General features: G+C 44.0%; 1 protein-coding gene across 8 annotated transcripts; it reads right to left on the bottom strand.

The window, feature by feature from the left end:
- Positions 1 to 30,905: 30,905 nt before the first annotated feature.
- Positions 30,906 to 91,079, bottom strand: LOC139404975 (histone deacetylase 9-B-like). 8 transcript variants are annotated; one of them, XM_071147535.1, is made up of 12 exons: positions 90,442 to 91,079; positions 90,075 to 90,166; positions 67,849 to 68,084; positions 62,346 to 62,514; positions 59,619 to 59,742; positions 58,899 to 59,020; positions 45,907 to 46,038; positions 44,457 to 44,572; positions 42,367 to 42,492; positions 39,595 to 39,781; positions 39,061 to 39,278; positions 30,906 to 33,435 (listed from the first exon to the last, which is right to left on the bottom strand). In XM_071147535.1, exons 2-12 carry the CDS (start codon positions 90,100 to 90,102, stop codon positions 33,058 to 33,060), a joined length of 1,836 nt encoding a protein of 611 aa, XP_071003636.1. In that variant the 5' UTR covers positions 90,103 to 90,166; positions 90,442 to 91,079; the 3' UTR covers positions 30,906 to 33,057. The 8 variants fall into 8 exon arrangements, with proteins under 8 accessions (XP_071003636.1, XP_071003637.1, XP_071003634.1 ...); XM_071147536.1 differs by having other exon boundaries at positions 90,075 to 90,162; positions 90,442 to 90,970; XM_071147533.1 differs by having other exon boundaries at positions 59,619 to 59,751; positions 90,442 to 90,933.
- Positions 91,080 to 102,500: the final 11,421 nt, after the last annotated feature.

Here is a 102,500-nt window from a genome sequence, read left to right as displayed (position 1 = left end):
TACTTTATCACTGACCTCCATAGTCAATGGTAGGCTTCGAAGGGACTCCTACGGTACACCTACAGCTCATCCCTTGGCAGTAGTACTGTACTACTTTATCACTGACCTCCATAGTCAATGGTAGGCTTCGAAGGGACTCCTACGGTACACCTACAGCTCATCCCTTGGCAGTAGTACTGTACTACTTTATCACTGACCTCCATAGTCAATGGTAGGCTTCGAAGGGACTCCTACGGTACACCTACAGCTCATCCCTTGGCAGTAGTACTGTACTACTTTATCACTGACCTCCATAGTCAATGGTAGGCTTCGAAGGGACTCCTACGGTACACCTACAGCTCATCCCTTGGCAGTAGTACTGTACTACTTTATCACTGACCTCCATAGTCAATGGTAGGCTTCGAAGGGACTCCTACGGTACACCTACAGCTCATCCCTTGGCAGTAGTACTGTACTACTTTATCACTGACCTCCATAGTCAATGGTAGGCTTCGAAGGGACTCCTACGGTACACCTACAGCTCATCCCTTGGCAGTAGTACTGTACTACTTTATCACTGACCTCCATAGTCAATGGTAGGCTTCGAAGGGACTCCTACGGTACACCTACAGCTCATCCCTTGGCAGTAGTACTGTACTACTTTATCACTGACCTCCATAGTCAATGGTAGGCTTCGAAGGGACTCCTACGGTACACCTACAGCTCATCCCTTGGCAGTAGTACTGTACTACTTTATCACTGACCTCCATAGTCAATGGTAGGCTTCGAAGGGACTCCTACGGTACACCTACAGCTCATCCCTTGGCAGTAGTACTGTACTACTTTATCACTGACCTCCATAGTCAATGGTAGGCTTCGAAGGGACTCCTACGGTACACCTACAGCTCATCCCTTGGCAGTAGTACTGTACTACTTTATCACTGACCTCCATAGTCAATGGTAGGCTTCGAAGGGACTCCTACGGTACACCTACAGCTCATCCCTTGGCAGTAGTACTGTACTACTTTATCACTGACCTCCATAGTCAATGGTAGGCTTCGAAGGGACTCCTACGGTACACCTACAGCTCATCCCTTGGCAGTAGTACTGTACTACTTTATCACTGACCTCCATAGTCAATGGTAGGCTTCGAAGGGACTCCTACGGTACACCTACAGCTCATCCCTTGGCAGTAGTACTGTACTACTTTATCACTGACCTCCATAGTCAATGGTAGGCTTCGAAGGGACTCCTACGGTACACCTACAGCTCATCCCTTGGCAGTAGTACTGTACTACTTTATCACTGACCTCCATAGTCAATGGTAGGCTTCGAAGGGACTCCTACGGTACACCTACAGCTCATCCCTTGGCAGTAGTACTGTACTACTTTATCACTGACCTCCATAGTCAATGGTAGGCTTCGAAGGGACTCCTACGGTACACCTACAGCTCATCCCTTGGCAGTAGTACTGTACTACTTTATCACTGACCTCCATAGTCAATGGTAGGCTTCGAAGGGACTCCTACGGTACACCTACAGCTCATCCCTTGGCAGTAGTACTGTACTACTTTATCACTGACCTCCATAGTCAATGGTAGGCTTCGAAGGGACTCCTACGGTACACCTACAGCTCATCCCTTGGCAGTAGTACTGTACTACTTTATCACTGACCTCCATAGTCAATGGTAGGCTTCGAAGGGACTCCTACGGTACACCTACAGCTCATCCCTTGGCAGTAGTACTGTACTACTTTATCACTGACCTCCATAGTCAATGGTAGGCTTCGAAGGGACTCCTACGGTACACCTACAGCTCATCCCTTGGCAGTAGTACTGTACTACTTTATCACTGACCTCCATAGTCAATGGTAGGCTTCGAAGGGACTCCTACGGTACACCTACAGCTCATCCCTTGGCAGTAGTACTGTACTACTTTATCACTGACCTCCATAGTCAATGGTAGGCTTCGAAGGGACTCCTACGGTACACCTACAGCTCATCCCTTGGCAGTAGTACTGTACTACTTTATCACTGACCTCCATAGTCAATGGTAGGCTTCGAAGGGACTCCTACGGTACACCTACAGCTCATCCCTTGGCAGTAGTACTGTACTACTTTATCACTGACCTCCATAGTCAATGGTAGGCTTCGAAGGGACTCCTACGGTACACCTACAGCTCATCCCTTGGCAGTAGTACTGTACTACTTTATCACTGACCTCCATAGTCAATGGTAGGCTTCGAAGGGACTCCTACGGTACACCTACAGCTCATCCCTTGGCAGTAGTACTGTACTACTTTATCACTGACCTCCATAGTCAATGGTAGGCTTCGAAGGGACTCCTACGGTACACCTACAGCTCATCCCTTGGCAGTAGTACTGTACTACTTTATCACTGACCTCCATAGTCAATGGTAGGCTTCGAAGGGACTCCTACGGTACACCTACAGCTCATCCCTTGGCAGTAGTACTGTACTACTTTATCACTGACCTCCATAGTCAATGGTAGGCTTCGAAGGGACTCCTACGGTACACCTACAGCTCATCCCTTGGCAGTAGTACTGTACTACTTTATCACTGACCTCCATAGTCAATGGTAGGCTTCGAAGGGACTCCTACGGTACACCTACAGCTCATCCCTTGGCAGTAGTACTGTACTACTTTATCACTGACCTCCATAGTCAATGGTAGGCTTCGAAGGGACTCCTACGGTACACCTACAGCTCATCCCTTGGCAGTAGTACTGTACTACTTTATCACTGACCTCCATAGTCAATGGTAGGCTTCGAAGGGACTCCTACGGTACACCTACAGCTCATCCCTTGGCAGTAGTACTGTACTACTTTATCACTGACCTCCATAGTCAATGGTAGGCTTCGAAGGGACTCCTACGGTACACCTACAGCTCATCCCTTGGCAGTAGTACTGTACTACTTTATCACTGACCTCCATAGTCAATGGTAGGCTTCGAAGGGACTCCTACGGTACACCTACAGCTCATCCCTTGGCAGTAGTACTGTACTACTTTATCACTGACCTCCATAGTCAATGGTAGGCTTCGAAGGGACTCCTACGGTACACCTACAGCTCATCCCTTGGCAGTAGTACTGTACTACTTTATCACTGACCTCCATAGTCAATGGTAGGCTTCGAAGGGACTCCTACGGTACACCTACAGCTCATCCCTTGGCAGTAGTACTGTACTACTTTATCACTGACCTCCATAGTCAATGGTAGGCTTCGAAGGGACTCCTACGGTACACCTACAGCTCATCCCTTGGCAGTAGTACTGTACTACTTTATCACTGACCTCCATAGTCAATGGTAGGCTTCGAAGGGACTCCTACGGTACACCTACAGCTCATCCCTTGGCAGTAGTACTGTACTACTTTATCACTGACCTCCATAGTCAATGGTAGGCTTCGAAGGGACTCCTACGGTACACCTACAGCTCATCCCTTGGCAGTAGTACTGTACTACTTTATCACTGACCTCCATAGTCAATGGTAGGCTTCGAAGGGACTCCTACGGTACACCTACAGCTCATCCCTTGGCAGTAGTACTGTACTACTTTATCACTGACCTCCATAGTCAATGGTAGGCTTCGAAGGGACTCCTACGGTACACCTACAGCTCATCCCTTGGCAGTAGTACTGTACTACTTTATCACTGACCTCCATAGTCAATGGTAGGCTTCGAAGGGACTCCTACGGTACACCTACAGCTCATCCCTTGGCAGTAGTACTGTACTACTTTATCACTGACCTCCATAGTCAATGGTAGGCTTCGAAGGGACTGCTACGGTACACCTACAGCTCATCCCTTGGCAGTAGTACTGTACTACTTTATCACTGACCTCCATAGTCAATGGTAGGCTTCGAAGGGACTCCTACGGTACACCTACAGCTCATCCCTTGGCAGTAGTACTGTACTACTTTATCACTGACCTCCATAGTCAATGGTAGGCTTCGAAGGGACTCCTACGGTACACCTACAGCTCATCCCTTGGCAGTAGTACTGTACTACTTTATCACTGACCTCCATAGTCAATGGTAGGCTTCGAAGGGACTCCTACGGTACACCTACAGCTCATCCCTTGGCAGTAGTACTGTACTACTTTATCACTGACCTCCATAGTCAATGGTAGGCTTTCTAAGGGACTCCTACGGTACACCTACAGCTCATCCCTTGGCAGTAGTACTGTACTACTTTATCACTGACCTCCATAGTCAATGGTAGGCTTCGAAGGGACTCCTACGGTACACCTACAGCTCATCCCTTGGCAGTAGTACTGTACTACTTTATCACTGACCTCCATAGTCAATGGTAGGCTTCGAAGGGACTCCTACGGTACACCTACAGCTCATCCCTTGGCAGTAGTACTGTACTACTTTATCACTGACCTCCATAGTCAATGGTAGGCTTCGAAGGGACTCCTACGGTACACCTACAGCTCATCCCTTGGCAGTAGTACTGTACTACTTTATCACTGACCTCCATAGTCAATGGTAGGCTTCGAAGGGACTCCTACGGTACACCTACAGCTCATCCCTTGGCAGTAGTACTGTACTACTTTATCACTGACCTCCATAGTCAATGGTAGGCTTCGAAGGGACTCCTACGGTACACCTACAGCTCATCCCTTGGCAGTAGTACTGTACTACTTTATCACTGACCTCCATAGTCAATGGTAGGCTTCGAAGGGACTCCTACGGTACACCTACAGCTCATCCCTTGGCAGTAGTACTGTACTACTTTATCACTGACCTCCATAGTCAATGGTAGGCTTCGAAGGGACTCCTACGGTACACCTACAGCTCATCCCTTGGCAGTAGTACTGTACTACTTTATCACTGACCTCCATAGTCAATGGTAGGCTTCGAAGGGACTCCTACGGTACACCTACAGCTCATCCCTTGGCAGTAGTACTGTACTACTTTATCACTGACCTCCATAGTCAATGGTAGGCTTCGAAGGGACTCCTACGGTACACCTACAGCTCATCCCTTGGCAGTAGTACTGTACTACTTTATCACTGACCTCAACCCAGAGTCTCTCAGAGCATTCACAGTCAGCCCACTGACACCCCTACCCACAAACTGTTGGCCAACAAAAAATCCAATCCTTACTGTTCAACTTCCTGGAAAACATTTTTTCCTGCAATAGTGAAGGTGTGGACTTAGCAGTAGGAAGCCTGAACACTATATTTGACCTATCAGCTATCATATAACATTTTAAACCAACAGCAATGAGAAATGGTTTGGTGAAGAATGCAAAAACCTACAGACCCAGAAAACCCAAATGTACACCTTCACAATGGTGAAACACTAAAACAATACAGAAATACACTACGAAAAAAGAAGGAACAGCATATCAGAAATCAGCTCCATGTGATTGAAGAATCCATAGACTTAAATCACTTCTGGAAAAATTGGAACACACTAAACAAACAACAACACGAAGAGCTATCTATCCAAAACGGAGATGTATGGAGAAACTACTTCTCCAACCATTTTGTCCCTTTAACAAAGAACCAAGAACAAACATAGACATAATCATTAGAAAAACTTAGAATCAGCTTTTAAAGACTACCAGAACCCACTGGATTCTCCATTTACATTGGATGAGCTACAGGGCAAAATACAAACTCTCCAACCCAAAAAGGCCTGTAATGTTGATTATACAGTGTGTGCACCCTGCCCACAAAATGAGGTGGAAACTGAGCTGCGCTTCCTAACCTCCTGCACAATGTATATTATAGACACGTATTTCCCTCAGATTACACAGACCCCTCCAAAATTTGAAAACTTATCAAATTTTGAGAAACTCCCATATCTATTAGGTGAAATACCACAGTGTGCCCTCACAGCAGCAAGATTTGTGACCTGTTGCCACAAGAAAAGGGCAACCAGTGAAAAACGAACACCATTTTAAATTCAACCCATATTTATGTTTATTTATTTTGCATGTTGTACGTTAACTATTTGCACATCGTTACAACACTGTACACAGCTATAATATGACATTTGAAATGTCTCTATTCCTTTTAAACTTTTGTGAGTGTAATGTTTACTGTTAATTTTATATAGTTTATTTCACTTTTGTTTATAATCTATTTCACTTGCTTTGGCAATATAAAAGCCCTTTGAATTTAATTGAATTGAGAGAGAGAGAGAGAGAGAGACCTGGGCCCTGACAGTAAATCTCAGTAAGACCAAAATAATGGTGTTCCAAAAAAGGTCCAGTCGCCAGGACCACAAATACAAATTCCATCTAGACACCGTTGCCCTAGAGCACACAAAAAACTATACATACTGTACCTTGGCCTAAACATCAGAGCCACAGGTAACTTCCACAAAGCTGTGAACGATCTGAGACAAGGCAAGAAGGGCATTCTATGCCATCAAAAGGAACATAACATTCAACATACCAATTAGGATCTGGCTAAAAATACTTGAATCAGTTGTAGAACCCATTGCCCTTTATGGTTGTGAGGTCTGGGGTCCGCTCACCAACCAAGATTTCACAAAATGGGACAAACACCAAATTGAGACTCTGTATGCAGAATTCTGCAAATAAATCCTTTGTGTACAACGTAGAACACCAAATAATGCACGCAGAGCAGAATTAGGCCGATACCCACTAATTATCAAAATCCAGAAAAGAGACGTTAAATTCTACAACCACCTAAAAGGAAGCTATTCCCAAACCTTCCATAACAAAGCCATCACCTACAGAGAGATGAACCTGGAGAAGAGTCCCCTAAGCAATCTGGTCCTGGGGCTCTGCTCACAAACACAAACACGCCCCACAGAGCCCCAAGACAAGAGCACAATTAGACCCAACCAAATCACGAGGAAACAAAAAGATAATTACTTGACACATTGGAAAGAATTAACAAAAAAACAGAGCAAACTAGAATGCTATTTGGCCCTAAACAGAGAGTACACAGTGGCAGAATACCTGACCACTGTGACTGACCCAAACTTTGACAATGTACAGACTCAGTGAGCATAGCCTTGCTATTGAGAAAGGCCGGCGTAGGCAGACATGGCTCTTAAGAGAAGACAGGCTATGTGCACACTGCCCACAAAATGAGGTGGAAACTGAGCTGCACTTCCTAACCTCCTGCCCAATGTATGACCATATTAGAGACACACATTTCCCTCAGATTACACAGATCCACAAAGAATTCCAAAACAAACCCAATTTTGATCAACTCCCATATCTACTGGGTGAAATCCCACAGTGTGCCATCACAGCAGCAAGATTTGTGACCTGTTGCCACAAGAAAAGGGCAACCAGTGAAGAACAAACACCATTGTAAATACAACCCTTATTTATGCTTATTAATTTTACCCTTGTGTACTTTAACCATTTGCACATCGTTACAACACTGTATATATACATAATATGACATTTGTAATGTCTTTATTGTTTTGAAACTTCTGTATGTGTAATGTTTGCTGTACATTTTTATTGTTTATTTCACTTTGTATATTATCTACCTCACTTGCTTTGGCAATGTTAACACGTTTCCCATGCCAATAAAGCCCCTTGAATTGAATTGAATAGAGAGAGAGAGAGAGAGAGAGAGAGAGAGAGAGAGAGAGAGAGAGAGAGAGAGAGTCGGATAGACAGAGACAGAGACAGAGACAGTGAGAGAGGACGACTTGGGCTCATTTAAAAACCATGTCACTGTCCACCTGAGCAAACAGAGTCCCGGGGAACCAGGGAGGGGGGCAGAGTAGAGGGGGGAGAGGGGTAAGGAGGCGTGAGGATCCAATTGGTGAGGGAGGGCTGGCAAAGTGACAGCCAATGTACAATAACATTAGTCTTCCGCCTTGGCCCAGTGAGTACTCCTTCTGGACATCTCTCTCTCTCTCTCTCTCTCTGCTAGCTGCCTTCCTTTACTGTACTCTGAGCCGTTTCTTTCCTTCTCCTCCTTCTGGACATCTCTTTCTCTCTCTCTCTCTCTGCTAGCTGCCTTCCTTTACTGTGCTCTGAGCCGTTTCTTTCCTTCTCCTACTTCTGGACATCTCTCTCTCTCTCTCTGCTAGCTGCCTTCCTTTACTGTACTCTGAGCCGTTTCTTTCCTTCTCCTGCTACTTCTTCTTCTTTCTTTTTCTAGCGCTGACGGAGTGACTCTCTCCAATGGAAACACATTCCTGTAATGCCTCACTGCTGTTCCCTGTTTAGATTTCTCATTACAAACAGCATTACACACATGGGCTGGAGCTGGCTAGGGCACATCCAGCCAGAGTCAGAGAGAAAGGGGCTGCATACGGACCTCAGCTCTCTGCACTCAGCGAGCCAGGGCCAAGGGGAGAGAGGTAAAAAACTAGGCCCTAGCTATCGCAGACAGACAGCACATGGAGGGGGAACAGACAGTCATCACAACTCACATTTTCCTCTATTTACTCAGTAGGCCCACTGTACTGAGCCAAATATCAATAACGTGCCAAAATAACAGGGATGCCTATTCCAACAAGTTCCTCTAAGCACGTGGAATTCTTTGACATTATATCGAGGCCTGAACTGGTGTTTAACTTTGCACTGACTAGTATTGGTTTTCTGTTTTTCAATTATCTTATTATATAGGGAAACGGAAACCTTTCAAGACATCGGGATGCACTGTATTTCTTCCCTTTAGACATTCTAGGGTGAATGTGATTGATTTCATACTTTTCATACTTTTGAGAACAACTCCTTTGCCAAATATGACCATTTTTTTTATTTCTGGGAATTTTCCTGTTGTTATATTGAAAAATGCCCCAAGCGCTGACTCTCGCTGACACGATTTATGCATGTGAAGTGGTTCTATCTCATATAGGAGGCCAGGACTTTATGGAAAGCAGACCTTACCTCTCCTCCCTCTCCTCCAGACCCTCTCATCTTGCTCCAAGCCCAGCATCAGTGAGTTTCAGCTCTCATCTCTCCCCAGGAGGCTCTTGGGTGTTGCTGACTGACACCTGACAGTCTATTCCGTATATGGTGCACTACCCCATAGGCCCTGGTCAAAAGTAGTGCACTATATGTCAAAAGGAGTGCACTATATGTCAAAAGGAGTGCACTATATGTCAAAAGGAGTGCACTATATGTCAAAAGGAGTGCACTATATGTCAAAAGGAGTGCACTATATAATGAATATGGTGCTATTTGGGACCCAAACAAAGATGGAGGGAGAGGTCTGACTAGTCACGATATCACAGCAGCAGTGCAGGAGACCTGGAAACGCCAGCGCTCTGGTTTACTCTCAGAGGTGTCATATCCTCTTAGAATAAATCCAAATGAGATTTGTTGAGAGTATGGAGTTTACATTCAGCTGTCCCATATTATGGACAATGAAGGGCCGTTAATTTCTTTGTGACTTGAAGAACTCTTTAGGTTGAGAGTCTGCGACTCTGCGGCAGGTGAAACCCAAGCCAACGTCTCACAGTGGGTTCCACCCCAAAAAGAAGCAAACATTGTTTACTGTTGTGCTCAGCGTGCCACCTGAAGCCAATCCAAGATACCTTGCACAGTAAGAGGGCTTAGCCCTCATCCAAACACACAGAACACGAGCTCTTCCTGCTGCATTTCCCAGCCAGTAGTGAGGTGTTACAATCCTTTGTCAGAGTCCTCGATGCCAGAGAAAGGTTTGGAGACAATCTGTTATTGATTTTCCCTCAGTCCAAGGAATTGCATCATCTGCTCCAGCCAATTCTATAAATGATAACAACTGTGGACAGCAGGGTCTTTTAAAGATGTGATGACGCCATCTTTACAAAGGAGATGCTTCTGTTGTCTAACAGACAGGAATATACAGACTTAAATAATATCCGAGAGAACAGTCAGAGATCTGTGTTCTCCTTCTGCTCTTCAACACAGGTAACGTTACTGTAAGAGAAGAAAGAACGTGTGCTCTTCTGAGTTGATCAAGCTCCACAGGTCTGTGCAATCTCAAGATCCAGATCGGAAAAATTGCAAAAATGCTCTCAAAGGATGTTATGACAGATGCATATTATATATGTTATAGGTTAGTATATTTCACTATCATGCGTTTGACAGGTGCAAGAATCATGCCATTTTAATAGAACAGCGGAAACCATATGTATGGTAATGTAAAGAGTATCTAAAAACACAATGAACAACTCTAAAAACAGTCATAGTCAGTCACTAATATAAAAATATTTGTATGAAAGGATTTCATCTTTAGCTCACAATCTGGGGATACTATACGATTAGAAAGGTTAGAAATGTATCTAAAACATCACAGAACAATTGAAAAATATATGGAAACCAATCGAGGGTGGACTATGGTGATAGGTGGGATGGGCTGAGAGTGGCAGAGGGGTGGGATTAAAGAGCTGAGGTCTATGGTGATAGGTGGGATGGGCTGAGAGTGGCAGAGGGGTGGGATTAAAGAGCTGAGGTCTATTGGTGATAGGTGGGATGGGCTGAGAGTGGCAGAGGGGTGGGATTAAAGAGCTGAGGTCTATGGTGATAGGTGGGATGGGCTGAGAGTGGCAGAGGGGTGGGATTAAAGAGCTGAGGTCTATGGTGATAGGTGGGATGGGCTGAGAGTGGCAGAGGGGTGGGATTAAAGAGCTGAGGTCTATTGTGATAGGTGGGATGGGCTGAGAGTGGCACAGGGGTGGGATTAAAGAGCTGAGGTCTATTGTGATAGGTGGGATGGGCTGAGAGTGGCAGAGGGGTGGGATTAAAGAGCTGAGGTCTATGGTGATAGGTGGGATGGGCTGAGAGAGGCAGAGGGGTGGGATTAAAGAGCTGAGGTCTATGGTGATAGGTGGGATGGGCTGAGAGTGACTGAGGGGTGGGATTAAAGAGCTGAGGTCTATTGTGATAGGAGGGATGGGCTGAGAGTGGCTGAGGGGTGAGATTAAAGAGCTGAGGTCTATTGTGATAGGTGGGATGGGCTGAGAGTGGCAGAGGGGTGGGATTAAAGATCTGAGGTCTATTGTGATAGGTGGGATGGGCTGAGAGTGGCAGAGGGGTGGGATTAAAGATCTGAGGTCTATTGTGATATGTGGGATGGGCTGAGAATGGCTGAGGGGTGGAATTAAAGAGCTGAGGTCTATGGTGATAGGTGGGATGGGCTGAGAGTGGCAGAGGGGTGGGATTAAAGATCTGAGGTCTATTGTGATAGGTGGGATGGGCTGAGAGTGGCAGAGGGGTAGGATTAAAGATCTGAGGTCTATTGTGATAGGTGGGATGGGCTGAGAGTGGCAGAGGGGTGGGATTAAAGATCTGAGGTCTATGGTGATAGGTGGGATGGGCTGAGAGTGGCTGAGGGGTGGGATTAAAGATCTGAGGTCTATGGTGATAGGTGGGATTGGCTGAGAGTGACAGAGGGGTGGGATTAAAGATCTGAGGTCTATGGTGATAGGTGGGATGGGCTGAGAGTGGCAGAGGGGTGGGATTAAAGAGCTGAGGTCTATGGTGATAGGTGGGATGGGCTGAGAGTGGCAGAGGGGTGGGATTAAAGAGCTGAGGTCTATTGTGATAGGTGGGATGGGCTGAGAGTGGCTGAGGGGTGGGATTAAAGAGCTGAGGTCTATGGTGATAGGTGGGATGGGCTGAGAGTGGCTGAGGGGTGGGATTAAAGAGCTGAGGTCTATTGTGATAGGTGGGATGGGCTGAGAGTGGCTGAGGGGTGGGATTAAAGAGCTGAGGTCTATTGTGATAGGTGGGATGGGCTGAGAGTGACAGAGGGGTGGGATTAAAGAGCTGATGTTTGGTAATGTATTATTGTTATGTGACTGCTTTATATAAAAGTACCATGTAGGTAAAATGTGTATGTAAAATATATGTATATGTAGCAGAAAAGCTGTAAAAAACCAAGAAGATATGTGTCCTCTGAAGAATGAAGATGAACCTGTTCACGACATAATGAATGTTCTGGAAACTTTCACAGAACCAATTTTGGTTTTCTGGGTAGCCACTGCTGCACATTGTTCTGGGGGAATTTCCTCCCTGACTACTAACTTGTCATAGGATGAATGTGGAGGCTTAGAAAGGTTCATTATGTTTTCAGAAACTATTTTCATGACCATAAATAGAGTTTGTATTGTTGGGGGGTAGGAGAGAGAATGAGAGAGAGAAAATGTAAAAACGACCCATATGTTTATTTATTTTCCCATTTGTACTTGAACTATTTGCACATGGTTACAACACTGTATATATATATATAGCCACAATATGACATTTGAAATTTCTTTATTCCTTTGGAACTTGTGTGAGTGTAATGTTTACTGTTCATTTGACATTGTTTATTTCAGTTTAGTTTATTATCTGTTTCCCATGCCATGGAAGCCCTTTGAATTGTATTGAACTGAGAAAGAGAAGGCCAAAGAAGTAGAGAGAGAGAGAGAGAATGTGAGAGAGAGAATAATATATATACAGTCAATGGTTTTTCTTTATTTTTAATATTTTCTACATTGTAGAATAATAGAGAAGACATCAAAACTATTAAATAACACATATTGAATCATGTAGTTACCAAATAAGTTAAACAAATCAAATATATTTTATATTTGAGATTCTTCAAAGTAGCCACCCTTTGCCTTGATGACAGCTTTGCACACTCTTGGCATTCTCTCAACCAGCTTCATGAGGATAGTGTTTCAAACATATGCTGAGCACTTTTTGGCTGCTTTTCTTTCACCCTGCGATTCAACTCATCTTAATTGGGTTGAGGGCAGGTGATTGTGGAAGCCAGGTCATCTGATGCAGCACTGGAGGTGTGTTTTGGGTCGTTGCCCTGTTGAAAAACAAATGATAGTCCCACTAAGCGCAAACCAGATGGGATGGTGTATTGCTGCAGAATGCTGAGGTAGCCATTAAGTGTCCCTTGAATTTGAAATAATTACTGATAGTGTCACCAGCAAAGCACCCCCACACCATCACACCTCCTTCTCCATGCTTCACGGTGGGAACCACATATGTGGAGATTATTCTTTCACCTACTCTCCATACCTTAAGACATGAAGGTCAGTCAATCCAGAAAATGTCAAGAACTTTGAAAGTTTCTTCAAGTGCAATCGCAAAAACCATCCAGCTCTATGATGAAACTGACTCTCATGAGGACAGCCACAGGAAGACACGGCGGTTGGAACCAAAAATCTACAATTTGAACTCATCAGACCAAAGGACATATTTCCACCGGTCTAATGTCCATTGCTTGTGTTTCTTGGCCCAAGCAAGTCTTTTCTTACTATTGGTGTCCTTTAGTAGTGGTTTCTTTGCAGCAATTTGACCATTAACGCATGATTCACGCAGTCTCCTCTGAACAGTTGATGTTGAGATGTGTCTGTTAGTTGAACTCTGTGAAGCATTTATTTGGGTTGCATTTTCTGAGGTGCAGTTAACTCTAATGAACTTATCTCTGGGTCTTCCTTCCCTGTGGCGGTCCTCATGAGAGACAGTTAACTCTAATGAACTTATCCTCTGCAGCAGAGGTAACTCTGGGTCTTCCTTCCCTGTGGTGTTAATCATGAGAGACAGTTAACTCTAATGAACTTATCCTCTGCAGCAGAGGTAACTCTGGGTCTTCCTTCCCTGTGGTGTTCCTCATGAGTGTCAGTTTCATCATAGAACTTGATGGTTTTTGCGACTGCACTTGAAGAAACTTTCAAAGTTCTTGAAATTGTCTGGATTGACTGACCTTCATGTCTTAAAGTAATGATGGACTGTCATTTCTCTTTGCTTATTTGAGCTGTTCTTGACATAATATGGACTTTTACCAAATAGGGCTATCTTCTGTATACCACCCCTACCTTGTCACAACACAACTGATTGGCTCAAATGCATTCAAAAGGAAATCAATTCCACATATGAACTTTTAACAAGGAACACCTGTTAATTTAAATGCATTCCAGGTGACCACCTCATGAAGCTGGTTGAGGTAATGTCAAGAGTGTGCAAAGCTGTCGTTAATGTAGAAAATAGTAAAATAAAGAAAAACCCTTGAATGAGTAGGTGTGTCCAAACTTTTGACTGGTACTCTCTCTCTCTCTCTCTCTCTCTCTCTCTCTCTCTCTCTCTATATATATATATATATATATATATATATATATATATATATATATATATAGTCGGAGAGAGAGAGAGAGAGAGAGAGAGAGAGAGAGAGAGAGAGAGAGACCACCTGTTCTGCAGTTACTTCCACACTGCTCTCAGCATAATGTGAAGCTTGTTCATGGAGGATTACCACCAGCCCAGATAAGGTGGGCAGTGCCAGCTGAACATCAAAACTGCAGCAGCAGCACAGTGTGGCATCCTGTGCATTTAAATCCGATAATCCCCATACTTGTATATTAGTGGAGACTGCTGAGGGGAGGACGGCTCATAGTAATGGCTGGAACGGATCAAATGGAATGGCATCAAAGACCTGGAAACCATGTGTTGAATGTATTTGAACCGTTCCACCTATTCCGCTCCAGCCATTACCACGAGCCAGTCCTCTCCAGTTAAGATGCCACCAACCTCCTGTGTTGTATCTGGCGATTTCCAGGGTCGTCAAAAGCAAATCCCTGTCTGAAAAGACTTGTAGTGTCGTGCTCGAGAGGGGCATACATTCTAGTCCAGGCGAGTCATGCATCCTTACATTAGTGTAGAACACTTGATTGAAACACTGGCAGGGCCATGGCACCAGGGTGAGGGTTGTGTCCAGTAGTAGTCATGCCCACTGTAGTAACATCCACGTGGGTATCTTGGAACAGTGTGAGCCCCTTGGTCATGGAGCTCCTGTTATACAAGCAAATGAAGGTGAAACACTGTTTTTACTCATTTACGTAATTTCCTATAAACTTGCTGCTTGGCTGGCTAACCAGATCCAAACTGATCCGGACAGATTCTCTTGGATCAACAGTGATGCTGGAGCTCCTATAGTCTTCCTAGGCAGACTGTTGCCTAGGGTCGGGTTTAGGAGACTGTGCAGCTCCTATAGTCTTCCTAGGCAGACTGTTGCCTAGGGTCGGGTTTAGGAGACTGTGAGCTCCCTCCTCAGAACCTCTTCAACTGATTCTAGAATGTTTGTCATCACTGCTCCTGACTCCGACTAATGACTGTGGATTGGATGGATTCAGGAAGTGAGTCAGGTTCTGGTTCTGTGTTCTGTCAGGAGACCACTGTTCCTGACTCCGACTAATGACTGTGGATAGGATGGATTCATGAAGCGAGTCAGGTTCTGATTCTGTGTTCTGTCAGGAGACCACTGTTCCTGCAAAGCTTCTTTCTGCTTTCTCACACTGAACAGGACTAGACCCAAATAGCAACTATGATGGTGATAATGACGAGAGATATTTTCTCTGCAGATACTGTGTGCAGCTGTACTATGCTTGAGCCTCACATTTGGCAAGACTCAATGTTTGATTAAACCTCAGAAAATAATGATAGTCAACACCTGTACGATGGGAGTAATTCATTTATAACTCAATTCAAACTCAAAGTTGAACTATGTGCGTTGAATGCCTTGCCAGGATATCACCAGCTCATATGTACATGAACTCATAATCTGAACACACACATATTGGGAACTTGATTAAACAAATCTTTAATTCTTATAATGAGCTCTATGATATTCAGCCTTGTCTCATACTCTGGCCTTTCCTAAAGACTAAATAATGTGAAATACTGTTGAGTACATAATCATCACTGCTTTCAGAGGATGGATGCACAACATGCAGGAGAGTAAGGATACTTAGCTCATGGTGAATTGCCTGCCCATTCTATGTATCTTAGGGACAGGGATGCTCCAGGGCTCTTGGTGAATTACCTGCCCATTCTATGTCTCTTAGGGACAGGGATGCTCCAGGGCTCATGGGGAATTGCCTGCCCATTCCATGTCTCTTAGGGACAGGGATGCTCCAGGGCTCATGGGGAATTGCCTGCCCATTCCATGTCTCTTAGGGACAGGGATGCTCCAGGGCTCATGGGGAGTGCTGAATTCAGACCTCTTTTAAGCACTTTTCTCTCTACGTGTATTACAACTTTGAACTAAAGCATGAGAATAGCGTGGTATTCACCGCTAATCGGAGATCACTGGAGGTCAAATAAATGAAGGTGTGGGGGAGGTGTGTCTACAGATACACCCTATTCTGACCTTGACTTAACTCCCTCATAATTACTCCACCTGAAACGGTGAACCTCATCTACTTGATCTTTTCTGATAGAAATAACAGCATTCTCCATGCACTGTAATTTACAGATTGATAAGAACTATTGATAAGAGCGAGGTAAATGAGTAAGCTGTTTGGGTAAGGGGGTGGTAAATATATATTACAATTGTTTTAGATCTATTTTATCTTATGATCGCTGGAGACAAATGTGAAACCAGTCATATGGCAGCAAACGGATTAACTGAAGCATAGCAACATATCTATCACCTTTTCCACAGTGCAGCTTCTGAAATGCTGGCCTTGTTAACTTGCAGGGATAACATTTGGAGACCCAAGCTATAGGCTTCTGTAGCCAAGCGCAAATGACAGTATATAGCGCCAAACCTACCGACTTGATTTGTGATTTTTAGAAGGTTTTCATTATATGCTCAGAATTTTTATTGTATTTTTTACCATTTGTATGGTGTTAAATAATAGCCACTATCTGTAACAACAATCAAGTATACCCACATTGATTTAGAACTGTCACTTTAGTGTTAGTTTCCTTACATTAAGAACTGTCACTTTAGTGTTAGTTTCCTTACATTTATAACTGTCACTTTAGTGTTAGTTTCCTGACATTTATAACTGTCACTTTAGTGTTAGTTTCCTTACATTTATAACTGTCACTTTAGTGTTAGTTTCCTGACATTTAGAACTGTCACTTTAGTGTTAGTTTCCTGACATTTATAACTGTCACTTTAGTGTTAGTTTCCTGACATTTATAACTGTCACTTTAGTGTTAGTTTCCTTACATTTATAACTGTCACTTTAGTGTTAGTTTCCTTACATTTATAACTGTCACTTTAGTGTTAGTTTCCTTACATTTATAACTGTCACTTTAGTGTTAGTTTCCTTACATTTATAACTGTCACTTTAGTGTTAGTTTCCTTACATTTATAACTGTCACTTTAGTGTTAGTTTCCTGACATTTATAACTGTCACTTTAGTGTTAGTTTCCTGACATTTATAACTGTCACTTTAGTGTTAGTTTCCTGACATTTATAACTGTCACTTTAGTGTTAGTTTCCTTACATTTATAACTGTCACTTTAGTGTTAGTTTCCTTCATGCCATTATTAGTTTACATTTCTTTCCTCTGTCATGTCCGTGTGGTGGTTCCTCAGGACAACTAACAATAGTGGAAGGAACATAATAGGTTGATGCATTACAAGCCTATTTCAATCATTATGGGACGCAGACCAGAGACACCAGTTTAAACCTGGACCCTGGAGCACGGTTCATTCCCACTGGACCCATTTCATCACAGGTCCATGATTAGTGAGGATTATTAGGGTAGATGTATAGGATTATTTTTCAAATCCCTATTGTGTACTTTTCACACCATTCAATATTTTATGGATGGAACAATTGAATATGGCAACTTTCAAGATGAATCAAACCACTGTATTTTTTATTCACCAATAAATTCATAAAGACTCTTCAACCCTGTTTTTAGTCATTTTCAGTCTTCTGTGATGTATATAACGTGTAATATGGGGATGCAAACTCAAAATTGAGTACATTTCAACTCAATATCTGACATGGTACAGGTGTCTTCATTTTTTAAAGCCCATAACCATGTGTGTGAGGTGTATACTTTTGTTTCCAGGTAGATTTGTTTGACTAAGAAACACTCGGACCCTGATTTAGCCCACTGCAGTAAAAGTGGTACACCAAATTTAAAGAGATGGCTTTATTTAAATGTACTGAAAACCCTATTAAATGAAAACTCCATTATACAATCTGTTGGCCAGCAAGTGGGAAGGTTTTCAGTGGTTGAATGACATTTATTCAGCGCGCTCAAGAGGACCACGCCTGCAAAGCCCATTATGCATCTGCATAAGACTGAATACCAACTACTGAGAAGTCCATAGTAAAGGCATCTGCATAAGACTGAATACCAACTACTGAGAAGTCCATAGTAAAGGCATCTGCATAAGACTGAATACCAACTACTGAGAAGTCCATAGTAAAGGCATCTGCATAAGACTGAATACCAACTACTGAGAAGTCCATAGTAAAGGAGAGCATATGAAAGGCGTACATTTATGGAGTCCTGGTCAAAAGTAATGCACTTTATATGGAATATAGGATGCCATTTGGGACAGACTTAGCCCAGGGACTTGGCCAGGAGCCTCATACCGCTCAGAGACAGATGATGACCCTCATAATGGTGTTGGACAGACAGCCTTGCTCCGAGATGTTTGTATTAGATATTGAGTTAAGCACCCTAACATTCCACAGCTCTAGTTTTGATGTGACCTCTCTCTTACTTAGCTAAAGTAAACAATATTAAGGAAAAATAGAACGAGATTCAAACAAATATTTGGTGTAATTAGATTTTATTTCAGAGATAAAATATATATATATTTAAGTGAAAAAGCTGTCCTCCAAGTCTACTCGTCATTCAAATTGGAAACAGGAAACCTCACAGAGTTTGTTGTACATTTTAAACATACTACAAAGAACCACTCAGTTTGGCACAGGCTGCATTGCTTATTTGAGAGTTTGACATTCCCAGTAGCTTGACGGAAACCCCACTCTGTCTATACAGTCTGTCTAGTATTTACACCACCGTACTAAAGATACAAGATTTGAAGTTTCAGTACCTCTTGTGGGAACATACTTTTTATGGATATTTTATACACTTCACATAATGTGGAATCCAACATGAGCTATGGACATGGCTCCACAAGCAAGGGCTGCATCCCAAATGACACCCTATTCCATAATAGGGCTCTGATCAAGAGCAGTGCACTAAATAGGGAATATGGTGCCCTTTGGACCCGAAGACAGGGCCTCCTCTGTAATGTATTGGAGTGATGACGCAATTTGAACATTACACAGATGAACAAACATGGCTGCCAGTGACATTAATGGCCGTTGGAGCCCTGTATTTCCCACTGACCCTGTTAGAGGTTAGTCTACATGCACAACCACGCGCCTTACGTATCACCATACAGATGTTCACCCCAGAGATTAGCCCTATAGTGATATAGTGTGTAGCATGAAGGACAGTCAACTCCCCTGCATGCCATGCGGGACGGGGTGGATGCCTGTGGGACCTCTCCTGGGTCCTTTGTTTCATTTTCTCAATATATAGTGATAATGAGGGAATCCTTCACCCCAACCTTGAAAAATGTGCCTCGAGCTGAATTCCCCAGAGCCACTTAATAACATTACTCAAAACCTGTCTTAGATCTCCTCTAGAAGATCTGGAAATAACTGTATCCTATAGACTGAAATGCATTCTTTAGAGAAGTCAATGTGTAAGTGGCTATACATACACATTACCATTACATACACATTACACAGCTACTCATTCCTGGGTTTTTCTTTCTTTTTACTGTAAAATAATAGTGAAGACGTCAAAACTATGAAAAAAACACATATGGAATCATGTAGTACGCAAAAAAGTGTTAAACAAATCTAAATCTAAATATATTTTATATTTGAGATTCTTTAAAGTAACCACCCTTTGCCTTGATGACAGCTTTGCACTTTCTTGGCATTCTCTCAACCAGCTTCACAAGGTGGTCACCTGGAATCCATTTCAATTAACAGGTGTGCCTTGTTAATTTGTGGAATTTGTGTTTGACCCAGTCAGTTTTGTTGTGACAAGGTTGGGTGGTATACAGATGATGGTGCCAAAGAACATGGCTGACATTTTACATTCTCCCAACCAATTGTGCTATTTTGTTCGTTTTTTTTGTGTATAGTGTAACTTATTTGTTAACTTATTGTGTACATCATGTTGCTGCTTCCATCTCTTATGACCTAAAATAACTTCTGGACATGAGAACAGCGATTACTCACCGCGGACTGGAAGAAACTTTATAATTTAACGAGTCTGACTAGAAGGATATCCTGCTTTCAATGGAACAGGCCCAGATCCTGACCTTTTTCATGAAGAAAAGATGCAGGAAAAGGGGCCGCAGATCGAGATCCTTCTGAGAATCTGTCGGCGAGCGAGTTAACTCCCACTGCCGTCCATTCTTCTTGCTAACGTGCAATCATTGGAAAATAAAATTGATGACCTACGATTAAGATTATCCTACCAACGGGACATTAAAAACTGGAACATCTTATGTTTCACCGAGACGTGGCTGAGCGATGATACGGACAATATAGAGTTAGTGGGGTTTTCCATGCACCGGCAGAACAGACACTACCTCTGGTAAGAGGATGGGTGGGGGTGTGTGTCTATTTGTCAATAACAGCTGGTGCGTGATGTCTAATATTAAACAAGTCTCAAGGTATTGCTCGCCTGAGGTAGAGTACCTTATGATAAGCTGTAGACCACGCTATCTACCAAGAGAGTTCTCATCTATATTATTCATAGCCGTCTATTTACCACAACAGAACAAAGCTGGCACTAAGACCGCTCTCAACCAACTCTTTAAGGCCATAAGCAAATAAGAAAATGCTCACCCAGAAGCGACGCTCCTAGTGGCCAAGGAATTTAATGCAGGCAAACTTAAATCAGTTTAACCAAATTTTACCAGCATATCACATGTGCAACCAGAGAAAAAAAATCCTAGACCACCTTTACTCCTTACAGATCCATACAAAGCTCTCCCCCACCCACCATTTGGCAAATTTGACAATAATTCTATCCTCCTGAATCCTGCTTACAAGCAAAAACTAAAGCAGGAAGTACCAGTGACTCGCTCAATACGGAAGTGGTCAGATGACGTGAATGCTACACTACAGGACTGTTTTGCTAGCACAGACTGTAATATGTTCCAGGATTCATCCAATGGCACTGAGGAGTACACTACCTCAGTCATCAGCTTCATCAATAAGTGCATTGATGACATCGTGCCCACAGTGACTGTACGTACATATCCCAACCTGAAGCCATGGATTATAGGCAACATCTGCATCGAGTTAAAGGCTAGAGCTGCCGCTTTCAATGAACGGGAGACTAATCCGGACGCTTATAAGAAATCCTTCTATGCCCTCAGATGAACCATCTAACAAGCCAATCGTCAATACAGGATTAAGATTGAATCCTACTACACCAGATCTGATGCTCGTCGGATGTGGCTGGGCTTGAAAAGTATTACGGACTACAAAGGGAAACCCAGACGCAAGCTGCCCAGTGACGCGAGCCTACCAGATGAGCTGAATGCCTTTTATGCTTACTTCGAGGCAAGCAACACTGAAGCATGCACGAGAGCACTAGCTGTTCTGGATGACTGTGATAACGCTCTCGGTAGCCGATGTGAACAAAACCTTTTAAACAGGTCAACATTCCAAATCCCCTGGGCCAGATGGATTACCAGGACGTGAACTCAAAGCATGCGCGGGCCAACTGTCAAGTGTCTTCACTGACATTTTCAACCTCTCCCTGACCGAGTCTGTAATCCCTACATGTTTCAAGCAGACCACCATAGTCCCTCTGCCCAAGGAAGTGAAGGTAACCTGCCTAAATTATTACCGCTCCGTGGCACTCACGTCGGTAGCCATGAAGTGCTTTGAAAGGCTGGTCATGGCTCACATCAACAGCATCCTCCCGGACACCTTAGACCCACTAGACAAAAGGAACACCTATGTGAGAATGCTGTTCATTGACTACAGCTCAGGGTTCAACACCATAGTGCCCACAAAGCTTGCCATGCTACCGCATGGTAAGCGGTACCCTCCCTCCCTTTTGTACGCTGCTGCTACTCGCTGTTTATTATCTATGCATAGTCACATCCCCCCTACCTACATGTACAAATTACTGACTCAGTACCGGTGCCCCCTGTATACAGTGCCTTGCGAAAGTATTCGGCCCCCTTGAACTTTGCGACCTTTTGCCACATTTCAGGCTTCAAACATAAAGATATAAAACTGTATTTTTTTGTGAAGAATCAACAACAAGTGGGACACAATCATGAAGTGGAACGACATTTATTGGATATTTCTAACTTTTTTAACAAATCAAAAACTGAAAAATTGGGCGTGCAAAATTATTCAGCCCCTTTACTTTCAGTGCAGCAAACTCTCTCCAGAAGTTCAGTGAGGATCTCTGAATGATCCAATGTTGACCTAAATGACTAATGATGATAAATACAATCCACCTGTGTGTAATCAAGTCTCCGTATAAATGCACCTGCACTGTGATAGTCTCAGAGGTCCGTTAAAAGCGCAGAGAGCATCATGAAGAACAAGGAACACACCAGGCAGGTCCGAGATACTGTTGTGAAGAAGTTTAAAGCCGGATTTGGATACAAAAATATTTCCCAAGCTTTAAACATCCCAAGGAGCACTGTGCAAGCGATAATATTGAAATGGAAGGAGTATCAGACCACTGCAAATCTACCAAGACCTGGCCGTCCCTCTATACTTTCAGCTCATACAAGGAGAAGACTGATCAGAGATGCCCAATTTTTCAGTTTTTGATTTGTTAAAAAAGTTAGAAATATCCAATAAATGTCGTTCCACTTCATGATTGTGTCCCACTTGTTGTTGATTCTTCACAAAAAAATACAGTTTTATATCTTTATGTTTGAAGCCTGAAATGTGGAAAAAAGGTCGCAAAGTTCAAGGGGGCTGAATACTTTCGCAAGGCACTGTATAGCCTCGTTGTTGTTATTCTTATTGTGTTACTTTTGACTATTTTCTTGCACTGTTGGTTAAGGGCTTGTAAGTCAGCATTTCGCGGTAAAGTCTACACTTGTAGTATTCGGCGCATGTGACAAATACATTTTGATTTGATTTGATTTGGTAAAATACCAAATTTGGTAAAATACCAAATCAAATCAAATGTAACTTTATTTGTCACATGCGCCGAAAACAACAGGTGAAATGCTGACTTAAAAGCCCTTAACCAACAATGCAGTTTAAGCAAAATAAGTGTTAAGTAAAAAATAGATAAGTAAAAAAATGACCAAGTCCATATTAGGGCAAGAACAGCTCAGATAAGCAAAGAGAAATGACAGTCCATATTATGTCAAGAACAGCTCAGATAAGCAAAGAGAAATGACAGTCCATATTATGTCAAGAACAGCTCAGATAAGCAAAGAGAAATGACAGTCCATATTATGTCAAGAACAGCTCAGATAAGCAAAGAGAAATGACCAAGTCCATATTATGTCAAGAACAGCTCAGATAAGTAAAGAGAAATGACCAAGTCCATATTATGTCAAGAACAGCTCAGATAAGCAAAGAGAAATGACAGTCCATATTATGTCAAGAACAGCTCAAATAAGCAAAGAGAAATGACCAAGTCCATATTATGTCAAGAACAGCTCAAATAAGCAAAGAGAAATGACAGTCCATATTATGTCAAGAACAGCTCAGATAAGCAAAGAGAAATGACAGTCCATATTATGTCAAGAACAGCTCAAATAAGCAAAGAGAAATGACAGTCCATATTATGTCAAGAACAGCTCAGATAAGCAAAGAGAAATGACAGTCCATATTATGTCAAGAACAGCTCAAATAAGCAAAGAGAAATGACAGTCCATGATTAATTTAAGACATGAAGGTCAGTCAATACGGAACATTTCAAGAACTTTGAAAGTTTCAACAAGTGCAGTTGCAAAAAGCATCAAACTTTGTGATGAAACTGTCTCTCATGAGGACCGCTACAGGAAATGAAGCCCCAGAATTACCTCTGCTGCAGAGGATAAGTTCATTAGAGTTACCTGCACCTCAGATTGCAAAACAAATAAATGCTTCACAGAGTTTAAGTAACATACACATCTCAACATCAACTGTTCAGAGGAGACTGTGTGAATCAGGCCTTCATGGTCAATTGCTGCAAAGAAACCACTACTAATGGACACCAGAGTAGGTGAACGGATGATCTCCGCATGTGTGGTTCCCACCGGGAAGCATGGAAGAGGAGGTGTGATGGTGAGGTGGTGCTTTGCTGGTGACACTATCAGTGATTTATTTAGAATTCATGGCACACTTAACCAGCATGGCTACCACAGCATTCTTCAGCTATACGCCATCCCATCTGTTTCGCGCTTAGTGGTACTATCATTTGTTTTTCAACACTACATTGACCCAAAACACACCTCCAGGCCGTGTAAGGGCTATTTCACCAAGGAGAGTGATGGAGTGCTACATCAGATGACCTGGCCTCCACAATCACCCGACCTCAACCCAATTGAGATGATTTGGGATGAGTTGGACCGCAGAGTAAAGGAAAAGTGCTCAGCATATGTTGGAACTCCTTCGAGACTGTTGGAAAAGCTTTCCTCATGAAGCTGGTTGAGAGAATTCCAAGCGTGTGCAAAGCTGTCATCAAGGCAAATTGTGGCTACTTTGAAGAATCTCAAATATAAAGTATATTTCAATTTGTTTAACACTTTTTTGGTCACTACATGATTCCATATATGTTATTTCATAGTTTTGATGTTTTGACTATTATTCTCCAATATAGAAAATAGTAAAAAATAAAGAAATATCCTTGAATGAGTGGGTGTGTCCAAACTTTTGAGTGGTACTGTATGTGTGCAACTTAGTAGACTTGATATATGACATCAGTGCTTCATGCTCTAATGGTTTAAGGTCAAATTCTAACTGCGGAACTGAAACCGGACCTGACGGATATTCTAGAATATTACACATTTTTTGGAACATGGAAACAATGCTAATTCTATAGTCATTAAAGGACATGCAGTTTGATGATGGAGATTTAATCAGGGCAGTATATTAGTTTACTCTGTCCCCTATCAGTTACAGCCTTTTTCCCTAACAGATATCATTTAGCATGCCATGTAGACCATGAGGTAGGTCCCGATGCTTCATGATCACACAGGCCACAAACGACTAGAGGAATTGAGCTGGAACTGGAAATGGCTTCTTGGCTTGGAGTTGGAAGAAAAACTCACAAGCCTTACGAGCCCTGGGGGTGTTGTTTCTCCTGGCGGTGCATTCAGGCAACGCTTACAAACACGTCCTGTCCAACTAGCCTCTGAGCCTCCGGGAGCGGGCCCACTTGCTTTATGGGCTCTGGAGCACCGGTGGTGTGAGGGAGGCAGGCACTAAAAAAGTGTCCTGGTCGCTGGAATCAAATAGAGAGGGGGAACAGGAGGCATCTCGGGGATGCCTGAGCCACAACGGTGGAGCTTTCTTTCTTTTAAGAGAAGAGGCCAAGTTTGCCAGTCTGTCCCACTCCCACCCCATCACCCCCAGATCCCACTTCTCTGGGCCACTGCAGTTCCTCAGAATCACCTATCAGCCAGGCCAATCATTGGGCTGAGATAAAGCAGTTCCTGGTGGGGCTGCAGTGTCTTTGAACACGGCAGGGGGATGCCTCCCCCAGGTCTCTTATCTCATTAAACTTGAAAAGGAGCATTAATCCTGGTGGAGCTAAGATAACAGTATGGATGACACCGCTCAAGGAGACAGAGGTATAAACCCCTGGACACTATCTATCTGACTGGCTTTGGGTGTTTCATCTCTGTCTGGAGAAGGAGAATAAGAAGGAAGAGAAGGGAAGAGACGAGAAGGTGAAGAAGAAAAGATAAGAAGAAAATAGAACAGAAGAGAAGTTGAAGAAGAAGAGAAGGTGAAGAAGAAGAGAAGGTGAAGAAGAAGAGAAGAGAAGGTGAAGAAGAAAAGATAAGAAGAAAATAGAACAGAAGAGAAGTTGAAGAAGAAGAGAAGTTGAAGAAGAAGAGAAGGTGAAGAAGAAGAGAAGAGAAGGTGAAGAAGAAAAGATAAGAAGAAAATAGAACAGAAGAGAAGGTGAAGAAGAAGAGAAGGTGAAGAAGAAGAGAAGAGAAGGTGAAGAATAAGAGAAGAGGAAGAGAAGGAAAAGAGAAGAGAAGAGAAAAGAGAAGAGAAGAGAAAACAGAAGAGAAAACCCCTGGTTCATGTGAGAGGAAGACCAGTAGTTACTTCTTGTAGTAATGGTGGTCTTTCAGAATGATTTGGGTTGAAAAGATGTATTTGTTTGATTTGAAAATCATGTTCCAAAATCGCATTAGTTGCAAAGTACATAAACATAACTAAATGTACTTTGAATAGGTATTAAAAAATAGAGAAGCTTTTGATTTATTCTCTTCACCCCATATTACATATCTCATCATATATTAAATTACAGTTTGTCTCCAATGATGTCATGCCCACCAGCCCCACTGGACCAAACAAAGCTCAGTAGACAGACCATCAGGCTCAGCCAACTTGGAACAAACTTGAACAATTGGACGGTACTGCGAGTACATTTGGTTTGACAGTCTTGTGAAAATAACCTCAGCCCAAACCCTGGAGAACTGGGCACACAGAGGCCTCCAACATAAATGAGTCCACCACAGTCAGTCCCCAGTCTACCAGAGCACTATTTCTTTAAAGTTCCAGGTGGTCTTTTTGACACTAGCTAGCAGACAAACACAGTGTCTACTTTATTTGCTGCCAGTGGTGTCTCTGCTGTAATGTCAGTGTCCCACACCTCCAGCATTGGTACGAGCAAATGGAAAGAAAAACAGCCCGTTGTATTATAGCTTCCAAGTGGATGCCAACATCGCAAAAATCCCCTCACATCCACACGAGAAAGCTGGAAAACTTCAATGCTGTGCCGTACCATTAATCTGCTTCCATTTCAGCTGTGCAAGTGGCTTTCAAATAGCACAGGGTTTGATCAGACAACGGAGAATAATAAACAGGGTTTTAGTCAGGAAATAGAAACACAGGGTATAAGGTCTACACCGAACAGCCAACTTTATGCTATCGTTAGCATGACAAGTAAAAACATAGACAGTTATACGAACTGGTACGATTGTGTGGCAATCATGCCTCATCTAGTTGATTTTTCAAATTAATTAATTAATTTTAGTTAACCTTTATTTAACTGGGCAAGTCAGTTTTAAGAACAAATTCTTACTTACAATGACAGCCTACCCTGGGCAAACCCTTCCCTAACCCGGACGATGTTGGGCCAATTGTGCACCGCCCTATGGGACTCCCGATCAAGGCCAGTTATGAATCAGGCCGGGATTGAACCCGGGTCTGTAATGACGTCTCTAGTGATGCCGCTTTTAATGAAACCAAAGCTAATCAAATGAACTGAAGTCTCAGCCGCGGTTTGATAATCTTTTCTAACAAACTGACCCAAGGAACTTGGTTCCAAAACGTTTTAATACAGGGGCCAATGTTTAACATATGTTTTCACACAGTTAGCTAAAACAGTTCTTAGTACCTTGCCTAAAATAAGCAAGAAAATGTACTTTTGCTATGAGTAAATGAAAGGAAATTACAGTAAGGGAATATTAAAACTTATTGATAAGAGAAGAAAGACGGACGGACGGACTGACAGATGGACAGAGAGACAGAGAGTGACAGAAGCCCTGTTAACATGTGTCCTTCGCCCTGATCTTGTCCTGATCTTATCCGTTTACACTTTCAAGATCTGATCACAATCATATCCCAATATGTCTTTTAATCGTCTACACCTGTCTAAAAATGTGGCCTTATGGCCTTATGCTAGAACAAGGTATGAACAGGGCTAGAGAGACAGAGAGACTGACAATAGTGTTGTAGTCCACTACTCTGCCTTCCTCCTGACAGCTGGACCTCAGGCTATCCTGGTTTTCTCTGCTTCCAGCCAGGCGATGTCCCATGCCCTGCTGCCAGAGCCCCAGGAGGCAGGACTCCTCATGGGAACCCTCCAGATCATCATTTAGGCCTACCTCAGCACAGACAGAGGTTCTGTCCCATATCTTGCTGCCGGAGCCCCAGGAGGCGGAACTCCTCATGGGAACGCTCCAGCTCATTATTTAGGCCTCAACACAGACAGGAGTTCTGTCCCAAATGGACCCTGTTCCCTATATCAGGGCTTCTCCAAGTGGGGTACTGCAGCTGGATCTCAAAATATATTACAAATGAATAGATTTTGATTTACATACAGTATATATTTTTATATGAACAGTACTAAGAACAAAAGATGAAACCAATTTTGGCCAAAGGATCAGTGGAATAAGTATATGGTGTGTATTATAATACAATGTAACATTATTAATCTAAAAGGTATGTTTTAACTCTGGGCAGCATGGGCTTGGGAGGCTCACAGGGATATTGGTATCTACAGTACTCCACCAATTCTACATTTTTCCACTCACTATGTCTTTTTTATATATACATACATGCAATGTAATTGAAGCTTTTAAACTGCAACATTTTGTCTCTGCCCCATAACAAAATGCAGGATATTATTGTTAAAGCTGCAAAAACCAAAAATCTTTACCCATGACAAAATGTGTAGAATTACAGAACATTTGCTGGAAAACTACAATATTTTCTCTCTGATGTCAAAAGGCAGGACTTCAAAATGTTCCTTCCCAGGGCCCATGATTTGGTTCGACCGGCCATGGACTGCTGAAGTCATAGTAAAACGCCTTGTAGAAAGTAGTACACTATATAGGATAGGAATGCCATTTGGGAAGCACTAGGGACCAAATTCGGAGAATTTGAGGTGATTTGGGAGAGATTGATTGACAGGAAGTGTATCATCATCTATCACACACACACACACACACGCACCCACACGCACCCACACACAACATCCCAATCTTTAGAGCACACTATGCTCTCCTAATGAAGACCCCCGCTGGACACTATGCTCTCCTTATGAAGACCCCCCTGCACACTATGCTCTCCTTATGAAGACCTCCCCTGCACACTATGCTCTCCTAATGAAGACCCCCCTTGCACACTATGCTCTCCTTATGAAGACCCCCTACACACTATGCTCTCCTTTTTAAGACCCCCCCTACACACTATGCTCTCCTTTTTAAGACCCCCCCTGCACACTATGCTCTCCTAATGAAGACCCCCCTACACACTATGCTCTCCTTATGAAGACCCCCCTACACACTATGCTCTCCTTATGAAGACCACCCTGCACACTATGCTCTCCTAATGAAGACCCCCCCCCTGCACACTATGCTCTCCTAATGAAAACCCCCCCTACACACTATGCTCTCCTAATGAAGACCCCCCCACACACTATGCACTCCTAATGAAGACCCCCCCTGCACACTATGCTCTCCTAATGAAGACCCCCCTACACACTATGCTCTCCTAATGAAGACCCCCCCTGCACACTATGCTCTCCTTATGAAGACCCCCCTACACACTATGCTCTCCTTTTTAAGACCCCCCCTGCACACTATGCTCTCCTTATGAAGACCCCCCCTACACACTATGCTCTCCTTTTTAAGACCCCCCCTGCACACTATGCTCTCCTAATGAAGACCCCCCTACACACTATGCTCTCCTTATGAAGACCCCCCTGTACACTATGCTCTCCTAATGAAGACCCCCCCGCACACTATGCTCTCCTAATGAAGACCCCCCCTGCACACTATGCTCTCCTTATGAAGACCCCCCCTACACACTATGCTCTCCTTTTTAAGACCCCCTTACACACTATGCTCTCCTTACGAAGACCCCCCCTACACACTATGCTCTCCTTTTTAAGACCCCCCTACACACTATGCTCTCCTAATGAAGACCCCCCCTACACACTATGCTCTCCTAATGAAGACCCCCCCTACACACTATGCTCTCCTAATGAAGACCCCCCTGCACACTATGCTCTCCTAATGAAGACCCCCCCCTACACACTATGCTCTCCTAATGAAGACCCCCTGCACACTATGCTCTCCTAATGAAGACCCCCCCTACACACTATGCTCTCCTAATGAAGACCCCCCTGCACACTATGCTCTCCTAATGAAGACCCCCCCTACACACTATGCTCTCCTAATGAAGACCCCCCCTACACACTATGCTCTCCTAATGAAGACCCCCCCTACACACTATGCTCTCCTTTTTAAGACCCCCCTACACACTATAACTCGGTGCGGAGAGGAAATAGGTATGTTTTCTTGCTTCCTCCCCTGCTTGGCCACCCTTTAAAAACGCTTGTTTGCTTTTACAACTGGGTCTGTGGGCACCTTGGGGAGGGCTGGTGCAGATAGATGGGGACTCCATTATTTGTTCTGCCTTTGTAACAGCTCATTTAAAACCACAAGGGCAAGAGGCCCCAAGACAGATGGCATCAACTTAAAAAATAATCAAGTTTTAATTTGACTCTGAATACTTCCTAATATAAGGTAACATTACACCTTTGTGAATGTTCCGGAAGAGGTATCTGGAAGCTTTGAGGGAAGAAGGCTGAAACTGAAAGAAGAAGAAATGGTTGCCCAATATTTACTACATTTGCAGCAGTTACTTTGGCTACAGAAATGTCACTGGAGACAAATAACAACCATCCCAAACAGGCTACCTTAAATTGCAGAAAACTGCTCAAGGTTCTGAGCTGTGATCTTTCCTATTGTCATTATTGCGTGTAGTGTGAAATATATCAAGTCTTACCAGTGCAAGAAAGAACTAAGCCTGGGTGTGAAATTGCTTAAGCTCAGTTTAAGTCTCAGTGCAAGTCATACCTATCACCCACTCCTAGCGTAGCCTCACCTAGTCTTAACTGCTGTAATGCTGCCGCTAGGAGCCTCTCTGCTCATCAAAGCGCTGTTTAGAAAGCCCCTTAAGCTCTCCTTTAAAGGGTTACACAGATCCCAGAGAAATGAGGAGCTGGCCTGTGTTTAGTGGGTTATGTGACTGAGTGTGGGAAAGTGGGCTAATGGTTTAGTTTAGGGGGAGACATCTGAGATGTACAATAACATGAACACAGTCTTGTGTTGGGTCTTGAATGTGAAAAATGAAAATCTATGTCCCAAAATAAGGCTATGAGAAGTTGGAAGTATAGACTCAAGCTGTATGACATGTTAGAAACATCCTCTACAAAGACCAGACAGTTGCACAGTAGGGGAATGAACTTTATTTGATAAAAGAAAGGTTTGTAGCACAAGGCAGAAAAAAAAAGAGAACAAACGCAAACAGCTATGAACAGAATCCAGGGCCCCCCCACGGGTAGAGAAGGGGCCCCGGTACAGCCCAATCAAAGAAGCAAGGGAACAAGACTGACATTGTTCGGATTGAAAGTGGTTTTTACACTACAAACATTAGAATGGGCTGAGCTAAATGTACAGTATGAGTCAGACAGGCAGACAGACATAGTTTATGTCTTTCACAGGAACCCAAACACAGAACCCCATAGTAATATTTTATACATTGACAAGACAAACGAAACAGGAAAAAAAAGTTACAGCTTTACATACATTGATTGACCACTTTAAGACCAGAGTCGACATGTTGCATGGGGCAATTTGAAGAGGGAGTCAGCGGTGGGGGATGGGGAGAAGGAGAGAGGTCCCATCTTGTTTTTTATTTTATTGAAGTAACATCAAACCTGCGTGTGGAGGTAAGCATGTCACTGGGGAGTACGAAGGAAGCGATTCCCTTTAAAAAAGGGTCTCCCTTAACCATATCCCCACTCGCTTTGTAATTCGCCTTGACAGTAAATCAATTCTCAAGCCTGGCCCCTTGGACTCCTACAACCCTGGGTCCTCCTCTCCCCTAACATTCCTGCACACATGAATCATTCCGACTCCTGGCTTCTAGAAGGCATTTCCTGCCCGCCCTCTACTCTCTCCTCTCCTTTCTCTCTCTCTCTCCCTCTCCTCTCTCGTTCTCACTCTCTTTCTCTCCCTCTCCCTCTCTCTCTCGCTCTCTCTTTCTCTCTCTCTCTCCCTCTCTCGCTATTTCTCTTCTTCTATTTCTCTCTCTCACTCTCTCTCTCCCCCCCTTCTCTCTTGCTCTTTCTCTTCCCCTCTTTCTCACTCATTCTCTCTGTTAGTGAATCCTCTGCTGAAAGTTGGGTAGGAACCTGGCTGAGCTTTGAATTGGACCCAGAGGGGAGGAGGAGGAGGAAGAGAAGGAAGAGGAGGTCGAGGAAGAGGAGAACGAGGAAGATTAGGATGACACGGCATCTCAACACAGGATGATTTTGTTGTTTTGTTCTTGCTATATTCCCTATATAGCACATAACTTTTAACCTGAGGCCTAAGGGATGCCCATTTGAGAAGCAGACCTGGTCCTATGGTCTGATGGAGCTGACTGCCTGCACCATCCATCCATCCATCCATCATCTATCCATCCATATATCCATCCCTCCCTCCATTCATCATCCCTCCCTCCCTCCCTCCATCCATATATCCCCCCTCCCTCCCTCCATCCATCATCTATCCATCCATCCATCCACCATCCCTCCATCCATCCATCCATCCATCCATCCACTGATTTAGCGTTTGCTCCTCCACTCTGCAGTACTGTACATCAATAAACAGTCTCATTCCCAGTGTAGGCTGGCTGTACTCAGTCGTAAGGGTGGGCTGTGTTGTGTTAAGGTTGAACAATACATTCTCTCTCATACAGACATGAGCATGCTTCCTTATTTTCATGTCATTTTCAGAGACCACTGAACACAGAACATCACAGCTTTTTGGAGAACGGCGGAGAATATGACATTTGAATAAAACAACAACAGTCAGCAAGTCAAAGTTGAAGTGAATTGATGGCATAAATGTTACACTATGGGAACATAAAATGGCATTCATAAATTGTACAACGGTTAAACTTTCCATCCCTTCTAGAATATTCTCTTACGCTAAATCTACTGTATACATACATACTACATTCTGTCAATTGAGCAGAACCTGAAAACAATCAAAGCAGTTCCTTAGAAGTAAAAAAAGAAGGAGCACTCTTCTAGTAAATCTTCTCTTCATGTTATATACAGCACGGTGAAACATACTTTACATTACAGATCACTTCACAAAGTTCACAAACAGAGAGTCAGTCTGGTGGGGGTTTGGGGTGCGGCTGCACTTCACTGAGACAGCGTCACATCTCAGGGCAGGGAGAGGACTGCCTGGGGAGTCCTAGTCGGCTCTGTGTGTGTGTTGGCTGCAGTGTGTGTGTGTGTGTGTGTGTGTGTGTGTGTGTGTGTGTGTACGTATGCGTCTCTGAATGTCGCAGTGTGTGATCTCCTTCATCTTCTGCCCCCTCTCAGATCATAGCTCTTATCACCAGCTGACCTTTGACCTGGTGGAGTGAGGCCCTCTGCTCCGCCTCTAGGCTCTGACTGGACAGGGACTCGTCCTCGCTGTCGATTGGCTCCTCTTTGACCTTTATGACCCCCAGGCGGTGGTGGGCCTCTACGATGGAGGACAGTTCCCCGAGAGAGCTGTTGCTGCCACTGCTGTTGCTGGAGCGAAGGGTGTGTTTCTGGATCACGCCACCAGGGGGCATCCTGTCCTCCTGCATGTCCATCCTCTCATCCGCCATCCTCCGGGTGTTGTCCTCCTCCTCCTCCTCTGACTCCTGCAGGTGTGGGTTGACCAGGGAGCTGGGCTGACGGAGTTGCTCGATGGACTTGGACAGCAGCTGCAGAGAGGTACAGCATCAGAGGTAATTTAGTTATAATGCTCAACAGACAGATTCATTATTATTTCACAATTCATCTTTACGTTTTATTATGAGTTTGACCTAGCCAGTAGAGAGTAGGGTGTTCTGTGCAAAGCAGCACAAGTCAAATTCATCCAAATGAACACTACATTTCCGCATAAATAAGGCTACACAGAGAATGCAGTCACTGGTGCTGTCTCCTTAAGAGCATGCCCCAGACAGTACTATGAGGCACTGCTATGGGTTTCATGTCTCAACATCTAGTCAAACTTTATTTGTTAGACAACAGAAAGTGGAGCAATCACTTAAACACCTTAACCATTGACAGCTGGTAAGATAGCACAAACACTTTGGCGTAAGAACGTAGGCCTGGTATAAATATCTCTCCAGCAGAGAATTAGCCTCTTTATCTTGGTATTAGTCAACGCTTTTTATACCTCCCTCTAAAATCCTCTCTAAGCTCTTGTAAATGTCCATTAGTGATTAGTGGCCCCTATTGTTGGTGTAAAAACCTTACAAAATACCAACCTTGCAAAACAATCCTGCGCCATAGTGCTACTGTTATTCCTACCATTACTGGTGCTGCTACTGGTTCCAATACTGCTACTACTGCTGCTGCTGCTGCTGCTGCTGTTACCACTACCGCTAATGCTAACGCTACTGCTGCTGTTATCACTACTGCTAATGCTAACGCTATTGCTGCTACTGTTAACACTACCACTAATGTTAACACTACTGCTACTGCTGCTGCTGCTACTGTTACCACTACCGCTACCGCTTCTGCTACTACTGCTGTTGCTACTGCTACCACTACCAATACTGCTACTACTGCTGCTGCTGCTACTGTTACCACTACCGCTACTACTGTTGCTGTTACCACTACCGCTAATGCTACTACTGCTACTGTTACCATTACCGCTACTACTGCTACCACTACTACTGCTACTGTTACCACTACCGCTACTACTGCTACTGTTACCACTACCACTACCACTACTACTGCTACTGTTACCACTACCGCTACTACTGCTACTGTTACCACTACCGCTACTGCTACTACTGCTGTTGCTACTGTTACCACTACCACTACTACTGCTACTGTTACAACTACTGCTACTGTTACCACTACCGCTACCACTACCACTACTACTGCTACTGTTACCACTACCGCTACTACTGCTGCTGTTACCACTACCGCTAATGCTACTACTGCTACTGTTACCACTACCGCTACTACTGCTACCACTACTACTGCTACTGTTACCACTACCGCTACTGCTACTACTGCAGTTGCTACTGTTACCACTACCACTACTACTGCTACTGTTACAACTACTGCTACTGTTACCACTACCGCTACCACTACCGCTACTACTGCTACTGTTACCGCTACTGCTGCTACTACTGCTACCACTACTACTGCTACTGTTACCACTAGCGCTACCACTACCGCTACTACTGCTACTGTTACCACTACCGCTAACGCTACTGCTACTACTGCTGCTGCTACTGCTACCACTACCGCTATTACTGCTACTGTTACCACTACCATTACCGCTACTACTGCTACCACTACTACCGCTACTATTGCTGCTGCTACTGTTACCAGTACCACTACCGCTACTATTGCAGCTGCTACTGTTACCATTACCGCTAATGCTACTGCTACTACTGCTGTTGCTACTGCTACCACTACCGCTACTACTGTTACTGTTACCACTACTGCTACTACTGCTACCACTACCGCTAACGCTACTTCTACTACTGCTGTTGCTACTGCTACCACTACCGCTACTACTGCTACTGTTACCACTACAACTACTACTGCTACAACTACCACTACTACTGCTACTGTTACCACTACCACTACCAATACTACCACTACCGCTACTACTGCTACTGTTACCACTACTACTGCTACTGTTACCACTACCACTACCACTACTACTGCTACTGTTACCACTACCACTGCTACCACTACCACTACTGCTACTACTGTTACCACTACCACTGCTACCACTACCTCTACTGCTACTACTGCTGTTGCTACTGCTACCACTACCACTACCGCTACTACTGCCTCTGTTACAACTACCACTACCGCTACTACTGCTAATGTTACCACTATCACTACCACTGTTGCCACTACCACTACTATGTTTGAGATCAATTGACACTCTTTACCATGGCACTTTGAGATTTATTTTAAACTGTTCAGAAATGTGGTGGGTACTCTCTTCGTTTGCTGGACTTTATCCTGCTAACTGTTCCAGTAATGACTTGGTGCTGCCTATCTTGGCCAGGGCGCTCTTGAAAAATAGATTTTATTCTCAATGAGCCCTTCCTGGTTAAATAAAGGTTAAATAAATAAAATAAACTCTTACCACTACCTCTACTACTATCGCTACTACTGCTACTGTTACCACTACCACTACTACTGTTACCACTACCGCTAACGCTACTGCTAATAAATTAAATCAAATCAAAGTTTATTTGTCACGTGCGCCGAATACAACAGGTGTAGACATTACAGTGAAATGCTCACTTACAGGCTCTGACCAATAGTGCAGAGATATTTTTTTTTTTAACTATGTGTGTGTGTGTAGGTAAGTAAAGAAATAAAACGATAAGATAAGAGTAGCAAGGCTATATACAGACACCTGTTAGTCAGGCTTGTTGAGGTAGCATGTATATGTGGGTATGGTTAAAGTGACTATGCATATATGATGATCAGAGAGTAGCAGTAGCGTAAAAGAGGGGTTGGCGGGTGGTGGGACACAATGCAGATAGCCCAGTTAGCCAATGTGCAGGAGCACTGGTTGGTTGGGCCAATTGAGGTAGTATGTACATGAATGTATAGTTAAAGTGACTATGCATATAAGATAAACAGAGAGTAGCAGCAGCGTAAAAGAGGGGTGGGGGGGGCACACAATGCAAATAGTCTGGGTAACCATTTGGTTACCTGTTCAGGAGTCTTATGGCTTGTGGGTAAAAACTGTTGAGAAGCCTTTTTGTCCTAGACTTGGCACTCCGGTACCGCTTGCCATGCGGTAGTAGAGAGAACAGTATATGACTGGGGTGGCTGGGGTCTTTGACAATTTTCAGGGCCTTCCTCTGACACCGCCTGGTGTAGAGGTCCTGGATGGCAGGCAGCTTTTCCCCAGTAATGTCCTGGGCCGTAAACACTTCCCTCTGAAGTGCCTTGCGGTCGGAGGCCGTGCAATTGCCGTACCAGGCAGTGATGCAACCGGTCAGGATACTCTCGATGTTGCAGCTGTAGAACCGTTTGAGGATCTCAGGATCAATGCCAAATCTTTTTAGTTTCCTGAGGGGGAATAGGCTTTGTCGTGCCCTCTTTACGACTGTCTTGGTGTGTTTGGACCATTCTAGTTTGTTGTTGATGTGGACACCAAGGAAATTGAAGCTTTTAACCTGCTCCACTACAGCCCCGTCGATGAGAATGGGGACGTGCTCGGTGCCTGGCCATGCAGTCGTGGGTGAACAGGGAGTACAGCAGGGGACTGAGCACGCACCCCTGGGGAGCTCCAGTGTTGAGGATCAGTGTGGCAGATGTGTTGCTACCTACCCTCACCACCTGGGGGCAGCCCGTCAGGAAGTCCAGGACCCAGTTGCAGAGGGTGGTGTTTAGTCCCAGGATCCTTAGCTTAGTGATGAGCTTTGAGGATACTATGGTGTTGAACGCTGAGCTGGAGTCAATGAATAGCATTCTCACATAGGTGTTCCTTTTGTCCAGGTGGGAAAGGGCAGTGTGAAGTGCAATAGAGATTGCATCATCTGTGGATCTTTTGGGGCAGTATGCAAATTAGGGTAGGTCTAGGGTTTCTGGGATAATGATGTTACCAGCCTTTCAAAGCACTTCATGGCTACGGATGTGAGTGCCACGGGTCTGCTGTTGCTACTGCTACCACTACCACTACCGCTACTACTGCTACTGTTACCACTACCGCTAATGCTACTACTGCTGTTGCTACTGCTACCACTACTACCGCTACTATTGTTGCTGCTACTGTTACCACTACCGCTACTATTGCTGCTGCTACTGTTACCGCTACCACTACCGCTACAACTGCTGCTGCTACTGCTACAGCTACTGTTACCACTACTGCTACTGCTACCCTTTGCTACTACAGTACAACTCCTATTGCTACTGCTACTTCTACCCCTGCTGCTGCTACCTCTACTGCTACTACTACTACTGTTACTGCTACTGCTGTAAATGAATTGGGCCAATGGCTAAGATCCTTCTAAATAAACACAGAGCTCATCTCTGATTAGTAGACATTTATAACCTCCTCTTAGTGAGAGAGGTGCTTTGGTCTAAAGTATCTACTGTTATTGACCTGAGTGCTCACATCAGGGGTGATAGGGTAGCTAGGGTTATTTGTTTAGATAAACATCCAATGCCCCTTCCTCCGGTCAATCAAATGCACCTTCAAGCTCAAGGAATGCTTGTGCATAGCACAACCTATTTTGAGTCACTGCATTATTTGTTTTGTATATTGATTAAGAGGGACTAGAATCAGAACTAAGGAAGTGTTTTAAACAGCTTATGGCATCATTGGGAAGTTTGACTGGGGAGACTTAAACTGTGTAGTTAGGGGACTTTTGAGGCCCTTCCTTGTTAGTTTTAAGTGAGATTGCGCGTCTTGTTGCTCTCAGATTCCCATGGCTGTTTGAGGGCTTGTGCATTGGGACAGATCAGTGTGAGAGCAACACAATGCTGCCTTTCACTGTGTCTCTCTGGCTGTGTCTCTGTATGTCCGCCACCTCAACCACTCACTTCCCGTGGCTGAATAATTGCACTCTGCCGATGGCACGGTCACCACAGCCTGCTCACAGAAACACAAATATTGCCACAGAGGAACAAAACCGTGTATTCTGGGGCCATTTGAATTTGGCTGAATTGAATTTCACAGGGTTTGCATGCGAATGCCACTGATGCCTTAAGCTATGATAACAGAATTAGTGCTATGGGAAGCATTTCTTCCCCTATTTGAAGTCAGGCTCAACATGTTTACTTAGCAGAAATAGCACAGGGAGGCTGAGCCGGGTGGAAGGGCTCTGTAAACACAAAGCAGCTACCACAGAAAGTTTGATAAGACTAAATATAGCCTCAGAATTTGTGTGTATAAACTGCTGAAATTAAAATCCCCACTGGGCACACACTTGGTGATTTTAATGTATAGGTTGCATGTATTATTTACAGGCGATATGGGGTCCAGTTACTCTCCGGGGATGTTAGTGTACAGCAAAAGTACAGTAAAGGTCAGTTAGCTGATTGATGTGGATCAGTTTAGTTTTCTACATCAAAATGAATGGACAGGGGGACCTGATCCTAGATACACACTCCTACTCTGCTGCTGGTACTGTTTCTTACCTTATTGATGTGGATCAGTTTAGTTTTCTACATCAAAATGAATGGACAGGGGGACCTGATCCTAGATACACACTCCTACTCTGCTGCTGGTACTGTTTCTTACCTTATTGATGTGGATCAGTTTAGTTTTCTACATCAAAATGAATGGACAGGGGGACCTGATCCTAGATACACACTCCTACTCTGCTGCTGGTACTGTTTCTTACCTTATTGATGTGGATCTGCTGCTGGTATTGTTTCTGCTTCTCCAGGAAGTGCTGGTGTTGCTGCTGGATGACCAGCTGAGCCAGGGTGCTCTGGGGCAGAGGGGCTGACTGGGTCCGGTTCAGGGGCCGGTGCTTGGGTAGCTTGGGTCTGCTGTTGGAGGAGGGCCTGTCCTTCATGGCCAGAGGGGAGTGGGGGTGGGTGGGCATGGAGCCTTGACCTGGAGGGGCAAGACGGCGGCACTAAGATTCAACGTTCTAAATCTACACTAATTCCAACTCATTTAATTCATGATCTTCATGACCACTTCTTCAACTAATTATAAGCAATATTTAATAATTCAATATCTCTCCCATTCAAAGTGGTGTAATTCTATTGCCCAGTAACCTGGTCAGATTGTAGTCTTGGACTGAAAAGTTCCACTGTGATTTTCCATTGAGTATGCTTTTTAGTCCAGGACTAAGCTTAATCAATGTCTGGGAAACGGGCCCTACATCTCGGTTTAAGTCTGTCTCAGTGTAAGGATAAGGACTCACCAGAGGAGGAGAGGATCTTCTGCCGTCTTATCTGCTCCTTCTGAAGGAGGTGTTGGAGCAGGGCCTGATGGCTGGGGGACACCTTGGTCTCCATGGAGGTCACCGTGGGCATGGGCACAGGCCCCAGGAGCTGCCCTGGTAGACCATGCCTGACCTCCCCAGTCTTCTCCTTCAGCCCGATGGCAGCCTGAGAGAACACAGAGACACACAGAGCAGGAGCTTAGAAATACAGCTGAGGACTAAAGTTCTCACAATATAATGGTGCTTCTATATATTCTATTAAGTTTTCATTCCAAAAAAACTGAGAAGGGTTGTCATTTTGTGCAGTCAGTTTTTTTCTGCATTATTTGCCAGAAACACTTGATATAATTTTGTTTTTGACAATCACCTCTTCAAATGGTTACACTCTTTCTATCCAGCTGATGTACCAGACAGGTCTCAATGTAAGGAATGTGTCAGGGAGCTAAAAGTGATGTATCATTTGGCCCTTATCTGGACTGGAGCTAGCTGTACTTGACCGGGCAAGGGGCCGCTGGGACGTTTTAAAAAGCTGTGATTAATGAGGTCATATAGAGAGAGATAAGAGGAGGCCTGACAACAGACTCTTAACAACATCTAACATTTAAGTGGAATAAAATAATCTGGGGTTAAAGGTCGTTGCCCTGCTGCCGTATGTATAATCCTGACAGCCACTGATGCTGAAGTCTTTCAACAGCCAGACAAGGCAGAGAACATCTCTCAAACTACACTTCCCTTTGTTTTTAGTGAAAACCTGACTTTGTTATCTAAGAGTATTGTTGGCTAAAACCTTTTTTGAACCACCTGGCTATGTATTACAAACGTGGTTCAATTAAAAGCGTTACAGAATGTTGTTCTACAAATGAAAGACTAGTTGATAGCTATCTACGTAACAAATTAGAAATCCTCTCTCCAATGGCCTGTGTTTGTGAGAAGGTGTAAAAGCTAGCCAGCTAGCTAACCAGGATCAGGTCAAGGGTGGCTGGTTGTACTAGCTAGCCAGGATCAGGTCATGGTGGCTGGTTGTACTAGCTAACCAGGATGAGTCATGGTGGCTGGTTGTACTAGCTAGCCAGGATCAGGTCAAGGGTGGCTGGTTGTACTAGCTAACCAGAATCCGGTCATGGTGGCTGGTTGTACTGGCTAACCAGGATGAGTCATGGTGGCTGGTTGTACTGGCTAACCAGGATCAGGTCATGGTGGCTGGTTGTACTAGCTAACCAGGATGAGTCATGGTGGCTGGTTGTACTAGCTAACCGGGATGAGGTCATGGTGGCTGGTTGTACTAGCTAGCCAGGATCAGGGCATGGTGGCTGGTTGTACTGGCTAACCAGGATGAGTCATGGTGGCTGGTTGTACTGGCTAACCAGGATCAGGTCATGGTGGCTGGTTGTACTAGCTAACCAGGATGAGTCATGGTGGCTGGTTGTACTAGCTAACCGGGATGAGGTCATGGTGGCTGGTTGTACTAGCTAGCCAGGATCAGGGCATGGTGTCTGGTTGTGCTGGCTAACCAGGATCAGGGCATGGTGGCTGGTTGTACTGGCTAACCAGGATGAGTCATGGTGGCTGGTTGTACTGGCTAACCAGGATGAGTCATGGTGGCTGGTTGTACTAGCTAACCAGGATGAGTCATGGTGGCTGGTTGTACTGGCTAACCAGGATCAGGTCATGGTGGCTGGTTGTACTGGCTAACCAGGATGAGTCATGGTGGCTGGTTGTACTGGCTAACCAGGATCAAGTCATGGTGGCTGGTTGTACTAGCTAACCAGGATGAGTCATGGTGGCTGGTTGTACTAGCTAACCGGGATGAGGTCATGGTGGCTGGTTGTACTAGCTAACCGGGATGAGGTCATGGTGGCTGGTTGTACTAGCTAGCCAGGATCAGGGCATGGTGTCTGGTTGTGCTGGCTAACCAGGATCAGGGCATGGTGGCTGGTTGTACTGGCTAACCAGGATGAGTCATGGTGGCTGGTTGTACTGGCTAACCAGGATGAGTCATGGTGGCTGGTTGTACTAGCTAACCAGGATGAGTCATGGTGGCTGGTTGTACTGGCTAACCAGGATCAGGTCATGGTGGCTGGTTGTACTGGCTAACCAGGATGAGTCATGGTGGCTGGTTGTACTGGCTAACCAGGATCATCAGGTCATGGTGGCTGGTTGTACTGGCTAACCAGGATGAGTCATGGTGGCTGGTTGTACTGGCTAACCAGGATCAGGGCATGGTGGCTGGTTGTACTAGCTAACCAGGATGAGTCATGGTGGTTGGTTGTCCTGGTTAACCAGGATCAGGGCATGGTGTCTGGTTGTCCTGGCTAACCAGGATCAGGGCATGGTGGCTGGTTGTACTGGCTAACCAGGATGAGTCATGGTGGCTGGTTGTACTGGCTAACCAGGATGAGTCATGGTGGCTGGTTGTACTAGCTAACCAGGATGAGTCATGGTGGCTGGTTGTACTGGCTAACCAGGATCAGGTCATGGTGGCTGGTTGTACTGGCTAACCAGGATGAGTCATGGTGGCTGGTTGTACTGGCTAACCAGGATCAGGGCATGGTGGCTGGTTGTACTAGCTAACCAGGATGAATCATGGTGGCTGGTTGTCCTGGCTAACCAGGATCAGGGCATGATGGCTGGTTGTACTAGCTAACCAGGATGAGTCATGGTGGCTGGTTGTACTGGCTAACCAGGATCCGGGCATGGTGGCTGGTTGTGCTGGCTGACCAGGATCAGGTAATGGTGGCTGGTGGTACTCACGCTGATCTGGGAGGAGGTGGCGGAGAGGCCCAGGGTGATGTTGGGTAAGGAGGGAGACGTGTATAAGCTCAGAAGGTTGGACATGGAGCCCTCTGGACGAAATAACCTAGGCTGTGATGGCCAGCGCTGAAATGACAGGAAAGAGAGCGAGGGAGAGATAGAGAGAGATAGATAGAGAGATTTAGAAAATCGGACTATGGAACATTTAAAAGAGCAACAAGAGCACTGTAATAAACATTAATGCACTAAGACGGACAACGTTCCGGCTCCCTGCAGTATAGCAGAAAGATATGCGCTATTACTGACGGATGATCAAAATGAGTGCCACTTAAAAGTGTGTCATCAAATTGTAGGATATTGTGAAGACAACATGATCAGGTATCGTTTAGCATCACCCCCCCGCCCCCATCCACCAGAAATCTACCCTTCTCTTCAAAAGATCTCTGTACCCCGTCCCTGGTCTTCCCATCCTCCAGCCCCAGGCCTCACCCTCCTCAGGCTACTCTCTCTACCAGAGAACATCAGTGTAGCTGGGGCATGCTTCCTGTACCCAGCAGGGCCAGCAGAGCAGCCTAGCAGCATGTGGTTCTGGAAGGGCCGTGTTTATCCTTCCAACCCCCTCTAGTATTCAGTGACCTGAACAGGGATATCCGGCCTGTATTCCACCCCAGGGACCCGTTCCCTCTGAAAAAGGATACCTAATGTAACGGTGCACAAACACGACTTGCTTTTGCAACAGGCATGAGGCCTTCGGTTAGCCCCCGCCAGTTAGCCCCCACTAACAGTCCCGCCACAGTACGTTTCATGAGAGAACGAGTCTTAGCTTTGGGCTGATACAATAGCAATCCTGTGTGTTTATGTTGTTAGCATGTGGGTGGGTGTCTTTGGCTACCAGCGCCTGGGATATCAATTAAGCTCCACGGTTCCCCCCCTCCTACCCCCCTCCACCCCAATGGCAGGCCTGTTACTCCCCTCTCAATGTCACTGAGGTCCCTGAAAGAGTAAACATCGCTGGTTAAAGAAAACACAGCTGCTCTGTTAAAGATGGTTCAGAGATGTATCATATCTGCCACCCGCTAGAACGCAGTGTTTTGTGAGGCTGGGGTCCTAGGAGAGCCCCTGCCCCCGGCTAGTTACTGAGTCATGAATCTATTGGGGAAGGCCTCAGAAGGAAGGGAACAACTCACAGGGCTGTGGTCAGACAGCTCAGTGACAGATATACTATGACACGCCAACAGAACGCTTAGCTTGGATTCTTTTAGACTGCTTTTGGAATATTTTTGTTGTTGTTGAATATGTGGATTCTATTGTAGCGTAGAGTAGCTAAATAAATAGCTTGCACGATACGTGTTGAGCAAGGGAAAAAATCAAGAGGTATGAAAATTGTGAATCGAGATACTGGATGAGGCATTTTTAACCACAAAACCATAGGGAAACACACAGGGATCCAAGATGCTTTCTGCCCTGAGAATTTATAGAGATTGAATTGCAACAAAAATGTTGCTGCCAATATTGCCTCACCATAAGAGTTCATGCCATGGATATGCAAACGCTTTGCATTTCACCCTTTATGAAAAATAAGACATAAGAAGAAAAAGGAAAATAAATAGTAAGTAGAAAGAAATAAGTAAAGCAGGTGTGTATTACGTATGTCGACATTATGGGAGAGCTGTGTCTCTTTACCCTCAGTGCGGGGAGTCATTTCTACTGGACTGTAACAGACTGCTTAGAGACAGACGGCAGGGACAACTGGCTGTTTTCATAGCTGCACACACACACACACAGACACACACACAGACACACACATACACAGGCAGGCAGGCAGGCAGACAGACACCCCGTGTGAGACATGACTTAAGAAGTTAGATTTTCATGATTCAGATTATTTATCTTGAATCCACTTGAATCAATTAAAAGTCACCGTAGTGTGTAGAGGATAAATACGAGCGGTCTGGCTACTGTTCTTTAGCTTTTGCTTTGGTTGCTCCTTGGGGTTTAAGCCGGGTCACTGTGAAGCACTTTGTGACAACTGCTGATGTAAAAAAGGCTTTATAAAATAAAATGGATTGATTGATGGTCTGGGTTCGTACCTCGGTTTTTGTGGTGGTGGGGAGAGAGGAGGGCCCGTTCTCGGCCCCCAGGGCGCTGGAGGCTCCGATGGGAGAGCTGGGTCCTGAGCCTGGGGCACTGTTAGTGACTGTAGAGTCTGTGAAAAGGACAGAGATAATGTTAGGGGCTGTAGAGTCTGTGAAGAGGACAGAGATAATGTTAGTGGCTGTAGAGTCTGTGAAGAGGACAGAGTTAATGTTAGTGACTGTAGCGTCTGTGAAGGGGACAGAGATAATGTTAGTGGCTGTAGAGTCTGTGAAGAGGACAGAGATAATGTTAGTGACTGTAGAGTCTGTGAAAAGGACAGAGATAATGTTAGTGACTGTAGAGTCTGTGAAGAGGACAGAGATAATGTTAGTGACTGTAGAGTCTGTGAAGAGGACAGAGATAATGTTAGTGGCTGTAGAGTCTGTGGAGAGGACAGAGATAATGTTAGTGACTGTAGCGTCTGTGAAGAGGACAGAGATAATGTTAGTGACTGTAGAGTCTGTGAAGGGGACAGAGATAATGTTAGTGGCTGTAGAGTCTGTGAAGAGGACAGAGATAATGTTAATGACTGTAGCGTCTGTGAAGAGTACAGAGATCATATTAGTGGCTGTAGAGTTTGTAAAGGGGACATAGATATAGATTGTTATTGGCTATAGAGAGGACAGAGATAATGTTAGTGGCTGTAGAGTCTGTGAAGGGGACAGAGATATAGATTGTTATTGGCTATAGAGAGGACAGAGATAATGTTATTGGCTGTAGAGTTTGTGAAGGGGACAGAGATATAGATTGTTATTGGCTATAGAGAGGACAGAGATAATGTTAGTGGCTGTAGAGTTTGTGAAGGGGACAGAGATAATGTTATTGGCTATAGAGAGGACAGAGATAATGTTAGTGGCTGTAGAGTTTGTTAAGGGGACAGAGATATAGATTGTTATTGGCTATAGAGAGGACAGAGATAATGTTAGTGGCTGTAGAGTTTGTGAAGGGGACAGAGATAATGTTATTGGCTATAGAGAGGACAGAGATAATGTTAGTGGCTGTAGAGTTTGTGAAGGGGACAGAGATATAGATTGTTATTGGCTATAGAGAGGACAGAGATAATGTTAGTGGCTGTAGAGTTTGTGAAGGGGACAGAGATAATGTTATTGGCTATAGAGAGGACAAAGATAATGTTAGTGGCTGTAGAGTTTGTGAAGGGGACAGAGATATAGATTGTTATTGGCTATAGAGAGGACAGAGATAATATTAGTGGCTGTAGAGTTTGTGAATGGGACAGAGATAATGTTATTGGCTATAGAGAGGACATAAATAGACATAAAGGAGTGACAGGGAAACAAGCTCCTAACACCATAATGCGTCCTTTGGCTGCACCATCACAGCTCTCTCTGTCAATACAGAGTTATTCCACAGCAGAACTGCTACAATATGTGTCAACAATCATACCCATCATTTCTAGGGCCCTCTTCTTGTAGGGGGTCATGACGTTGCTGTCTTTCCTCTTCAGCAGTGGACTACTCCTCCTCTCTGCTACCTTCTGCTTCAGTCTAGACTTCACCTTCAGGTTGGGCTCTGAGGCTGGAGGAGGACAGAGAGAGGAGGGAGAGAGGGGATGGTTTAGTAAGACTCAGGCTAGAGGAGAACAGAGAGAGAGAGAGAGAGAGAGAGAGGGAGAGGGGGAGAGAGGGAGAGAGAGAAGGGGAGGGAGAGAGAGAGAGAGAGAGAGAGAGAGAGAGAGAGTGGTTTCGTAAGACGAGGCTGGAGGGGGAGAGAGAGACTATGGTTCAGCATAGTTCATACTCCATGTACTAGATCTATTTATATGCCTGTAGTGGTTGATGTTGGTGGCCACTGTCACTAACAGAAGACATCCACCAATCAGCTTGAGTTCCCTCAAAGAAATGTTTACCAGTGGGAGGGACTGTAGCTCACGCCTGACAGGATTCCAAAGATGGTTTTGATATATTGTAGACCCGACCAGGACAGAATGACACATACCTCCATATCTTTAAACACAATCCTAAAAATGAGGAACAACTCAGCAAGGTCAGAACAGTGGTCCTGTCAAAGTTGTAATACATTTAAACCTGTAAGCAGAAATATAGACACAGTTCTGGTGGTTTCTCTTCAACCAAATGACACCATTTCAGAGAGGAGAGGAGATTCTGAGCTGTTTGAGGAGATGCAATGAGTCAAGATTGGGCCCATTTCCACCTCATCTGGTCTAAATTAGGTTGAGCAACACACAGGGTGAAGTGGTCGCTACCTGCTGCCCTGGTGACCACAGCCTGATACAGTAGCAGCAGTTAAACTAAAACAAACGCATGGCAGATGTTTCAGATGCGTTCCTCACACCATCTCCACATTCCTAATGCAAACCAGTGATACCCCCCCCCCCCCCCCCCCCACACACACACACACACACACACACACAAACACACAAACACACACACACACACACACACACATGTCACTGGACAAACACGTCCCAGGCTAAATGAATCCAAACCCACTTTTAGATGAAGTCTTAATGGACAGCCTCTCTTCGACAGGAATATGAAGAAAGTCAAGTAGTGACAGAGAGAAGTTGAGAGAGTGACTACTGGACTGCTACCAAGGAGTAGGAAACATGGACAAATAACATGGAACCAAGCCAAATGATCAGCTCCTACTATTTATTTATTGATTTATTTCACCTTTAACCCTTAACCAGGTAGGCCAGTTGAGAACACCTTTATTTAACCAGGTAGGCCAGTTGAGAACACCTTTATTTAACCAGGTAGGCCAGTTGAGAACACCTTTATTTAACCAGGTAGGCCCGTTGAGAACACCTTTATTTAACCAGATAGGCCAGTTGAGAACAAGTTCTCATTTACAACCTGGCCAAGATAAAGCAAAGCAGTGTGAACAGACAACAACACAGAGTTACACATGGAGTAAACAAACATACAGACAACAACACAGAGTTACACATAAACAAACGTACAGCCAATAACACAAAAGAAAAGAAAAATATAAAAATGTATGTACAGTGTTTGGAAATGTAGAAGAGTAGGGAGGTGGGCAATACATAGACTCTAGAGGCGAAAATAATTACAATTTAGCATTAATACTGGAGTGATAGATATGCAGATGATGATGTGCAAGTAGAGATACTGGGGTGCATAAGAGCAAGAGGTTAAGTAATAATATGGGGATGAGGTAGTCGGGGTGCTATTTACAGATTGGCTGTGTACAGGTACAGTGATTGGTAAGCTGCTCTGACAGCTGATGCTTAAAGTTAGAGAGGGAGATATAAGACTCCAGCTTCAGAGATTTTTGCAATTTGCTCCAGTCATTGGCAGCAGAGAACTGGAAGGAAAGGCGGCTAAAGGAAGTGTTGGCTTTGTGGATGACCAGTGAGATATACCTGCTGGAGCGCGTGCTGCGGGTGGGTGTTGCTATGGTGACCAGTGAGCTGAGATAAGGAGGGGCTTTACCTAGCAAACACTTATAGATGACCTGGAGCCAGTGGGTTTGGCGACGGATATGTGGTGAGGGCCATCCAACAAGATCATACAGGTCGCAGTGGTGGGTAGTATATGGGGCTTTGGTGATAAAACGGATGGCACTGTGATAGACTACATCCAATTTGCTGAGTAGAGTGTTGGAGGCTATTTTGGAAAAGACATCGCCAAAGTCAAGGATCGGTAGGATAGTCAGTTTTACAAGGGTATGTTTGGCGGCATGAGTGAAGGAGGCTTTGTTGCAAAATAGGAAGCCGATTCTAGATTTCATTTTGGATTGGAGATTCTTAATGTGAGTCTGGAAGGAGAGTTTACAGTCTAACCAGACACCTAGGTATTTGTAGTTGTCCACATATTCTAAGTCAGAACCGTACAGAGTAGTGATGCTAGTCGGGCGGGAGGGTATGGGCAGCGAACGGTTGAAAAGCATGCATTTGGTTTTACTAGTGTTTAAGAGCAGTTGAAGGGCCAGATGTATACAGAATGGTGTCGTCTGCGTAGAGGTGGATCAGAGAATCACCAACAGCAAAAGCAACATCATTGGTATATACAGAAATCTATTGGGAAAAAACCTTTAATATTTCAGTCAAATATCTATCTAGCATCACACAGTACAGACTGCCACTGAGTGTGTTGATATAACGAAAGGTTGTTGTTGTGTCTGAGTGTTTTTGAGGCGTGGCGGTGATGATGAGGATGATCCTGTCAAGCCCTGAGGAGGAGTCAGTCAGTAGGCCAGCTCAGCCTAGCTCAACTCACCCCAAATGACACCCTATTGCCTATTTAGTGCACTACTTTTGACCAGAGCCCTATGGGCGCTAATAATGTCTCCCTATGCCCCCCCCCCCCCTCTCTCTCTCTACAGCCCTGGAATCCCCTCCACTCACACTTTAACACTACTGACATCCAGATCAACACAGAGGTCAACCTACTAGTGCTGTAGGAGGAGGATCCAGGTCAACACAGAGGTCAACCTACTAGTGCTGTTGGAGGAGGATCCAGGTCAACACAGAGGTCAACCTACTAGTGCTGTACTAGGAGGATCCAGATCAACACAGAGGTCAACCTACTAGTGCTGTAGGAGGAGGATCCAGGTCAACACAGAGGTCAACCTACTAGTGCTGTAGGATCCAGATCAACACAGAGGTCAACCTACTAGTGCTGTAGGAGGAGGATCCAGATCAACACAGAGGTCAACCTACTAGTGCTGTAGGAGGAGGATCCAGGTCAACACAGAGGTCAACCTACTAGTGCTGTAGGAGGAGGATCCAGGTCAACACAGAGGTCAACCTACTAGTGCTGTAGGAGGACGATCCAGGTCAACACAGAGGTCAACACAGAGGTCAACCTACTAGTGCTGTAGGAGGAGGATCCAGGTCAACACAGAGGTCAACCTACTAGTGCTGTAGGAGGAGGATCCAGATCAACACAGAGATCAACCTACTAGTGCTGTAGGAGGAGGATACAGATCAACACAGAGATCAACCTACTAGTGCTGTAGGAGGAGGATCCAGGTCAACACAGAGGTCAACCTACTAGTGCTGTAGGAGGAGGATCCAGGTCAACACAGAGGTCAACCTACTAGTGCTGTAGGAGGAGGATCCAGGTCAACACAGAGGTCAACCTACTAGTGCTGTAGGAGGAGGATACAGATCAACACAGAGGTCAACCTACTAGTGCTGTAGGAGGAGGATCCAGATCAACACAGAGGTCAACCTACTAGTGCTGTAGGAGGAGGATCCAGATCAACACAGAGGTCAACCTACTAGTGCTGTAGGAGGACGATCCAGGTCAACACAGAGGTCAACACAGAGGTCAACCTACTAGTGCTGTAGGAGGAGGATCCAGGTCAACACAGAGGTCAACCTACTAGTGCTGTAGGAGTACGATCCAGGTCAACACAGAGGTCAACCTACTAGTGCTGTAGGAGGAGGATCCAGGTCAACACAGAGGTCAACCTACTAGTGCTGTAGGAGGACGATCCAGGTCAACACAGAGGTCAACACAGAGGTCAACCTACTAGTGCTGTAGGAGGAGGATCCAGGTCAACACAGAGGTCAACCTACTAGTGCGGTAGGAGGAGGATCCAGATCAACACAGAGATCAACCTACTAGTGCTGTAGGAGGACGATCCAGGTCAACACAGAGATCAACCTACTAGTGCTGTAGGAGGAGGATCCAGGTCAACACAGAGGTCAACCTACTAGTGCTGTAGGAGGAGGATCCAGATCAACACAGAGGTCAACCTACTAGTGCTGTAGGAGGAGGATCCAGGTCAACACAGAGGTCAACCTACTAGTGCTGTAGGAGGAGGATCCAGATCAACACAGAGGTCAACCTACTAGTGCTGTAGGAGGAGGATCCAGGTCAACACAGAGGTCAACCTACTAGTGCTGTAGGAGGAGGATCCAGATCAACACAGAGGTCAACCTACTAGTGCTGTAGGAGGAGGATGGAGCACAAAGTTACATAAACGGCCATCTCAGTATTATACAATAACTAAACACCATGTTGTTTCAATTATTTATCCTTTCCTTGAGATCAATTATTGAGAAGGGTTGTTTTTGTGATGCGACCATACGACGTGATGTTGCACAAGGGAGACGAGAACACGAGCGGGGGGGGGGGGGGGGGGGGGGGGGTTAGGGGGGGGTTGACAGGGCCAGATGCTTCTATTTTGAGAGTCCTGTCAAATACAGCAGCACCAGCCCCTCTCTTTCCCTGTCTATCAGCCATCCGTCCTGTGAGTGAGGGGTACTGAAAGAGAGAAAGAGCGAGAGAGAGAGCGAGACAGAGGGAGAGAAAGCGCTGCAGGGAGTCTTCATGAATCCTCTTCATGCCCCGCTGCCCTGATTGCTTTCTATTTTTAGCACTGCTCCGTTCGCTGCCACCAAGCGCTCCGTCGCCACGGGAACGCCAGACAGCGGCGAAGTGGGAAACGGACAGACTTTGTCACCGTGTTTGTGTTCCAAATAGCACCCTATTCCCTATATAGTGCACTACTGTTTTTAAGGCAAAGGGTACCATTTAGGACGCATGTCATTAGTCTCTGTGGAAAAACCAGCGGTAGCGTTACCTGCCTACGACGCAACAGGAAGGGAAGCTGGCAGCAGACATCTCTAACTAACACAGCTCTCATGTTGATACAAACACCTGGGCCACTTCATTGGTTAACTGGCAAAGTGCCAAGAACACATCACTCAACTAAAACAGGTGGCAATATGAATGAGCCACGATGGGTTTAACATGCCCATACAACAACCAGGTTATTACAGTAGAAAGTCCTGGGTTGGAGGTTGGTGGAGGCTGAATGTGTGATGCCTGTCTCCACTACATTTCAATGTTAACTCTGCTGTCAGTGTGATGCCTGTCTCCTCTCCATCTCAATGTTAACTCTGCTGTTAATGTGATGCCTGTCTCCACTCCATCTCAATGTTAACTCTGCTGTCAGTGTGATGCCTGTCTCCACTACATCTCAATGTTAACTCTGCTGTTAATGTGATGCCTGTCTCCACTCCATCTCAATGTTAACTCTGCTGTCAGTGTGATGCCTGTCTCCACTACATCTCAATGTTAACTCTGCTGTTAGTGTGATGCCTGTCTCCACTCCATCTCAATGTTAACTCTGCTGTCAGTGTGATGCCTGTCTCCACTCCATCTCAATGTTAACTCTGCTGTTAGTGTGATGCCTGTCTCCTCTCCATCTCAATGTTAACTCTGCTGTCAGTGTGATGCCTGTCTCCTCTCCATCTCAATGTTAACTCTGCCTGTCTCCACTCCATCTCAATGTTAACTCTGCCTGTCTCCACCTCATCTCAATGTTAACTCTGCTGTCAGTGTGATGCCTGTCTCCACTCCATCTCAATGTTAACTCTGCTGTCAGTGTGATGCCTGTCTCCACTACATCTCAATGTTAACTCTGCTGTTAGTGTGATGCCTGTCTCCACTCCATCTCAATGTTAACTCTGCTGTCAGTGTGATGCCTGTCTCCACTCCATCTCAATGTTAACTCTGCTGTTAGTGTGATGCCTGTCTCCTCTCCCTCTCAATGTTAACTCTGCTGTCAGTGTGATGCCTGTCTCCTCTCCATCTCAATGTTAACTCTGCCTGTCTCCACTCCATCTCAATGTTAACTCTGCCTGTCTCCACCTCATCTCAATGTTAACTCTGCTGTCAGTGTGATGCCTGTCTCCACTACATCTCAATGTTAACTCTGCTGTCAGTGTGATGCCTGTCTCCACTACATCTCAATGTTAACTCTGCCGTCAGTGTGATGCCTGTCTCCACTACATCTCAATGTTAACTCTGCTGTCAGTGTGATGCCTTCTCCGTTAGGCTGCCGGACCAAGACAAGGCCAGGTGGCTGGCTAGGGGGACTCTTAGGCTGTGTCCCAAATGGCACTCTATTTCCAATATAGTGCACTGCTTTTGACCAGGCCCAGATGGACCGTAGTGCACTATGTAGGGAATAGGGTGCCATTTGGGACCGAGCCTTACAGAAAGACTATATGCTGGGACACTGTGCTCTGTTGGCTACAAGGCCTTACTGTTATACCCTTTTCATACATACTTGAACTGTTCTGTACTGGCTCAGATATACAGCTGGCTCACCTTGGTAAGCTATACAGCTGGCTCACCTTGGTAAGCTATACAGCTGGCTCACCTTGGTAAGATATACAGCTGGCTCACCTTGGTAAGCTATACAGCTGGCTCACCTTGGTAAGCTATACAGCTCGGCTCAGCTGTGTAAGCTATACAGCTCGACCAGATTCTTTCCCTGTTCATAAGTCATTCTACGATACTTATCAAAAGCCACCGGCTTCAAAATCCATGAACCCTTCCATGAACTCATCCAGTCCAGACAAATGTACAACGTTTCACCCGATTCTATTACTATTGGAATGAGCACGGATCATTGTCTCACCATGGGGAGGTACAAGGAGCGGGTTACTTTGCCTCCAGGCTTCCAGGCCTTAAAATATCCCCTGGTTTCAGAAAGCAATGTGAAACCCTCCTTCCACTGCACCTGCTACACACGTTTGGTAAGTGGGTCAAGAGTGGAGATGAGGGTGTTGCACCTCTCCTTTCCTCTAAGTCAGGCTGTTCTTACCACGGCCCGGGGCATCACATGATCTGAGACCCGTCTATTCTTGGACATTGCATAAAGAGGATGTACGGCCAAGTAAACAAGTTTATCACGTGGAATTGTATTGCTTTGTGGAATAAAAAGCTTTTTTGGGGGGGCGGGGGGGGGGGGGATGTATTCAAGGGACGGTCTTGTGATCAAAGCACGATGACTCCGCTAGGCCTTTTCTGATTAGAGAAGCCTAACATGGACTGATTCCAGAGGAGAGGAAGAATTTGTAATGCTTATGGGCTTAGTTCTTAAACAGCCTTCACCTTAATAAGTCTGTAGATGGAACACCATGAAGAGGAGACGAGGACCCACTGAACACACACTGGCCTTAATAAGTCTGTAGATGGAACACCATGAAGAGGAGACGAGGACCCACTGAACACACACTGGCCTTAATAAGTCTGTAGATGGAACACCATGAAGAGGAGACGAGGACCCACTGAACACACACTGGCCTTAATAAGTCTGTAGATGGAACACCATGAAGAGGAGACGAGGACCCACTGGACACACACTGGCCTTAATAAGTCTGTAGATGGAACACCATGAAGAGGAGACGAGGACCCACTGGACACACACTGGCCTTAATAAGTCTGTAGATGGAACACCATGAAGAGGAGACGAGGACCCACTGGACACACACTGGCCTTAATAAGTCTGTAGATGTAACACCATGAAGAGGAGACGAGGACCCACTGGACACACACTGGCCTTAATAAGTCTGTAGATGGAACACCATGAAGAGGAGACGAGGACCCACTGGACACACACTGGCCTTAATAAGTCTGTAGATGGAACACCATGAAGAAGAGACGAGGACCCACTGAACACACACTGGCCTTAATAAGTCTGTAGATGGAACACCATGAAGAAGAGACGAGGACCCACTGAACACACACTGGCCTTAATAAGTCTGTAGATGGAACACCATGAAGAGGAGACGAGGACCCACTGAACACACACTGGCCTTAATAAGTCTGTAGATGGAACACCATGAAGAGGAGACGAGGACCCACTGAACACACACTGGCCTTAATAAGTCTGTAGATGGAACACCATGAAGAGGAGACGAGGACCCACTGGACACACACTGGCCTTAATAAGTCTGTAGATGGAACACCATGAAGAAGAGACGAGGACCCACTGAACACACACTGGCCTTAATAAGTCTGTAGATGGAACACCATGAAGAGGAGACGAGGACCCACTGAACACACACTGGCCTTAATAAGTCTGTAGATGGAACACCATGAAGAGGAGACGAGGACCCACTGAACACACACTGGCCTTAATAAGTCTGTAGATGGAACACCATGAAGAGGAGACGAGGACCCACTGGACACACACTGGCTGAATCAACATTCAATGAAATTACGTTGAACCAACGTGGAATAGACGTTGAACTGACGTCTGTCACCAGTGGGGAGATACAGACTGAAACATCCACTATGTCTAGCAGCCAGTCCACTTCTTCTGTCTAAAATAAAATATATTTTCTGCACGCTAGTAAAGTCACCAAACAGTTTCTGAAAGTTCAGGATCAAACTAGTAGCGGTACAGTAGATGGAACAACACAAGGGCACCTGGGCTCCCCATCTCCCACTGCAATGTAAATGCATCAACAACAACAATTCATATTTCATAGCCTGTCAAATGATGCGTGTTCGATCCTTTTCAAATCGTCCAAACCAATGCAAAGGTTCTGTGGCTTTCAAGGACATGCATAAGGCATGTGGCTGTAGAAACAAAAAAACGACAGAACTAAAAAAGTTACTATTGTTAATTTAACCAGTACAGTAGCTCTTGACTTATCCAGCAGATACATCAGGCAGCAGGGCAGGTATGGCATAGGAGAATTGGCTAAGTGGCTAGCTTCAAAGCAAATCATAAAAGTGCTAAAATGGTACAGTTTCACCACAACAACTGCACCCCCCCCCCCCCCCCCCCCACACAAAAAAAAGAAGGTGTTAGACCGTACGGCCAGCCAAGCTATAAAACCAGGAAGTCAAACCCCCAGACTGTGTCCCAAATGGCACCCTATTCCCTATATAGTGCATATATAGTGCACTACTTTTGACCAGAATCCTCTGGGGCCTGGTCAAAAGTAGTACACTATATAGGGAATAGGCTGCCATTTGCGACTCAACCCAGACCTGTAAAGTCTTCTCCACTTTGTTTTCAGAAGGCTGTTTTTGCTTAAACAAACAGTGGTGTCTTACTTCATTCTGCCCGGCAACAGTCCTCTTAACGCAGTGACACCTGCCTGTCAGAGTGTCAGCTATCGATGACGGACAACGTGTCCAGGAACAACACTACCTTTGTGTGTTTGCATGCCAATCTCTCAGAGGACTTTAATGAAGACAGACAGGAAATGGGGGGGTGGGGCTCGCACAGAAAATGACCACATATAGATTCTAGAATCCAAAGGATTTTTTTTTATTAAGGGGCTTTTATCAATGCATAAGAATTACTCAGAGAAACAGAGATTATTTCAAGATAATCCAAAAGGAAGATCATAGGGATTATATAGGATTTTGTCCTGCAAAGAATAAGGCAAGCAGAGTTTTGTTAGTGTTAAAAATGGTGCTGTTTCTTTGCAGCTTGCGTCAAAGGTAAACATAGGCTAAAGCATTGATGGTAAGACTCTGTCTGTCTCGCAAGATAAATTCTAAATCATTTCTGGGAAACCTTTTATTTGGTAGAGGCACATTATTTTACTTTGGCAACTGGTTATTTGGACTTGCAGGCCACTCCTAACCTCCTAGGTTTACAGGTATGTTACCAGACAGAGCGAGAGGGGGTATTTCCTGGTGCGGGATTGTTTTTTCAAAGAGAGACACAATAAACACAATTGTCTTTCATGTGCTTCCCCAATTGTTATTTTAACCACAAAGTATCCACAATGACTACAAATTAGCTTAAATGTATATTACAAAGTACTACAAAAACTGACACTATAATTCCCCTAGCCTGATCCCTAAAGTGTGTTTATACACAATATGCCAGCTCATGCGGTAAAGTCATTAAACAGGTATTATTGTTTACCGTCGTAATTTGACGAGACACAAAAGGGAAAGAATGTAATGTCATTTCCGTGACCTCACAGCAAAATTATGAACCGTTTTAGCTTGTGGCGCAGCGAAACCAAGAGGGAGGTATAATTCTTATTTATACAGTGTTCCCTAGAGAGATCCTCAGCTTTAAACCGACAAACCTGAGCTGCCTTTTGCTGACAAGTTGTGTGTTTTCAAAAGAGTTAGTGGAGCTCATAACTCTGAAGAAATGAAAGGTGCTTTAAGTCGTCCATTAACTGTTCAACTGAGAAGCCCTAACAGTGAGGCCTTGCCTTTTGTCTGTGTATTATCGCTAATAACACAATACATAACCAGAGATTGTTCTTAGGGAACAGTATTGTGGCCTATGTCTTTGTGAGGAAAATAACACACAATATATAGCATCATCAACTTACAATACAACAACAAAAGGATTGCATTGGTTTTGTATGATATTGTCAACAGTGTGTGTTCGTGTTCTGTCGGGGTTGCACACGTCTGGCTCTGTGTTAGGAGAGGTCAAACAGGAGGGAAGGATTCTGATAGATATTACTGCTCTGGCTTACCTCGTAACCCCTCCCCATTATTTGAGTAAGGGGTCCCCTGAAGGGGTACGAGGGGTGAGAGGGGCCTTGGGGGCGGGGTGGAGGTTCAAAGGTCATAATAGGCCTAACTGATGTCATTAGCAGGTCATCAGTATGGTCAGGAAATGCTGTGTGGATACACAGAGGTAACCCTGGGATGACAGAGGTCACAGCACATTCATTGTATTAATAACTCATTGATGGAAGGTCATTGAAGCACCCTGCAGACAGACACACACTACTGGTTGAGGACAGTATGTCTGTTGAAGGATTTATCCGCACGTATCTTAATGTTAACACTAATGAGAATAGAAGGATATAAAGGACTTTGGAATGTCCCAATGTTCATTTGGAATGAAGTGTTAGAAATAGTTTGATTGTGGTTGAGTTTTGTCAATTGATGCTGGTGTGTGTGGTTGAGTGTATGCTGGAGTGTGTGGTTGAGTGTATGCTGGTGTGTGTGGTTGAGTGTATGCTGGTGTGTGTGGTTGAGTGTATGCTGGTGTGTGTGGTTGAGTGTATGCTGGTGTGTGTGGTTGAGTGTATGCTGGTGTGTGTTGTTGAGTGTATGCTGGTGTATGTGGTTGAGTGTATGCTGTTGTGCGTGAACGTGTGGTTATACCGAACATGGTCGCCGTTTACGAGTTCAGTTCCAACTTTTTTCATGTTTACCTTTCCTTTATTGAACAGAAAGTTCATATTATTATCACCTATGACCGCCAAGCAGTTCATACTATTATCACCTATGACCGCCAAGCAGTTCATACTATTATCATCTATAACCGCCAAGCAGTTCATGCTGTTATCACCTATGACCGCCAAGCAGTTCATGCTATTATCATCTATGACCGCCAAGCAGTTCATACTATTATCACCTATGACCGCCAAGCAGTTCATACTATTATCACCTATGACCGCCAAGCAGTTCATACTATTATCATCTATGACCACCAAGCAGTTCATAATATTATCACCTGTGACTGCCAAGCAGTTCATGCTATTATCATCCATGACCGCCAAGCAGTTCATGCTATTATCATCTAGGATCAGCAAGAAGTTCATACTATTCACCTATGACCGCAAAGCAGTTCATACTATTATCACCTATGACCGCCAAGCAGTTCATACTATTATCATCTATGACCGCCAAGCAGTTCATACTATTATCATCTATGACCGCCAAGCAGTTCATACTATTATCACCTATGACCGCCAAGCAGTTCATACTATTATCATCTATGACCGCCAAGCTGTTCATACTATTATCATCTATGACCGTCAAGCAGTTCATACTATTATCACCTATGACCGCCAAGCAGTTCATACTATTATCATCTATGACCGCCAAGCAGTTCATGCTATTATCATCTAGGATCAGCAAGCAGTTCATACTATTATCATCAATGACCGCCAAGCTGTTCATACTATTATCATCTATGACCGCCAAGCTGTTCATACTATTATCATCTATGACCGCCAAGCAGTTCATACTATTATCATCTATGACCGCCAAGCAGTTCATACTATTATCATCTATGACCACCAAGCAGTTAATGCTATTATCATCTAGGATCAGCAAGCAGTTCATACTATTATCATCTATGCCCGCCAAGCTGTTCATACTATTATCATCTATGACCGCCAAGCAGTTCATACTATTATCATCTATGACCGCCAAGCAGTTCATGCTATTAGCATCTATGACCGCCAAGCAGTTCATACTATTATCATCTATGACCGTCAAGCAGTTCATACTATTATCACCTATGACCGCCAAGCAGTTCATACTATTATCATCTATGACCACCAAGCAGTTCATAATATTATCATCTATGACCGCCAAGCTGTTCATACTATTATCATCTATGACCGCCAAGCAGTTCATACTATTATCATCTATGACCACCAAGCAGCTCATACTATTATCATCTATGACCGCCAAGTAGTTCATACTATTATCATCTATGACCGCCAAGCAGTTCATACTATTATCATCTATGACCGCCAAGCAGTTCATACTATTATCATCTATGACCGCCAAGCAGTTCATACTATTATCATCTATGACTGCCAAGCAGTTCATACTATTATCATCTATGACCGTCAAGCAGTTCATACTATTATGTGTGTGCGTGGGTGCGTGTGTGTGTGGCCGTACCTGTTTTCCTCAGTGGGAAGTCGTCCTGTCCGTCCTGAGGGGAGGGGAGTGTGTAGTGGCAGACAGGAGACATGCCTCCCAGGGGAGAAGAACTCTGGTCCAGAGACGTGTGGTGGGAGGACCTGGACACAGAACACACAGCGCCAACACGTCACAAATCTTGGTTTATTTCTTCTTGCCAGGTGCAAATAGTGATATATATATAAATATATATACATCATTTTGAATGATAAATAGTAACTAGAAAAGTTCATTTTCCTGAAGAAAAATGGTGTGCTTGCTTTAGACTGTCTAGTAGTGGAAGAAGTTACTAGACAGAATCACAACAGTGGGTAGTGGAAGAAGTTACTAGACAGAATCACAACAGTGGGTAGTGGAAGAAGTTACTAGACAGAATCACAACAGTGGGTAGTGGAAGAAGTTACTAGACAGAATCACAACAGTGGGTAGTGGAAGAAGATACTAGACAGAATCACAACAGTGGGTAGTGGAAGAAGATACTAGACAGAATCACAACAGTGGGTAGTGGAAGACGTTACTAGACAGAATCACAACAGTGGGTAGTGGAAGAAGTTACTAGACAGAATCACAACAGTGGGTAGTGGAAGAAGTTACTAGACAGAATCACAACAGTGGGTAGTGGAAGACGTTACTAGACAGAATCACAACAGTGGGTAGAAGAAGAAGTTACTAGACAGAATCACAACAGTGTGTACTTACGTGTACCAGAGCTTGGGGTGGTGGATGAGCATGTGTGTGGCTCCGGCAGTAGACAGGTCCTTGTTTGATTTACTCAACAGAAACTCTTGGAGTTTCTGCTTCACCTCATTACTGGCCACAGCACCTGTGAGACCAGCAGCCAGAGAGAGACAGGGATTGGGGTCACCCTGGGGCTCAGGGGGTACAGACTCAGAGAGAGACCGGGATTGGGGTCACCCTGGGGCTCAGGGGGTACAGACTCAGAGAGGGACCGGGATTGGGGTCACCCTGGGGCTCAGGGGGTACAGACTTAGATACTGTGTCCCCTATGGCACACTATTCACTTTGTAGTGCACTACTTAGGTCAAATGAAAAATATTTAAAAAATAGCACACTATATAGGGTATAGGGTGCCATTGGGGACGCAGGGACTGTTTACCAAAGGTATATCGATACAGCACTGTATTCCTACAGTAGATTTCATCACATCCACACATATTGTTGCATTGAAATGTTAGAGACTGGGTTTAGCTATTCTATAGTATGTTTTCATCACATCCACACATTGTATTGCTCTGAAATATTTCACATTGTATCGTTTTTGACTATATCCATAACTAGCACACCAAATATCATGTATTTTATTTCTCATATAATTGATATTTCTGAGTGGATCCACATGTAATGTAGGAACATCTCCCTCTAGTGGGGGAAGAACATGCAACAATAAAGCCCAAGCTACAGCCTTGGCTAGTGTTTCATTAGTCATCACTAGTCCCTACAGCCTTGGCTAGTGTTTCATTAGTCATCACTAGTCACTACAGCCTTGGCTAGTGTTTTATCAGTCATCACTAGTCACAACAGCCTTGGTTAGTGTTTCATTAGTCATCACTAGTCACTACAGCCTTGGCTAGTGTTTCATTAGTCATCACTAGTCACTACAGCCTTGGCTAGTGTTTCATTAGTCATCACTAGTCCCTACAGCCTTGGCTAGTGTTTCATTAGTCATCACTAGTCACTACAGCCTTGGCTAGTGTTTCATTAGTCATCACTAGTCACTACAGCCTTGGCTAGTGTTTCATCAGTCATCACTAGTCACAACAGCCTTGGCTAGTGTTTCATTAGTCATCACTAGTCACTACAGCCTTGGCTAGTGTTTCATTAGTCATCACTAGTCACTACAGCCTTGGCTAGTGTTTCATCAGTCATCACTAGTCACAACAGCCTTGGTTATTGTTTCATTAGTCATCACTAGTCACAACAGCCTTGGCTAGTGTTTCATCAGTCATCACTAGTCACAACAGCCTTGGCTAGTTTTTCATTAGTCATCACTAGTCACTACAGCCTTGGCTAGTGTTTCATTAGTCATCACTAGTCACTACAGCCTTGGCTAGTGTTTCATTAGTCATCACTAGTCACTACAGCCTTGGTTAGTGTTTCATTAGTCATCACTAGTCCCTACAGCCTTGGCTAGTGTTTCATTAGTCATCACTAGTCACTACAGCCTTGGTTAGTGTTTCATTAGTCATCACTAGTCCCTACAGCCTTGGCTAGTGTTTCATTAGTCATCACTAGTCACTACAGCCTTGGCTAGTGTTTCATTAGTCATCACTAGTCACTACAGCCTTGGTTAGTGTTTCATTAGTCATCATTAGTCCCTACAGCCTTGGCTAGTGTTTCATCAGTCATCACGAGTCACTACAGCCTTGGTTAGTGTTTCATTAGTCATCACTAGTCACTACAGCCTTGGCTAGTGTTTCATTAGTCATCACTAGTCACTACAGCCTTGGCTAGTGTTTGATTAGTCATCACTAGTCACTACATCCTTGGCTAGTGTTTCATTGGTCACTACAGCCTTGGCTAGTGTTTCATTAGTCATCACTAGTCACTACAGCCTTGGCTAGTGTTTCATTAGTCATCACTAGTCACTACAGCCTTGGTTAGTGTTTCATTAGTCACTACAGCCTTGGCTAGTGTTTCATTAGTCATCACTAGTCACTACAGCCTTTGGCTAGTGTTTCATTAGTCATCACTAGTCACTACAGCCTTGGCTAGTGTTTCATTAGTCATCACTAGTCACTACAGCCTTGGTTAGTGTTTCATTAGTCATCACTAGTCACTACAGCCTTGGTTAGTGTTTCATTAGTCACTACAGCCTTGGCTAGTGTTTCATTAGTCATCACTAGTCACTACAGCCTTGGCTAGTGTTTCATTAGTCATCACTAGTCACTACAGCCTTGGCTAGTGTTTCATTAGTCATCACTAGTCACTACAGCCTTGGCTAGTGTTTCATTAGTCATCACTAGTCACTACAGCCTTGGCTAGTGTTTCTTTAGTCATCACTAGTCACTACAGCCTTGGCTAGTGTTTCATTAGTCATCCCTAGTCACAACAGCCTTGGCTAGTGTTTCATTAGTCATCACTAGTCACTACAGCCTTGGCTAGTGTTTCATTAGTCATCACTAGTCACTACAGCCTTGGCTAGTGTTTCATTAGTCATCACTAGTCACTACAGCATTGGCTAGTGTTTCATTAGTCACTACAGCCTTGGAGCCACAATGACACACGGTGAGTTAGCTGCCTCCAAGGTTTTGGTTGGTAAACTAGCAGTTAGTTATCGATTAATCTCGTTCACGAGCCCTCTATCTGTCTATATATGCAGTATCAATTGAGTTGGGGAGGAGGTTAGTTATCAGTGATTGGGCAGAGAGTTAGCTGTGGTGAGTGGACTCGGTGGTGAACCCTTACTCTCTCTGGTGCGCTCCTTGCCCCTGAGGCTGAGACAGAGGACATGCTGCTCCCTGCGATGTCTCTCCTGCTCCTTCTCCTGCTGGCTCTGCTGCTGCTGCAGCTGCTGCCTCCTCTCCTTCTCCACCAGCTCCTGCTGCTGCTTCATGGCCTGCAGCTCCTGTTGCAGCTAACACACAGAGAGAGAGAGAGAGAGAGAGAGAGAGAGAGAGAGAGAGAGAGAGATACAGAGATACAGAGAGAGAAAGAGAGAGAGAGAGACAGAGATACAGAGATACAGAGAGAGAAAGAGAGAGACAGAGATACAGAGATACAGAGAGAGAAAGAGAGAGAGAGAGAGAGAGATACAGAGATACAGAGAGAGAGAGAGAGATACAGATACAGAGAGAGAAAGAGAGAGAGAGAGAGATAAAGAGAGAGCGAGAGAGTGAGATACAGAGAGAGAAGGGGAGAGAGAGAGAGAGATACAGAGATACAGAGAGAGCAAGAGAGTGAGAGAGAGGGAGATACAGAGATACAGAGAGAGCAAGAGAGTGAGATACAGAGAGAGAGAGAGAGAGAGAGAGAGAGAGAGAGAGAGAGAGAGAGAGAGAGAGAGAGAGAGAGATCCAGTCAATCAGTCAGTCAGACAGTATGGACCCCAGCCATAGAGTAACAAACTATAGTGGTGAAGGTGCTGTGTAGTGTAGTCCTGGTAAAAAGGGGGAAACCTGTACTGAAAATAACTAGATCATATTGAAGTCACAGCTTTATTCTAAAATGGATCAATCTATACACAATATCCCATAATGACGAAGCAAAAACAGGTTTTTCAACATTTTTGGAAATGTATTAAAAATAAAAACAGGAAATATCACATTTACATAAGTATCCAGACCCTTTACTCAGTACTTTTTTGAAGCACCTTTGGCAACAATTACAGCATTGCGTCTTCTTGGTTATGACTCTACAAACACCTGTATTTTAGGAGTTTCTCTCATTCTTCTTTGCAGATCCTCTCAAGCTCAGTCAGTTTGGATGGGGAGCGTCGCTGCACAGCTATTTTCAGGTCTCTCCAGAGATGTTCGATCGGGTTCAAGTTCCGGCTCTGGTTGGACCACTCAAGGACGTTAAAAGACTTGTCCCGAAGCCACTCCTGCGTTGTCTTGGCAGTGTGCTTAGGGTCGTTGTCCTGTTGGAAGGTGGACCTTCACCCCAGTCTGAGGTCCTGAGCTCTCTGGAGCCGGTTTTAATCTCTCTGTACTTTGCCCTGTTCATCTTTCCCTCAATCCTGACTAGTCTCCCAGTCCCTGCTGCTGAAAAACATCCCCACAGCATGATGCTGCCTCCACCATGCTTCACCGTAGGAATGGTGCCAGGTTTCCTCCAGACATGACGCTTGGAATTCAAGCCAAAGAGTTCAATCTTGGTTTCATCAGACCAGACAATCTTGTTTCTCATACTCTGGGAATTCTTAAGGTGCCTTTTGGCAAAAGCCAAGCGGACTGCCATGTGCCTTTTACTGAGGAGTGGCTTCCATCTGGCCACTCTACCATAAAGACCTGATTGGTGGAGTGCTGTAGAGATGGTTGTCCTTCTGGAAGATTCTCCCGTCTCCACAGAGGAACTCTGGCGCTCTGTCAGAGTGACCATCGGGTTCTTGGTCACCTCCCTCACCAAGGCCCCGATTGCTCAGTTTGGTCAAGCAGCCAGCTCTAGGATGAGTCTTGGTAGTTCCAAATAGCGCTGGGCGATATGACGATATATATTGTGCGACGATAGAAAAACGTCTATCGTTTCATATTATGCTCTATCGTTTATTTAGTCGCAAATCACACTCTTTACGAAAATATATTTCGTAATTTGGAAGTACATTTTAAACAAACAAACAGGGAGGAGAGTGAACGTGACACAGAGCACAGAGACACAGAGCCGTACCTAAAAGAGGGGCTACTTCGGTCGCATGGACGTGGTTTGGGTATGAAAAGTCTGACATGGACCAGAAAACCGTCCTCTGCAAAATATACTACAGGCCGGTCCTGACAACAGGCTCAAACACCACTAACCTCTTTTACCACCTACGCAGGAGTCATGTAGAACAGGCCGGTCCTGACAACAGGCTCAAACACCACTAACCTCTTTACCACCTACGCAGGAGTCATGTAGAACAGGCCGGTCCTGACAACAGGCTCAAACACCACTAACCTCTTTACCACCTACGCAGGAGTCATGTAGAACAGGCCGGTCCTGACAACAGGCTCAAACACCACTAACCTCTTTTACCACCTACGCAGGAGTCATGTAGAACAGGCCGGTCCTGACAACAGGCTCAAACACCACTAACCTCTTTACCACCTACGCAGGAGTCATGTAGAACAGGCCGGTCCTGACAACAGGCTCAAACACCACTAACCTCTTTTACCACCTACGCAGGAGTCATGTAGAACAGGCCGGTCCTGACAACAGGCTCAAACACCACTAACCTCTTTTACCACCTACGCAGGAGTCATGTAGAACAGGCCGGTCCTGACAACAGGCTCAAACACCACTAACCTCTTTTACCACCTACGCAGGAGTCATGTAGAACAGGCCGGTCCTGACAACAGGCTCAAACACCACTAACCTCTTTTACCACCTACGCAGGAGTCATGTAGAACAGGCCGGTCCTGACAACAGGCTCAAACACCACTAACCTCTTACCACCTACGCAGGAGTCATGTAGAACAGGCCGGTCCTGACAACAGGCTCAAACACAACTAACCTCTTTTACCACCTACGCAGGAGTCATGTAGAACAGGCCAGTCCTGACAACAGGCTCAAACACCACTAACCTCTTACCACCTACGCAGGAGTCATGTAGAACAGGCCGGTCCTGACAACAGGCTCAAACACCACTAACCTCTTACCACCTACGCAGGAGTCATGTAGAACAGGCCGGTCCTGACAACAGGCTCAAACACAACTAACCTCTTTTACCACCTACGCAGGAGTCATGTAGAACAGGCCGGTCCTGACAACAGGCTCAAACACCACTAACCTCGTACCACCTACGCAGGAGTCATGTAGAACAGGCCGGTCCAGACAACAGGCTCAAACACCACTAACCTCTTACCACCTACGCAAGAATCTTGTGAGACAGTATGAAGAGAGTCTACGGATGAGACCCAAAAAGAAGGAATAGGCATTTACATGTGGTCATTTTATATGAACTATTTATTCATTGAATTTACAGAAAATGTGCTATATCGTGATATGTATCATTATCGGGATATGAAACGACCTATATCGGGATATGAGATTTTGGCCGGATCGCCCAGCCCTAGTTCCAAACTTCTTCCATTTAATTCCATTTAAGAATGATGGAGGCCACTGTGTTCTTGGGGACCTTCAATGCTGCAGACATTTTTTGGTATCCTGCTACAGATCTGTGCCTCAACACAATCCTGTCTCGGAGCTCTACGGACAATTCCTTCGACCCCATGGCTTGGTTTTTGTTCTGACATGCACTGTCAACTGTGGGACCTTTATATATACAGGTGTGTGCCTTTCCAAATCATGTCCAATCAATTGAAATTACCACAGGTGAACTCAAATCAAGATGTAGAAACACCTCAAGGATGATCAATGGAAACAGGATGCACCCGAGCTCAATTTCGAGTCTCATAGCAGAAGGTCTGAATACTTATGGGGCGGCAGGGTAGCCAAGTGGTTAGAGCGTTGGACTAGTAACCGGAAGGTTGCAAGTTCAAACCCCGAGCTGACAAGGTACAAATCTGTCGCTCTGCCCCTGGCAGTTAACCCACTAGACCGTCATTGAAAATAAGAATTTGTTCTTAACTTACTTGCCTGGTTAAATAAAATAAAAATAAATTATGTAAATAAGCTAACCTGTTTTAGCCTTGTCATTATGGGGTATTGTGTGTAGATTGATGATAATTAATTTAATCCATTTTAGAATAAGGCTGTAATGTAAGAAAATGTGGAAAAGGGGAAGGGAATACTTTCCGAATGCACTTGAAGCATTGTTTCCAGTGAGTATCTGTGACTGTTTTTCTCTTAGCATAGCCTATACTCTAGCAACCTTGCATCAAAGATATCGTAACACACACACAAAAATTATGAACTACTATATATTCACTATTACAATACTATACTATTACTATAGTATACTATGCTACTATTACTAAACTATACTATATTATTGCTACTACTATAATATTACTATGCTAATATTACCATACTAATATTACTATACAATTACTATACTATAATATTACTATTACTATACTGCTACTATGCTACTACTATACTATTATAGTGCTGTAGTATACTATTACCACACTATATTATTACTATGCTATACTATGCTAATATTACTATACCAGTGCTATACCATCACTATAATACTACGATGCTTTTACCATACTATTACTATACTATGTCTATACTATACTATTACTATGACATACTATATTATTACTGTACTATTACAATAGCATTACTATACTATCCTACTATTACTATACTATATTATTACTATACTATTACTTATTGTAATAGTATAGTAATGCTATATTATCCCTATACTATACTATTTATATACTATACTATACAGTATTATTGCTATTACTATAAAATGTCTATACTATACCATGCTAATATTACTATGGCTATACTATTACCATACTATACTATTACTATTACTACAATATTACTACACCATACTATCACTATTGCAATAGTATTACTATACTGCTGTATACTACTACCATACTATACATTACTATTACTATAATATTACTATACGATACTACTTCTATTCTATTTCTATACTATTACTATGCTATGCTAATATTGCTAAACTATTACTATACTATTTCTATTCTAGTACTATACTATGATAATATCACTATACTGCTACTATACAATTCTGTACTATTACGATACTATGCTAATATTACTATACTATTACTATACCATGTTAATATTACTATACGACAACTATACTACTACTACGCTATTGCTATACTATTACTATACTAATTATATACTGTTACTATACTATTTATATACTATCACGATACTATTGCCATACGATTCCTATATTATTTCTGTACTATTGCTATACTATACCATATTAGTACTATAATAGTACTATACTATTACTATACTATCCTGCTATTACTATGCTATACTCTATTATTACTATACTATTACTATATTTGGCTATATTATTACTATACTATACTATTTCTATACTGTACTCTGACTATGCTATACTACTGTTTGTAAACTATTGTTCTGTTTAACCGTGAGGGATTCTGACTTTGATTTACTCATGGAGCTGGGCCTGGTGTCAGGTTCTATACTATACTATTCTTTGCTATACAATACTATACTACTGTTGCTAACTATGCTATGCTATACTATTGTTGCTATACTATGCTATACTATACTGTACTATGCTATGCTATACTATACTACTGTTGCTATAGTATACTGTAGTTGATGTTGTAGTCCTGACCTTGAGGTGCTCCTGGAGCTGGGCCTGGTGCTGGCGGGTCAGATTCTCATGCTGCTTCTGGAACTCGCTGATCAGCAGCTGTTTCTGGACCTGCTGCTGTTTCTGGATGAGGAGCAGCTCCTGCTGCAACTGACGCTCCCACATTCCCGGGTCCGAGCCAGGCCCCAGCATCCTCAGGTCTGTACGCAGGTCCAACGGAGACACGGGATCCAAAAGTACCTCTGGCTTAATGTCCACTGGGAGAGGGAGGGAGGGAGGGAATATGAACTATGAGCACAATCTTTTCCTATTTTCTATTCATATTCATAAACATGCCTACATTAGTCTTAGTGAGTTCCCACTCTGCGTTACTTAACAGTCCTGTTGCAGAGAACAAACTGTACTTTGCATTACATGAGTCCCAATACAAAGTGCATGGTGTTTTCAGCAGAGGAAAGAGGAGAAGCTTTCGAAGGGAAAGACAGCTTATGGGCACAGAGCCAAAAGAAAAAAGAGAGAGACAGGAACCAAAGACAGGAACTTCTCCCTGCCTCCTCTCCTCCCTGCCTCTGTCTCTCCTCCTCCCTGCGTCTCCTCTTCTCGTGTCATCCTCGAAAAGCCACAATTATATTACAGTTTCTATAAACAAACAGCAGATCACTTCCTGACACAAAGCCTTCAAGTCTTCAGGGAGCCCACTTAGGGCAACAGCACAGAGACTCAATGGACCCTTGGCACGACATGTCTCAGTAGTTATTTCAAGTATTTACATGAAAATCCTGTCTGTTCACGGCTCCATAAATAAATAAATAAAGCATCCATTTAGGGGATGTGCTCCCTCTTGACTCCCTCCACTCTGCATCATCAACCAGAACACATCTCTGGTTTACAATTTAATGTTTGAAATATTAACAAAATAAAAATACAAATGTTTTGGTGTTTCTCTCTCTCTCTCTCTCTCTCTCTCTCTCTCTCTCTCTCTCTCTCTCTCTCTCTCTCTCTCTCTCTCTCTCTCTCTCTCTCTCTCTCTCTCTCTCTCTCTCTCTCTCTCTCTCTCTCTCTCTCTCCTCTCTCTCTCTCTCTCCCTCTCTCCCTCTCTCTCTCTCTCTATCTCTCTCTCTATTCAATTCAATTTAAGGGCTTTATTGGCATGGGAAAAGCATATGTTAACATTGCCGAAGCAAGTGAATTAGATAATAAACAAATTTGAAATAAACAATAAAAATGAACAGTAAACATTACACTCCAAAAGTTCCAAAAGAATAAAAACATTACAAATGTCATATTATGTGCAAATAGTTCAAGTACAAAAGGGACAATAAATAAACATAAATATGGGATGAATTTACATTGGTGTTTGTTCTTCGCTGGTTCCCTTTTCTTGTGGCAACAGGTCACAAATCTTGCTGCTGTGGTTGCACACTGTGTTATTTTACCAATAAATATGGGAGTTTATCAAAATTAGGTTTGTTTTTAAATTATTTGTGTATCTGTGTAATCTGAGGGAAATATGTCTCTAATATGGTCATACATTTGGCATTAGGTTAAGAAGTGCAGCTCAGTTTCCACCTCATATTCTGGGCAGTGAGCACATAGGTCTGCCTACGGCGGCCTTTCTCAATAGCAAGGCTATGCTCACTGAGTCTGTACAAAGTCAAAGCTTTCCTTAAGTTTGGGTCAGTCACAGTGGTCAGGTATTCTGTCACTGTGTACTCTCTGTTTAGGGCCAAATAGCATTCTAGTTTGTTCAGTTTTTTTGTGAATTCTTTCCAATATGTCAAGTAATTATCTTTTTGTTTCCTCATGGTTGTGTTGCTGTTCTGGTGCTGGGGTCCTTTGTTTTCTCATGATTGTGTTGCTGTCCTGGTGCTCTGTAGGGTGTGTTTGTGTTTGTGAACAGAGCCCCAGGACCAGCTTGCTGAGGAGACTCTTCTCCAGGTTTATCTCTCTGTAGGTGATGGCTTTGCTATGGAAGGTTTGGGAATCTCTTCCTTTTAGGTGGTTGTGGAATTTAACAGCTCTTTTCAGGATTTTGATCATTAGCGGGTATCGGCCTAATTCTGCTCTGCAAGCATTATTTGGTGTTTTACGTTGTACACAAAATATATTTTTGCAGAATTCTGCATGGAGAGTCTCAATTTGGTGTTTGGCCCATTTTGTGAATTCTTGGTTGGTGAGCGGACCCCAGACCTCACAACCATAAAGGGCAATGGGTTCTACAACTGATTCAAGTATTTTTTGCCAGATCCTAATTGGTATGTCAAAATGTTTTCTCTCTGCCCCAGACGAGAGGATGGTTAAACCCAGGTTAGTGTGTCACTGTATCTCTCCTCCTCTCATTTACACCATAGAGGACAAGGCTAGTCCATCTCTCTTCCCCAGAGGAGAGGATGGTTTAACCCAGGTTACTGTGTCACTGTATCTCTCCTCCTCTCATTTACACCATAGAGGACAAGGCTAGTCCATCTCTCTTCCCCAGAGGAGAGAATGGTTTAACCCAGGTTACTGTGTCACTGTATCTCTCCTCCTCTCATTTACACCATAGAGGACAAGGCTAGTCCATCTCTCTGCCCCAGAGGAGAGGATGGTTAAACCCAGGTTACTGTGTCACTGTATCTCTCCTCCTCTCATTTACACCATAGAGGACAAGGCTAGTCCATCTCTCTGCCCCAGAGGAGAGGATGGTTAAACCCAGGTTACTGTGTCACTGTATCTCTCCTCCTCTCATTTACACCATAGAGGACAAGGCTAGTCCATCTCTCTTCCCCAGAGGAGAGGATGGTTAAACCCAGGTTACTGTGTCACTGTATCTCTCCTCCTCTCATTTACACCATAGAGGACAAGGCTAGTCCATCTCTCTTCCCCAGAGGAGAGGATGGTTTAACCCAGGTTACTGTGTCACTGTATCTCTCCTCCTGTCATATGAGGTTATGGAGAACAGCAAGCCTTTTGTTTTAAAGCAACCCATGTCTCATAATACCAGATAGTAACTTATGTTCTCTGGTGACAGGACATTTTGTTCACTGCTACGTTTAGCTTTTTACCAACTCTTAGAGAATATTCTAGTTCTATTCTTGTCATGGCATCAGTCACATTGTGAGAAGAGTTCACACTGTACAGGCCTTATACATGTCTCTTCCATTTTTAGCCTGAAAGAAAATATTCAAACCTACTTAAAATGCCAAAGGCTGAGGGGAGATTTATCGGGTGCATTCACTGCCGTAATCTTCTCAAGGGTCACATTTAGGAGAACAAATACAGGCAGTGTTTCAGGCAGCACCTGTTGTGAGAGTCCTGACAGCGTTCACTGTACCTGTTCACACTATGGGAATCGGTGGCCACTAGAAGCGTGCATCCCAAATGACACCATATTCCCCATATAGGGTTCTGGTCAAAAGTAGTGCACTATAAATGGAATAGGGTGCCATTTGGGACGCAGACTAAGCTTTCCTCACTCGTGCTGCACATGTAAAACACATAAAATGTCAAACCCAAGTTGGTCAGAGTTGAGCCCTACCAGAAAAGGTCTCCATTAGCCCAGTTGTCCGTGAACAACATACCTTCCCTGTTATAGTGTTCACTGATAATGTGAAACATATTGTCTTTCCTCCGCTTGGTGGTGGCGGTGCAAGCAGTTTTTCATTACACCATCCAACCAACCCCTCTGTGTGGTGCAGCGGGCGGCGCTGTCGTTATAAATGATTATAAATAGAAACATTAAAGCAAGTGCCGCAATCCTGGGCTCTGACAACCCCACACCCTTTCCACCACCACTACCACCCTAACTGGCTGCCATGGTAACGTTTGCAGGCGGCGGGCAGGCGTCATAATAATGTCCCTCCTTCCTGCAGAACAGATATCGAGTCTTGTTGCGTGTTTTCTCCTTGTCTCATCCTTCCTATCCTAGCTACAGTTGCTGTGTGACACTGGGGCTTGGGTAGGTAAACTACCATCATCCTATTTAGACTGTTATCGCTATGTAAGAGTTGATACATTGGGAGAAAAAAATAAAAAATTCATACACACATCATGCCACAAACACAATAATAATGATTGCATTGTAACCTGTACCTTGTCTTGAGAAAGGCTACATGAATGGAATCAAAGATACCATCACCATATTTCCTTATCCTCCCAGTTTGTGTTTTGTTTACTTGATGCTAGGGGTTTTCTCATTTCTTTGTTACATTCAGAGAGTGAAGAGAGCAAAGGGGACTCCCCCAAGACTGTACTTCATCTCCCTCCCTCCCTCCCTCCCTCCCTCCCTCCCTCCCTCCCTCCCTCCCTCCCTCCCTCCCTCCCTCCCTCGCCCTCTCTCTCTCCTCTCTCTCTTCTCTCTCTCTCTCCTCTGTGTTCTAAAAACAGCTCATTTTAAATAACAGAGGAACTCCTGTCAAAGAGCAGCCCAGCACCTGTAGCACACAGCCTTCCTCTAGTGACAGGGAATATTCATCTTAGTGGTAAGTACTTGACAAAATACTATCTTGTAGCAGCACCGGAGGTGTTCCAGGCGCAGCGGTGAACCTGTGAACCAATGAAAGGGCTGCGTACGGCAGTGAGTCAGACAGACAGCAAGGACCCTGGCGGTACGGTGCTGCTGCTTCTCTAATGGTATTAAATACAGCCAGAGAAACACCTGCTGGCTGGCTGCAGTGAGTCAGACAGACAGCAAGGACCCTGGCGGTACGGTGCTGCTGCTTCTCTCTGCTGGCTGGCTGCAGTGAGTCAGACAGACAGCAAGGACCCTAGCGGTACGGTGCTGTTGCTTCTCTAATGGTATTAAATATAGCCAGAGAAACACCTGCTGGCTGGCTGAGGGAAAACCCAGCACTATGATGTCTTATTCATTTAATATTTAATTCCCTACCCTCACTGTGACGGGTATTAAGACGCTCCACTTTGATCTGGAGAATCCAGCTGAGGCTCCATCAGAATCATACAGCACAGCTCTGTGACTCCATCAGAATCATACAGCACAGCTCTGTGACTCCATCAGAATCATACAGCACAGCTCTGTGACTCCATCAGAATCATACAGCACAGCTCTGTGACTCCATCAGAATCATACAGCACAGCTCTGTGACTCCATCAGAATCATACAGCACAGCTCTGTGACTCCATCAGAATCATACAGCACAGCTCTGTGACTCATCAGAATCATACAGCACAGCTCTGTGACTCATCAGAATCATACAGCACAGCTCTGTGACTCCATCAGAATCATACAGCACAGCTCTGTGACTCATCAGAATCATACAGCACAGCTCTGTGACTCAATCAGAATCATACAGCACAGCTCTGTGACTCCATCAGAATTATACAGCACAGCTCTGTGACTCCATCAGAATCATACAGCACAGCTCTGTGACTCAATCAGAATCAATCAGCACAGCATTGTGGCTCCCAACCTATCGAGGTTCCAGCAGAATCATAGAGCACAACACAGCGATGTGACTCCTCCCCTTACAGAAAGGAAATGGTTATCACATGAAAGGAAATGGTTATCACATGTTGCTTTACATGTTTTCACATTATTACATTAACTTCACATAAGATCACAAGTGATCACATGACAACATGTGTTTTTGGAACACTTCACGTGTTCACAAGTGAAATTCATGTGTGTTTTTTCGTAAGGGTCCAAGCTCTAAAAGGTGAGGAAAAAGGACACCTTTGACCTTATTTCCTATTTAGTGCACTACTTTTGACCAGAGACATATCGACCCTGTTCAAAAGTAGGGCACTATAAATACAGTTGAAGTCGGAAGTTTACATACACTTAGGTTGGAATCATTAAAACTCGTTTTTCAACATCTCCACAAATTTCAGACTACGGTTTGCAACTGCACATGGGGACAAAGATCGTACTTTTTGGAGAAATGTCCTCTAGTCTGATGAAACAAATATAGAACTGTTTGGACATAATGACCATCGTTATGTTTGGAGGAAAAAAGGGGAGACTTGCAAGCCGAAGAACACCATCCCAACCGTGAAGCACGGGGGTGGCAGCATCATGTTGTGGGGTTGCTTTTCTGCAGGAGGGACAGGTGAACTTCACAAAATAGATGGCATCATGACGTAGGAAAATTAGGTGGATATATTGAAGCAACATCTCAAGACATCAGTCAGGAAGTTAACGCTTGTTTGCAAATGGGTCTTCCAAATGGACAATGACCCGAAGCATACTTGCAAAGTTGTGGCAAAATGACTTAAGGACAACAAAATCAAGGTATTGGAGTGGCCATCACAAAGCCCTGACCTCAATCCTATAGAAAATTTGTGGGCAGAACTGAAAAAGCGTGTGCGAGCACGGAGGCCTGACTCAGTTACACCAGCTCTGTCAGGAGGAATGGGCTAAAATTGATGCAACTTATTATGGGAAGCTCGTGGAAGGCTACCCAAAACGTTTGACCCAAGTTAAACAATTTAAAGGCAATGCTACCAAATACTAATTGAGTGTATGTAAACTTCTGACCCACTGGGAATGTAATGAAAGAAATAAAAGCTGAAATAAATCATTCTCTCTACTATTATTCTGATATTTCACATTCTTAAAATAAAGTGGTGATCCTAACTGACCTAAGACAGGGACGTTCTACTAGGATTAAACGTCAGGAATTAAGAAAAACTGCGTTTAAATGTATTCCGACTTCAACTGTGCATAGGGAATAGGGAATGAGGATGTAAACTTCAGACTTCAACTGTGCATAGGGAATAGGGAATGTGGATGTAAACTTCAGACTTCAACTGTGCATAGGGAATAGGGAATGTGGATGTAAACTTCAGACTTCAACTGTGCATAGGGAATAGGGAATGAGGATGTAAACTTCAGACTTCAACTGTGCATAGGGAATAGGGAATGTGGATGTAAACTTCAGACTTCAACTGTGCATAGGGAATAGGGAATGTGGATGTAAACTTCAGACTTCAACTGTGCATAGGGAATAGGGAATGAGGATGTAAACTTCAGACTTCAACTGTGCATAGGGAATAGGGAATGTGGATGTAAACTTCAGACTTCAACTGTGCATAGGGAATAGGGAATGTGGATGTAAACTTCAGACTTCAACTGTGCATAGGGAATAGGGAATGAGGATGTAAACTTCAGACTTCAACTGTGCATAGGGAATAGGGAATGAGGATGTAAACTTCAGACTTCAACTGTGCATAGGGAATAGGGAATGAGGATGTAAACTTCAGACTTCAACTGTGCATAGGGAATAGGGAATGAGGATGTAAACTTCAGACTTCAACTGTGCATAGGGAATAGGGAATGAGGATGCGAGGTTTACTCTCCACTGCAGATTCTTCCATTTAAACAATGGTAGTTGTTCCAGAAAGGTAAGTGACCCCAGCCACCTTCAGACTTTAAGTAACGTTAAGTAAAGTCCATTTCGAAAGTTAACATGACCAAAGGTAGAGTTACATTGTAAGATGCAACATTTTAAGTCGGCAGGAAAACAATTTTATAAGTTGAAATATTTTTTTCAAACTAGTCCTTACACTTCTTATCAACATAAGCCATCTGTTGTTCAGGTGAAGTGCAGACTGTATAGAGACACAGCACCCTGTTAAACAGAACCCATAGTAAAGAAGGCAGATATTTGCCCCAGATATTATCATCATGTCTGTTTTGAATTAACCAGCATCATACACCGACATTAAAATAGACCAATGTCTATCTGGTTATATCTGTGGCTGCCTACGGCTAAGTTTAGGATTCAGAAATGACTATGTCAAATGTTATACGTGAAACTGAAATCTGCTGTTGATGCACTGCAAATACCAGGAGGAGAACACGGAAGCAGCAGTAACTACGGCTAAATATAACAGACTTTCTGAGCTGCCTGGGTCTTAATATAGACAATGTGTGAAAGACTGTCACGGATGTCAGGATGTCTGCTTAATTTAACACAGAGTTTTGTTTTTAAGCTAAACGCCCTGAAGGAGCACTGAATCAACCTCTTTGGCTTTTTGAAGAAGATACAATAAACTGTTACTACTAGATATTAATTCACCTGCAGTTTTCCTTGAGCGAAAGAAGTGATGGGGCCTCCTCATTGGTGGAGAGGTATCACTAAGCGCCAACGGCAGGGACTGGCGGGTAAAGGAGATTTATGAATGACAGGTCCAATTTGTTTTTAGCACCAGGGAGAGACAAGCAGCACCCTGCCCCATGCCCAAATTCTTCCCCTCCGAGGGCCCTGCCAACAGGGGATAGGGTGACTCATAACCAGTGGCTGCACTCCCACTGCACTAGCCTCCTCTGACACCATGGGCCAACACTACCACCACACAGCTCCGTGACCGCCTGTCCCCAACGTGTTTATTTCTATAACAGATCTGTCTCTCGTTAGCCCCCATGGCGGTTAGAGTGACGATCACAGCCTTCATTTGAGATGTTGGCATGGCAATGGCAGGTGTTTGCTTCCCAATTGGCACCCCATTTCCTATATGGTGCACTACTTTTGACCAGAGCCCATAGGGAATAGGGTGCCATGTGGGACACAGTCCGTGTCTGTTTTTACCTTGAGGAGTCACACTAGCAGGTTTCACCCACCACACAGCAGAGAGAGAGAGAGAATAGAGACAAGTCGTCTGGACTGGTGAGAGTGTTACATGTTGTGACGTCTGTGATGTGAGATATGTGTTCTTGGATCTCTTTCCATTATCTATTTGTCTAATAATAATAATAATAATGACAATAGGCTAGAAGACAGTGCCCATGTTAGATCCTACAGCTACATACCATAGGTGGTGTCCTGCATCATTTGCAGTCAATGGATAGGCTATAGTGCCAGTTTCCCAGACACAGATGAAGCCTAGTCCTGGACTAAAAAGCATGCTTAATGGAGACTCATCATTGAATCACAGGGCGGCACACAATGGACCCAGCGTCGTCCGGGTCGGGGTCGGGTTTGGCCGAGGCCGTTATTGTAAAACAGGAATTTGTTCTTAACTGACTGACAGAGTTAAATAAAGGTTCAATAAAAACGTTCAATAAAAAAGTGACAGACTCTATATGACCGAAGGTTTGTGGACACCTGCTCGTCAGACATCTCATTCCAAAATCATGGTCATTAATATGGAGATGCCCCCCACCCCCCCCCCCTGCTTCTATAACAGCCTCCACTCTTCTGGGAAGGCTTTCTACTAGATGTTGGAACGTTGCTGTGGGAACTTGCTTCCATTCAGCCACAAGAGCATTAGTGAGGTCGGGCGCTGATGTTGGGCGATTAGGCCTGGCTCACAGTCAACGTTCCAATTCATCCCAAAGGTGTTGGATGTGGCTGAAGTGAGGGCTCTGTGCAGACCTGTAAAGTTCTCCCACACTGGAACAGGAAAGGGCCTTCCCCAAACTGTTGCCACGAAGTTCTCCCACACTGGAACAGGAAAGGGCCTTCCCCAAACTGTTGCCACGAAGTTCTCCCACACTGGAACAGGAAAGGACCTTCCCCAAACTGTTGCCACAAAGTTCTCCCACACTGGAACAGGAAAGGACCTTCCCCAAACTGTTGCCACAAAGTTCTCCCACACTGGAACAGGAAAGGGCCTTCCCCAAACTGTTGCCACGAAGTTCTCCCACACTGGAACAGGAAAGGGCCTTCCCCAAACTGTTGCCACAAAGTTCTCCCACACTGGAACAGGAAAGGGCCTTCCCCAAACTGTTGCCACAAAGTTTTCCCTTCACTGGAACTAAGGGGCCAAGCCCAAACCATGAAATATCAGCATCAGACCATTATTCTTCCTCCTCCAAACTTTACAGTCGGTACTATGCATTGGGGCAGGTAGTGTTCTTCTGGCATCCGCCAAACGCCAGATGGTGAAGCGTGATTCATCACTCCAGAAAACACATTTCCACTGCTCCAGAGTCCAATGGTGGCGAGCTTTACACCACTCCAGCCAGCGCTTGGCATTGCGCATGTTGATTTTAGGCTTGTGTGCCACTGCTCGGCTATGGAAGCCCATTTAGTGAAGCTGCTGACGAACAGTTCTTGTGCTGACGTTTTCTTCGAGAGGCAGTTTGGAACTGGGTGGTGAGTGTTGCAACCGAGGACAGACAATTTTTGTGCGCTTCAGCACTCGGAGGTCTCTTTCTGTGAACTTGTGTGGCCTACCACTTTGTGGCTGAGCCGTTGTTGCTCCTAGACGTTTCACTTCACAATAACAGCACTTACAGTTGAATGGGGCAGCTCTAGCAGGGCATACATTTGACGAATTGACTTGTTGGAAAGGTGGCATCATATGACTGTGCGCATGGCTGTGTGCTGTCAGCAACGGATGTGGCTGAAATAGCCGAATCCACTAATTTGAAGGGGTGTCCACATACCTTTATATATATAGTATTGTCTTAATTAATCAGTGTCCGAGAAACTGGCCCATAGTGTTTAATGTATCATTCTGAATGGCGATGAGACTGTGGCCGACACTATGACACTAAGTAGACATATCACCACTAGGTTAATTAAGAAGTATTGGGTTATTCATCTTTCTGATGGTACTTTGACTGCTTGACTGCTTACTCATAGCAACACTTTGTGAAGACCATAATATTATTATAGATCTCTGTGAAGACCATAATATTATTATAGAGCTCTTTGAAAACCATAATAATATTATAGATCTCTGTATAGACCATAATAATATTATAGAGCTCTGTGAAAACCATAATAATATTATAGATCTCTGTATAGACCATAATAATATTATAGAGCTCTGTATAGACCATAATAATATTATAGAGCTCTGTATAGACCATAATAATATTATAGAGCTCTGTATAGACCATAATAATATTATAGATCTCTGTATAGACCATAATAATATTATAGATCTCCGTGAAGACCATAATATTATTATAGATCTCTGTATAGACCATAATAATATTATAGAGCTCTGTATAGACCATAATAATATTATAGAGCTCTGTGAAAGCCATAATAGTATTATAGATCTCTGTGAAAACCATAATAATATTATAGATCTCTGTGAAGACTATAATAATATTATAAGGCTCTGTGAAAACCATAATAATATTATAGAGCTCTGTATAGACCATCATAATATTATAGATCTCTGTGAAGACTATAATAAAATTATAGAGCTCTGTGAAAACCATAATAATATTATAGAGCTCTGTATAGAGCATAATAATATTATAGATCTCTGTGAAGACTATAATAAAATTATAGAGCTCTTTGAAAACCATAATAATATTATAGAGCTCTGTGAAAACCATCATAATATTATAGAGCTCTGTGAAAACCATAATAATATTATAGATCTCTGTATTGACCATAATAACATTATAGAGCTCTGTGAAAACCATAATAATATTATAAATCTCTGTATAGACCATAATAATATTATAGAGCTCTGTGAAAACCATAATAATATTATAGATCTCTGTGAAGACTATAATAATATTATAGATCTCTGTGAAGACCATAATAATATTATAGATCTCTGTATAGACCATAATAATATTATAGAGCTCTGTGAAAACCATAATAATATTATAGATCTCTGTGAAGACTATAATAATATTATAGATCTCTGTATAGACCATAATAATATTATAGATCTCTGTATAGACCATAGTAATATTATAGATCTCTGTGAAGACTATAATAATATTATAGATCTCTGTGAAGACTATAATAATATTATAGATCTCTGTGAAAACCATAATAATATTATAGATCTCTGTGAAGACTATAAAAAGTGCAATAATCTTAATATAACAGTGTGATAATGAGAGTTTTCAGTGAATTTATGTAAATTAGGAAGCTCATCTGCATTTCCTGTGGCAAATAAGAATTCTCAGCAACAAAAGAGCGATCAAATAAGATTCTACATCTGTTTTGAAACTTACAGACACATTCGTTAAAAGACAGCAACAAACAACAAGACAATAATGATAATAATAATATAACACTTACAATCCAACAATCGAAAATGATCTGAATATAAGTGAAAAGACATCAACAAACAAAAAATTAGATCACAACAACTGACACTTAATTATAAATACAGTGCAATAGAGTCAATCCAACAATCCCAAACAATACTTTTTCCTGCTTTCCAAAAACATTGTGACATTCAACCAAGCTCTCAGAGCTCTTTCTAACTGGCCTTGTATAAATAGAAACTGGGAGATGCAGAAGATGTTTCAGGGCAGGAATAGCCTGATGCTTGGGTCTGCTATGTGGTGCTGGATCTCTCATTAAGTGCCTTGTTATTTTTGGGCAGCTGGCACGTCTAAAGCAGGAAACAGAGCTTTATTTTTAAGTCCCAGGCGGTCAGGCTCGTCTTCGCAGCTCAAACAGAGCTGTGGCTTGCAGGCTATCATCTAACGCTAACAAAAGGAGCCGAGCCGCTGCCGAGCCGCTGCCGAGCCACAAACCGAACCACTCAAACCCTGGTCATTCACCATAGAGTTTAATGTGTATGTCCTTGAAGGGATACTTGGGGATTTTGGCAATGAGGCCCTTTATCTACTTCCCAAGAATCAGATGAACTCTGTGGTGTGTCTCCGTGTCCAGTATGAAGGAAGTTAGAGGTAGTCTCATCAGCCAATGCTAACTAGCGTTAGCATAATGACTGGAAGTCTATGGTTATCTGCAAGCATGCTAGTTAACAATTGCACTAATAAAAACGATATCCACAAGTTCATCTGACTGGTGAAAATCCAGAAATAGCCTTTAATGTAATGAAACTGTCCAACCATGGGGCACTGCTTTATACAGTCTATAGGACTCTGTCACCTCCCAGAATCACTACCGTTCTGTTCTGTACACTGTCCAACCATGGGGCACTGCTTTATACAGTCTATAGGACTCTGTCACCTCCCAGAATCACTACCGTTCTGTTCTGTACACTGTCCAACCATGGGGCACTGCTTTATACAGTCTATAGGACTCTGTCACCTCCCAGAATCACTACCGTTCTGTTCTGTACACTGTCCAACCATGGGGCACTGCTTTATACAGTCTATAGGACTCTGTCACCTCCCAGAATCACTACCGTTCTGTTCTGTACACTGTCCAACCATGGGGCACTGCTTTATACAGTCTATAGGACTCTGTCACCTCCCAGAATCACTACCGTTCTGTTCTGTACACTGTCCAACCATGGGGCACTGCTTTATACAGTCTATAGGACTCTGTCACCTCCCAGAATCACTACCGTTCTGTTCTGTACACTGTCCAACCATGGGGCACTGCTTTATACAGTCTATAGGACTCTGTCACCTCCCAGAATCACTACCGTTCTGTTCTGTACACTGTCCAACCATGGGGCACTGCTTTATACAGTCTATAGGACTCTGTCACCTCCCAAAATCACTACCGTTCTGTTCTGTACACTGTCCAACCATGGGGCACTGCTTTATACAGTCTATAGGACTCTGTCACCTCCCAAAATCACTACCGTTCTGTTCTGTACACTGTCCAACCATGGGGCACTGCTTTATACAGTCTATAGGACTCTGTCACCTCCCAAAATCACTACCGTTCTGTTCTGTACACTGTCCAACCATGGGGCACTGCTTTATACAGTCTATAGGACTCTGTCACCTCCCAGAATCACTACCGTTCTGTTCTGTACACTGTCCAACCATGGGGCACTGCTTTATACAGTCTATAGGACTCTGTCACCTCCCAAAATCACTACCGTTCTGTTCTGTACACTGTCCAACCATGGGGCACTGCTTTATACAGTCTATAGGACTCTGTCACCTCCCAGAATCACTACCGTTCTGTTCTGTACACTGTCCAACCATGGGGCACTGCTTTATACAGTCTATAGGACTCTGTCACCTCCCAAAATCACTACCGTTCTGTTCTGTACACTGTCCAACCATGGGGCACTGCTTTATACAGTCTATAGGACTCTGTCACCTCCCAGAATCACTACCGTTCTGTTCTGTACACTGTCCAACCATGGGGCACTGCTTTATACAGTCTATAGGACTCTGTCACCTCCCAAAATCACTACCGTTCTGTTCTGTACACTGTCCAACCATGGGGCACTGCTTTATACAGTCTATAGGACTCTGTCACCTCCCAAAATCACTACCGTTCTGTTCTGTACACTGTCCAACCATGGGGCACTGCTTTATACAATCTATAGGACTCTGTCACCTCCCAGAATCACTACCGTTCTGTTCTGTACACTGTCCAACCATGGGGCACTGCTTTATACAGTCTATAGGACTCTGTCACCTCCCAAAATCACTACCGTTCTGTTCTGTACACTGTCCAACCATGGGGCACTGCTTTATACAGTCTATAGGACTCTGTCACCTCCCAAAATCACTACCGTTCTGTTCTGTACACTGTCCAACCATGGGGCACTGCTTTATACAGTCTATAGGACTCTGTCACCTCCCAAAATCACTACCGTTCTGTTCTGTACACTGTCCAACCATGGGGCACTGCTTTATACAGTCTATAGGACTCTGTCACCTCACAGAATCACTACCGTTCTGTTCTGTACACTGTCCAACCATGGGGCACTGCTTTATACAGTCTATAGGACTCTGTCACCTCCCAAAATCACTACCGTTCTGTTCTGTACACTGTCCAACCATGGGGCACTGCTTTATACAGTCTATAGGACTCTGTCACCTCCCAAAATCACTACCGTTCTGTTCTGTACACTGTCCAACCATGGGGCACTGCTTTATACAGTCTATAGGACTCTGTCACCTCCCAAAATCACTACCGTTCTGTTCTGTACACTGTCCAACCATGGGGCACTGCTTTATACAGTCTATAGGACTCTGTCACCTCCCAGAATCACTACCGTTCTGTTCTGTACACTGTCCAACCATGGGGCACTGCTTTATACAGTCTATAGGACTCTGTCACCTCCCAAAATCACTACCGTTCTGTTCTGTACACTGTCCAACCATGGGGCACTGCTTTATACAGTCTATAGGACTCTGTCACCTCCCAAAATCACTACCGTTCTGTTCTGTACACTGTCCAACCATGGGGCACTGCTTTATACAGTCTATAGGACTCTGTCACCTCCCAAAATCACTACCGTTCTGTTCTGTACACTGTCCAACCATGGGGCACTGCTTTATACAGTCTATAGGACTCTGTCACCTCCCAAAATCACTACCGTTCTGTTCTGTACACTGTCCAACCATGGGGCACTGCTTTATACAGTCTATAGGACTCTGTCACCTCCCAGAATCACTACCGTTCTGTTCTGTACACTGTCCAACCATGGGGCACTGCTTTATACAGTCTATAGGACTCTGTCACCTCCCAAAATCACTACCGTTCTGTTCTGTACACTGTCCAACCATGGGGCACTGCTTTATACAGTCTATAGGACTCTGTCACCTCCCAGAATCACTACCGTTCTGTTCTGTACACTGTCCAACCATGGGGCACTGCTTTATACAGTCTATAGGACTCTGTCACCTCCCAAAATCACTACCGTTCTGTTCTGTACACTGTCCAACCATGGGGCACTGCTTTATACAGTCTATAGGACTCTGTCACCTCCCAAAATCACTACCGTTCTGTTCTGTACACTGTCCAACCATGGGGCACTGCTTTATACAGTCTATAGGACTCTGTCACCTCCCAAAATCACTACCGTTCTGTTCTGTACACTGTCCAACCATGGGGCACTGCTTTATACAGTCTATAGGACTCTGTCACCTCCCAAAATCACTACCGTTCTGTTCTGTACAGTAACATAGCAACACAATCAAGGTAATGTACATAAGGGTGGCAGACAGAGAGAGAACTGTACGTTTCCCATTTGTATAGCACTTTACTACCTTCCCAGGATGCCATGCGAAGCCTGTCTTTTTCCTTGTACAGGTCCAAGCATCAGCCCAGTGATGGACGGATGTGGGCCCAGCACATTCAGAGCAACTCAACAGAGCTTCACACCATACAGACACTCTGATAGGCCGTATAGATAACTCTGATAGGCCGTACAGACACTCTGATTGGCCGTACAGACACTCTGATTGGCCGTACAGACACTCTGATTGGCCGTATAGACACTCTGATAGGCCGTACAGACACTCTGATAGGCCGTACAGACACTCTGATAGGCCGTACAGACACTCTGATAGGCCGTACAGACACTCTGATTGGCCGTACAGACACTCTGATTGGCCGTACAGACACTCTGATTGGCCGTATAGACACTCTGATAGGCCGTACAGACACTCTGATAGGCCGTACAGACACTCTGATAGGCCGTACAGACACTCTGATAGGCCGTACAGACACTCTGATTGGCCGTACAGACACTCTGATAGGCCGTACAGACACTCTGATAGGCCGTACAGACACTCTGATAGGCCGTACAGACACTCTGATAGGCCGTACAGACACTCTGATAGGCCGTACAGACACTCTGATAGGCCGTACAGACACTCTGATAGGCCGTACAGACACTCTGATAGGCCGTACAGACACTCTGATAGGCCGTACAGACACCCTGATAGGCCGTACAGACACTCTGATAGGCCGTACAGACACTCTGATTGGCCGTACAGACACTCTGATAGGCCGTACAGACACTCTGATAGGCCGTACAGACACTCTGATAGGCCGTACAGACACTCTGATAGGCCGTACAGACACTCTGATAGGCCGTACAGACACTCTGATAGGCCGTTGTGTATTAGAAATTACGCAACAACAGCTGCTCCTCTGATATTATGTTCCTCTAAATTTCATCAAATTTGTATCAAATTATTAGAGTGAAGAAATAATTGCTTGATACCAAGACTATGCTTATTGTAGTCTTGGTATTATTCATTTTCAAACCGTATATTTGGAACGTTCAACTATTGTTTAACAGCTCAAGAGGAACATCTTGTTACATATTTGTAATGCAGAAGGGGTACAGAGTAACTGTAATGCAATATACAAATCTAATTCACCAATGACAGTCTTTGTTAAGCAGCAGATGATTGAAATGAATATAACGGTAGAGAGAGCAGCAGACAAAGGAGAGGCCATGGTCATATTAGAGCGCATTATAAACACAGTGTTGTTGTGTGTTTTATTATTCTCAACAATCCCACTTCCTGACATTACATTCAGTTAACTAATTAGTCATTTTCTCTTTTTCAAAAAGCCTTTGTGTCTGAGCACTTTGTTTTGGTCACGTTAGAACATGTTGATGTCACTGCTACATGGCTCATCTCATTAAAATCACAAAGACATGTTGTCTTCCTCCCTCTGAATTCATTGAGCTTCTTCAACATGAAAGCCGGAGAGATGAGAGTGTTATTAAGTGAAGTGTGAATTCATGAAGAGCTCTGTGGACAGAAACCTTTATGAATGTTGGTTCTCCAGATAGTGGCAAGGACAGCTTCATCACCACTGAATGTGATTATAAACCCACTCATAACACACCATTTTAGATGGTTTCAGATGTTATGTCTAACATGTGTACTGTCAGGGAATGAATGTATGTGTATCTTTCTGTATGTGAGCTTCACTAGGTCAAATTCCTAACAACTTATGTTTACCCTGTCTACCCTGTCGATCCTGTCTGCCCTGTTTACCCTGTCTACCCTGTTTACCCTGTCTACCCTGTTTAACCCGTTTACCCTGTCTGCCCTGTTTACCCTGTCGATCCTGTCTACCCTGTTTACCCTGTCTACCCTGTTTACCCTGTCTACCCTGTCTACCCTGTCTACCCTGTTTACCCTGTCTACCCTGTTTACCCTGTCTACCCTGTTTACCCTGTTTACCCTGTCGATCCTGTCTACCCTGTTTACCCTGTCTACCCTGTTTACCCTGTCTACCCTGTTTAACCCGTTTACCCTGTCTGCACTGTTTACCCTGTTTAACCTGTTTACCCTGTCTACCCTGTTTAACCTGTTTACCCTGTCTACACTGTCGATCCTGTCTACCCTGTTTACCCTGTCTACCCTGTTTACCCTGTCTACCCTGTTTAACCCGTTTACCCTGTCTGCACTGTTTACCCTGTTTAACCTGTTTACCCTGTCTACCCTGTTTAACCTGTTTACCCTGTCTACACTGTTTACCCTGTCTCCATGGTCTTAGTCCAACAGAACAGACCTGTGTGCTGTGCAGCAGTCACTGTGGTGCCTCCCTGCCTCCCATGCAGCCGTCATAAAAGGCATGTGACAAGGCTATTTTTAGAACCGAAAATATAATCGTCAACAAGTGAAACCAGAATAAGAGACAGGCACACACACACACACACACACACACACACACACACACACACACACACACACACACACACACACACACACACACACACACACACACACACACACACACACACACACACACACACACACACACACACACACACACACACACACACACACACACACACACACACTTAATAGATGAATGATAAATGAAGTATATCTCTCCTTCCAAAAGCACTGTTATATCAGGGGTGTGCTGCTGGCTGCTGAGATGGAGTGATAAAGACAGCAAGGCGCCTAATCTTAGCTGGCTAATGCCATAAGCCCAAAATAACACACCTAAGAATAGCTGACCCACAGAATAAGCAAGAAGCCTGAATTTCAGGCACTTAAAATATCTTGTTGTTTGGCAGATAATGTTCTGTGAGAAGAAGAACAAGAACAAGAAGAACAAGAAGAGATGAAATGCTTGGCTTGAAGGAGAGAGAAAAGCAGCAATGGATGTTGGGATTGACCTGGTGTTCTATTGACAGAGCAGAGGAGATAGAATGTGTCATGCTAGAGCCTTATTCACACTTGTTCTGCTCTTCTTGTTCTGCTGACTACCATGGATCATGTACTGTACTACCTTTCAGCTTGTCTACAGGATACAATACAACAGAATAGAATAAAACAGAGCAGAATAGAACAGAGCAGAATAGAACAGAGCAGAATAGAACAGAGCAGAATAGAACAGACCAGAAAAGAACAACAGAATAGAACAGAGCAGAATAGAACAGAGCAGAATAAAACAGAGCAGAATAGAACAGAGCAGAATAGAACAGAGCAGAATAGAACAGAGCAGAATAGAACAGAGCAGAATAAAACAGAGCAGAATAGAACAGAGCAGAATAGAACAGAGCAGAATAGAACAGAGCAGAATAGAACAGAGAAGAATAGAATACAACATAATTGAACAGAGCAGAACAGAACAGAATAGGACAGAATATAATATAATAGAACAGAGTAGAATATCATAGAATATGACAGAATAGAACATAATCGAACAGAGCAGAATAGAATAGGACAGATTAGAACATAATAGAACAAAGCAGAACAGAATAGGACAGAATAGAATAGAACAGAATAGGACAGAATAGAATAGAGCAGAACAGAGCCGAATAGAATAGGACAGAATAGAATAGAACAGAATAGGACAGAATAGAATAGAACAGAATAGGACAGAATAGAATAGAGCAGAACAGAGCCGAATAGAATAGGACAGAATAGAATAGAACAGAGCAGAATAGAATAGGACAGAAAAGAGACATAATAGAACAGAGCAGGATAGAATAGGATAGAATATAATAGAACAGAGCAGAATAAAATAGGACAGAATAGAGACATACTATAATAGAATATAATCGAACAGAGCAGAATAGAATAACAATGCAGTATGTAGTTAATGAGTAGAGATGTGTTAGTTCTGTAGTTAATGAAGTAGAGATTTTTAGTTCTGTGGTTAATGAAGTAGAAATGTGTTTGTCCTGTAGTTAATTAAATAGAGATGTGTTTGTTCTGTGGTTAATTAAGTAGATATGTGTTTGTTCTGTAGTTAATGAAGTAGAGATGTGTTGGTACTGTAGTTAATTAAGTAGATATGTGTTTGTTCTGTAGTTAATGAAGTAGATATGTGTGTGTCCTGTAGTTAATTAAGTAGAGATGTGTTTGTTCTGTAGTTAATGAAGTAGAGATGTGTTGGTACTGTAGTTAATTAAGTAGAGATGTGTTTGTTCTGTAGTTAATGAAGTAGAGATGTGTTGGTACTGTAGTTAATTAAGTAGAAATGTGTTTGTCCTGTAGTTAATGAAGTAGAGATGTGTTTGTTCTGTAGTTAATGAAGTAGAGATGTGTTTGTCCTGTAGTTAATTTAGTAGAGATGTGTTTGTTCTGTAGTTAATGAAGTAGATATGTGTTTGTCCTGTAGTTAATTAAGTAGATATGTGTTTGTCCTGTAGTTAATTAAGTAGAGATGTGTTGTTCTGTAGTTAATGAAGTAGAGACGTGGCTGTTCTGTAGTTAATGAAGTAGATATGTGTTAGTTCTGTAGTTAATGAAGTAGAGATTTTTAGTTCTGTGGTTAATGAAGTAGAAATGTGTTTGTCCTGTAGTTAATTAAATAGAGATGTGTTTGTTCTGTGGTTAATTAAGTAGATATGTGTTTGTTCTGTAGTTAATGAAGTAGAGATGTGTTGGTACTGTAGTTAATTAAGTAGATATGTGTTTGTTCTGTAGTTAATGAAGTAGATATGTGTTTGTCCTGTAGTTAATTAAGTAGAGATGTGTTTGTTCTGTAGTTAATGAAGTAGAGATGTGTTGGTACTGTAGTTAATTAAGTAGAGATGTGTTTGTTCTGTAGTTAATGAAGTAGAGATGTGTTGGTACTGTAGTTAATTAAGTAGAAATGTGTTTGTCCTGTAGTTAATGAAGTAGAGATGTGTTTGTCCTGTAGTTAATTAAGTAGAGATGTGTTGTTCTGTAGTTAATGAAGTAGAGACGTGGCTGTTCTGTAGTTAATGAAGTAGATATGTGTTTGTTCTGTAGTTAATGAAGTAGATATGTGTTTGTCCTGTAGTTAATGAAGTAGATATGTTTTGGTACTGTAGTTAATGAAGTAGATATGTGTTTGTTCTGTAGTTAATGAAGTAGATATGTGTTTGTTCTGTAGTTAATGAAGTAGAGATGTGTTTGTCCTGTAGTTAATGAAGTAGATATGTGTTTGTCCTGTAGTTAATTTAGTAGAGATGTGTTTGTTCTGTAGTTAATGAAGTAGATATGTGTTTGTCCTGTAGTTAATTAAGTAGATATGTGTTTGTCCTGTAGTTAATTAAGTAGAGATGTGTTGTTCTGTAGTTAATGAAGTAGATATGTGTTTGTTCTGTAGTTAATGAAGTAGATATGTGTATGTTCTGTAGTTAATGAAGTAGATATGTGTTTGTCCTGTGGTTAATGAAGTAGATATGTTTTGGTACTGTAGTTAATGAAGTAGATATGTGTTTGTTCTGTAGTTAATGAAGTAGATATGTGTTTGTTCTGTAGTTAATGAAGTAGATATGTGTTTGTCCTGTAGTTAATATATTGTACTGGTGGTTAAATATAGTTCTACAACAGACAACAGTACAATGAGGAGAAATACACTGAGTTTACAGAAACACACTATAAGAGTCATGTTCACAGAGCATGTGGTATCCTTGGTGATCAATGTGAGGATGTGTGAAATGAATCATTTAAGCGTTTATCTCTGATGTTCACAAGTTATTGAGAAATCAATAGCCATAATATTCATTTCCTGTATACAACTCTGCCCACAATACGCAGTACATGACGCAATCTGTGTATTGTCATAACAATGCTGCCCACCAAAACTCCTGACATTTACTGTAGTGTGTGTGCTTTCCCATAATACAATGCTGGTCCCATTAGATGACAACAGCCAAGTGAATGTTCTGAACTACCACAAGTCCAAAAGGCAGAGAATAGCAGAGTGACTCACATTGAGTGAATACCGAAAAACCGACATTACTCAGAATGATGTCAGATTCGTTTGAACCCTGAGATTCATTTCTCAGGTCAGGAATAGAATGTCATTGTGTTTGGTAAACATCCACAGAGACGCAGAGATTATCTTTTGATGTTCATTTCCCTTTGCCTTGTACTGTCTGTATTTTTACCATGGCATTTCCTGCTACTGTTATACCTCAAAAAGTGAAGCCTGACATGGAAGCCTCCCTATCCAAACACAACATCCCTTCCATGTTTTCATGCCATTTCATTGTGGTGACAATGACTGTAAAAAGCACAGTGCTATTAATATGCACCAAAACATTCAGTCCCATATCCACACAATGATAAAACTATGTGTATTTACTAACACTCACTATACAGACCGTTTTAAACATGTTTGTTTTACTCCTTTCAGACTCAAGCAAACAGAGAAACAATGACAGTAAATGAATACAAGGAGGAACTGCCCATCCAAAAGCACTGCACACTGTAAAACCATGCAGTATAGTATCACACATGTAAATACCTGGATACAGAAAGCAGTGCCTGATCATAACGCGTTGCTGTGCTGAGAAGTTTGGAGCCCTCCTTTCACAGAGGCAGACAGATAGAGACTGACTGGGAGAGACCGGAGAGTTGAGAGAATGAAACCGAGGGAGAGGGAGGTAGGGAGTGAGAGAAAAAGAGAGAGAGAGAGCGGCAGACCGCCAGATGAAGAGAAACAGAGAGAGAGGATAAGAGTGCTGTAAAAATCCAGAGGAAAAAGAGAGAGAGAGCGGCAGACCGCCAGATGAAGAGAAACAGAGAGAGAGGATAAGAGTGCTGTAAAAATCCAGAGGAAAAAGAGAAAGATCCCTTTAGGAGCAGAGAGAGAGCATGGTGGGTCTGGTCACCTGAGTTCACGTTGTGCATCTTCTGCTGGTCCAAGAGTCGCTGGTGGACAACGAGCTTGTTTGTTGTGGTGGAGAAATTTGACTCGCTCTCGTAAATCGTCTGCAGCATACTCCACTCAGCGCTCAGGTCGCATCGCAAGTCCTGCTCTTCCTGTCCCTAAAGAGCCAACCCTCTCACAGCAGTGCACTCAGGGGAACGACCACGACGGCGTACGGATACTAGACACAGAAACAGCTCTCCTCCTTTTCCTCTGAGGAAACTCTCTCTCTCTTGCTGTGCTGAAACGCAATACAATAACCACACCACACACTCCCTCTGTGAGGCTTTCCCCAATATACTGTGACTACACAGCACAATAGAACACAGAGCTTCAGTCAAGAAGTCCCTGTTCAGACAGAGTTAGAAGATGACTGGCAGTCTGATTCTCTTCTCTTGTTGTGACACCGAGCTACTACCCTGCTCTTATTCCCTCTGATCTCTCTCTCGTCTGTCTGTCTTCTCCTCTCTGTTCCTCTCTCAGTAATGTCTGAGCGGTGAGAGTGAGCCTGCCTGTGTTTCAACCTTCCAGTGGGGGGTGTACTAGTCAGAGATGAGCTAAGCCGTGCACTGTTTATCCGTCAACCTCTCACAGGAAAGTAATGCTTGAGCCGGAGAGGGTGCAAGCTTCATTTGCATGTGAATTAACAACAGCGTGGCCCACAGGTGACAGAAATAGAACAATGGCCGGCCCCAGCTATAAATAGGAGGGCCGAGGCGAGGGGATTGGAGCAGCATTGATGCGTTTAAAAATACCTCCACCAAACACAGCTGTCTCTTCTACAGCTCTACAGCTAGATTCCTGCCAGAAGGCATGTCTCCTGACTGACTCTCTCCCTCCCTCTCTCCCAGAGCAGAGCCCAGCCAAGCTGCAGATGGAGGCTCACTCTGCTTGATTCCTCTCTCTCCCCCTCTCTCTCTCTCTTGCTCTTTTCTCTCACTCTTTCTCTCATTTCAACTCTATTTATCTCTCTCTCCCTCTCTCATCTCTCTCTCCCTCTCTCTCTACCCTCTCTCAACTGGGATTCTTCATTTCTTTCTCTCGTACAAGATTCATCCTTATATCCCTTTTTCCAAAACATACTATCCAAATCAAATATATTTCCTCATCCGTACAAGGTCTTGCTACTGTTGTTTTTCTTTCATTCTAGTTTATGGTGCCTGTGATATTCTGTATTTTGACAACGTAACTTTTATTTTTATTGGCAGCCCATTTCTGATAGGTTGGTTATTAGTTCAAGCAGCCCATTTCTGATAGGTTGGTTATTAGTTCAAGCAGCCCATTTCTGATAGGTTGGTTATTAGTTCAAGCAGCCCATTTCTGATAGGTTGGTTATTAGTTCAAGCAGCCCATTTCTGATAGGTTGGTTATTAGTTCAAGCAGCCCATATCTGATAGGTTGGTTATTAGTTCAAGCAGCCCATATCTGATAGGTTGGTTATTAGTTCAAGCAGCCCATATCTGATAGGTTGGTTATTAGTTCAAGCAGCCCATATCTGATAGGTTGGTTATTAGTTCAAGCAGCCCATTTCTGATAGGTTGGTTATTAGTTCAAGCAGCCCATTTCTGATAGGTTGGTTATTAGTTCAATCTCAAGATGATTGGTTAGTCATTGAGAGTAACAAACGAGCACCATATTCTGCATGTTAAAGAAACACATGTATTATATAACTAGCTGTGTCAACCCTACCAGATCAAATCAAAATCAAATCAAATAAAATGTATTTATATAGCCCTTCGTACATCAGCTGATATCTCAAAGTGCTGTACAGAAACCCAGCCTAAAACCCCAAACAGCAAGCAATGCAGGTGTAGAAGCACGGATCACCCTGACCTAACCACCTGACCAAGTGGAATAGTAGCTATTATCTCAGACTGTAGGATGGAGAGAGAGCAGGGGTCAGTGTGCATCCAGGACACTGCAGATGTAGGATCTTCATTTCAGCCAGTTTGCTATAACAGGAAACAAATCCTGCAGCAACAAGAAATGTGAATTATTGTGTGGATTATAATTAATGGGTATTTTTATGAAGGCGTTAATACATGTTTCATCAGGGCAAATCAAGTCTTACATTTTAACGTGGAAATGCCAAACTTTAGAACCTTTTTAAAACCCTGAATACACTACAAGTTGGCCTTTCCTAACCCTAACCATAACCCTAACCCTAACCCTAACCATAACCCTAACCCTAACCCTAACCCTAACCCTACAAGTTGGCCTTTCCTGCCGTGCAGGAACATTCTCAGCTACAAAATAGGGTTAACCCTAACCCTAACCCTAACCCTACACTACAAGTTGGCCTTTCCTGCCGTGCAGGAACATTCTCAGATACAAAATAGTCATCAAATTAAGATCCTAAATCTGTACTGCTCTTGAGGAAGCATGCCCTGAGCCAGCCAATCGTGTGAGGAAGCATGCCGTGAGCCAGCCAATCGTGTGAGGGGGCATGCCCTGAGCCAGCCAATCGTGTGAGGAGGCATGCCGTGAGCCAGCCAATCGTGTGAGGAAGCATGCCGTGAGCCAGCCAATCGTGTGAGGAAGCATGCCCTGAGCCAGCCAATCGTGTGAGGAAGCATGCCCTGAGCCAGCCAATCGTGTGAGGAGGCATACCGTGAGCCAGCCAATCGTGTGAGGAAGCATGCCCTGAGCCAGCCAATCGTGTGAGGAAGCATGCCCTGAGCCAGCCAATCGTGTGAGGAAGCATGCCCTGAGCCAGCCAATCGTGTGAGGAAGCATGCCCTGAGCCAGCCAATCGTGTGAGGAAGCATGCCCTGAGCCAGCCAATCGTGTGAGGAAGCATGCCGTGAGCCAGCCAATCGTGTGAGGAAGCATGCCGTGAGCCAGCCAATCATGTGAGGAAGCATGCCGTGAGCCAGCCAATCGTGTGAGGAAGCATGTCGTGAGCCAGCCAGTCATGTGAGGAAGCATGCCGTGAGCCAGCCAGTCATGTGAGGAAGCATGCCCTAAGGCAGTGGTTCCCAAAATGTTTATAGTCCCGTACCCCTTCAAACATTCAACCTCCAGCTGCATACCCCCTCTAGCACCAGGGTCAGCGCACTCTCAAATGCTGTTTTTTTGCCATCATTGTAAGCCTGCCACACTTATACGGTACATTTCTTAAACATAACAATGAGTGTGAGTTTTTGTCACAACTTCCCACAAAGCTCGTGGGAAGTGACAAAGAGCTCTTATAGGACCAGGGCACAAATAATAATATAATAATAATCAACAATTGTGCTCTTTATTTAACCATCTTACATATAAAACTGTATTTGTTCATCAAAAATTGGCAATGACTAAACATGTTGGGTTGTATTGGAGAGAGTCTCAGTCCTAAATCATTTTCCACACACAGTCTGTGCCTGTATTTAGTTTTCATGAGGGCCGAGAATCCACTCTCACATAGGTACCTGGTTGCAAAGGGCATCAGTGTCTTAACAGCAGGATTTGCCAAGGCAGGATACTCTGAGCGCAGCCCAATCCAGAAATCTGGCTTTCCCTTCTGATTAAATTATATTTTCACAGAACCGCTTGTTGCAATTTCGATGAGGCTCTCTTGTTCAGATATGGTAAGTGAACTGGAGGCAGGGCATGAAAGGTATATCGAATTCAGTTGTTTGTGCCATCTGTTTCGGGAAAGTACCTGTGTAATTGCGTACCCAACTCACTCAGGTGCTTCGCTATATCACATTTGACATTGTCTGTAAGCTTGAGTTCATTTGCATAAAGAATCATACAATGATGGAAAGACCTGTGTGTTGTCCTTATTAATGCAGACAGAGAAGAGCTCCAACTCCTTAATCATAGCCTCAATTTTGTCCCGCACATTGAATATATAGTTGCGGAGAGTCCCTGCAATCCTAGATTCAGATCATTCAGTCGAGAAAAAACATCACCCAGATAGGCCAGTCATGTGAGAAACAACATCACCCAGATAGGCCAGCCGTGTGAGAAAAAACATCACCCAGATAGGCCAGTTGTGTGAGAAACTCGTCATCATGCAAGTGGTCAGACAAGTGAAAATTATGGTCAGTAAAGAAAACTTTAAGCTCGTTTCACAATTCAAAAAAACTTGTCAATACTTTGCCCTGTCATCAAGGCAAAGGGTGGCTATTTGAAGAATCTCAAATATGAAATATATTTTAATTTGTTTAACACTTTTTTGGTACAACCTGGTATTTAAAAATGTGGAAAGCATCAGCCTGACTACCATTGCTCAGACTCTGACCAAACATAGAGTTGGAATGAAACAGTTTTACACACTTTTGAAAGGAACAGTGAGCGGGTCAAGGAACTCCGGCACCAATACGTCCAGGTATGATGTCTATCCAATATGTCTAGTTCTATAGTGAGTTTTACACTATGCTACTCTACATGTAAACATAGGTTACAGTACATACAGTAGGACATACTGAAAAGCATTTACACATGCTGTGTTTGATTTCTTTCAGAGAGTCATGGAGGTGGAGGCTAATCAGACCCCATAATGAAATAATGTATGTAGACGAGGCAGGGTTTAACCTGGCAAAAGCACATTGGCGGGTAAGAAACGTCATAGAGAAAAGGGCCACTGTTGACGTGCCGGGTCAGAGAGGAGCAAATATCACAATGTGTGCTTCAACCTCGAGTGCTGGTTTGGTCCTGCAGAAATGCCAGATTGGACCCTGCAACACTGAGCACCTTCTTTTGTTTTTAGATGATCTCCACCAACAACTGGTGCCAGAAGCAGAAAAAGAACAGCTGGGAGAACAGCCCCCCCCCCCCCCCCCCCCCCCACTCACCGTTCCGCAACCTTTTTTCTGCCTGGAGGTGGAAAGTGTATGATCATCGGTCACATGACCAAATGTCCCTTCTGGATGCAATGGATGCCGTCTGCAGAGACATTTCAGCTGAAGAATGTCAGGGGTGGATAAGGCAGGCCAAGCGTTTCTATCCAAGGTGCATAGCGAGAGACGACATAAGATGTGATGTGAATGAGAACATGTGGCCAAATGCTGAAGATGGTATAGATTAGAACAGGACGGGGCATTTTACTGTTTTTACCTTCTGTGTCTTTTTTACTGTAATTGGCCATGTATGTTGGATGTGTTGTTGAACCAAAGGTCATGTATGTTGGATGTGTTGTTGAACCAAAGGCCATGTATGTTGGAGGTGTTGTTGAACCAAAGGCCATGTATGTTGGATGTGTTGTTGAACCAAAGGCCATGTATGTTGGATGTGTTGTTGAACCAAAGGCCATGTATGTTGGATGTGTTGTTGAACCAAAGGTCATGTATGTTGGATGTGTTGTTGAACCAAAGGCCATGTATGTTGGAGGTGTTGTTGAACCAAAGGCCATGTATGTTGGATGTGTTGTTGAACCAAAGGCCATGTATGTTGGATGTGTTGTTGAACCAAAGGCCATGTATGTTGGATGTGTTGTTGAACCAAAGGCCATGTATGTTGGATGTGTTGTTGAACCAAAGGCCATGTATGTTGGATGTGTTGTTGAACCAAAGGCCATGTATGTTGGATTTCTTGTTGATCACTGGCAGCAATTTCATGTTGCTAATAACGCTTTTACTGCAGCACTTCCTATTTGTTTCTACTGTACATTCTATGAAGTAAAGATCACTCATTCACTTTTAGATAGTATGTTGCCAAAATTGCATACATTCGACACTCGAAACTGAATTATAAAAAACGATGGATTTCATATTGTCTAATGTCTGCAGGTAGAACCGAAACCTGAACAGTAATGCAGTTTTTGTAATGCCATCAACTGTTAGTCTTTTGAAAGTCGTTGTGCTAAGATTGACTATATGCTCCTCTTGGATAGAAAACATGTGCTAGTGTTTTGACAAAAATGATTAAATATTGAGTCGGGTTTACCGTGTTTTGATAGAGTTAGTGTATGTAGAGAAAGTGTTTTTGTATGTTGAAATGTATTTAATGAACAAAATGTGGTTTTGAGCAGAACATTAACTATTTGGCTAATTGTGCGTTGCTGTATTTAAGAGTTTAGAAAAAGTATCTTAAGTATAGGTAAATGCTTGTTAGCGACTGTAAAAAAAACTTTAACAGCTTTCAGCTTTGCTTCCGTTTGTCCTTGTCTAAAACACAGGACAACACTATCCCTTTCATAGTCATGTGACACAACAGGTTAAACACAAACTACTGCATCAGAACTAGGTCACTAGGGAGTGCTGTGCATTGATAGCATTACAGAGCACAGGAGGTGGGTGGCACCTTAATTGGGGAGGACGTGCTTGTGGTAATGGCTGGAGAGGAATGAGTGGAAGGGTATCAAATACATCAAACACATTTCTATGTTTCACGTTTCTATGGTTTCCATGTGTTTGATGCCATTTCATTTGCTCCGTTCCAGCCATTATTATGAGCCGTCCTCCCCTCAGCAGCCTCCACTGGTACAGAGGAACAAAATAGTTCATTGTTTGATAATACATCCACATGATCTGTTTGAATGGCAGGGGGAAGGAAGCAATCGCTTTGGTCTGGCTCTAAAAACAGAACAGTGTATTATTCCATCAGAGCCCCGTAGAGAACCCATAACATGATAATTAGACTCATAACATACACGTCAGGTCGAGTGTTCTCTCTGACCACTGATAGACGCAGGCCTGACTTACTGGCTAAGTGGGCCTGAGATACTGGCTAAGCAGGCTTGAGTTACTGGCTAAGCTAGTGGGCTGAGTTACTGGCTAAGCTACCGGGCTGAGTTACTGGCTAAGCTACCGGGCTGAGTTACAGGCTAAGTTAGTGGGTTGAGTTACAGACTAAGTTAGCGGGATGAGTTACTGGCTAAGCTACCGGGCTGAGTTACTGGCTAAGTTAGTGGGTTGAGTTACTGGCTAAGCTAGCGGGCTGAGTTATAGGCTAAGCTACCGGGCTGAGTTACTGGCTAAGTTAGTGGGTTGAGTTATAGACTAAGTTAGTGGGCTGAGTTACTGGCTAAGCTACCGGGCTGAGTTACAGGCTAAGTTAGTGGGTTGAGTTACAGACTAAGTTAGTGGGCTGAGTTACTGGCTAAGCTACCGGGCTGAGTTACAGGCTAAGTTAGTGGGTTGAGTTACAGGCTAAGCTAGCGGGCTGAGTTACTGGCTAAGCTACCGGGCTGAGTTACAGGCTAAGTTAGTGTGTTGATTTACAGACTAAGTTAGCGGGCTAAGTTACTGGCTAAGCTAGCGGGCTGAGTTACTGGCTAAGCTACTGGGCTGAGTTACAGGCTAAGTTAGTGGGTTGAGTTACAGACTAAGTTAGCGGGCTGAGTTACTGGCTAAGCTACCGGGCTGAGTTACAGGCTAAGTTAGTGGGTTGAGTTACAGACTAAGTTAGCGGGCTGAGTTACTGGCTAAGCTACCGGGCTGAGTTACAGGCTAAGTTAGTGTGTTGATTTACAGATTAAGTTAGCGGGCTAAATTACTGGCTAAGCTAGCGGGCTGAGTTACTGGCTAAGCTACCGGGCTGAGTTACAGGCTAAGTTAGCGGGTTGAGTTACAGGCTAAGTTAGCGGGATGAGTTACTGGCTAAGCTACCGGGCTGAGTTACTGGCTAAGTTAGTGGGTTGAGTTACTGGCTAAGCTAGCGGGCTGAGTTATAGGCTAAGCTACCGGGCTGAGTTACTGGCTAAGTTAGTGGGTTGAGTTATAGACTAAGTTAGTGGGCTGAGTTACTGGCTAAGCTACCGGGCTGAGTTACAGGCTAAGTTAGTGGGTTGAGTTACAGACTAAGTTAGTGGGCTGAGTTACTGGCTAAGCTACCGGGCTGAGTTACAGGCTAAGTTAGTGGGTTGAGTTACAGGCTAAGCTAGCGGGCTGAGTTACTGGCTAAGCTACCGGGCTGAGTTACAGGCTAAGTTAGTGTGTTGATTTACAGACTAAGTTAGCGGGCTAAGTTACTGGCTAAGCTACCGGGATGAGTTACTGGCTAAGCTACCGGGCTGAGTTACAGGCTAAGTTAGTGGGTTGAGTTACAGACTAAGTTAGCGGGATGAGTTACTGGCTAAGCTACCGGGCTGAGTTACTGGCTAAGTTAGTGGGTTGAGTTACTGGCTAAGCTAGCGGGCTGAGTTATAGGCTAAGCTACCGGGCTGAGTTACTGGCTAAGTTAGTGGGTTGAGTTATAGACTAAGTTAGTGGGCTGAGTTACTGGCTAAGCTACCGGGCTGAGTTACAGGCTAAGTTAGTGGGTTGAGTTACAGACTAAGTTAGTGGGCTGAGTTACTGGCTAAGCTACCGGGCTGAGTTACAGGCTAAGTTAGTGGGTTGAGTTACAGGCTAAGCTAGCGGGCTGAGTTACTGGCTAAGCTACCGGGCTGAGTTACAGGCTAAGTTAGTGTGTTGATTTACAGACTAAGTTAGCGGGCTAAGTTACTGGCTAAGCTAGCGGGCTGAGTTACTGGCTAAGCTACTGGGCTGAGTTACAGGCTAAGTTAGTGGGTTGAGTTACAGACTAAGTTAGCGGGCTGAGTTACTGGCTAAGCTACCGGGCTGAGTTACAGGCTAAGTTAGTGGGTTGAGTTACAGACTAAGTTAGCGGGCTGAGTTACTGGCTAAGCTACCGGGCTGAGTTACAGGCTAAGTTAGTGTGTTGATTTACAGATTAAGTTAGCGGGCTAAATTACTGGCTAAGCTAGCGGGCTGAGTTACTGGCTAAGCTACCGGGCTGAGTTACAGGCTAAGTTAGCGGGTTGAGTTACAGGCTAAGTTAGCGGGATGAGTTACTGGCTAAGCTACCGGGCTGAGTTACTGGCTAAGTTAGTGGGTTGAGTTACTGGCTAAGCTAGCGGGCTGAGTTATAGGCTAAGCTACCGGGCTGAGTTACTGGCTAAGTTAGTGGGTTGAGTTATAGACTAAGTTAGTGGGCTGAGTTACTGGCTAAGCTACCGGGCTGAGTTACAGGCTAAGTTAGTGGGTTGAGTTACAGACTAAGTTAGTGGGCTGAGTTACTGGCTAAGCTACCGGGCTGAGTTACAGGCTAAGTTAGTGGGTTGAGTTACAGGCTAAGCTAGCGGGCTGAGTTACTGGCTAAGCTACCGGGCTGAGTTACAGGCTAAGTTAGTGTGTTGATTTACAGACTAAGTTAGCGGGCTAAGTTACTGGCTAAGCTAGCGGGCTGAGTTACTGGCTAAGCTACTGGGCTGAGTTACAGGCTAAGTTAGTGGGTTGAGTTACAGACTAAGTTAGCGGGCTGAGTTACTGGCTAAGCTACCGGGCTGAGTTACAGGCTAAGTTAGTGGGTTGAGTTACAGACTAAGTTAGCGGGCTGAGTTACTGGCTAAGCTACCGGGCTGAGTTACAGGCTAAGTTAGTGTGTTGATTTACAGATTAAGTTAGCGGGCTAAATTACTGGCTAAGCTAGCGGGCTGAGTTACTGGCTAAGCTACCGGGCTGAGTTACAGGCTAAGTTAGCGGGTTGAGTTACTGGCTAAGCTAGCGGGCTGAGTTACAGGCTAAGTTAGTGGGTTGAGTTACTGGCTAAGCTAGCGGGCTTTGCCTTTAAAATTGTCATCTTCTTTTCCTTCATAATTTGACCTGTCCTCCAGCCAGGGGCGTGAAGCCAGCACAGTGCTATTTATAGAGTCCTGCTCAGCGCTTTTATGACTCTACAGGCAGGGGAGAGAGAGAGAGAGGGCGAGAGAGAGAAGGAGAGACAGAGAGAGAAAGAGAGAAAGGAGTTGGACTGTGTTATTTCAGCTGGCCAAACAGTTAAACCCTCAATGCTTTTATTACAACACAACATGGGAAACACATAATAGGGAATGCACAGCTCACAGGCTATACTCAAGTGGCAAAAAAATCTATGTCATTTTGGAATAAAACTAAATGATCATATTTGTTTCTGTTATATTAAACAGCGTCATACTGTAGGCAATACACTGTTTTTTCTTTTTCTTAATAAAGCAATGAGCATTTGGACGGCCTTGGGAATTATCAGCTACCTAAAAGCTTGAGTTACATTTAAATGTTAGATTTAGATTGAGGCAATGTGATTGCAATGTCGGGTTTGCAGAGCCATGCATACTGTACATCACTGTATCTATTCTAGTGAGATTTAAATATATCTATCCTAGTAAGATTTATCTATCTGCCTGGCTAACCTAAAGTACCTACATCATGGAAAACATGGTCTACAATTAGTGATTGTTTTTATCTCCACAGGCGACATAATCCCCAGTAAATTAGAGCAATTAGAGTTAGGAAACTCCTGATCCATCCATCTCTATGTAGTCTATCTAAAGGGGAATTTGGCTGTGGTGCCGCGAGGGGAGTGGGGGATTAAAGATCTGTCAGTCTTGCAATGTAAATAGTAAAGTTGTCTGTCTTTAATATATTTTTTATTGTGTGTATGGACATTGTGGCGTAAAAATTTAATAATAATAAACACAACTGCACCATCTGTCACAGTGACAGACCAGCTCTGATCCTGAAACCTAGAGACCTGGAGCTGTCACAGTGACAGACCAGCTCTGATCCTAAAACCTATAGACCTGGAGCTGTCACAGTGACCCACCAGCTCTGATCCTAAAACCTAGAGACCTGGAGCTGTCACAGTGACAGACCAGCTCTGATCCTAAAACCTAGAGACCTGGAGCTGTCACAGTGACAGACCAGCTCTGATCCTAAAACCTAGAGACCTGGAGCTGTCACAGTGACAGACCAGCTCTGATCCTAAAACCTAGAGACCTGGAGCTGTCACAGTGATAGACCAGCACTGATCCTAAAACCTAGAGACCTGGAGCTGTCACAGTGACAGACCAGCTCTGATCCTAAAACCTAGAGACCTGGAGCTGTCACAGTGACAGACCAGCTCTGATCCTAAAACCTAGAGACCTGGAGCTGTCACAGTGACAGACCAGCTCTGATCCTAAAACCTAGAGACCTGGAGCTGTCACAGTGACAGACCAGCTCTGATCCTAAAACCTAGAGACCTGGAGCTGTCACAGTGACAGACCAGCTCTGATCCTAAAACCTAGAGACCTGGAGCTGTCACAGTGACAGACCAGCTCTGATCCTAAAACCTAGAGACCTGGAGCTGTCACAGTGATAGACCAGCTCTGATCCTAAAACCTAGAGACCTGGAGCTGTCACAGTTACAGACCAGCTCTGATCCTAAAGCCTAGAGACCTGGAGCTGTCACAGTGACAGACCAGCTCTGATCCTAAAACCTAGAGACCTGGAGCTGTCACAGTGATAGACCAGCTCTGATCCTAAAACCTAGAGACCTGGAGCTGTCACAGTGACAGACCAGCTCTGATCCTAAAACCTAGAGACCTGGAGCTGTCACAGTGACAGACCAGCTCTGATCCTAAAACCTAGAGACCTGGAGCTGTCACAGTGACAGACCAGCTCTGATCCTAAAACCTAGAGACCTGGAGCTGTCACAGTGACAGACCAGCTCTGATCCTAAAATCTAGAGACCTGGAGCTGTTACAGTGACAGACCAGCTCTGATCCTAAAACCTAGAGACCTGGAGCTGTCACAGTGACAGACCAGCTCTGATCCTAAAACCTAGAGACCTGGAGCTGTCACAGTGACAGACCAGCTCTGATCCTAAAGCCTAGAGACCTGGAGCTGTCACAGTGACAGACCAGCTCTGATCCTAAAACCTAGAGACCTGGAGCTGTCACAGTGACAGACCAGCTCTGATCCTAAAACCTAGAGACCTGGAGCTGTCACAGTGACAGACCAGCTCTGATCCTAAAGCCTAGAGACCTGGAGCTGTCACAGTGACAGACCAGCTCTGATCCTAAAACCTAGAGACCTGGAGCTGTTACAGTGACAGACCAGCTCTGATCCTAAAACCTAGAGACCTGGAGCTGTCACAGTGACAGACCAGCTCTGATCCTAAAACCTAGAGACCTGGAGCTGTCACAGTGACAGACCAGCTCTGATCCTAAAGCCTAGAGACCTGGAGCTGTCACAGTGACAGACCAGCTCTGATCCTAAAACCTAGAGACCTGGAGCTGTCACAGGTCACAGGTCACAGGTGAGGTCAGGCTAAACAGAGGAAGTCTCAAGC

The sequence above is a fragment of the Oncorhynchus clarkii genome, unplaced genomic scaffold (genome assembly GCF_045791955.1).
Source record: "Oncorhynchus clarkii lewisi isolate Uvic-CL-2024 unplaced genomic scaffold, UVic_Ocla_1.0 unplaced_contig_7595_pilon_pilon, whole genome shotgun sequence".
Taxonomy (NCBI): Eukaryota; Metazoa; Chordata; class Actinopteri; order Salmoniformes; family Salmonidae; genus Oncorhynchus; species Oncorhynchus clarkii.
Note: the sequence above shows the minus strand (reverse complement) of the source record. Positions and strands in the feature narration are given on the sequence as shown.

Bases quoted from the DNA above. Each gene is read 5' to 3' on its own strand.
- LOC139404975 (XM_071147529.1), bottom strand. From the start codon at position 90,550: ATGCTGCAGACGATTTACGAGAGCGAGTCAAATTTCTCCACCACAACA. The intron at 68,085-90,441 runs GTGACCAGACCC...TCCCTCTCCCAG, and splicing joins GATGCACAACGTGAACTCAG to TGGACATTAAGCCAGAGGTA. The intron at 59,752-62,345 runs GTAAGGGTTCAC...CTCTGGCTGCTG, and splicing joins CAAGGAGCGCACCAGAGAGA to GTCTCACAGGTGCTGTGGCC.